Source organism: Camellia sinensis, chromosome 3 (assembly GCF_055761805.1).
Source record: "Camellia sinensis isolate YWXY chromosome 3, ASM5576180v1, whole genome shotgun sequence".
NCBI classification, from domain to species: domain Eukaryota; kingdom Viridiplantae; phylum Streptophyta; class Magnoliopsida; order Ericales; family Theaceae; genus Camellia; species Camellia sinensis.
The window spans coordinates 189,634,711-189,778,889 of record NC_138963.1 but is presented as its reverse complement, the minus strand read 5'-3'; the positions used below and the strand labels follow the sequence as shown (position 1 = coordinate 189,778,889).

The 144,179-nt window shown below is 37.7% G+C and overlaps 6 protein-coding genes across 28 annotated transcripts; 4 read left to right on the top strand and 2 right to left on the bottom strand.

Annotated features, from left to right (window-relative positions):
* Positions 1–16,564: 16,564 nt before the first annotated feature.
* LOC114285989 (E3 ubiquitin-protein ligase UPL2) lies at positions 16,565–37,977 on the top strand. The gene is made up of 17 exons (XM_028229075.2): positions 16,565–16,829; positions 16,986–17,109; positions 21,278–21,373; positions 21,453–21,659; positions 21,826–28,387; positions 28,581–29,647; positions 29,723–30,022; positions 30,100–30,304; positions 31,736–32,013; positions 32,116–32,414; positions 34,091–35,210; positions 35,293–35,439; positions 35,565–35,645; positions 35,731–35,956; positions 36,056–36,195; positions 37,444–37,550; positions 37,686–37,977. The coding sequence occupies exons 2-17, from the start codon at positions 17,014–17,016 to the stop codon at positions 37,786–37,788; spliced, it is 11,034 nt and encodes a 3,677-aa protein (XP_028084876.2). The 5' UTR covers positions 16,565–16,829; positions 16,986–17,013; the 3' UTR covers positions 37,789–37,977.
* A 4,486-nt stretch (positions 37,978–42,463) lies between these two features.
* On the top strand, positions 42,464–51,205 carry LOC114265246 (anamorsin homolog 2). 6 transcript variants are annotated; one of them, XM_082921763.1, is made up of 6 exons: positions 42,500–43,180; positions 46,411–47,506; positions 47,701–47,867; positions 47,962–48,089; positions 49,582–49,771; positions 50,482–51,205. In XM_082921763.1, exons 2-5 carry the CDS (start codon positions 47,482–47,484, stop codon positions 49,661–49,663), a joined length of 402 nt encoding a protein of 133 aa, XP_082777889.1. In that variant the 5' UTR covers positions 42,500–43,180; positions 46,411–47,481; the 3' UTR covers positions 49,664–49,771; positions 50,482–51,205. The 6 variants fall into 6 exon arrangements, 4 of the variants coding, with proteins under 4 accessions (XP_082777886.1, XP_082777887.1, XP_082777889.1 ...); XM_082921760.1 differs by lacking the exon at positions 46,411–47,506 and having other exon boundaries at positions 42,464–42,766; XM_082921761.1 differs by lacking the exon at positions 46,411–47,506 and having other exon boundaries at positions 42,481–42,766; positions 47,749–47,867.
* A 4,417-nt stretch (positions 51,206–55,622) lies between these two features.
* LOC114285991 (protein CLT2, chloroplastic) lies at positions 55,623–62,083 on the top strand. Of its 4 annotated transcripts, none has more exons than XR_014365033.1 (11): positions 55,623–56,123; positions 57,123–57,268; positions 58,268–58,320; positions 59,453–59,568; positions 59,746–59,845; positions 59,933–59,968; positions 60,056–60,106; positions 60,306–60,429; positions 60,765–60,814; positions 61,408–61,533; positions 61,646–62,083. XR_014365033.1 is itself a non-coding variant. In XM_082921759.1 (10 exons), the coding sequence occupies exons 1-10, from the start codon at positions 55,678–55,680 to the stop codon at positions 61,801–61,803; spliced, it is 1,356 nt and encodes a 451-aa protein (XP_082777885.1). In that variant the 5' UTR covers positions 55,623–55,677; the 3' UTR covers positions 61,804–62,083. The 4 variants fall into 4 exon arrangements, 2 of the variants coding, with proteins under 2 accessions (XP_082777885.1, XP_028084878.2); XR_014365034.1 differs by lacking the exon at positions 58,268–58,320 and adding an exon at positions 57,851–57,888; XM_082921759.1 differs by lacking the exon at positions 60,765–60,814.
* An 829-nt stretch (positions 62,084–62,912) lies between these two features.
* On the bottom strand, positions 62,913–70,137 carry LOC114285992 (uncharacterized). 5 transcript variants are annotated; one of them, XR_014365032.1, is made up of 10 exons: positions 69,925–70,136; positions 69,640–69,742; positions 69,342–69,429; positions 68,604–68,783; positions 68,335–68,517; positions 67,962–68,135; positions 67,715–67,869; positions 67,475–67,601; positions 63,489–63,560; positions 63,270–63,389 (listed from the first exon to the last, which is right to left on the bottom strand). XR_014365032.1 is itself a non-coding variant. In XM_082921758.1 (9 exons), exons 2-9 carry the CDS (start codon positions 69,672–69,674, stop codon positions 63,546–63,548), a joined length of 957 nt encoding a protein of 318 aa, XP_082777884.1. In that variant the 5' UTR covers positions 69,675–69,733; positions 69,925–70,137; the 3' UTR covers positions 62,913–63,545. The 5 variants fall into 5 exon arrangements, 2 of the variants coding, with proteins under 2 accessions (XP_082777884.1, XP_082777883.1); XR_014365031.1 differs by having other exon boundaries at positions 62,913–63,651; positions 66,839–67,601; positions 69,640–69,733; positions 69,925–70,137; XR_014365030.1 differs by having other exon boundaries at positions 62,913–63,651; positions 66,839–67,601.
* A 10,647-nt stretch (positions 70,138–80,784) lies between these two features.
* SAB (HYPERSENSITIVE TO PI STARVATION 4) lies at positions 80,785–137,429 on the top strand. 6 transcript variants are annotated; one of them, XM_082921748.1, is made up of 23 exons: positions 80,785–81,297; positions 84,845–84,956; positions 86,440–86,700; positions 87,683–87,948; positions 91,184–91,406; positions 94,474–94,644; positions 94,749–94,826; positions 95,686–95,937; positions 96,686–98,785; positions 112,448–114,317; positions 115,408–115,508; positions 117,544–117,900; positions 118,089–118,207; positions 118,648–118,897; positions 119,930–120,154; positions 120,770–120,909; positions 127,509–127,581; positions 129,006–129,107; positions 129,195–129,374; positions 129,628–129,966; positions 130,058–130,225; positions 135,518–135,902; positions 136,819–137,429. In XM_082921748.1, the coding sequence occupies exons 1-23, from the start codon at positions 81,227–81,229 to the stop codon at positions 136,926–136,928; spliced, it is 7,953 nt and encodes a 2,650-aa protein (XP_082777874.1). In that variant the 5' UTR covers positions 80,785–81,226; the 3' UTR covers positions 136,929–137,429. The 6 variants fall into 6 exon arrangements, with proteins under 6 accessions (XP_082777874.1, XP_082777877.1, XP_082777879.1 ...); XM_082921751.1 differs by having other exon boundaries at positions 80,788–81,297; positions 84,845–85,004; XM_082921750.1 differs by having other exon boundaries at positions 80,917–81,297; positions 84,084–84,956.
* A 363-nt stretch (positions 137,430–137,792) lies between these two features.
* Positions 137,793–143,892, bottom strand: LOC114285993 (GATA transcription factor 24). Of its 6 annotated transcripts, none has more exons than XM_082921756.1 (12): positions 143,772–143,892; positions 143,219–143,594; positions 141,065–141,151; positions 140,848–140,981; positions 140,457–140,570; positions 140,223–140,337; positions 139,454–139,513; positions 139,244–139,312; positions 139,086–139,157; positions 138,755–138,826; positions 138,373–138,441; positions 137,793–138,330 (listed from the first exon to the last, which is right to left on the bottom strand). In XM_082921756.1, the coding sequence occupies exons 2-11, from the start codon at positions 143,519–143,521 to the stop codon at positions 138,376–138,378; spliced, it is 1,092 nt and encodes a 363-aa protein (XP_082777882.1). In that variant the 5' UTR covers positions 143,522–143,594; positions 143,772–143,892; the 3' UTR covers positions 137,793–138,330; positions 138,373–138,375. The 6 variants fall into 6 exon arrangements, with proteins under 6 accessions (XP_082777882.1, XP_082777880.1, XP_082777881.1 ...); XM_082921754.1 differs by having other exon boundaries at positions 137,793–138,300; XM_082921755.1 differs by having other exon boundaries at positions 137,793–138,300; positions 138,377–138,441.
* Between the last annotated feature and the right edge of the window lie 287 nt (positions 143,893–144,179).

Genomic DNA, 144,179 nt, shown 5'->3' with positions numbered 1-144,179 from the left:
AAATTCTGTGCAGAACTCCAAATCCAACCATGTTTCTCTTCCCCAGGTCATCCCCAAGCCAATGGCCAAGTTGAGATCACCAACCGTTCTCTCTTGAAGATCATCAAAACCAAGCTGGAAGCTGCTAAGGGACTTTGGGCTGAGGAATTACCCAATGTACTCTGGGCTTACCGCACCACAGCTCGGACTCCCACTGGGAAGACCCCCTTTCGCCTAACATACGGCGCCGAGGCGGTCATCCCAGTGGAAGTCGGTTTGCCAACCCCAAGGGTTTTACACCCGAATCCAGAACTAACTGAAGAGCTGCGTTGGGTAGACCTAGATCTGATCGAAGAAATCCGAGAAACCACCGTTGTCAAACGGGCCGCATACCAATAGAAAATGAGAACACACTACAACCACAAAGTCAGACCAAGGGAATTCGCCGTGAGGGACCTTGTTTTGCGAGAAGTAATTCTTGCCACCAAAAATCCGACTGAGGGCAAACTGGCAGCCAAGTGGGAGGAACCTTACGTTGTGAAAGCCAGACTACGTTTGGGCACTTATCGACTTCAGGACATGGAAGGTAGAGACCTCCCCCATCTTTGGAACGCTGAGCATTTAAAGCACTATTTTCAATAAAAGTTTTATTTTCGTATTGTTCAATTGCTGTATGTTCTTTTTGACAATCTGCGCACTTGAATGTTCTTATTTTCTCCTCATATGGTGTAAATCTATGATCCAATAGGCTACACTTTATATGACAGCAAGCTTATATCTCAGTTATCTGTAGTATTCGAATAATGCTTTGATTACAGCCTCAGCCAGACTGAGCATGAAGAACTCGGCCAGACCGAGTCACTTACAGCCTCAGCCGGACTGAGCACAAAAAGCCTCAGCCAGACTGAGCATGAAGAACTCGGCCAGACCGAGTCACTTACAGCCTCAGCCGGACTAAGCACAAAAAGCCTCAGCCAGACTGAGCATGAAGAGCTCGGCCAGACCGAGTCACTAAAAGTCTCAGCCAGACTGAGCACAAAAAGCCTCAGCCAGACTGAGCATAAAGAGCTCGGCCAGACCGAGGCACTGAAAGCCTCAGCCAGACTGAGCACAAAAATCCACAGCCAGACTGAGCATGAAGAGCTCGGCCAGACCAAGCCACTAAAAGCCTCAGCCAAACTAAGCATGAAGAGCTCGACCAGACCGAGTCACTAAAAGCTTCAACCAGACTGAGGACGAAAAGCCTCAGCCAGACTGAGCATGAAGAGCTCGGCCAGACCGAATCACTAAAAGCCTCAGCTAGACTGAGCATAAAAAGCTCAGCTAGACCGAGTCACTAAAAGCCTTAGCTAGACTGAGCACAACAAGCCTCAGCCAGACTGAGCATAAAGAGCTCAGCCAGACCGAGTCACTAAAAGCCTCGGCCAAACTGAGTCACTAAAAGCCTCAGCTAGACTGAACATGAAAAGCACGTCCAGACTGTGTTACTTCAATCCCCAGCTCCATGATCGTAAGCATAATGGCCACACTTAGTCAAATTCCAGTCCAACATTTTCCAAATCAGACTGGTTCCTTGCTGGGTTGGGATACACAAACTTCGCATCTTTAACACTCTTACAAGTTAAACTTCACTCTGCATTGAGTTTTTCTCACATTCACTCTACATTGAATTTTTCTTACAAGTTAAACTCCACTTTACATTGAGTTTTCCTTACAGTCACTTTGCATTGAGGTTACCTTACGTTTTAAACTTCGCTTTACATTGAGTTTTTCTTACATTTTGCACTTCACAATGATTTATACACAAGCCTTATACAAGTCACATTCTCATTCATTTCAGATGCACAAACAAAAGCAATAGCATGAACACACGACTTAAAATTTTATTTATTCACAAATTTGCACATAAGTTTATTACAGCCATTCAAAAAAAAAAAAAAAAAAAAAAAACCCAAAACTCCAAGTACATATTTTCTCCACTCCACTCACTCCTCTTCTTCACTTAAGGCGAGATCTTCCTCTTCAATGCCCTCATCTAGGGGGGTCTGGGCCACGTCGTCTTCGCCAATTCTAACACTGCTGAAGTCTATATCTGGGAACAGCTCTTCTGCTTTACACTTGAACATCTTCCAGCCACTGTCCCAGAATTCAGCCATTTCGTATTTGTAGAAGTCCGTCCGCTGGAAGCTTTGGATCACTTCGTCTTCGCTCCTACTCCCAGCGGTCATTCCCGACGGACCAGCCCCCCCAGCCCCCTCTCTCACCAAGTTGCTGGCAATAGTAGCATCAATGGCCATTTGAAAGTCAACAAACACCTTAAATTGCTCTACTACTGCAACGTACACATCGGGGTATGCTGCCTTTTTAGAGGCTGCCTTTGTTTTTTCTTCCTCCGACTCCTTCTCCAACCTCGCCTTCTCCTCCATCGCCCTAGCACGCTCATCTTCCAGCTCCTTCTGCAGCCTAGCAATCTTCCGGTCTGCTTCATCCTTTTCTTTGATTTGCTGGGCCCGCAGCCCTTCATTGCTGGTCATAGCCTCTTCAAACTGCTCGATGGCGACCGTGCAGGCGTTTTGAGCATCCCCCACCTTCTTCTACTCGCGCAGCCAGCTGGAACTCAAGCGACACTACCTTGCGGCATTCGTCCTCTAGCTCAAACTTGACCGCGAGCAGCTCAGCATGGGCTCGAGCGGCAACATTGCGCTGCACGATCGCCAACACCTCCATCTTCTTCGCTTTCTCAGCCTCCCCCAACCCCCTGGCACACGCACTCCACACAGCCCTCCTCCAATCCACGCTCTCCATCTTGAAATTTTCAAGCTGGGCCTCCACCTGCCCGAACCTCTCCCTCTCTCTCCTCAATTTGCCCTTCGCCACTGCCGCCTTATTCAACAGGGCCCCTGCTAAGGCAGCCGTCTCCATCTAGACTGAGCACAACCCCTTCATCAGCTCAGCCTCAGTATAACCAGCCACTGAGAGAACGGTTGCGTCTTCTACCACCCCAAGAGGCGATCTGCAGCCATCCTGGCCTCTCTCTCTTCCCCTTCCACCCACCCAGACACCGCAGGGACATGGTAGAAGGCAGTCTTCAATCCAGGCCTCTCTCCCTCTCCTTGGGGTACCAGACCCTCCTGTGGTTATGGCTCTTCCCTTGGCTCTACCCTTGGCTCAACGCCGACCCCACCACTTTGCATTTGCTCTCCAAGGCCAGTCGCCCCACTCTCCGCCTCTTTGGCCACCCCCTCCAATCCCATTTCAGGGGTCTCCTCCGCCTCCTCTGCTAGGGGGTCTGCCCCGTCGTCGCCTCCTTCCTCATCTTCAAGGCAGGCTCCTCTTCACTCCTCCTCACTATCCTCTTCTTTTTCACTACACCCTTCATCTCCTCGTAGGCTCTCTCCTTCAAAGGATCAACTGGGGGCAGTCGTGGCTCAAATCCACCTAAGTCCTTTTCCCCCAAGGGTTTGGGGCGCAGTCGGATCCTCTCCCTTGCGATTGGCTTCGGCGGTCGGTCTGCCTGGAACTCTTTGAACTTACTGGCTTTGGCGAGGATGGTCCTATCCTCCGCCTCTTGCGTCTTCCTTCTCGCCTCTAACTCCGCTGGTCCCAGGTCTCCACCGATCAGCTGAGGACCCAACCCTGCCGCAAACAAGGCTGACAGCTGAACAAGCTCGTCCCATCTGGCGCCCTCCTTCTCCCTCCATTCTTTCACCTTCTTCACTATCGCCTCTGCTGCTGCCCCCAGTTTTGGCTACACAAACTTGGTGTGTACTTTCCAAACTGTGCACACTTCAGTCCCTCCGTTGACAGACACATAAAACCACCGCGGCCTCCACCCATTTATCGATGAAGGCAACCCTGCCACCAGTCCCTTCCCTGCCGCCGCCTGCAAAGTGACACAAGTCTCTTACTGCCCTGACGCCTTGTAGCACGCAGAAAACTAGTCCACCGTTATTTCAGCCCCCCCGTTCGCCTTCGGCCACGCGCTCGCACAGGCCAGCAAGATTTTCCACGCATTGGGCATCAGTTGGCCTGAAGCAACCTCCAACCGGTTCAACACGTCCACTACTATCCGAGGTAGGGGCAACCTCAAACCCCCCTTCTGTGCCTCCTCGTATAGGGCGAATTCCCCCAGTCGAACATCAGATGCCCTCTCATTTGATTCCGGCAGTCTCAACTCTATCTCTGCGGGAATCTGGTACTTTTCCCGCATACCCTCCAGTTCATTCGCGATAATGATCGACTTATCAGCCTTTGTTTGCCAGTGATCTAGCTCCACCTGGATGATTGGTGTCGGCGCCACCATCATTGTGGACGAACGAGGTCGCCCCGACGGCTTCCCCCCACTCTCCACTCGCCTCTCCGTCCTGTATTGCTCCGCCAAATCCACCGCATCGTCGTCCCCCAATGGATCAACCCTGGTGTTTGCAGCTTCTTCTTGGGCCATTTATGTGGTGTACCTACGAATAGCTTCGGATGCGGGCGCAAGGAAATTCAAAAAATATCGCAAGGGTGTATCACTTGCAACGAAGGAGTCTACACTTGGAGTGTTTTGATTTTTCGAAAAAAGGTAGGTAAAACGTATAATACCAAAAGCCCAAGGCTTGCCTGTATTCTAGGGGTCACAATTAATTTTTGTCAGTTTGAAAAATTTTCAACTATCTGCCAAAATTGTCTTTTCAACACCCATAATGACCTATCGTTTCACTTCTGGCCCAACGCTTAACCTTCCCCACCACGTGATTCTGCCACGTGTACGGCCACGATTCACTGCCCCCTTCCCCTACCCTGTCTTTTCCACTTCAAGTCACCACGTGACCTGCCGCCTCTCGAGCCACGCACCCCGCCACCTCCCCATTCGTGATTGGCCCTCCTTATGGTCGGTCCCTCCACTCGGCTACCCTTCGCGGTCGGCCCCTCCACTCGGCAACCCTCCGCAATCGGCCCTCCTCATGGTCGGTCACTCCACTCGGCCACCCTTCGTGGTCGGCCCTCCTCATGGTCGGTCCCTCCACTCGGTGACCCTCTACAGTCGGCCCTCCTCACGGTCGGTCCCTCCACTTGGCCACCCTTTGCGGCCGGCCCTCTTCATGGTCGGTCCATCCACTCGGTCACTCCTATCGGTTGGCCTCCATCCTGCCGATCTCTAACAACCCTCATTTTCTTCATTATTCCCTTCGTTGGACTAAAGCTGCACTTGGAAATGGGAGACTACTGATATGGGTAGGCCCATAAAAGCTACAGCTCACTATGAACAACCCAGGCCCACCACTTAGGGCCCAATACATAATCCAATTAATGAAGCCCAGTACTACTGAAGCCCCACATAGCAATAAGAACCAATGGCATCAAGACACATAGTAAGAGAAGGGCAAGCCACAGCAGCAGACAAAGATCTGCAAAGTTATTGCCACACCACATCGCCATTAATGAGCCCCCTTACAGCATTTATTACGATAACCCCTCTCTGTCGGGACAACAGCGCTCACCCTGAATAAGGTAAGTTACAACATAGACTTTCGGCCAAGGTGACAGGTCAGAAGGGACAACGAAATGATTATCAGAGAATATAAGCAAACGTTGAAGACAAGAAGAAGGTTAAACTTTTCTATCTCTACTCCATCTCTACACTCCACCTCTCTTTCTCTAACTTGCTCATTGGAGGGTTCGCTGGGAGACTCCCCCGTTCCCCGTTGAACTCTTGTGCAGGTCTTCAGGTGGGCTTGGTCATTCGGACATATGCTTAAGGAGCGTAGATCAGTCTGACCTGTTCTATCATCACGAACTGTATCATCATATATAAACACTAAAATATATATAAACATATAATATTATATAAAAGTATAAAATAATATAAATTAATAAACTAATAAAATATATTTCAGCGGGTCAAGTGTATAACATTTAGGCTATGATCAAATACTATGAGGTTATGTTTGTTTTGACGAATTGGATAAGAAGAGATTATAACTCATCGAACTATTAATTCTGGGATATATAGTCCCTGGACTATTTGGTTGTAAATGTTGTGTACGTCATGTTTGTTTACACATGGAAGTAGATGTCTGGAAAAAAAAAACTATTCTATTAAATCGAATATTTAATTGGAATATTATGAAGACGGATAAATACTCAATAGACAATTTTACCATTTTCAATTATTTACTACGTAATACTAAATCTGTCTTTAATATTTTATTTGTTGGGGCTAGATTAAATAAAAATTTATTTTATTTTATTTTTAAAAATTAAATATATTTTTTTATTTTTTTAAATAAATAAAGCATCGATAAAAATTGAAGTTATTTTTATGAAATTAAATAAAAAAATTAATAAAAATTAAATAATGAAATCAAATAAAATATCAATTAAAAAAAATATCAACAAAAATTTAAAATAAAACATCTATAACAATTAATTTTAAAAAATAAATAAATAAACTTATTTTATTTTATTTTAATTGAAATATTTATTTTTATTTTATTTTACTAAATACAATATATAATGAAATCAAATACTTGAAAAGCAAATGTGTCATTTTATAATTTAATCTTACAATTTCTAACCCACATCCCCAAAATATAATAGTCCAACATACTGTAGGGTAGTTTTTTGGGGTTGGATTGCCACACAATTCACAAACAAACACCAATTTTTAAAACATTATCCAATTTGATTTTCATGAAATGTGTAGAAACATAACAAATTCATTATATTATATACTAATTATTACATAAATGCAAAATTCAATAATATAGTAATTATACAAATTATGTAAACAGTATATAAAACTACACATAAACATATAATTAAGTTCATTAAAGTGACATTTGTTAAACATTTCAATTATTATTTTTTTGGGTTTAGTTAAGATTATAAAAATTGAATAAATCACTTATAATTATTATTTTTTTAAGTTAGGATAAATTACGGTCACTTCCTCTTAGATTTTTTTAAAAATATACTAATAAGACACACTAGTTTGATATAATTACATTAGACTTTTCTTGATTTGAATTCACATACCATTTATTTCCATTTTAATTAGCAATTCATTAGTCATATAAATAAAAAATGATATTATTATTTATTTTACATTAAAAATATATATTCTTATTTTATTTATGTTTGTATTTTCACATAAATATATTAATTATAGTCTTTAAACATATTTAAAATATAGACTAGTATAATTACTCAAAACCCTAGAGGAGATTACTACAATTTACCTTCTTAATTTTAATTTTATGAAGGGAAGTATTTGGGTGTGTAAGGTGCATACCATATACATTTACATAAGTTCTCACAAATATAGATAAGTTATTGTTGAATGGTTTTTCAGCCACTTTAATTCGAAATTAAAGTGGGTACCAACCGCCGATTGAAGTGGGTCTGAGTGGTTTTGTATTATCTCAAGTGAAAAGATTACAATATAAAAATAATGAGTCGAAACCATTGAGTTATGAATGAGAATTATCTCATAAAGTTGATATCAATAGAAGTTGGGCTTGGGCCTAGGCTTGGATTTGGACTTAAGTTTAGTCTTGGTCTAGACTGGCTTAAGCTTGTGTATGTGCATGTGTTGGACTTAGTCTTGGGCATGGACTAGATTGTGCTATGCTAGACTAGGTTTGTCTTGTGCATATGTTTTAGACTTGGTGTGGGGTTGTGACCCAATACCCGTAGCCATTTTGTGACCCATCTAGTTGGATTATTTAAATAACATCATATATATATATATATATATTTATTTATTCAACCTTTGTGACTCTCATGTTTTGATGATAGAGTTGATGATCATTATGTATGTAACACCCGCCTTCCTACTTAACTGTTGTTTTTACGATTACTTTTATGCTTAATCTGGATCATGCATTTATTCGAGCTTTATATGTATTTTTATAAGCATTGTGTCTGTTAACAAATATGTTCCTTTATGGAAAGACCTGTCTGACTCGTTAAATCGCTAGGGTTATAAAATTAGTTAATGAACTAAGTGAGTAGGGTATTGCACCTTGAATTAAGATAGGTGATGGTGAACTTAATTAACAATTTAAACTGAAGTGACTCTTATGTAGTTAATCTAAGTTAAAGACTAGGGATGTTTTACATATAAATATGTTAAACTCAATAAGAGGGAGAATATGAGAGCTAGAGTTCGAGAGGAGGCTAGAGAAGAAGAGGAAAGAAGGTGAAGGGAAGAGAGCTTGAAAACAACTTCTCTAGATCAACTCATCAAGGTAAGGATTCTCCATAATTTCTTGCATGAAGATGAAATTCTAGTTTGAACTCACAAGGTTGAGGGTGAGAGTGAGGAGTTGGGTAGTATAAGTCTTGTTGTGAACCTAACAAGAGGAACTCTTCCACTTCCTTGTCCACATACCAATACTCAAGTCCATTGACATGATTTTGTATGGTCCTCCCTTAAATTTCCATGGTTTGTAAAAGCATAGAATTAACCTAAGCATAAATCCTTGTTTCTTTTATTTGTGAAGGTGTTAATGGAATTGAGGAATTCAAAGCTAAATTCAATTCATAATTTGAGTTTGAATCTTGTTTGTACATTATGTTTGTTAATTTGTGACCTTCATTTGGTTGGATTTGGGTTTGATTCTTGGGGATTTGGAGTACCAAAAATAGGGCAAAATTCGGTTATGGAACACCCAGAACCGCATGTACGGCAAGGGAGCCTGTACGTGCGGGAGTGCACTGGCGCACGTGTGGCAAGTGGGCTGCATGTGCGGATTTCAGGGGAGGACTGGGGAGCATTATGTCTAAAAAGCACGTAGGGGCGCACGTGCGGAGAGAGCCCCGCACGTGCGGCTGTTTGGCTGTCTCGGGTTCACTTTTTTGGGTCGTTGACTCCATTCTCACGCCTCCGTTAGTATGTTTTACGCTCATATATGATGTCCAATTGCATCGCATAAACGTTTAACAAGTGTGATTTACATATTAACCCATGAATCCCTAAGTTGTGAAACTAATTCGTTGAGTGTTTGTTGCATTAAATGAACAATGCGTAAATCTATTTGTGTAGGTCAAACACCTCATTCCAGTCGTCTGCAACACAAAATGGACTGTGAGTAACACTACTATGAATGTATATATGATTTAAATTACCTTTTCTCTGATTCAATTTATATGTTAACATGATATGTCTTTCTTGTGAATGAATGAATGGTTATCCTATCCCAATTTCCATTAGTACTACCATAACTTTGGCACCTTTTTATGTGAATACAACTCAGTTAGTTCCATTTCATGGAACTCTTGTTTAACGTGGCAATAGCTACCATATCTGATCTTCAATCTTTATGACCATCTGTTCGGTCTTCTTGACCGCCTGTCTGGTTTCCGTGACCATCTGTTCGGTCTTCTAGACCGCCTGAATTTACTGCTTCTGATTGTACTCCGTGAAATGTTATGCTTCTTAAAGATTATATGAAACTGCTCAGCTTTGTGTCATTTTATGTTTTAATTATCATTCATAATCTTGTTACTCAATTGTTATTCACTGGGCCTAGCTCACATTTTGGCATGCCATGTAGGTGATCCAGCTCAAGAAAAAGCGTAGTGGCGTCGGTCTTGCTCCGGTTTTGTCAAGTTGTACAATGTGCCCCACTGCGAGGTTTTCATCTTTCTAGGTGTTGATGTGGCCAGTGTTCTCCCTTTTGAACTTCGTTCTTGTGTTGCGGTCGGTTGACATTAGCATAGTAGTTATTGTCAATGGGAATAACATTTCTCTTTTGGTTGCCTTTGTGGACAAACTCGTAAAAGCATCTTGTACTTCTGTATATATATATATATATAAATGTATTGCATTGTCTTTGTCTCATTTAATTCACAGCTCATTGGACGTTTCGTTTTCTTGCATAATAGCTTCCGCTAGCCTTGTTTATTTGCTTTACTCAGTTAGGCCTTCGGTAGTCACGGATTGCTGGCCGGTTACGGCCCCGAACCTGTAGGGGCGGGTTTGGGTCGTGACAATGCACATGGGAGCTTTGCACCTTTGTAAGTTTAGTTCTAAAGGCTAGAGTTGATGACCATTGATGCTAAGTTTTATGGTAGCCTTCGTGGTTAAGACTTCTTCCCTACAAACAGTGGCAGAGCCACATGGTGACTAGGGGGGTCACGTGTCCCTCCTGAATTTTTTATTTTTATTTCTTTTACATATGTATATAAATAAAATTTTAAACAAAAATAATATTTAGAATAAAATGTCAAGAGCATTTTTAAATTTATTGTTTTATTGAAAATGAAGTGACTACAACAAATTATATTTTTATGTATGAAAATTTTGTAAAAAATCTCAATATAAAGGTAATATTCATCATTATTGATATGTAAATATAATTAATCTTACTATATATATGTAAAAATTATTAGAGTGTTAGTTATATTTACATATGGAGTTCACCTTTCATATGCTACTTTACTATTGATTGGTGATATCATATGTCAGTAATGACGTGATATCACTATTATATGAAATTTTTACTCAAATTTTGTAAAAAATTGATTTATATTACCATTATATAATTTATTTTAAGTCTTAAATATATGAATTTTTTATATTGTCCATGATACACTAATTACATGCACTACTTTCTTTTCGATTTTACTTGAAGTTAATTGTAAAATTTTATGTGAAATACTTTTGTAATAATTTATTTAAGTTTTTGTACTTAATATTAACTCAAAAATTATTATTATCTTCTTATTGTTGGTTATGGAATAAAAATTAAAGTTGTAATAAAAAAGTGTCCCTTCTGATTTAATTTCCTAGCTCTGCCATTGCCTACAAGTATAAAAAGTGTCTTTCCCCTCAAACTTAAAAGAAGAGTTTTGAGAGATTTTTGATGGAAAATGAATATATTATTTTGAGATAATAAAGTTGGAAATGATTTTTTACACTAACGAAAAATTTTCCTATCTTTTGTTAGTCCGTTTTTTTGTTCTTGTTAAAAAGAGTGCAACCATTATCAAGTTCGCCAAAGCTAACAGAAGGTGCTTCTACTTTAGCCCGGTCTAAATTGTTATATTTTTTGAGACAAAAGTGAACGTTTCTTCAACACCCACGGTGAGGTAGCTAATCTATTTTAAGGACACTATGTGTGGGGATATATTTTCTGAATACCAACACGTGGCATGGTGACGCCGACGTGTTGGCCGAGGTGCCATGTGTCGTGGTAGTTAAGCCGAGATGATCTCGGAGTTGCCGACGTTATCCCCGAAGATATCGGAATCCGAGATAAGCAGATAAGGGACAAAAGTCCTAAGACAAAGAGGGGACTTAACCTAGATAAAATTCTTAAGGGAGTTTATCTTTATCTCATAAAGAGTCCAGAGTAAGCAGTAAATTGGAGTTCATAGAAGTCATACTTCTAGTAGGACTTGGATTGAGTATATTATAAAAGAGAGGCATCCAACAAAGTAATACTGGATGGAATAAAGAAGAGGCTGCAGGCAGCAAAAGGAAAGTGGGTAGACGAGTTGCCCAACGTACTTTGGGCATATCGGACTACGCCGAGAAGATCAACAGGAGAATCCCCCTTTGCCATGGCTTATGGCACAGAAGCAGTCATCCTATTGGAGATCGGCATCCCAGGGATCAGAACCCAGAGAGTAGAGAATGGCACCAATGACGTACTCTTAGCCCGAGATCTGGATTTGTTGGAAGAACGAAGAGAGAAAGCTGCAATTCAACTTGCAGTATACCAGCAACAGCTTGCCAGAGCTTACAACAAGAAGGTCAATCCAAGAGATTTTCAAGTCGGCGACCTAGTCCTGAGAAAAGTCGTCGGTAACAAGAAGGATCCCAGGGAAGGCAAGCTTGGCCCAAACTGGGAAGGACCCTACAGAATCACTTCAGTATTAGGCAATGGAGCTTATCGGCTTGAGGACAATGAGGGCAAAGCATTGCCCAGACCTCGGAATACCTGTAATTTGAAATTTTTCTATCATTAGATGTACATCATATTTTTGCCGATATCATCAATAAAGTCTTTTCAGAATTCTTTCAACACATATGATTGAGAAAGTTATGCATTGATGTTTATTGAAGACACAATTAATATGAACCCAAGTCAAACTCAGGTTCACATTGGGGGCAAAGGAAAAGCAGAGATAATTCCTTAATTCACTTGTTGAAATTTGTAGCAATTTACAAGTTAGAATTAAGCTGATTCCTTATCTTCACTTGTTGAAATTTGTAGCAATTTACAAGTTGAAGTTAAGCCGAGATTATTCCTTAATTCACTTGTTGAAATTTGTAGCAATTTACAAGTTGGAATTAAGCTGATTCCTTATCTTCACTTGTTGAAATTTGTAGCAATTTACAAGTTGAAGTTAAGCCGAGATTATTCCAATTTACAAGTTAGAATTAAGCCGATTCCTTATCTTCACTTGTTGAAATTTGTAGCAATTTACAAGTTGAAGTTAAGCCGAGGTTATTCCTTAATTCACTTGTTGAAATTTGTAGCAATTTACAAGTTGGAATTAAGCTAATTCCTTATCTTCACTTGTTGAAATTTGTAGCAATTTACAAGTTGAAGTTAAGCCGAGGTTATTGCTTAAGTTCTCATAGCAGTATGTGGGTTGTTTAAACCCTAAGGAAGATGCTTAACACTTGTTGAAATTTTAGCAATTTACAAGTTTATGTTAAGCCGACATATGATCACCAGCCGAGGTATACAGAAACTTACAAGTTGAAGTAAAGAAAAGTCTACAGTATATGTTAACACTTGTTGAAATTTGTAGCAATTTACAATATTGCAGGTCAGTATTTTGCCGAAGTAAAAATTTTGTAGTTATACCCGAGGTATGTAACCCCGAGAAGATTGCACAAAGGATGCAACATGAAGAAGCATACAAAAATTTCTAAGTATATAACTATGCAGAAGCAATCAACAGAACATCACAAGATTAAAAAGCATCTATAGAAAGAGCAGTTGCAGTTACATATTGAAAAAGTTACATCGGCCACAAAAAGGAGTTTTACATTGTCTAGAAACTAAAAAAGTACAAAGTACAAAGTACAGAAAAAAGAAGGAACAAAGTACAAAAGACATTATCAAGACTCCTCAGTACTAGCCGCTGCAGGGATTGGGACCTCAGACGATTCTGGAAGAACCTCCTCGGCCACTATTTCCGCTTGTATCTCGGCATCAATCTCTGCTAATGTTTTCTCAACACTTCTTTCTACCAAGAGAAGATCGGACGATAGCTGTCCAGTGACAATTTCTTTGGTTGCCCCCTCTACCTCATCACCCTCCTCATCCAAGGTTAAGTCCATAACATGCTCAGCAGGAGGAGGGGACTTGGCTTCAGCACCATCCTTCGATTTTCTTACCAAGGCTTCGTCATCATTTTTCTGCTCATCCTCATCCTCAGCATCTGCCTCAGTCTCTGATTCGCCTTCAGGAGGAGGTGGAGGAAATGGTAAAGGAATAGCGTCGGCCTGGCGCAATGGCGAGTCAGCAGGAAGATCAAGCTTCTTTATCAGGGACATCCAACCAAGAGAAAATCCCCTGTTGCATGCCTGCCTGACTTGAAGTTTATAATCCTCTGCGACGTCGGCCATACCCTGGGCATAGGCCTTCTCGTCGGCCTCTTTGACTTCGGCCTTTTTGGTAGCCAGAGCTTGTTGAAGTTCTTTCTCCGCTTGGGCCTTCTTAGCCTCAGCCTCTATTTTCTCGGCCTCAGCAACTTTTTTAATGACCTCAGCGGATTCGGCCTTCTCAAGAGCTAAAGTTTGGGCCTTAGTAGCCGCCTCGGCCTGATCTTCCAATTTTTTCATCATTGATTCAAGAGATCTGATCTCCTTCTTCATGGAAGAGGCTTCCCTCTTCATATCAACCAATCTTTGCCGGTTTTCAAAAGATTGCATTGAAAATGAATGGGCATGCTGAATGGCCTAAGGAAAAACAGAAGTGTTAGAAAATATTCTCAGTAGGAAACAGAAAGAAGAATCGCAAGTTCAAACAGGAACACTTACTTGAACGGAGTGTTGGAGCATGAGAGTGTAATTCTCATACTCACTAAGCTTAGCATTTCGCTCCAAATTATTTGGAAGGAGAAGAGTAGTGCTGAGGGCGACACCAACGTTAATATCGTCGGCACTTTCACTGGCCATGATAGGCCTATCCTCCAGAGTTAGTTCAGGAGCCCATGGAACGTCGGGCTTCTTTGACGCCGAGGTCGTCGCGGATGATGACCTTGGCCTCTTAGATTGTGTAGACCCTGAGGGTTGACCCTCAGCAGACCTCTTGGTGGCAGCAGAGGTTGATTTTTTGCTTTCTGCCAGTTTAGAAATAGGCAAAGCATCCTCAGCCTCGGCATCTGTAGCCTTGGCCTTGGGCTGAGCCTTTTTAACTCTCTTTGGCTTTGGTGGGAGCGTTGATTGCGTTGGTACAGCTTCGGCGTCAGTTGGAAGGTCGACAAGAAGATCTTGAACGACAGGCCTTGGACGAACCATCTCGGCAGTCTTTACAAGTCTTCGTCGACGTTTACGTTCTGGAATTGGTATTAAGTAGGGGCCCGAAGTTGATGGAAGATCGGCTGGGTCAGAGGTGGATCCTTGATCTGTTCGGGATGAAGAAGCGGTTACAGTTGTAGCAGTAGGTGGAGACAGACTCTTTTTCTTCCTTTTTGGGATGTCGGGCAACACGTGGCATGGTGACGCCGACGTGTTGGCCGAGGTGCCATGTGTCGTGGTAGTTAAGCCGAGATGATCTCGGAGTTGCCGACGTTATCCCCGAAGATATCGGAATCCGAGATAAGCAGATAAGGGACAAGAGTCCTAAGACAAAGAGGGGACTTAACCTAGATAAAATTCTTAAGGGAGTTTATCTTTATCTCTTAAAGAGTCCAGAGTAAGCAGTAAATTGGAGTTCATAGAAGTCATACTTCTAGTAGGACTTGGATTGAGTATATTATAAAAGAGAGGCACCCCCGTGGGTCTAAGGTATGCAATTTATGTTTTGAGTATTAAGTTTTGCACTTGATTATCTTTGAGAGATATACTGACTTGATCGTCGGAGTGCCCCCGGGTGGAAGAACCACCGCCGGAGCCTTTTCTTTCTGTTTCAGGTTACTGAAGCCATCTATTCTGCCTGTGCTCTGCAGTTGATCACTAAGCAGGCAGTGTGGTCAGATTTTTACCCACACACTATGATATTGCACAAACTTCGGGTTACTTCCTTCTACTAGTTTTGTGTATTATGAATTTCTATAAATTCTAGCATATCCTTGTTCTAAAATTCAAAGTGATTGTTCAATATGAACTTATTTATTTTATTCAAATACACAATTTATATAATAGTTATCACATAAAATCTCGTAAATTCTTATAAATATACGTAAGTTAGGATTTTTAAAATTTTTATAAATTAATTTACATATATTTATATAATTTATATAATTTTTTTAAACAACTTACATATAAGAACTTACGAAAATAGATATCATATTCAAGGGTGCCTCTATTTACCCACCATAAATTATCTCAAGGCAATCCACTTCTAAAAGCACACCTTTAATAATTTAGTAAATATATATTTTGCTCATCACACACCATAAATTTACATATTTGTCCTTACTCACACACCCATCCACAACAATATACACACAAACTCCCATATTTACCCTTACTCACTCACACACCCACCTTCATCCATCTTTCACCCTCAATTCTCAGTTTCAAGCGGTTAACACTGTGTTGGTGCTCAACACAGAGTTAAGTAGTGGTGAAGACGTCGTTGGTGCTCAACAAGACCCCTAGATCCAACATTACGGCATTTCACGGATGCATAGTTCTGAAAAAAAAAATAAAAAAAAATTTATAACTGTTCGGTAGTACAGAGTTGAATTAAATGAAATAGTTCGACCTTAGTAATCCGAACAAATTGCATTTGTTCGGTTTTAGATAGTCGAACAAATGGAATATGTTCGCTTATAGTCTGTTGATCATATATAATTTGTTCAATTGTAATCTGTTGAACATATGTAAGTTGTTCGATTGTAGTTTGTTGAACATATGTAATTTGTTCAATTGTAGTCTGTTGAACATATGTAAGTTGTTCGATTGTAGTTTGTCGAACAATGATATACTATTCACCTCTGGTTAACCGAACAACGATTTACCACTCACGCACAAAAACAAAGACAAAAACAACAAAAAAATAACCTTTTCGTTGCTCCATTGTTCCGAATGAGAATTGTCAGATGCATCATTCATTGAATCCAATCAAAATCTTCAATAATACTATATTTTTTATTATTTGTTGAAGGGTTTTTGATTTTGTTTTTAAGGTTTTTGGATTCTTGACAGAGAAGATACGTAAGGAACAAGTTTGAAAATGATGAATTATATTATATTGATTCTTATCCTTTATGGTAAATATACAAATAATGTGTATCATAACTTGTCCTCTTTAATTATTTCGCTTAAGATTAAAATTGTAATTAAAAATAAATTAATTAATAATTTGTCTTAAGAAGAAAAATGATGCGTAAATAGAATGACCCCATATTCAACCCATTAAGAATTGGTCTTTTACAAAATGGTCCCAATTTGCGAAACCGCCTTGCATTTTGAGACCCTGTGTTGTGTAGTCTTGTAGAAGGGACTGTGTCTATGTGTCACAAGCACTTCTATATATAAAACGCGCCTCATTCTTCGTCTCGAAGGGTTAACTCTCTCTCTCTCTCTCTCTCTCTCTCTACTATCTGGGGTTTCGCTTATTTTCTCTCTCTACTCTTCTCTTCTCTCTGTTGACATCTCGCGTTTCTCTGTATATTCGAAGCTTCGGATGTGTTTTCATCCACCGCTCTTCTCTCTCTCTCCTAACCAGGTCTGCCCCTCTCTCTCTCTCTCTCTCTCTCTCTATATATATATATATATATCTGATCTCTTTGTTCATTCTATACTCAATCGAAACCTATTTTACAGTTTCAGTCCAAGATTTTGATTTTTGGCTACATCTACGTGTATATATGTGTGTTTGCAGTGTATAGAAGTAGATTAATAGAGGTGTGATGGCGGCCCTAAGATCGAGCATGCCGTCAAGGTTACGGCAACTATTGTCCAGCGAAGGAACTATCGGTCCCTCTGTTAAACTCGACTCAGACCCTGTGAGTTTTTTCTTAACTCTGTGTTTGTTTTTATGGGTTTAGGGTTCTATGTCAATTGATAATTGATTGGACTGTGCTTAGGGTTTTGTTGGCATTTTATGTTTTATTTCTTGTAGAAAAAGATTGGATAAAATGGGTTCTGGTATGTGCGATTGTCAAGATATGGTGAAATTGGGTAGGGCTAAAGTAGGCATTAGCTTTGGGCGTTCTGTTATATTTGTTTGGGTTTCCAGTTGATGCAGCTTTGTGTTTTTGAATGATGGTTTTGGAAGCGTCTATTTATTAGCTATGGTAATTTATGTTGTGATTAGTCTTCTACTATTATGGCATATTAGGGGATAATTTTGATCACCGTTCATTTGGACAGCGGCTTTGGGCCCATATTATGACTATCAACAGCTTAATCCGTCGGTGGCATATGTTGGTTAATTGGTATTGCATGTGTTGTGGTGATGCGGAGATGGTGGATCACTTGCTTATTCATTTTCTTGTTGCGCCTCGGTTATGGAGATTATTGCTTTGTTTGGATTGGTTTGGGTGCAACTAGGTTCTATGTTGGGTGTGGTTCAATGTGGGTTGGGGCTAGGGTAGGTAGGAGGCGTCGGAAGGCTTGGCTTATTGCTTTTCATTGCTTACTTTGGTTGGTTTGGATGGAGTGTAATAGGCATGCTCAATATGTGTGTCATTTAGTTCATTGGTTAGAGAGTAGGCTTTTGTTGGTTTTGCATAGTTGGGTGACAAGTTCTATTGATACCATTGTTTTGACTTTTGTAGATTTTGTGGAGGATTTGATTAGTTAGATTGTTGGGCCCAAAATGGATTATTTTCCTTGTTTATTCTTTACATCATCTTGATATTTTTCTAATAAAGTTTGATTATTTATCAAAAAAAAAATAAAAATAAATAAATAAATAAAATTGATCACTGTTATACAACCCAACCGTCCAAAGTACTTTGGAGGTAAAGAGTTAGAGGGTAATTATGTTTCGCTGAAATTCTTGAGGTTTCTTGAATCTGAATGAGAAAATAGAAGTGTGTGGATAAATGATATTTTATAGCGAAATAGGCGGGAAATCGATGAATTTGATTAAGTTCATTTGCGGTGCAATGTGTAATAATGAAACCACTTACCATTGAAGGACAAAGACATTGAAAATATGGTTCCTTAGGTGCCTTATTTTGTTTAAACCTTCATAACTCAACCACCATTTAATTTTAAATTTAATTTATCATGGTTTTGGGGCAATATGTCCAACCATTTTTTTACTTTTTATTTACAAGGGACATGACTAAACTCCAAGTGAACTTTTGTTATTTTTCGAAAGATTGTTTTTAAAAATACCATTATTTTATTTTGTAAGTATAATTATTTGAATCCAATTTAGCTAGAACGTGAATGTGGGCAGAAAACAATTTTGTAGTCTATTTGTGTAATAAAAAAGAAGAAGATTGCTGTGTAGTCAAATTAAAATAGTGAAGTTATCATATGCAAACATGGGTTTTTGTATATTTTTATCGGAGTTGGATTTGCATTAGGAATCATGCATTTGGGTAATGTGTTTAGCCTACTGGAGACATTTTATTAAATCATGAAGCTAGACTCTTGGTTGAGTGACTTGGTAAAAAAAACCGATTGATTCATGCATCTGACCAATTCTTGCCTCATCCACCACTTAATCAACGAAAGAGAAGTAGACGTGGCCTCCACCATATGAGATGGAGACTATTATACTTTGGCTCTTCCTTTTGTGGGGAGGACAAAAATTCGATGCCTTTTTATGTTTGGCGATAATTACTTATGGGAGCGTGAATGCGGGTGACTGCTAGATTGCACCACAAGAAAGAAGGACAAATGGAAGTGGACTAGGGGGTCATCACATGTTTTATTTAGGTGTTTTTTTTTTTTTTTTGAGTCCACCTCGACTTCCACTTAGTGAGTTTTGCCTCAAAACCGAAGGGAATTGCAGAATAGAGACAAGTTTCTATGTGATTGAAGTCTATGTTTTGTAGACTAAAGTTCATGGTTATAGATACAAGTTCCAAAGGCTTCTCCAAGTTTTGTCTATAGCTCGTTCATAAATTCACTCAACTACTTAGACTTAACGAGGAAGTCCACTTAGAACTTGTTAGATGAGTTTCATGTAGCTGTGGATTATGTGAGCAGCATAGACACTTTATTAAATCATGAAACCGGACTGTTGGTTGAGTAATTTGGTAAAATAATGGACCGGTAGTATTACCAGGAAACACTAACACCCTAGCGATTTACGTTTTGGAATGCACATTTTGAAACATGGTACATTTTCATTCCAAAATGATAAATTAAGCGATCTAGAGCGATCCTATTATTTTTTTCTATGTTTTTCATTAAAAGTTATCCTTGATAGGGAAAAAGTTAAATGTAATGAACTAAAATCTAAATGGAGTGGAGTTTTGGATTTGCCTATGTAAAACAATGGGTCATATTGCTTATAGAATTGTGTTGTTGAATGATTAATTTGAAAGAAAATATACTATAATATATTGGATGTCAAATAAAGAAGTCTACACCTCTTTTGGAGCATGTGGTATACCACATTTTCATTCCTATTTCTTGTCATACCATAATGATCCATGTTCTAGGTAACATAGGACCAGTGTGAACTTATTGCATTTTGCTTTTCTCATTAATAGCATCTTCCAAGTTTAAAATATATTGTAAACGAGGTTTTTCTTGTTTTGATTTATGTTTTCACGTTAAATAACATGAAATTATAAATTTTGGAAAAGTTAGTGGGAGAATAACGTGTTGTGGAAACTAAAAACCATTTTGTGAAGGATTTATTCTTTTGTTTTATAAGTATTTTTTTGTAAATTTGCCTTGGCCTGCACAAGACCAAATTAAATTGATCATGCATTTCCCTTGTAATTCAACCTCTCCTTACCAACCTCCATTTTCCCCCCTTAATGCCATGTTTGGTTCTTTCATTAGTAGAGGGAAAGAAAAGGGGAGGGAAAATAAAAGAAATGAAAAATTAAATGGGAGAATCTTAAATACCTTATTTGTATTGGGTTGGGTTGAAAAAAATGATATTAAATGAATTGACAATCCTTGAGAAATCTTTTTTGGTTACCACTAGGAATAGCCACCATTAGTATAAAAAAAAAATATTTACATATCCTTTTTTTTCACTCAACAAGACCCAAAAAAAAAAAAATCTTTTTTTTTCTTGGACTTTTGCCTCAAGATGTGGAGATTTACGTTGAACCTGCTGTTACTTATTAGCCATTATTATGTTGCTCACCAATCTCCATGGTAATTATGTATGGTTTGACCCTGCCTAATTACCCATCCTTTTCAATATGCATAATGTGAACATAGCGTCATGGATGTTCACATTTTGGGGTAGTTGTGTTTTGTTATTGCCTGTGTGCTCAGGGGTTCCTTTTACCCTTCCAATTCAACTATGTGCGTGAGCTTGATATGAGAACAAATGCTGCTCATTTTATACCAAAATACATGGCTACAAGTTCAGCTACATATTTAGCATTTAAATCATGTTGTAATATCTGATTATGTGACACTGATTGAGTACCCCACCCTATGGGCAAACTTGAGGTAAAAATAAACGATGCAAGACTAAAACTAAATTGCTCACTTACATGACAAAAGACTTGCGAAAGACTTTTGGAATTTGGTTAAGCAGAGTTCAAGGCTTGGCATGAATGCATGAGTTACACTACTCAAAGAGTGACATACAAATGTGGTTAGCATTCTGCTTCTTATGGTTATGGGTAATAATTACAGTGATCTGCATTATTATGAAAAAAGTGGAATAGGCTACTGCATTTCTGTAGTGCATATGGTGGTCTGTTGCTTTTGATGGATGTGCCTACATTGTTGCGATTTGGTAGTTGTGCGAAACAAGCATTTTGAGTTTTCTAATCCATGCAATGTAGCCAGGGTTACTGGAACTGCTGCGTTCATAAGTTTAATCTGGAGGACAGTGGGTTATTATGTGGCCATAGATGCTTATTATGGTCTAGTTATAAAGTAATTTGGATACCTTTTCTCAAGGCATAATCTATAAAATAACAGAAATGCTGCCATCACTAATGGATGAGGTTTTTCCTTTGCATTCCCCCGTTTTGTTTATGCTTTTTTTTGACACTGTATATTTAATTGCAGCCTCCTAAAATAAAAGCATTCATTGACAAGGTGATTCAGAGTCCATTACAGGACATAGCAATACCTCTTTCTGGATTTCGTTGGGAATATGGCAAGGTGATAACTTCGACTTCTGTGATATCTCTTGAATGTTTTACCCTTTTGGTTGTTCACTAATTTGTTTTGTGGATTTCAGGGAAATTTTCATCACTGGAGGCCGTTGTTTCTGCACTTTGAGACATACTTTAAGACATACTTGTCCTGTAGGGGTGATCTACTTTTGACAGATAATACTCTAGGAGATAATAGTGCATTTCCAAAGCAAGAAGTTTTACAAATTTTACGAGTGATGCAAATAATTTTAGAGAATTGCCATAACAAGAGTTCATTTAGTGGTCTAGAGGTAAGTTGGAGATGATTGATGCGCAATTGTTAAAAAGGATTCCAATGTGAAGATAACCTGCATTTTTATATTTTATGGTGCATCACTTGTGTGCTTTCCATGACATTTTACTTTTATAACCATTTACAAGTGTTTTCTGTCTAATTGCTTTGTTGTTTCTTTTCAGCATTTCAAACTCCTCCTTGCATCAACAGACCCTGAGATTCTAATAGCTACCTTAGAGACTCTTTCTGCATTGGTGAAAATAAATCCCTCCAAACTACATTCAAGTGGGAAGTTGGTTGGGTGTGGCTCAGTGAATAGCTGTCTCCTGTCTCTAGCACAGGGGTGGGGAAGCAAGGAAGAAGGCTTGGGTTTGTATTCATGTGTTATGGTGAATGAGAAGACCCAGGAGGAAGGCCTGTGTTTGTTTCCATCTGAGGTTAACAATGATTGTGACAAGTCCCAGTACCGGTTAGGATCAACCCTTTATTTTGAATTCCATGGTGCTACTTCCCAAAGCACTGGGGAAGATACCGATGGTTCAAAGTCTTCTAGTGGGTGTGTTATTCACATCCCAGATCTCGATTTGCGGAAGGAGGATGATCTGTCGCTTATGAAGCAGTGCATTGAGGATTACAATGTACCTACTGAACACAGGTTCTCCTTACTGACCAGAATCAGATATGCTCATGCCTTCCGTTCTGCCAGAATATGCAGGCTATACAGTCGGGTCTGTCTACTTGCATTCACTGTCCTTGTTCAGTCTAGTGATGCTCATGATGAACTAGTCTCCTTTTTTGCTAATGAGCCAGAGTATACAAATGAACTAATTAGGATTGTGAGATCTGAAGAAACTGTTCCTGGAACCATTAAAACTCTTGTAATGCACGCCTTGGGGGCACAATTAGGTGCATATTCATCATCTCATGAACGGGCAAGGATTTTGAGTGGGTCAACCATCAGTTTTGCTGGGGGGAACCGTATGATTCTCCTGAATGTCCTACAGAGGGCAATTTTTTCACTGAATGATGCTATTGATCCATCGTCTATTGCATTTGTTGAGGCCCTTCTGCAGTTCTATCTGCTCCATGTTATATCTTCTTCAACTTCTGGGAGTGTTGTCAGGGGATCAGGAATGGTTCCCACATTCTTACCCCTTTTAGAGGATTCTGATCCTATGCATATGCATCTTGTCTGTCTTGCTGTGAAGACCTTGCAAAAGCTTATGGATTACAGTAATACGGCTGTGACCCTTTTTAAAGATTTGGGTGGAGTAGAACTTTTGACCCATAGAATTCAGGTAGAAGTAAACAGGGTCATCGATTTGGCTGGAGGACATGATAATTTAATGATTGTTGGGGAATGCTCAAGGAACAATGATGATCAGTCGTACACCCAGAAAAGACTCATTAGGATATTGTTGAAGGCACTTGGCTCTGCTACTTATACCCCAGCAAACTCTACAAGATCCCAGAACTCCCATGATGCTTCCTTGCCTGCCACACTGTCACTGATATTCAGAAATGTGGATAAATTTGGAGGTGAGATTTATTCCTCAGCTGTGACTGTTATGAGCGAAATTATTCACAAAGACCCTACTTGCTTTACTGCTTTGCATGAATTGGGTCTTCCGGATGTTTTTTTAGCTTCTGTAGTTGCTGGAATACTCCCTTCTTCAAAGGCTATTACATGTATTCCTAATGGCCTTGGTGCCATTTGTCTTAATGCCAAAGGCTTGGAGGCTGTGAAAGAGACTATGGCATTGCGGTTCCTTGTTGATGTCTTCACCTCAAAGAAATATGTAGTAGCAATGAATGAAGGTATTGTCCCTTTGGCAAATGCTGTGGAGGAGCTTCTACGACATGTGTCTTCATTGAGAAGCACAGGTGTTGATCTAATCATTGAAATTGTTAATAGAATTGCTTCTGTAGGGGACAGTTGTATAGGATCATCAGGAAAAGTTAATGGGAGTACTGCAATGGAAATGGATTCTGAAGACAAGGAAAATGAAGCTCCTCGCTGCCTGGTTAGTGCAACAGATTCAACTGCAGAAAGCATCACTGATGAGCAGTTTATCCAACTATGCATCTTTCATGTGATGGTTCTGGTTCACAGAACGATGGAAAATGCTGAAACATGCCGGTTATTTGTGGAGAAGTCGGGGATTGAAGCCTTACTGAAACTTCTATTGCGTCCAAGTATTGTGCAGTCATCTGAAGGGATGTCTATTGCTTTACATAGCACCATGGTTTTCAAGGGTTTTACTCAACATCATTCTGCTCCTTTAGCACGTGCCTTCTGTTCCTCTCTTAAGGATCATCTGAAGAAAGCTTTGAATGGATTTTGTGTGGCTCCAGGATCCTTTCTGCTGGATCCTAGGATTACTCCAAATAGTGAAATCTTTTCTGACCTTTTCCTGGTTGAATTCCTTCTATTTCTTGCTGCCTCGAAAGACAATCGTTGGGTAACTGCGTTACTTACTGAGTTTGGAAATGAAAGCAAGGATGTACTGGAGGATATTGGACATGTTCAACGTGAAATTCTATGGCAGATTGCTCTACTTGAAGATGCTAAGCTTGAGATGGAGGATGATGGCGCTGGTTCTTCTGCTGAGTCACGGCAGTCAGAGTTTACAAATGAAACTGAAGAGCACAGATCCAACTCCTTTAGGCAGTTTCTTGATCCATTGCTGAGAAGAAGGATGTCAGGGTGGAGTTTTGAATCACAATTCTTTGATCTTATAAACCTGTACCGTGACCTTACTCGTGCTTCTGGTCTTCCACAAAGAAGCATTGATATTCCTTCAAACCTGCGACTCGGAGCCAGTCATCAGTCACATCAGTCTGGTTCTTCTGATGGAGTTGGGGCCAGTGGTAGAAAGGAGGATGACAAACAGAGATCCTATTATTCTTCTTGTTCTGACATGGTGAAGTCACTTTCTTTTCACATTACCCACTTGTTTCAGGAGTTGGGAAAGGTAATGTTGCTTCCATCTCGTAGACGGGATGATATGTTGAATGTTTCGCCTCCTTCAAAATCAGTGGCTTCTACCTTTGCAACCATTGCACTTGACCAAATGAATTTTGGAGGTCATGTGAATCCCTCTGGATCAGAGGTGTCTGTATCGACAAAGTGCCGATACTTTGGTAAGGTTATTGATTTTATTGATGCCATTCTACTGGACAAGCCAGATTCATGCAATCCTGTTTTCGTAAATTGTTTATATGGCCTTGGGGTTGTTCAATCAGTTTTGACCACATTTGAAGCTACCAGTCAGTTGCTTTTTGCGGTAAACAGGGCTCCTGCTTCTCCCATGGAGACTGATGATGGAATTTTAAAGCAGGATGAAACAGATAATGCTTGGATACATGGTCCCCTGGCCAGCTATGGTAAACTTATGGATCACCTGGTGACTTCATCTTTCATTTTATCTCCATTTACAAAGCACTTGCTTACACAACCTCCAATAAATGGGGATACTCCATTTCCAAGGGATGCTGAGACATTTGTAAAGATTCTCCAGTCCATGGTTCTTAAAACAGTCCTACCTGTTTGGACTCATCCTCAGTTTACTGATTGCAGCTATGATTTTATTGCCACGGTTGTGTCTATAATCCAGCACATTTATTCTGGGGTTGAAGTTAAAAACATTTCTAGCAACAGTGGGCCCCGTACAGCTGGTCCTCCACCAAATGAATCAACTATTGCGACAATTGTCGAGATGGGGTTTTCTAGGTCCAGAGCAGAAGAAGCTTTGAGGCACGTTGGATCAAATAGTGTGGAGCTGGCTACGGAATGGCTATTCTCGCATCCAGAGGAAACCCAAGAAGATGATGAACTTGCTCGTGCACTAGCTATGTCTTTGGGGAACTCTGCATCAGACACAAAGGAAGATGTTGCTATTGAAAATAGTCAACAAATTGAAGAAGAGATAATTCAACCCCCTCCTGTGGAAGACTTGTTATCAATATGTACAAAGCTTTTACAAATGAAAGAATCTATTGCTTTTCCACTTCGGGACCTTTTGGTTATGTTATGCTCTCAAAATGATGGTCAATACCGGTCAAATGTTGTCATGTATATTATAGAGCAGGTGAAGCTTTGTAATTCCGACAGTGGAAATGGTAACATGCTACATGCCCTTTTTCATCTTCTAGCTTTAATTTTTCATGAAGATGCAGTGGCACGAGAAGTTGCCTCGAAGGCTGGTGTGGTGAAGGTTGCCACAGATCTGCTGTCACATTGGGTTTCTAGTTCATGTGACACGGAGAATTCCCAAATTCCGAAGTGGGTAACAGCAGCTTTTCTGGCTATTGATAGGCTGTCACAAGTGGATCAAAGGTTGAATGCTGATATTGCAGAGCTGTTGAAGAAGGATGATGTTGGTGGCCATCAGACATCTATAGTAATTGATGAAGATAAGAAGAACAAGTTGCAGTCATCATTGGGACTATCTTCAAAGAATATAAGTATACAGGAACAGAAGAGACTGATTGAGATTGCCTGTGGTTGTATCAAGAACAAGCTCCCTTCTGAAACAATGCATGCTGTTTTGCAGCTATGTTCTACTCTCACCAGAACTCATTCTGTAGCTGTTAGTTTTCTTGATGCTGGGGGTTTGCCTTTGCTGCTTTCCTTGCCGACAAGTAGCCTGTTTGTTGGGTTTGACAGTATTGCTGCTACTATAATCCGTCATATCCTAGAAGATCCTCAGACTCTCCAGCAAGCAATGGAATCTGAGATACGGCACAGTGTTGTGACTGCTGCTAACCGACAATCCAATGGAAGACTTATCCCCCGTAATTTTCTTTTAAATTTGACTTCTGTCATCTCACGGGATCCAGTGATATTTATGCAGGCTGCTCAGTCTGTATGCCAAGTTGAAATGGTAGGTGAAAGGCCGTACATTGTCCTACTGAAGGATCGTGACAAGGATAAATGCAAAGAGAAAGAAAAAGAGAAGGAGAAAGCAGTGGAGAAAGACAAAACACAGACTACTGGGAAGGTTGCTTTGGGTAATATCAACTCATCAGGTCCTGGAAATGGGCAAGGCAAACTTCCTGATACAAATTTGAAGAATGTGAAAGTTCATCGAAAACCCCCTCAGAGTTTTGTAAATGTGATTGAGCTTCTATTGGATTCAGTTATAACATTCGTGCCTCCTTTGAAAGATCACTCGTCGATGAAGGATACCTCATTAGCGGACATGGACATTGATATGACTGGGAACAAGGGGAAAGGGAAGGCTGTTGTTTCTTTATCTGAGGAAGATGAGGCCAACCCCAATAACCAGGAAGTTTCTTCATCATTGGCAAAGATTGTGTTCATTCTGAAGCTTTTGACAGAGGTTCTTTTGATGTATTCTTCATCTATTCATGTTCTGCTTCATCGAGATGCTGAAGTTAGTAGTTTCAGGGGCCCTCCTCAACATGCTCTTACTGGTCACTGCACTGGTGGAATATTCCATCATATTCTTCACAAGTTTCTTCCCTATTCCAGAAGTATGAAGAAGGAAAAGAAAACAGATATTGACTGGAAGCACAAACTAGCAAGCAGGGGTAGCCAGTTTTTGGTGGCGTCTTGTGTCCGCTCCACAGAAGCAAGGAAGAGAATTTTTATGGAGGTCAATAATGTTTTTAATGAGTTTGTTGATTCTTGTACCGGTTTTAGGCCTCCAGGAAGTGATATCCCAGCTTTAATTGATCTGATCAACGATGTAGTTGCTGCTCGTACACCCACAGGTTCATACATTTCGGCTGAAGCTTCTGCTACTTGTATAGATGTTGGTCTGGTGAGGTCATTAACTCGTACTCTCCAAGTGTTAGACCTGGATCATCCTGAATCTCCGAAAGTTGTTACAGGACTTGTCAAAGTTCTTGAGATAGTAACCAAGGAACACATCCATGCAGCTGATTGTAATACTGGCAAGGTTGAAAATGCAACAAAACCTCCTGATCAGAGTCAACTTGGTGGAACAGATAATGGTGGCAATATATCCGAGTCTATGGAAACTTCTCAACATAATCAGAGTTCTGCAGCAGCTGATCACATTGAGTCTTTTGACACTGTCCAGAACTACGGTGGATCTGAGGCTGTTACTGATGATATGGAACATGACCAAGATCTTGATGGAGGCTTTGATCCTGCAAATGAAGATGACTACATGCATGAAACTCCCGAGGACACCAGGGGTGTTGAAAATAGCCTTGATACTGTGGGGATTAGATTTGAAATCCAGTCACGTGACCAAGAGAATCTTGATGACGACGACGATGACGACGACGACGATGATGATGATGAGATGTCAGGGGATGATGGAGATGAAGATGAAGAGGATGATGAGGAACATAATGATCTTGAAGAAGATGAAGTGCATCACCTGCCACATCCTGACACAGATCAAGATGACCATGAGCTTGATGAGGATGAATTTGATGAGGAGGTGATGGAGGAAGAGGATGAAGATGATGATGATGATGAAGAGGAAGGAGTTATACTTAGGCTGGAGGAGGGAATCAATGGGATAAATGTTTTAGATCATATTGAGGTTTTTGGTAGAGATCATAGTTTTGCCAATGATACTCTCCACGTGATGCCCGTTGAAGTTTTTGGCTCTAGACGCCAAGGGCGTACTACATCCATTTACAATCTATTGGGGAGAACTGGTGACAATACCGCTCCATCGCAGCATCCACTCTTGGTGGAGCCTTCTTCATCACTACAGACAGCTCCTCTCAGGCAATCAGGTAACTCTACCCGGTGGTTGGTAAATTCCCTTATTTTTTTTTATCTATTTGAAGTTTTCATTCTGTAACTTCTGATTTGACCCCGTGTTTTTTTGGTTCTATATAATCTGTTCTTATGATCCTGAAAGACCTTGTTGTGCGGATTCTAACATCCAAACCTTTTGCTCTACCTTTTGTATTTTGTTTTCTTCAGAGCGTGATGTCGGCCATTCTGATAGGAACTCAGAGAACAACTCATCACGTCTTGATGTTATTTTCCGGTCACTGAGGAATGGTCGTCAGGGACACCGTTTCAACCTGTGGACAGATGATACCCAGCAAACTGGTGGATCAAATGCATCTGCAGTTCCCCAAGGGCTTGAAGATTTGCTTGTTTCCCATTTGAGACGGCCAGTCCCCGAGAAACCGTCTGATCAGAATACAATACCCTTGGAAACTCAAAGTAAAGGTGAGGCGAGTCCATTACAAGAATCTGCAGGGATAACCGCTGAAAATCCTGCCGAGATTAATGGCAACAGTGAAAACAATTATGTGCCTCTGCCTTCTTCTATAGCAATGGATAGTTTGGGCAATGCTGATACAAGGCCTACAATAAATGAATCTCTACAGGGAACAGATTTAGCAAGTACACTCTCTCAATCTGTTGAAATGCAGTTTGAACACAATGATGCTGTTGTGCATGATGTTGAGGCAGTGAGCCAAGAAAGTAACGGAAGTGGAGCAACATTGGGGGAGAGCCTTCGGAGTCTGGATGTTGAAATTGGAAGTGCTGATGGCCACGATGATGGTGGAGAAAGGCAAGGTTCTGCTGATACTCGAACAAGGAGAACAAATGTGTCTTTTGCGAATTCTACTCCAGTAAGTGGGAGAGATGCATCACTTCATAGCGTAACAGAAGTTTCAGAAGATCCTAGCCAAGAACCCGATCAGGGTGGTCAATTAGAGGAGCAGCAGGTGAATGGTGATGCTGATTCTGCTTCAATTGACCCTACGTTCCTTGATGCACTCCCTGAGGAGCTGCGTGCCGAAGTTCTTTCCGCTCAACAGGGTCAAGTGGCGCAGCCTTCAAATGCTGAACCTCAAAATTCTGGGGAGATAGATCCAGAATTTCTTGCAGCCCTTCCGCCTGACATTCGTGAAGAAGTCCTTGCGCAACAAGAAGCACAAAGATTACATCAATCACAGGAACTGGAAGGTCAACCTGTGGAAATGGACACTGTCTCAATAATTGCGACTTTTCCTTCAGAATTACGAGAAGAGGTTTGTTGACTATTGAAGAGTTATTCTCATCTTTCTTAATATCTGGCTTTTTACTTGATATTTACCTTTTTGTAGGTTCTCTTGACTTCCTCTCATGATATCCTTGCCAATCTCACACCTGCTCTTGTTGCGGAGGCGAACATGTTGCGTGAAAGATTTGCAAATCGTTATAATCGAACACTCTTTGGAATGTACCCTAGAAACCGTAGGGGTGAATCTTCTCGACGAGGTGAAGGTATTGGATCTAGTCTGGATAGAGCTGGTGGAATCATTGCTCGTAGGTCTATGGGAAGTAAGCCAGTTGAAGCTGAAGGAGCTCCTCTAGTTGACACAGAAGCTCTGAGAGCCATGGTTCGACTGTTTCGTGTTGTTCAGGTATTCATTTGGTATGATATATTCTTCCTCACATATATCGTTTGTGATCTTTATATTGATTGACATTATCTATGCAGCCACTTTATAAAGGTCAGCTGCAGAGGCTTCTCTTGAATTTATGTGCACATAATGAAACCAGAACTGCTCTGGTGAAAATCTTGATTGACATGTTGATGCTTGATATAAGGAGGCCTGTCAATCATTTGAGTGCTTCTGAGCCATCTTATAGGCTGTATGCTTGCCAGAGTAATGTAATGTATTCTCGGCCTCAATCTTTTGATGGTAATGCCTCGATGCTTTTCTCTTATCCATTGTTGGTCAATTGTATTTTGTCCTTTCATTTGTCAAATCTCGGTTGAAGTATGAACCCAGGTTTGTATTATTACATCTGAAAACCCATGCCCGTGCCTGGTCTTCATGAAGTACTTTAACAAAGGTTGGTTTGAGTATAATTAACGCTTAAAACACTATAGTGCTCGTTTAGGTGATGATATGGATTGAATTAAATAAAACTTAGTTACGGGAAAGATCTTCAAATGCTTTAGGTTTTCATTTACCATGTCCTTTTATAAGGCGGAAACTATGCAATTTGGAAATAGGAGTTTGCTAAACCTTTCTTGCTTTTTATGTTTTCTTTCCTATTCTTTTGTTTCATTAAGAGCACGCTAGATATGATGGAAAGGACTGGAATGGAGTGCCCTCTAACTTTGCATTCCCTTTCCCTTGTTTGGTACGTCTTATTTATATGGGAATAGTCATTCCATTGGAATGGCTATTCCAACAAAATATGAGAATACCTATTCGGTCCTCCAACCTAAGGAATGACAATTCCATTCCATTATGGAATTACTGTAAAATATTATTATTATTTCTTTTATTGGCACTTAAAAAAATGTTAGTATTTGTCTACTACCACCATTCCATTCTCCAACCACCCACTCCACCACCCTACTGCCACTGCCACCACCTTATTGCCACTGCCACCACCATGGTTGCCGCCACAACCACTACCACCACATCCACAACCATAAAACCACCACTATCACCATCTTTAGAGCCACTACTCTACTACCATCGCTCACTGTCACCACAACCTCTGCTGCCACAACCACTACCTTACAATTACTACTACCACCTTCATCTTCATCACACCACCACCATCACCACCATCGCGAGAACAATCACTCTACTACTGTTGGCTGCTGCCACAGCCACCTTACCACCACCACCACCACCACCACCACCACGTTCTTACCACCACCACCATCGCAACCACAGCACCACCTTACCACCACCACTAAGGCCACAACAATCTTCTACTACCACCGTCCTACTGTCATTGTTATCACCACTACCGAGGCCGCCACCGCCACGACTCACCATCACTTCCACAACTATTAACATTATAATGATCTATATAAAATTTTAATTTATCTGTTACTAACTTGTTAAAAAAATAATAAAATAATAAAAATTTATTCCATTTCATGAGTTTAATAGGCATAACCAAATATGAGAATGAGAATTATCATCCTATTCCTCTGTCATTCTATGTTGGCAACCAAACAGTGGAATGGGAATGGACATTCAATTCCATTCCATTCAACCTTTAATTCCATTCCCACTCTCATTCCATTCCGACTTCATTTCAGTCCATCATACCAAACATAGTTTTTTCCTGAAGTGCTAAATAGTTCCATGTACCCTTCATAGGTCTCCCTCCTCTGGTGTCTCGGCGTATTCTTGAGACTTTGACCTACTTGGCTCGCAATCATCCTTATGTGGCAAAGATATTGCTTCAATTTAAGCTGCCTCAGCCACTCTTACAAGAGTCAGAAAATCTTGATAAGGCACGTGGCAAAGCTCTTATGATTGTTGAAGAGGATGTGATGGAAGGAAAGAACCATCTGGAAGGATACTTTTCCATTGTGATGCTTTTGAGCCTTTTGAGCCAGCCCCTATATTTGAGGAGTATAGCACATCTTGAACAGGTGATGGTTTACACAAAGTTGTACTTTCTTTGTATTAATTAATTCTCTAATACACTAACTTGGTTTTGTTGGTCGTCTTTCCATATGGGATTCTTGTTTCAGCTACTAAGTTTATTGGATGTAATCGTGGATAATGCTGAAAGCAAGTCTAGTTTATCTAATGAATCTGGCATACCTGCTGCGGAACAAACATCTGGTCCTCATATTTCCACGTCAGTTGCTGATATAAATACAGTCTCTAGTGCCATATCCTCTGGCTCTGACATTACAGCATCTAAGCCCAATGACGACTCCAAACCCTCTGCTTCTAGTGCAAATGCGGAGTGTGATACTCAAAATGTACTAGATAATCTACCACAAGCAGAACTTCGACTTCTATGCTCACTGCTTGCAAGAGAGGGGTATTGACTTTATTGCTCCACATTCTAATTTTTTTTGGTCTTCTATATTATATTGCTTTACAATGCGCGCTTTTATTAAAAATGTACACTCATTTCAAGCTTGTTAAAGGGTGCCACTCATTATCAAAATTCTTTCTTACGTACTTACTAATATTTTAAGGGTAAAAATGATGAATAAAATAGAAGTTTTATGCGTAGTTATAGAATAAATGCGGTTACTTATACATACTTATTGGGTGTTTCTCCAACTAAGCACATCGGAAACCTATTCCATAACCTTACCCAAAGTGTTGAGTATTCAAAACAGGCACTTCAAAAATTCAGAAGAGTCCATGTAACATAGATCTTACTCTAGTAGCTCTCTCTCTTTATTATGGGTGGATCTACTGTGAGCTGTAGAGAAATACTCAAGTTACTCCTTTTTGGCTTAACCGTTCGTGTCATGGTTGCCCTCATCACTTTTTAGTTGCTAGTTGGTATAATGTGGATTCGTGGGACTTTGATGATAGATGGGTGTGCATTTGTGATGTGTTGATTTTGAGTTCTCCGCAGTCTATTCTGGTTTCGGTTTCTCTTATGCGGGAGGTAAGTTGGTTCATGAGGGTTGATCTTTGTTTTGAGCTCTCACTTCCCGCATGCTTTTATATGGATGCTGGTTGATGGGTGAAGCAGATGTGAAAGCCAATTTTTCTGTGGGTTTCTCTATGTTGTTTGCACTCATATATAGGTGAGTTTTTCTGCCATAGTTGAGCTTATGGAGAATGTTCCTGGCAGTTTGCTTTTGTTTCTCTTATGTGGTTGGCATTTTATCTTAAGGTGGGGCGGTTTGTTGTGGTTGGAGCTCGAATCTGGTTTGTACGTGGAGAATTTGGTTCATGGTTGAAGATGGAGATTGTTTCACATGCTTGCTTGGCAAGTGTATGTGTGTGTGTGCATCTCTATCCCACACGTCTTGTTGTACAAGATGCAAAGCATTGATTTTTTGTAGCAGGAAACTTTCTGCCCATTTTTGTCTAGTGGATTGTGATGTTGCTACTGGCATCATCATCTACTTGTATTTGTGAAGTGTCACAAAAACATACCCATGCATCCTTTTTAATGTTGCTGGTTGTGTTTTTATTGAAATTTCATTGAAGGAAGTGTGATTTGGGCATTGGCCAATATTTGTGGTTCCTATTTTAGCAGAGATTTGGTGTGTTTATGTAGAATAGGTGTTAACAGCCTTTGGCATATGCCCAAGCCTCTCATGATGTGAGAGATTTTTTAATGTATAATAGGTGTTGTGTTTTTGTTGCCCAAGCCTTTTGATTTTTTCTCGAGTTTCATTTTACATTTTCTTTTTTGGTAATTAAATTCTTACTAACCAAAAACAATTGTTTAATTATGTACCTTTTTATTGTATGTTCTTTAAATTTTATTTATTTAATTTTTACCTGGCCATTCTCTTATATATATATATATATATATTGACCTGGTCATTATGTGCTCATGAGCTTGTGTGATATGGTTCCTGCACTTATTTGATGAGTTCCCCCCATTTTTGGCTCTCTAACTAGCTCTTATCTGGCCCATCCTTCTTAGCTTCTTGGGAATATTGAACTCCTGGATTTCTTGGATTAATTTGTTCAAGTTTCTTCTTGACTCTTATCCCTTTCTAATATTTCATTTCTTCCCAGCCTGTCAGATAATGCATATACTATGGCAGCAGAGGTGTTGAAGAAGTTGGTTGCAATTGCCCCAACTCACTGTCGCCTGCTTATCACTGAGCTAGCAGATTCTATGCAAAATTTGACCAAGTCTGCAATGGATGAGTTGCGCATTTTTGGAGAAGCAGAAAAAGAACTACTCACTACTATATCATCTGGTGGTGCCGCAATTTTGAGGGTCTTGCAGGCATTAAGCTCGCTCGTTGCCTCAATTTCTGAGAAAGATAAGGATCATCAAATTCTATCTGAAAAGGAATACACTGCTGCTATTTCTTTGGTATATGATATCAGTGCAGCTTTGGAGCCTTTGTGGCTGGAGTTGAGTGCTTGTATAAGCAAAGTAGAAGGCTATTCAGATTTGCCACCCGATTTATCAAATAAATCTGTGATTTCACCATATAAACCATCTGGTGTAATGCCTCCACTTCCTGCTGGTACTCAGAACATCTTGCCATACATAGAATCTTTCTTTGTGATTTGTGAGAAGTTGCAACCTGGGCAGTCAGTTGTGAACCAGGACCTTGGTAATGCTCTAGTTTCTAATGTTGAAGATGCCACCACTTCTACAAGCCTGCAGAAAACTTCAGGGCCTGCTTTGAAAGCAGATGAAAAACACCTTGCTTTTGTGAAGTTCTCAGAGAAGCATCGGAAGCTCTTAAATTCTTTCATCCGGCAAAACCCTGGGTTGCTTGAGAAGTCTTTCTCACTCATGCTGAAGGTTCCACGCTTTATTGATTTTGACAACAAACGTGCACACTTTAGATCTAAGATAAAGCACCAACATGATCATCATCACAGCCCTTTAAGGATTTCTGTGAGAAGAGCTTACATTCTGGAAGATTCATATAATCAACTGCGCATGAGGTTGACACAGGATTTGAAGGGGAGGTTGAATGTTCATTTCCAAGGAGAGGAAGGTATTGATGCAGGTGGACTTACCAGGGAATGGTATCAGTTGTTGTCCAGGGTTATCTTTGACAAGGGTGCACTACTATTTACAACTGTTGGCAATGAATCAACATTTCAGCCAAATCCCAACTCCGTTTACCAAACGGAACATCTCTCGTACTTTAAATTTGTTGGGCGAGTTGTGAGTATCTTTTCATTCATGGTTACTTGTTGAAGTTGCTAACTATATGCTTCTTGCTTATGTCTTTGCCTATATGTTTCAGGTTGGGAAAGCACTTTTTGATGGACAACTTCTTGATGTTCATTTTACTCGATCCTTCTACAAGCATATCCTCGGGGTTAAAGTGACTTACCATGACATTGAAGCTATAGATCCTGATTACTTCAAAAACCTGAAGTGGATGCTTGAGGTATGTTGCACACTGGAATGTCGCATGCACACGCACACACAATATATATATATATATATATATCACTGTTTCCTTTGCCGAGGTCCACCAAACATTTGTCCTCAGTGCCTTGTTTACTTTTGCAGAACAATACCACTGATGTTTTGGACCTTACTTTTAGCATTGATGCTGATGAAGAGAAACGGATATTGTATGAGAAGACAGAGGTAATGAATTCCCTCAACTCCATGAGATGATTATTTTGTTCAACAATTGTTTGTCATATTTAAAATTTTGATTTACATAACGCAGGTGACTGACTATGAACTGATCCCTGGTGGACGGAACATTCGAGTTACTGAGGAAAACAAGCATGAATATGTTGATTTAGTTGCTGAACATCGTTTGACTACTGCTATTCGTCCTCAAATAACTGCATTTTTGGAAGGATTTAATGACCTAATACATCGTGATTTGATATCTATTTTTAATGATAAGGAACTGGAACTATTAATTAGTGGGCTTCCAGATATAGACTGTGAGTTTGCTTTTGTTAAATTGATTATTTTTACTTTTCATTTGTCAATCCCAGGGAAGTTAAGGGATACTTTTTTCTAATAATATCATTGTTTTTCAGTGGACGACATGAGGGTGAATACGGAGTACTCTGGGTATAGCGCTGCATCTCCTGTCATCCAATGGTTTTGGGAAGTGGTTCAAAGTTTCAGCAAGGAAGATAAGGCTCGTCTTCTGCAGTTTGTGACTGGCACCTCAAAGGTATGTTTCTGTAGTGTTTTTTTGTATCCCTCAGTTGTGCGTGATACTTTGAAGTAAATTTAATTTTTTTTTCTTTTATAATATATGAACTGAACTGTAACTAAATCTGAAAATACGTAGTAGGGAAACAACCCAGAATTGAGTCATAGTAGAGACTTATATCAACATGTTTGAAATTTGAATTCAAATTGCCATGGCTTGTATGTAAGCTGTCTTATTGGTCAAAAAACAGTTCTGCGAAGCTGTTCACAATTCTAAGAACATTATGAAAGGACAACTTTATCCTTAAATGATGTTATAAAGCTAGAGAGCAACTTCTCCCTACTTTTTTGTAGTGTCAAATAGTCAATTTCTTTCATAAGTAGTAGACCACAATATTTTAGAATAAAAACCATGAATGTAGGGTGAACATGGTTGCAGTTTTTGCTGGCTATGCCATGGTGTGTTTTAGTGAGTAGCCTGCAAATTGTATTTATATCAGCTTCAATTTCCATATATCCACCATTTACCTACTGAAAAAAAATTAGAACTCCATACCAATTTAAAAATTCTTCTCTTCTTATGACTCTAATTCAGGAAGCCCAGCCTGACATCTTTTTAATGACGTTAGTAAACAGCCTTATATTTATTTATGTTTTGGGTTGTAAGAAAATGTAAAACCTCTTTGACACTGATTTTCCAAAGCTTTTAATGTTTCATGAAAGCCTCTACTGGTTATATTTTTCATACACCTTATTTTGTTAGCCTACTTTTGCGAATGCACATTTTTTGTCTTTTCTCTTTGTTGGGCCGGGGTGTGCATGTGATGTATATAAAAGCTGAAGTAATGTCCACCAACTTTTAAATTTTTACAAGAAAATAAGAACTTCAAGGATAACTGCCCAAATGGATTGTGTATACAGAAAAGCATTTTTTTTATATATTTGTATTGGTGTGTCCCCATGTCTTGATTGACAGTCAAGGAACTTTAGCCCCGATGTTTCAGTCAACCCAAGGAATGACCTGTCGACCCATAAAAAGATGGGTGAACCCGCCTATTTGTCTCCATAAAATCCAACGTTTACTGTTTTGTGTTTAACAGTTGCTCATTAAAAGCTCATTTCAACCTTCAAATTATTTCTCATGATGTATTAATTTGTGCCATTTTATGATGAAACATATTCATAAGAGATTGAGACTAGAGGTTTTGAGCAGTTCAGACTGAACTGTTAAAGGATTCATTGTTTAAGCAATGTTGTATTCATGCAGGTACCTTTAGAAGGATTCAGCGCATTACAAGGGATCTCAGGCTCACAGAAGTTCCAGATTCACAAGGCCTATGGCAGCCCTGATCACTTGCCTTCAGCTCATACTTGGTATCATATTCCAATCATAATTGTTTCTTCGTAGTTACTTGTTTATTAGTACTGTACTTTGGTTGATAATCTTCAGTTCACAAGCGACCGTGGAAGTTTACTGAATTTCTTCTTATTTATGATATATATATGCAGTTTCAACCAGTTGGATCTACCGGAGTATCCTTCTAAACAACATCTAGAGGAGAGACTGCTGCTTGCTATTCATGAAGCCAATGAAGGGTTCGGATTCGGTTGAGAATATTGCATAAAGGGTATACATAATGTACTCTTTGTAGATAAAAATGTCTCATGTCAAAAGGTTGTCATGAAATGAAGTTACGAAGTGAAAGATTGCATTTGAATATTCAAGTTGATAAGGTGTTAATATACATACATACTGTACAGTGTATGGCAGTTTTTTTAATTATGCCAATTTTTTCTTGTATACTTGTTTCCTTCTTTTTGTCTACTGAATCTATTGTTTTGTTGCTACTTGTCTCTGCTCATGAACTCTTGCTGCACCATAGTTATCCAGTGTCAAGTGATGCACTTATGTGGGGCAACTTTAAGGTTGTGTCTGGTTTAAGGATTTACGGAATCAAAGAAGCAAAGGAAAAATAAATAAAATAGAATTTAAATTTTTGAATTTTGTTTCCCTTAGTAAATCTTCTCAAATCTTAGTTCCAAACACAACATTAGTACGAACTATAGAGCTATTTGCAAATGGAAAGTATGTAGTTTTAGGCCACTTGCATTAATCTATTGTTTGATATCTGGAATTCTTTTGAAGGCTGTTTCAAAAGTTTTTTTTTTTAATTTTATTTTTTAAATTGTTTTTTAACTAACAAATATCGTAGCGTTGGTTAATAGAGCAGTAATGATTGTATATCCTTTAACCACTAACGTCTATGTAGGGCTGGCATAAATGAGTTTTGATCGGTTGGTTGTTTAAATTTAGGATTGATTAATCTTTGATTATCAAAAGCATTAACAAAATGAATTATTAGAGTTCAAGCATGCCGCATTAGATGCAAGTTGGAAGTAACCTGGAATTCACCTCTACGATATGCACCTCCATAAATTAAGAAAAAAACTCTACAGTATGCACTTCCTTTTCATAAAAACCCTCTCTACATGGAATACAAGTTTTATCCCCTTAAATTCCAGATTATATTTAAAAAATTTTTTTTTTTTAATTTCATTGTGTTTGTACGTTGCTTTGAACTCGAGAATTACAGTGATAAGAGAACATTTTATCAATCAAGTCTTGTTTAATTGTTTTAACTCATATACAATTTCATTTGATTAATTCTAAATGAACTAATTTAATTTGCATCAATTAGAGTTAACTCAAATGATAAGTTGTTCAGATTCTATCCCAAAGATCCTAGGTTTGGATTTTGATATTTTACATTGCTCGATATATAAGGCTAATGAGTAGTTGCATGTATCTCAAGTTTGTGGTCTTGAAGTGGAGAAATTGTTTTTTTGCTTCTAGCGCAAAGTCATGTAACGTCCCAACTTATATTTATTGGTTAAAACAATAAGATTTAATATTTGAGAAATTCTATGGTAGTGTGTTTACTATATGCATCTTTAGTTACGACTTTTGAATTAATGGTTATAACTTACTGTATTGTTAGTTATGACACATTATGATATTGGTTATGACAAAATTTTGGTTTTGATTTAAGAATTGTTTGGTAATACCTGACGTGAGATTTAGTTATAACTCAATTTTTTTAACTTATGAGTCGCATAGTATTGAGTTATGCTATTTGCGATGATCAAACTCATAAACGACATAACTTACATATAATACACATTCTACCATAGTATTTCATCTAATACTTTTAGTTAAGTTTTTAAATAATAATTGGAATGCCAAGTAATAAATTGTATGGAGACTACCAAATTATTACTCTTTGAAGTGGGTTCAAAAGACTTTACTTATCCGAGTCCACATCCTTTAGAGTAAATTTTCGTATAGTAGTTTTAGAGTGATTTTTTGTATAGTTGATTTTTTTTTTTAAAAGTGATTATCAATAGGATTGTACCAGCAACTTAGTATTATTATACTTTCAATTTTTGTAGAATTAAATTTCAATCATACCAATAATCATTCTAAATTCACCCTACCAAAAATCAATCTAGAGGATTAAGATTCTAATTTTTTTTTGGGGAAATTACCCACAGGTTCCATGTGGAACATGTGGACACCATTTAATCCCATAACTTTTTGGGTGCACCCAAAAGTCCTTTCCTCCATCTCTCTGGTTTTTTCCTCCCTTTTTACGTTTTCTTCTTTCTCTTTTTTTCTACATTTTTCTCTTATCGTCTTCGTCATAAACGATGGTGCAAGTGTTCATGTCTTTCTCCATTGATCGGGGTTCACTGATAACCGCCAACCATCGAAATCAACTCGTGATTTCATTCTCACCAACGGCGAAGATATATATTTCCGACGAAGAAGATGAGTGGATCTACTTAGATCTGATGTAGATCTACTCAGATCTGAGTAGATCTACATCAGATTTGGCTAGATCTAAACAAAAAATAGTTGTCGGAGTATAATCTTCTCTTTACATCCGCCTTTCTCCTTCGATCTCTTTTTTTTTCCTCTGCTATACACTTCTGTTTTTCTGTTCTAATAGAGAAAATTTTCGAATTCTGAACAAGTAGTTTTCGAGTTTTAGTTACAGGCGGTGAAAACTGTAAAATTTTGCAGTTTTTAAATTTTTTTTTGGTGCTGGAATGAATCATGGTTTAAAACTGTAAAATTTTACAGTTTTATAACATTCTTTAGAACTGTAAAATTTTACAGTTTCATAACATGTTTTTTAATTTTTTTTTTTCCGGCAATATTCTAGATATTCCGGTGAGTTTTCGGCGACCGTTAAATGGAAGTCCGACGGTAGTAAGATGTGAACAGTGTCTGTAAATTAAAAAAAAAAAAAAAAGATTTTTTGGTAACAATTAAAAATGTATTGGACTAATTGGTGCAAGTGTTTTGTTTTAGGATTAACTGGATCTCAAACTTGGTACATGGGACTTATCAGTAAGTTCCCCTTTTTTTTTTAGGGAAATTCTACTGTACACGCAGTGGCGGAGCCAGAAGTTCAATGTAAAGGGGATACACATTGATCACAACATTGAATTTTTTCCCTCCCATAACAAGTAACAGCGAGATGTTATTAAACTTAAATTTTTATATTTTTACTTTTATTACAACTATCCTGAGATTTACATTAATATGACTTGTAAATCCACTCAATTACTAAATTCTATGAACCAAATAATCAATAAGTTCAATCCTATCAACTTAAAAAAAGTGTCCCACAATGAGGAGAAATAAGCAACTACAAATCTCACAATAAGAAATGAATTATCAATTTATTCAATTCTTGCCTTGACCTATCAATCAAAAGTGTACAAGAATAATCAAAATAATAAAATGGAGAATTTTTAAAAAGCAAAAAGTTTTACATAATTTAAAGAGGGTCACTATTATAATTTTATAAAGAATACATAATACATAATCTTTATTTACATGGGTAACAGTTTAAATGTTGAAAGATTAGGGGGGACACTTGACTCCTCTAGGCTTTAGGTGGCTCCGCCCCTGTGTACACGCCCCTTGAAAGGGTGTACCATATATATTCTCAATTATATTATTTTTTTTAGTTATGATTAATTTTTTTTAATTACGATAATACTTTAATTATAACTCATGTGATCTTTAATTATATATCATGTGATATTTGATTATAATTTTTTTAACTATAATTTAAAAAATATAAAATTATATTATTTTTATTTTTAAAATTATAAAATATATATATAATACACAGTTCATTCCGTTCCCAGAGACAAAAAGGCGCAGTATTATCGTCTACTACTAGCCGACATCAACACGCCTTTCGGCTTCGTTTCCAGACAAATATTTAGCTCTCTAGAGCCCGCGTCACTTCACTCGTGTATATCTCTCTCTCTCGTCCGCTGTCCAAATGGATCCACTCTATACATATATGAAAAATTACTAATAGATAATTCTCATTAAATTTTATTAATAATAAATTTTAATAAAATTATCATTAAGTTTTAATAAAATTTGAAAATTAATGATTTTTTTTATAATTTTTATAAATTATCGGTACTACTTAGTACTTACAATTAACGTTTTTTTTATACAAATCTTTTAAATTATAATTTAAAATTAATAATTAATAATTTTTTATGATAATTTTTAAATTGCCATTAAAAATTAATAATTAATGATATTTTTTAGGGGGATGCACCAATAAATCCCAAATTAATAACTTATGCACTGTTTAGTCCTAAAAGTTTTCTTATAGACTGAAAAGTCCCATTACAATGTTAATAACATCAGATACAATGTTAATAACATCAGAGTCATGTTACAAACATTGGATTTCAAACATCTAATATTCATCAAATTTCAATAATGTTTGAAAATATAGGATGAAAAACATCTAATGTTCATCAGATTTCAATAAATTTTGAAATTATAGAATGAAACATCAGATCATTTACATCATTCACATCATGTTGATGTAAAAATGGGACTAAATGGAGCATAAGAAAACTTTTAGGACTAAATGGTTCAACGTTTCAAAAACTAGGACTTATGGGTAAATTTTCCTATTTTTTAATAATATGCAATGAAAAAAGTCATTAATGATAGTCCCCTTATATATATATGGCTTGGTTTAGGAAGTGGGTTGATTTTTTTTATTTTTTATTTTTTTTGTTATTTTAGCCTAGAGTTAAAAAGTTTGATTTAGGAAGGACTTTTGACTTTTTTAATTTTTTTATAAGAGAAATAATATAATAATTATGAATTAAATATAATATTTTATCTTATTAAATTAAAAAAATCTATTTTATTACTTTTTTTTATTTTAACTATTTTAACAACCCCAACTCTGCTCTTTCTCTCTCTCTACACAGTCTCGCTACTCTCACGCTCTAGCCCCCACAACAACCCCAACTCCGCTCTTTCTCTCTACACAGTCTAGCTGGTTGCAGATACATATATATATATATATATATATATAGAGAGAGAGAGAGAGAGAGAGTAATGGAGTTCGAGAATGGGTTGTTGATAATTACAGACTCAATCTCTGTTAATGCAACAGTGGTCTTGTGGGCACTCCAGCATTTCTCTGTTGCCCTCAAGGATTTCAGGATCATCACTCAGGCCTCTCTTCTTGGTCAGTACTTAGCCCTAGACACTTCTTTCTTTCTCTGTGTGTGTGTGTTTTTTCTTTTTTTTTTTTCTTTTAAAAAAAAAACTAATTTCAGTTTTCTACAAGTTCTTTGTCACTGTTCTATTCATTTATTCAACTATGGGGTTTTGATCTTTATGTGTTATGATCTTGTTTGGTTCCTAAGAAAAGTTGGGAAAAGGAAATAAATTATAAAATTTAGAATCAGGGGAACATGATTAGTGCCCGAGTCAAGAAAAACCTACACTTTACTATATCCTCTTGAGGTAGATTATTTTTTATTGGAGAAAAAAAATTAAATATCAGATTTCGATTTTAAAACTACAGTGAACGTAGTGGAAAGAAAGATAGCAATACTTTGAATTATCCAAGTTGCTTGGAGACCAAAGGGAGGATTATGTTGGGATCTGGGATCCCGCCCAAGACCTTGTAGAAATTATTCCATGCAGAAAAACACACCCACACTCAAGGAAACACAATATTTAACGTGGTTCGGCCTCAATGCCTACGTCCACGGGAGAGTAGCCAGTTATCACTATAACAATGGAGATATTACAGAAAGATTACAATAGAGGAGGAGCTCACACTCTCCTCACTCACACACTCACCCGTCTCCCTCGCTCACACCGAGGGAGACGGTCTCTCCGCCTCACATATCTCACTCTCTGTGGCTTACTCTGCTCTCTCTCTCTCTCCCTCGGCCTCCATTTATACACTAACAGAATAGGGAGAGCTTGGCTGTCCTTGCACATGGCCAGCTCTTTCTCCACATGTTGCAACTTCTTTCACATGGCCAACACATAAGAAAAGATCACCTTTGTACATTTGTAGGTTGGCAAGCTTGTGTACTCACATGTGAAGGGAATCACCCCTCACATGGGATGATATCCCACAAATCACCCCCTCAGCCCATGTGAGGTGATTCACAACAAAACCTACTGCCAATCTTGTCACGCCCAAATTCAACACAGTTTGCATCTCCTCGCTAAGACGCTGCATCCCTTGAAAGCTAGAGATAATACACCAGAGATACAAGAGGATGAGGGAATCCTACATCCTCAACTCAACTCACACCACTCTCTGATTTGGAGAGAACCGTTGCTCCTATCTCCTACAGATCTCTTCCACACTTCCTGTCTCGGATGTCTTCAGCATAGTCTGCATCTCTTCACTGAGATGCTTGCACCCCCTGAAGCTAGAGATAATACACCAGAGATATAAGAGGAGGAGGGAATCCTACATCCTCAACTCAACTCACACCACTCTCTGATTTGGAGAGAGCCTTTGCTCCTATCTCCCACAGATCTCTTCCACGCTTCTGTCTCGGATGCCTTTACTGAGACGCTATGCTTGAACTTGCGTAACCAAGATATTTGGACACCCCCTGATTGGATGTCCTGCACCCCTGCTCGGGATACCCTTGCATTACCGTGTAACTCCTTGCAGGATGAACACTGGAGCAACTAGAAAACTTCAGAGTTTGACACATCAAACATCCTCATTTTTCCTTGCTCGGAGCTTATTTCTGAACAACCAGCCTTTGCTTTCTGCACTTCAGAACAACTTCCCAGCGATCTCATACGCCTGTTATCTGTGCTGCAATCCCTGATGTTCGGTTCTGTCTCACTTGTACGTCCGTACTGATGTTTGACAGTTAGCCCTTCTGCCAAGACAACTTCCACCGGTCTGTACAAGTTACCACTATGCAACTCCGTGCATAGTGCTCGCACCCATGGCTTCTGGTCTCCCTGCGTCAAGCTTGCTTGAGAGATCTGCATCAACTCTATCATCTGCTGACATGGAACTAAAGAAACCACCATAGAGAAATAAGACTTGCCACTCCTTGGCACGCACTCCTGCGTTTTACCTGTCTCAATTTCTCTATCTGGAAGTTTCTGTGAACTGTCAACAACCCGTTGCTGCACACTCTTCTCGCGCCTCTGTATGACACTCTAGCGTACCCTTGCACTGTTGCACGTCTGCAATTGTACTTCTGCGCTTAGTATGCTCCTCTGCAACTATTGTTCTACATGTCCACATACCATTAGTACCTTCTCGTATACAGTAGCTCCAACATCCACAGTATTTCCCTGAGCCTGTACTGGTTGCCAAATCATCTATCCGTCGATGAATGGTCTTCTCTTTTGATTGAACCAGATCCTCCAACGAACTCCGGAGATAATCATTTCTGCAATCCTCTGATCGCCCCTGACCAATCCTGATCTCCCTCGATCTGCCATTTGATCAAGCCTGATCTCCTCTGGTCTTCAATGATCTATCTCAATCTGTATCTGGTTGTCCAATCTGGTCAGAATCTGTCCATTCTAACCTCTTCAGTGAATCCGCAACATTCCATAATATCCGGCAACCTTCCTTCGAGTATTGAAGATGGCAAACACCCATGTTTTGACAATCTTTCCAAACCGTTCAGAATTTCACTATTCTGAACTCGCGGTTGCGTCCGGAGCGGTTCGTTTAGCTAGAACCAACCTTCGTTGCATTTTCGGGGACCTCACTGAAAACTATCCTCGAAAGCTGGGCCACCCCACAATTTTCTGAAAATTCTGGGCCAAATTGAAATTTTCAGAAGTTCAAGGAATATTCCGTGTACCAACGAAATATTCCGTCCACTGCCCCTAACGCCGTCCGCCACTTTAATCTGCCTTCTTTTTACAGAAACTCCGTCTCCAAAATCTGACCGTACAGATGTGTTCGGAATACTCCAAATAGTCGGAAACCACTATTGGATCACCAAAAACGGACTCCAAATGGCTTCGATCTAGCCAAAACATTTTGTACGCCTCAGATCTACGGCTGTACCTTCGCCGCAAAGCACTGGATCCTTCCTCCTGCGGCTGCACCATTGCCGCGTAGCACTGGATCTTTCTTCAGAGTGATGACGTGGCGAGGACGTGTCTGCCACGCGGCGATGACGTGTCTGCCACGTGGCGATGATTGGACGATGACGTGGCGACCACGTGGCAGCCCCATGGCTGACAACTGTGCCACGTGGTGATGACGTGGCGCGCGTGTTGATGGCGCGTGTATGGCACGCGCTGTTCCCTCAGTCGTCGTCTTCCTTGCGCCGCGCGTGGGGCGCGTGGGTGAGACTGGGACCACGCGCCGGTTGCATGAACGGCGCGTGGTGGCGCGTGGCGAGACTGGGATTCACGCGCCAACTTCTAGGGGCGCGTGAGAGCGCGTCCGGCCTCCGTTGGGTGTCTGCTTTATATTTCTGGACTCCTCTTCTCGAGCTCTTGCTCCTGGTGTGCTCAAAATTTGATTTCGAGCAACTTGATTTCTGGGCAGTTTCAAACAACACGCTGTTTTTGTTCTGAAACGCCACCAACGAGGCTCTGATACCACTTGTTGGGATCTGGGATCCCGCCCAAGACCTTGTAGAAATTATTCCATGCAGAAAAACACACTCACACTCAAGGAGACACAATATTTAACGTGGTTCGGCCTCAATGCCTACGTCCACGGGAGAGTAGCCAGTTATCACTATAACAATGGAGATATTACAGAAAGATTACAATAGAGGAGGAGTTCACACACTCCTCACTCACACACTCACCCGTCTCCCTCGCTCACACCGAGGGAGACGGTCTCTCCGCCTCACAGATTAGCTGCAGTTCTAATTGTTTTAGAATTTTCTATTATTTCCCTCAAATATCTTGGTAACTAAATGGATGGTTAGCTTCTTATGTAAGCTTGGAAATTGAGGTGCTTTAAGGTGTGTGGGCTGTTGGAGATAAGTAAGCTAGTAAAGGGAACCTTATGGGAAATACTATGGCCATTGATGTAATTCGATCATTGAAGATGGGCTGGGTGAGCAGTAGAGATGGTCTTGGGAGGAGAGGGAGAGAGCAATAATAGAGGTAGTGGAGATGGAGAACCAGATCCTAGGGGTTGGGAAGAGATTGCTTCTTGCAAGGAGACAAAGCAGACGGAGGCTCACTATTTGTAGGAGTAGCCAAACCATGGAACTCAGTATATCACAAGTGCTGAAGGCATGTGGTTGAGGGACAAGTGACTGGCTCTCTGCATGGTCTAACATTTCTTAGTGGAATGACCCCAATTAGTAGTAGTGGAGATGGTGAAACCAATATTTTCTCAGTTGCAAGAGTAATGGGGCAAGCTCGTTGGGCAGGAGGAGTACACCACATATGTTTGTCATAATCTAGAGCTGTCTTTATGTAAGATCTCTCTATTTCTATTTTGGAAGACCAATCAAGGTATTAGTCCCTCGAGGGAAGGTGGGATGAGCACCTTGATAAACCCTTAACTCCAACCATTCTTGAGGGAACCCTAGGCTCTACTCTCGACTTAGGCAAGTGTAGGAGCATCATGGTGCCATTGGAAAATGAAGTGTACATCATACGAGTACACTCAAGCAGAAAATTCACTCGGCCAAAACGAGGGAGATCCAAGCATATTGGCGTGAGTGCAGATGGGCATCCTTAGGCAAAAACTCAAGTCAATCAGGAGAGGAAGACTCAGCTCTCTAGGAGGCTCCTTGGATATTGCCTCAGAATGCCTTGGCTTGAGACTAATGTAACTTGCACGTTAGCTTCAGGCGGATGAAACTTATCATGGAGGGAGGATTTACTCGTGGTGAGATCCCATCAGTCCATGTTTCACCTCATGAGGCTGACACATGAGAACAAGTTCAGTAGAGGAGGTGATGTGCCTTCTACATGGGTTGCCATGTGGACCTACAAGGTGATCATGTAATTCCAAGGTTTGAATTTCACAATTTTTTGTTTTATTATCTTCTTTCTTTTGTTTTTTGTTTCGTTCTGTGTGTGTGTGTGTGTGTGTGTGTGGAAGTTTTATTTCAAAGTAATGTTTGTTTGATTTAGTAATAATGTGGAATATGCTTCTAATAATGTTTGTATCTATGTTTTTTAGTGCAGAAGGAAGCCTTTATTTTAAGTCATCTTCATTGTCTACTATTATTTCAGTCTCAGAGAAGCCTGGTTTTCACACCCAACTATGGCTATTAGAATTGGCCAAAGTGCTTAAGCCTGGAGGCAATATGTTTTTACAGGAACCATCCTTCTTCTACAGGAACAAAGATCTTGTAAGTTTTACTAAGATATAATACTTGGTGTGCTTTTGCTTTCTATTATCCTCCGCAGTGCTAAATTATTGTCGATGTGGATCTCTAATTTTAGGTTTTGGAGGAGTCGAGGGCTTGTTTAGAGCGGAACCTTTTATTTGCAGGGTTTTATGCAATTGAGGAATTTGAATGCCTTGATCACTTAGCTGAAATCGATTCTACATCTCAAGATTTTTACTTACGGTGATCCTTTCAACTTACAATACTAATTACTTAATTTTGTTAGCTTTTTTATTGTTATTACCGAATATAAAAGTGGTCGATTGATGTCATTGCCTTGCATGGGGTGCATATTCACCTAGCCAGTTCCTAGGCATGCACTGTTAGCTTTGTGATCACCCGAATGTGATATAAACTACACATGATACTTGGTGGTATGTTGCCAACAGTACAACAATACACAATTCCTCTGGCTGATGAGGGAAAAGAGTGCCCTCGTGACAAATGTGATTTTATTGGCAAGCATTTTTCCTTGGAAGGGTCTTGATAATGTCAATTACTTAATGAGTGAATCCCATCCCACCCCAGAATAGAACACTGTAGCAACTCTGCTTAATGTACTTGATCTTCAGTGGTTTTGATAAACCTGCTGAAATTGCTGTTACAACATTAAAACTTCAACAGAAGAAAATTTCATGTTTTTTAAGAGATTTCAACCATTCCCAAGGTAACACTAATCAAAATTTTAAACCTTTTTTGATCCATCTGTAGTTGCGCAACTCATATTCTTTAAAGTTACTCTATCAAGGAGATTCTTATCTGCCCAATGCCCATGTCCCCACAGAAGTTTAGTGTTTTGAAAACTTGAATCACTGCATTTTGAGATAAAGTAGTCCTGATCGATAATTGTAAATTGTAATCTTTGTTTATGACTGGTAAAGTCAAAGCATGAAGAAACCAGTCACTTAATGAAATTCCTTGTTGAGGTGACTTGAGGAAGGAAGTTAATGTAATGGTGGCAAGTATACCATCATTTATGCTCTATTTGGCTAATCAAAACCAGAGACTGCTAAAAAAATCTCATTCCGAAGCCAAGTCACACTTCTTGTCAAGCCCAGGTTGCTGTTCCTGTCACCCGTGTAAATGCATGCATTATTGTAGACTCATCTTTTGATAGAATGTGCAGATTACACCATAAATTTGTGCAAGCAAATGCTAATTTATTCTACTTGGTCTTTGGATATTTATTTCACAAGGATGCTTTCTTCTCTGTCAATTCTATGCCAGTTGTTTTACTTTCCCTTTTCTTATTTTTACCTTTTGATCTTTCAAGATTAATTTTGTTTTATGTACATTTGTTGTGACCTAAAGTTACTTGCTGGATATGAAGCATGAGTACTTTAAAAATATTTCTGTATGAATACCGGCCGGTACTGTTACACGTACTCCAGCCGTGCCTCTGCCCTTTTTTTTTTTAAGAATTTGCCATATCAGTGTACCCATACCTGTAACTGCAACCATGCTTCCTAGCCTGCTGGTCATTTGATCTTTAAACTGTTATGGGTTTAGAATCGTGGTAGACATTTCATCCAATAGGATGCTCAAATCTATAGGCAGAATACAATATTTGGTCAAACGTTTTTTACTTCTCATTCTTTATTAATTTTTTATTGTTGAATTTTGTTCTGTTCATTTAGGATGGAAGATGTTTATTGTGATATTGTTGGCTGTGCAGATCAAAGCCAAAAAAACATATGATACTGTGGAAGTTTCTTCTGTTCAGAAGGCACAAATGCACAAAGCATAAAACTCTATGATTGTAGTAGATGGCACATCACAACAACAGATTGAGGATTTTGATGACTTAATTGACGAAGATACTTTGTTTACAGCTGAAGATTCAAAAATGTTTGAGTTGCCGCAAGGTTGGATTTTTTGGACATTATTGTTATGCACTTCATATGCCATCCCAATGATTTTTATGAGTACCATAAAGCTTATCAAACCTAAAATATTTGCTTTTTTAAAAAATAAAAACAAAAATTGTGCACTGTTTCATTTCTAATTCTTTTTAGTTTCTTCATTTCCTTTATCTAAATTTTATGGTTTCATTAAAATTTAAAGTAGCATTATTTGATACATGAGTGAAGTATATGCTCGTATAAAGTGAGTCTTGTTTTTGCATTTTGGGTATGTTTGATTTATGCTTTCAAAAAAGAACTATTTTAGATAAGCTTGTGTATTTTCTAATAACAGTGAACCATCTATACTCTGTCGTGGATTTTACTGCCTTCAGTGAACCACATGAAACCATGTGTTGCATGATTTCAAAATAAATCAGATACCTGTGTTGGACATCCAACAAATAAAGGTGTGGGATATGTGTTCGACACTTTTTATATATTTATATGTAACACTATATGTATATATTATTGTATAATTACTATAAAATAAGTAAAATAACTTTTTTATATTGTATATTAATATTGCATATCTTCAACAAGAGATCAAAAATTAAAAATACTTGTTTTTTTTTTTTTTTTTTTGTGCTGAGTCTGTCTCTTAATTTTGAGGTTTGATAGGTTTAATAATTATGTTCATTAAACTTACTTTCCTTCTTATGTTATTGTATTAGATGAAAGTTATCTTGTTCGGGAACGAATACATGAAAGAAATCGTCTCTATCAGCGTAGACGCCGAGCACGAATGACAGAAGACCAAAAGAACCGTGAAAAGGAGAAAAGAAGGCAGTATATGCAGAGTCGCAGAGTTCAGCCTATAAGTTATGAAATGCCCCTTTCTACACCAGTTAGTTACCAAAGTGCAAAAGAAAGTGAACAAAGGCTACATTCTGGCCAGCAACTTCAAGAATCTCACATCATCGAAATATAAAACAAAAACAAAAAAACACGGCGTGGGAGGCAGGTGAAGCTTCGTAGTTGAGTGAATATAAGGAAGTACTAGTGCTGGTAACAGCTAAGTCACTTCTATCCAATTATCAACTTTGCTTCTGGCTTCTTAACACATGGACAAATACAAAGTGAAAATAGTTCTGGCAACAGAAAATAGTTAACCTCATATCACTTGTACAATTTAGCATAGATAAGGGAGTTATTCAAGATTGATCTGGGGTCTCTAACGGCCCCTATGTATACAGAACGATATATATATATATATATTATTGAGAACTGATAAATGTGTAAACACCTGTGCTCATCAATGTTTTTAGCAGTGTGATTGTACTATTTATTGCTCTGTCATCTTGATTTTAAGTTGCTAACAAGCTTCCAGAACATTGTATTGGTGTTATTCAACGGTATATGGTATCATTTTCTGCTTGTGCTGCTCTTTTGTTGATAGTGGTTTTTCTTGCTTTGATGAATTGATGCTTTATGTGCCAACAAAACCGAACTGCACTAAAATAGTTGTGTCCGAATTTCAGAACATATTATTAGTTTTAGATGACATGCCAAATCTTGCAGCACCAGAATAGAATAGTTTTGTTCGAATCATATATGCATATCCTAGTATTATTAACTTATTTATGCAATGGAAATAAATCAAAAGAAAACCATTCAAGTCTTTTCAAATGCACAATAATCATGGTAATGTGATTATTGCATGGTTTTAATTTATGCATAGGGATTCAATTCAACTCGTGTGGTTTGGATCGGGGTTTTATCTAAATTCGATTGCAAATTGTAGATCTAGTAACCCAAGAGTTTGGCTTGGTGGATGAGATTTGAGATTTGGGGGTTTGCTCTTTCCAAAGTCTCAGGTTCGACTCCCCTCACCCCCAAAACTCAAAATTAACATCTTTCGAAAGGCTTAGCCTGGACTTAGTTCGAGCTTGAACATTGTTCCGAATAGAACTATTATATTGTGCTTTCTTAAAAATACCTAACCAAATCAAGCTTTAAGTCCTATCATAGGCTACATGAATCCTTCTTCTCCATACGGCCTTATCAAAGGCCATTTTGTTAGTCAAATTAAGTAGATCCATATCTTTATTTACAACGCTAACCAATGTTAATCTAGGCCTACCCTGTCGTCCCCTAACACTTCCATCTACCGTTACAGCATCGCATCTCTTCACTACTACCTCTGTTGGTCTCTGTTAAATATAACCAAATCATCTTAATCGATTCTCTCTCAACTTATCTTCTATCAGTGCTACTCCTACCCATTCCCGAATACACTCATTCATAATTCTGTCTTGTCTAATCTTGCCACACATCTACCTTAACATTCTCATTTCAGTCACATTTATCTTATCTACATGTTGTTTCTTAGTTGCCCAACACTCCGTCCCATACAACATCGCTGGTCTAATAGTCGTTCTATAGAACTCACCTTTAAGTGTAGTGGGTACTCGTTTATCGCGCAGTACCCCAGACGCACTTCTCCACTTACACTATTCCACCTTAATCCTATGGGCCACTTTCGCATCAATCTCCCCCGCTGTTGTGATAATCGACCCTAAATAATGAAAATGTTCACTCTTAGGCAGTTCTTAGTTCTCAATCTTCACTTCTCCTTTACTTTCATTGTTACTGTTACTAAATTTACACTCCATGTACTCTGTCTTAGTTCCGCTTATCCGAGATCCTTTAGATTCAAGAGCTTTTCTCCAAATCTCCAACTTTGTATTAACTCATTCTCTAGTCTCATCCACTAGCACTATATCGTCTACAAAAAGCATACACCATGGCACATCATCTTGGATATTTCTCGTCAACTCATTCATAACTAAAGTAAAAAGATAAAGACTTAAGATAGATCTTTGGTGTAACCCTATAGTGATAGAAAATTCATTTGTCTCTCCAGCAGGCGATCTAATAGTGGTTACCATCCCTTCATACATGTCCATAATCACATCAATGTAACATTTTGTCACTCATTTCTTCGCTAACACCTACCATATTATATCTCGGGAAACTTTATCCTATGCTTTCTCGAGGTCGATAAATACCAAATGAATTTCTCTTTTCTTTTCTCTATTCTTTTCTATTACTCTTCTCAAAAAATAGATCGCTTCCATTGTTGACCTGCCAGGCATAAACCCAAATTGATTATCTGACACCTCTGTTATATTTCGCAATCGGCGTTCTATCACCCTCTCCCACACTTTCATTATATGACACATTAGCTTGATTCCTCTATAATTGTTGCAATTCTGGACATCTCCTTTATTCTTATAGATTGGCACTAAAATACTATTCCTCCACTCATTTGGCATGTTCCTAGTCAACAAAATTTTGCTAAACAACCTAGTCAACCAAACAATCTCCTTTTTACCCAAACACTTCCAAGCTTCAATAGGGATATCATTTGGTCTTAAAACCCTATTTGATTTCATCTTCTTAAATGCAATCTCCACTTCCAAGTTCCTAATCCTGAGATAGAACCTATAGTCTTGATTTATCGTATTACTGGCTATTTCTTCTCCTATTGTCATACCTCTATGTTCCTCATTTAATAGTTTCTCAAAATAGTTCTTCCATCTCTCTTTAATCTCTTCCTCTTCCGTATCTTAACAAGTTTGTATACTCTCTTCTCTCCCTCCTTACTATCTAGTTTAGTGTATAGGTCATCATAAGCTTTCAACTTAGCCTCTCTCACTACTTTCTTGACCTCCTTATTAGCTAATCTATAGCTCTTAAGGTTTTTCTCAGTTCTATCATTTTGTCACTTTTTAAAACACTTTTTTTTTGCCTTAACTATCGCTTGAACCTCTTCCCTCTACCACCAAGTTTCCCTAGAACTGGGTCCCATTCCTTTTGACTCTCCAAGCACTTTTCTTGAAATTCTCCTTATACAATTGGCCATCGAGTTTCATATAGTGTTAGTATCATCTTCCAAGTCCCAAGTACCTTCCTTATCCATTCTATTCTTAAATATTTCTAATTATAATCTTTTAGGTCCCACTATCTCGTCCTACGACGCCCAGCATTCTTTCTAGTTTGGTATTTCCCTCTAAAACATAAATCTAGTACCAAAATCCTATGTTGAGAGGTCAGGCTCTCTTCAGGAATCACCTTACAATCATTGCATTTTAGGCAGTCCACTTTTCTCACTAAGAAGTAATATATTTGGCTCTTAACTAACCCACTCTTAAAGGCTCGCTCTTCTTATACATAGTATTGGCCACCACCAGGTCAGAAGCCAACACAAAATCTAAAATACTCTCTCTAGCCTCATTTCTGTCACCAAAATCGTATCCACCATGCACCCTTTCATAGCCTAGTTTATCTATGCCTACATGGTCATTAAAATCTCCACCTATAACTAGGTTCTCTTCTACGGGTATCTCCTGAAAGATCTCATCCATTTGCTCTCAAAAATTCCTCTTAGTCTGATCATCTAATCCTACTTGAGGGGCGTATGCACTAATAACGTTCACTATATTCCCTCCAATAACTAGTTTAACTAATATAATCATATCTCCTTTCCTAATGACCGCCACTATATTCTCTAAAAGACCCGTGGCAATTAAGATTCCTACCCCATTCCGGCGTCTATCCTTACCACTATAATACAGTTTAAAACTGGTATCCTCAATTTCCCTATCTTTCTCACTCGTCCACTTAGTTTATTGTACGCAAGCTATACTAACTCTCCTCCTAATCATAACATCTACCAATTCCATTGTTTTACCAGTTAAGGTTCCTATATTCCAAGTGGCTACCCTAAACCTATAGCCTTGGACTAGCTTCTTTACCCGCGCTCGTCCAGAAAAACGCAGGAATCTTTGCCCATTTTTCACTGCACCTAGGCGTTGATGTGGCGCCCCTTGTTCACTTTTCGAAACACCCGGCGACAGGCGCAACGCGTCACTTAAAGGGAACAACCTAACATTTAAACGATTCAAAGTAGGATTCATTATCATAAGGGATCCGAGCGCCTTTTTTACGTGTTATCTGTCGGCTACCTAACACATAACCCCCCTCCTTAACCCGAGCTTGTGACCGGCGGAGTTGTTAACAACCCCGGCAGAGTTTTTGTGCTTTCTTAAAAATAAAAGATAAAAATATTTCAAAAAAATTATAAACATGAAACGCAATAAGCAAATTATTTTGATTTTTTTTTTGTTTGGATTTTTTTTCTTTTTTGTGATTATTGGCCATTGACATCATTACCCATCACAATTATATTTTATTTTATAAAATATTTAATGCAATGTCAAAAACATGTAAATTTGATATTTATTATATATAACCATAAATTATTAACAATAAAATTAAAATTGGGACAATTGGACCAAATGTAATTTAAGTTAATAAATTTTAATTCAAGCCCAAACAAATTCTAACAAAATAAACTTTAAGTTTTTAATTTTATTAATTTAAATCATAATATTTTGATTTTTTTTAAGTTTAAACTATTTGCTTATTTTTAGTAAAATTATCAAAAAAATTTATTTTAATCATTAAACTCAACAAAAAATGATATTTTAAACATATTTTGTACACTCACTTGGAGTTTAATGGTTAAAATATTATTTTTTTTCATCAATTTTACTTAGCAAAAATATGTAAATAATGTATATTAAAAAAAAACTAAAGTTTAAATTAATAAAATTAAAAACTTATAATTTATGTCGTCACATAGCTTAAAATTTTTTTCCCTACGCACTAATTTATACAATTTTTTAATACACATTTTTTCATAAAAAATTAAAAAATTAATCAAAACAATTATATTTTTTTCCTCAACTTTTTAATTTTAAAAAACAAAAAATAAACTTATTTAAGTCATTCCCAACATTCTCTACGTAGTAAACTTACGGTGAGGATCTTGATTCGTTTGGTTGAGCCCGAACGAACTCCTCATGAACTCTTCTGTGATGGGATATTCATGTCTATCATCATCGTCAGCCTATTCCAACCCCTCCAAATTCCCAACCCTTCGCATCTTCCATGGACCAAACTTCTCATCGTCCTCCTCTCTCTCATTCATGTCTTTCCCCCAAAACCCTAGACCACCAATCTCCACTCATCATCTCCCTCCAAACCCTCCTCCACTTCCTCCATTCAATGGCCGCTTCAAAATCCATCACAGAACCACTAGCATTCTACGCCAACCACTGCCAAATCGTAAATTCTCGATCCGAGCTTCAATCAAGGAAGGTTTGGAATCCTCGTCGAACACTACATTGATCATCGTTAGCTCTGTAATCACCGTAATACTAGCCGTCGCGAATCGAGTGCTCTACAAACTCGCCCTTGTTCCCATGAAGGACTACCCTTTTTTTTTGGCTCAGCTCACCACTTTCGGGTAAGTTTTTTAACGTATATATTTGTACGTACACACACCTGTATCGAACTATTCTATGTTTAATGAATTTGTTGATAATGCAATGGAAGAAGAAGAGAAGAAATTAAGATTCACGATTCTGTTAAAAATGTGTTTGGAAGCATGGAATGCTAGATTTGGTATTGAAATTGGAAGCTATCTCAGTGAAAAAATTCAATTGAGTAGGCCTCCAATTCCAAATCCGAGGCTTGGATTCGATGCCGCCAACACAGCTCAAGTTATGGAACTTTTGTAAGATCTTTTGATATTGCATGACATTCTTTGTAATAATTATAGCTGTAAACTAGTCAGTCTTGGTAGGGTGATAAATGAGCTGAACAGTTAATTGTTTAAGCTTGATTTGAAAATTTTAACAGTTTCAAAATTTATTCAAGCTTGAATGTTAAATTTTTGAGCTGATCTCAAACTAGCTTTTGTCGAAGTCCGAGTACAAGTAGTTTGGAATTTTTATGTAGTTTTAGGCTTATCAAGCCGAGCTGAACAAGCAATTGGCTATTCAAACTTGGTTTGAAAGCGTTAATGAGATCCAAAATGTGTTCAAGTTTCGCTTGTTTACTTAACGAACTAAACTCAAACAACTTTTAACTAGTTGAACATGAGTCGAGCTTGACCTGTTTGGCTTGTCTATCACCCCTAAGTCTTGGGCTGTTTACCTTGAAACGCTTCAAAATGCGTTCAAGCTTGCCTTGTTTGGCTTGTTTACTTTCCGAGCCGATCTCAAATAAGTTTTAAACAAGCCGATAACGAGTCAATCTTTAGTAGCTTGTTTTTTATAATGCATATAAGCGTGTTGAACCGAGTAGTAGTTTATTCAAGTTTGGCTTGAAAACTTAAATGACCTTTAAAATGTGTTCACTTATTTGAGTACTGATCTGTTACAACCATCGACTAAACTGATTGGCCTATGAGATGGTTGAACTGGTGTGGTCTTACATGTGATACTGGTTTTATGAAACACAGGTATGTGGCTATTTATTTTTCTATACTCTACGTAAGATATCGTGCGGGGATTGTTACTGATGAAATGATGGCCATTCCCAAATCACCCTTTATAGTGATTGGTATTCTAGAGGCCCTTGGAGTTGCAGCTGGAATGTCTTCTGGAGGTATCATGATCTTTTTAATTTTGAAAATCTGAAGCCAAACACCAGAGTTTTGAATTCCCAATGTGGCTGCTGAAACATATTTTGTCTTTCATCACTATAGAATTTCTTATGAGACATGGTGGAGGTGTTGTTATGTCATTTATGAATTCATTTCCAAGAATTATCTTTATTGCATATGATGAGTGGATTAGCAGATGTAACACAGGAAAAGTGAAAAGCACGTTTAAAATGTTTTAAAATGAGAAATGGGAAAGGTGTATTTGTTTACTTTGTACTCCCTCCGTCCCATTTTATTGGTCCATATTGCATTTTTTATTGTCCCAAAATGTATGTCTACTTTAAAAAGTCAAAACTTCAAATTTAAAAGTTTCCAAAATTATCCCTTGTAAAGTAATTATAAATATATTTAAAAATGATAATAGAAGGGTATTTTTGGAACTAATCCTATAAACTTGAATTCAAAGTGTAATGATTATGTTTCCTTAAAAAGTTTGAATTTTCGAAAGGGACTATGAAAATGGGACGGAGGGAGTAGTTTGATTTTGCCTTCAGAACTGAATTTTATGAATCTTTTAATTACAGCCATGCTCCCTGGACCAGCTATACCCATTTTGAGTCAGGTAATGTTAATTTTAGTAAGTGTCTCAAACTAAGGTTGCGGACAAAGTAATAAGTAACCACTGATGCAGCGAGTCTTTTTTTAGATTAGTATATTGATTCTAATGTTGTTTCTCCTATTATGTCCATATATCTTTTTTTTTCTTCTTTCTTTCTTCTACTTAGTGCACCCATTTTGTTTCTTAAGTTGGATATGACAGATTAGTGTAAAATTCTAGTATGCACTTTTCAAGTGATAATAAATACACGAATGATGTGATTTCATGATTGAGTTCTTTTTGAATTGTCTTGTGGTGAACATCTCAGAACATTCTTTATGGAATGTCTTTACAACTCTACAGTGGTTTCTTGACTACCTATATTACATGGGTTTGGGTGCAGTTACATGCCTAAGACCAGGATCTGTTGAATCCTCACTTAGGACTCATGGAATGGTAAGGACTGATATAATTTGAGTAATGGCATTACTTATACTTATGGCTCTCTGAATTTACTATTTGACTACTGCCAAAAATAACTCTAGGTTGCTAATAAAGAATGATGACTGCACCAATGGTGGAGGCTGGGGATGATTTTGGTGAAGGGAGGCCATTGAGGACATGGCTCAAGATTGTCATGAAAGTTAGAGTCTATGGTTCAAGCAATAGATAGAGTGTAATGCTGAAAAAGGAGATCTTTGGCTGGTCCCATCCCAAGTTATTGGGATGAGGCTTGTTGAGGATCAATTTGCATTGACTAATTTTGAAGAAAAATAAGAATCTAAACATGAAAACTGGGTCAAGGATCTTATACGAACCTGATACTCACACAACATGGGTGCATTTGGGATGTGCAATGATCCTGGTAACAGTGGCAACTACTGCACAGGGATTGGAGAGAGGAGAGTACGAATTTTTTTGTTTTTTTTTTGGCCTCTTACTGAGTATAGACCTCTCTCACATAGAGTTGGCAAAGTTCCACACTTATCTGCTTTGACTAAATTGTTTGGCCCTGTTGATCAGCATCCAATCTATAAACTATCATTCTCGGACTACCTTTTTCATTGTGGCACGACAAACCTTCATATCAATGCTTTGCATTGCTTTTGCTACCTATTTTTATTAGAGGATGGCCCATCTTAGATATAATATTCATAGATCTTAGTGACAGTTGCAGCAAATAGCAGTTGGAACTAACCCTCCATAAGACTGCTCTACTGTGGCGTATTTACATGATTTATGTACCAATATTAGCACTTGTGTGTGGATGTGTCCTTGCTTGGTGCAGTCTGGCAAAACTTGCCTTCTTAATTTGGAACTGCTATCTAGAAATGGGAAGACATTGTTGATTTGCTGCCTGACTTCAAATATCTATTGATACACGCATCTATCAAAACTTGCTGAGGAATATATTTTCCAATTAAAAGAATTGGGGAAATGGATATCTCTATGCTTGTATTGTGGTCATGACATTGGTAAAATTTATTGTGCACTTGGTAGAGTTTTGATATAAGTCAAATAGGGGCCTCAAATAGTATGGTCAATGTTTATCTTCTTAATTGCTTCTTCCTGTGGGTTTTCGTTGCAGACATTTTTGGTGTGGCAGTTGGCCTTTTCTGTCCTTCTCCTGGGGAGAAAGTACTCCTGGAATAGGATTGCTGGCTGCTTACTTGTTGTTGCTGGAGTAGTTGTAGCAGTTGCAAGGTATTTCAATCTTTCCAATGGTTTGAGAAGCATGGTTGGCCTTGTCTCCAAAATTGAATTTTTGAGTGTAAATAATTAGTATTTTTATGCACCATATTTCTGTGTTTCGTCTACTTATCCTTTCATCTTGCTATAGATAACATCCCTTATAGTTCCTTTTGTGCTTTATTACTCCAGTGGGTCAGACACCGGCCAAATGCTATCGGGAATTGGATTTGTGTGGCCAGTGTTAATGATTGTTTCAAGTGCTTTTCAAGCTGGTGCATCTATTCTCAAGGTTATACACTGCATGGTTGTTGTGCCATATTAGAAGTACTCTTTATGAGGAAAATAATTAACCTTTAATTGTCATGCATTTGAATAGGAATCTGTCTTCATTGATGCTGCAAACCGCCTCAAGGTATGTCCAGAATTTTTCCAGTCAATGACGCCATTTAATCTGCTTGTATAGTTTTTAAAATTCTCAAAAATTTGACAACCTGTGCAGGGAAAGTTGCTCGACATATTTGTTGTAAATTCATTTGGATCTGGATTTCAGGTAATTTTCATATGGCTTGCCAGGATATCTTGTTTTATAAACGTATTAATCAATTTCGTTGGCTGTGCATTCTTCCCAGCATATCACAGCTTTATTAAAACATTTTTTTGGCACGCTAAGGAATCTCAAATCGCATATAGAATATGATATTTTTCAATATTTTTCATCATTGAATTATAATATTTCCTTTGATTTCTAGGCTCTGTTTGTGTTTCTCTTTCTGCCTTTCCTGTCAAGCTTGAAAGGCATACCATTTTCCCTACTGCCTACGTACATAAAGAGTGGAGCCGGTTGCTTTTTCAATATTGGAGCCCATACTCTAGGTAATTTCTGCTGCCTTTGTAATAGTTACATACATTCATATATGTAGACAGATGGCCAATTATATCTTGGTTTGAGTTCCATTACATGTATACACACATAACACATGCAGATGCACGTAGATAACCAAATTATGTCTTGCTATTTGCATCTGTATTTTTATGAAATGCGTGAAATGTGGGAAATTTTCATTGACTTTCTGACTTAATATACGGCATAAATAGATTGTATGCAGACAAATAAATTAAAGATGGTGATTTGTCTTTTAGGGAAAATAAAAAATAAACATAAAAATTGTTTCAAGGCCTAGTTATCCTATTATCCTTATTGATAACAGGTACACGTGTTAGTTTCGCAACTTTTGGGGGGAAAAGGAAGCATGTCTTCGTAACTTTTTTGTTCCCTAAAGCAGTAGGGTTCATTTCTGTCAACTAATTGTCTTCTTGTTGTATAAAGTGGGTTCTTGGGGAAGAAATGGGAAATACTTTTTCCACTGCTAGTAAAACTTGAGAAATTCTGATTTCATATGCAACAGCACATTGCTATCTTTTCCCCATCCCTTACACAATTAACTGCTAAAATACTGATCTAGTTACAATATTGAATCAATGAGTTTTCAGTTTTCTTATTATTGAATGTCCATTTTATAAATGTATTGGAAGTCCACATTTGCCTTCTGCGCGTGCCAAGGAGTCTTTACAATAAAATAAGGTAGCAATAGGGAAAAAACAAAATTTTCATTTTTTTTTTATTGGCACTGGGGTAGCACTAGGGAAATATTATTAGTGTAAATTAGAGGTGATGCTTGATGCGTTGGTTCGGTGGTTCTAACATGCTTCAGATTTTAGCTAAATTTTGTTAGCTTGTAGGAATTGCCTATGTCATATCAAAACATTGTGGACTTGCCATTTCATTTCCTTTGAAATATATGTTACTTAAAAATACATTTTTTTGTTTCTTGGCTGTACTTTTGGCATCAGGCTGTGAAGGAGCTCCATTATTACCCCTACTTTATATGGTTACCAATATAGCATTCAACATATCAGCCCTCCATCTACTTAAGATTTCCTCTGCAGTAGTATCTTCTCTTAATTCAATGTCATCAGGTTCTCTCTCTCTCTCTCTCTCTCTCTCTCTCTCTCTCTCTCTCTGCATTTATTTTGAATGATATGTTCGTACTAGCTTCTTGCTGATTGGGGGATTTCTCTTGATTTGCAGTGCCAATGTCAATTTATATTCTTTCCCTTCCACTGCCCTACCTTCCTGAAGGTGTAAGCTTGAGTCCCTTCTTCCTCATTGGCAGTATGATTCTTGTGGTTGGTCTCATTCTTTACAACATACCTCAGCCTCTAAAGCAAGACTCTGAAATTGAATAACAATTACTATGGCATTTTATATTCTTCTGTTGTAAATACTGAATTCATTGTGTTCTCTTTAATGGATACATTTGTGTACGACAAATCCTTCCAATTCATTGTTAGGGGTTTACATTAGTCGAACCCGTCTACTTTACTGGAAGGCTACAGGTTTGAATTTCCCTCCCTCCTCCAATGTACACACACACACACACAAAATGGATTGTCGTAAATTTTAAAATAAAATTGTATCTGGATTTTGATTTGTAACTATCAACAATATTTTATACCTTTGTTTGGATATTGGATTTGTGGAGAGAATAGAAAAAAAGAAAGGATTGAAATATAGTTCAAGGTATACATGACCCAATTGCCGGGGCTAGTTATTGTGGAAAGACAAAAATGCCCTCAAAACGAATATTCTTTTGTGACTTTCAAAGGACACTCTTTAACTCAAAATGGCGAGCTGCCAATAGGAATCCCAATATTAAGTAATGTAACTGATCAAATGACATGCTAGAAAACATATTTTAAAGACTCATCTATAGTCTTGCTAACTTTAAAGATTTTTTAGGAATTAAAATTTGGGAGATGACATGCTAGAAAACATATTTTAAAGACTCATCTATAGTCTTGCTAGGTTTAAAGATTTTGTTGGAATTAAAATTTGGAAGACTACATGCATGTGGAAAAATAGAAAAAATTACGAACACATAAAGTGCAAGTATATTAGTAATGGAATGTAAATGAAAGACTGTAAGGATGCAATTGTCACTTATTTATTTTCTCTTTCTGCTATCTATATGTATTTTCCCCTTAAAATTTTCAATGGGTGCTCTTCCAGTCTTCAACAACAGTTTTTGTCTCAATGACACTCAAAATTTACTTTGTTTAATATGTAACGGAAATTCCTCGTGCCCATGCCAGGCAAGAGAATGAGTTGTATATTTATGCTTGTTTTCTGCTTTTATTTTTTTTTTTTAAATACAAATATATATATATATATATATTTGGCCAACCGTTTCTGAAATTGTTTTCTAAAAAAAAAATCTATAAAAAACCCTGTTTAGCAAATATCAATAAGTTATTTGTAAATTTTCATCAAAAACCAAAAAATGAGAACTATATGAAAAAAAATGGGTATATACAAATTTTTCGTTGTTCTTATTTCTGAAAGAACAAAACAATACGACAAAAACACAACCAAACAAGCCTTTTGGCTCTCAAATTTTGCAAAAATCTAAATGAGAGAGAGAGAGAGAGAGAGAGAGAGGATCTCAAAGGAACAAATTCCAGTCTCTTCAGATCAACAAAAAAAAAAATCCAGTATCTCCAGCACTAAAAAATGGAAAACCATATTGACTAAAGCACAGGCAGTACTGAGTAAAAATAAAAAACCAATAACCTGTGTGAAACACCATTGTAACTGACCCAAACAATTAAAAGCACATAAAAATCTCGCATCTGGAAATTGTGCACTCGTAGAATTCGGATGAATGCCACTATTGTACTAGAAGGCAAATGTATCGGACTAGCACTTATCCAAAAACAAATGACTAGCAGCAACTCCTTTAAGTTCCAATGCAGTTTGTCTGACAGATAAACTCCGAAAGGAAAGCCAGATAAATAAGATTATACAATACATCATACAATTGATGTAAGAAACCTACATTTTAGGTGCCAATACAAGCTCTCAATTCCCTACCAGACTACTCCAGTGCATCCAACTGCTATGCAAACCAAAAGATTTGAGCTTTTTGTCCCTAATGCTTCCTCCTCTGTAAACCAGCAAAATTATCCAAAGCATGAAGCATAAATTCTCTAAATGTCTTTGCCATGTAAAAGCTCAAAATGAAACTGAAGATAAATGTAAGAATTTATGTATTATTGATTGATGTGATGTTATGTTTACATTGATTCATATATATAGAAGAGAAGAAGGTAGTAGGTGAAGGGGAGTAAGTGAAGTGTAGTAGATGAGGAGTAGGTGAGGAGCAGGTGGTGGTAGGTGATGGTAAATTTTAACAGCCCCCGCAAACTCAAGGAGGATAGAAACTAACCAACTTGAGTTTGGAGAGAGTAACAAAACAAGAAAATACATAAAAAAATATGGTCGTGTCAGACCATTGGTGAAGACACTGTATGGTGGTGTCATAACGTTGTAGAGGACACTGTATGGGGGTGTCATAACTTTGTAGAGGACACTGTATGGGGGTGTCATAACGTTGTAGAGGACACTGTATGGTGGTGTCATAACGGTGTAGAAGACAGTTTATGGGGTCATGTCGGACCGTTGTAGCAGACAATATTGTGACAGTTGTTGTGACAGTTTACGGAGTCTTGTTGGACCCTTGTAGAAACTAACCGGAATCAATGTCGGGACAGTTTACAGAGTCTTGTCGGACCCTTGAAGGAGCTAACCGGAATCAATGTCAGGACAGTTTACTGAGTCTTGTCGGACCCATGTAAAAGCTAACCGGAATCAACGTCGGGACAGTTTACAGAGTCTTGTCGGACCCATGAAGGAGCTAACCGGAATCAATGTCGGGACAATTTACAGAGTCTTGTCGGACCCTTAAAAAGTCGCACCCTCAAAAGTTGTGCCCAATCTTTCAAAAGGCGTGTCATCAAAAGGCGTGCCCAATCCATAAAAAGGCGTGCCATCAAAAGGCGAGCCCAAGTCATAAAAAGATGTGCCGGACATGATGGCGAGGCACGTGAGTGCCTTGGCTGGCGCGCCCGTTTCTCGTCTGGCGTCAAGTGGCGCGCGATACGCGTGGCTGCCTCGCTATTTAACCAAGGTTGATGCTGAGGCTGAGGCTGACAAAAAACTTCTGAAAATCCTCTGAAAAAACTCTTCCTTTGCTGAGAGAGAAACTCTGTAATACTCTGTAACCAACCCGTCTCTGAAACACTCAGCAACATGGCCTCTTCTTCCCGTCCAGCTACCCAGAACATGGCCTCCTCTTCCCGTGGTCTGCTCACGCTCTTTCCAGAACTGAACGAGTCCACAAGAGAAATAACTGGTGCGGTGGCCAATGAACCTCAACCAAACACCTCTGGTTTTTGCTCCGTTGAACTTTCCGATGCGGTCGGTGGAGCAAAAAATGGCGGTGCAAACTGATATTGAGGCCAATCAGTATACTCTGAAGTCATGTGTGAAAACCATGACTGCAGTCACAAACTTGTCGCACCGGCTGCAGAGCAGGACAAATGAGGTGCAACAGTTAAACTCCCCGCTGGCTCTACTCCAACGCATGTATAAGGATGCGCGAGCAGAGATAAGTGTGCTAAAGACAGAAAACAATGAGCTGAAGCGGAAGGCCACCGTGATGTTCCGATTTGGAGGGCCGCCATTTGCTGCAGTGGAGGAGCAGGGAGTAGTGATCATGCCCAGTGGAGTGGGAAACACGGAGACAACAACGGCAAGGGCCGCCCAGGACGGAGGCAAGAAGAAAAGACCGGCGGCAGAGTAGAGAAGAAAAATCCCGCCTGTGGATGAGGTTGTTGTGTGTGTGGGTGAGTTTTTTTTTTTTTTTTTTTTTTTTTTTTGGTGTAAAATTGTGATCGGGGTTGATCCCCGGATATGAATAAAATAAATGTGTTGTGCAAACCCGGATGGTAGGAAGGACATGCAGAAAAAAAAAAAAAAAAAAAAGGGTGAGAATGTGTGAATTGTTTTATTTTATTTTATTTTTTTTATTTATTTTTTTTATTTTTTTTATTTTTTTTATTTTTTTTTTGAAAGAAAGAAAGAAGATAAAATAAAATAAATAAAAAAGAGTATGGGTGTGGGCAAAACCAGCTGGATACCTAATGGCCAATGTAATATATCATACTATAATAATATAATATATTATAGTAGAACATACCAAATTGCTTTAGCAGCATATGGCGGAGGGACATGCCCATGTGGGGCAATTGCTTTAGCAGCAGTGTCTGTTCCAACATTAATTGTCTCATGGACAACCTTTTTAGACCTCTCAATGGCTTGATCAGTTCAGGGATTAATATGAGATCCAGTGGAAGTGCAGCCGTTGGTGGTATCACCGAGGGAGTGAATATGGAAGCCGTGAAGGCCCAGACGGAGGTCGCTGTTCTTCCTCTCTGATATGGGCTGCTCCTATATATATATATAGATAGATATATATATATAAAAACAAAATGGGAAAGCTTATATGTGATTCGATGACCTCATCACTGTGGAGGGACCCAATCTCAGCTCCATCTCTAGATTCAATCGAAGCCGTAGATCGTGCTAACCAGACATCGACGACCGCCACATGGGAAAACGTGTCCGGCTTAGAAGATCAGCAAAAGAGCCATCTACGGAGGCTCCACGCTAAGGGAGTCCTGTGGAAGCACCCAGGGGATGAGTCCTCGTCGGTTGTGTTCCGGCTGAGTCACGGGGGCGACGTGGAGGCCGACGGGAACTGTCTCTTCACGGCGTCGCAGAAGGCGATGGGATCGTCGGCGGCGAAGATCGATCCGAGAGAGCTGCGGCGGCGGACGGCGAGAAGGTTGTTTTTGGAAGATCTTGGATCTGTGGTGAGCGTTGAGGAGACAAGTGCGATTGATGATGCGATTAAGCATATGTATTGATTGATGATGCGATTAAGCATATGTATTCTCCATATCTCAAGTCTGGAAGTTTTGTGGGTTAGAGATTGAATCAAAGTAGTTATCTTGTGGGGATTGTTGCTGATCTCTGTGATGCGACTAAGGCCATTCAATGTGAGTTTCGAGCTAGAAGAGCCATGGAGGTTGGTTGAACTTGCAGAGAGAGAGGGAAGGCATGTGTAGAGGTCCGGCGGGCGGCCAAGGCGAGGCTGCCGCCCGCCGGTGAAGCAGAATTACTAGCTTCTTAACCTTGCTCTGATACCATGTAAGAATTTATGTATTATTGATTGATGTGATGTTATGTTTACATTGATTCATATATATAGAAGAGAAGAAGGTAGTAGGTGAAGTGTAGTAGGTGAGGAGTAGGTGAGGAGTAGGTGGTGGTAGGTGATGGTATATTGGTGGTAGGTGATGGTAAATTTTAACAATAAATAAGTTAGTATTTACAGAAGTGCAGACATTAACATATACATTTATGACAAGTCCCACTGCGGGAGCCAAGAAGGGTCAGATATAAGCAGTCTTACCCCGCATGTAGAGATATTGTTTCTTTGTTTTTAACCCATGACGTGCAAGTCACAATAGAGCAACCTTACCGCTATGCCAAAACCCACTCTTACTAGTCGAAACCACTCAAATATACATAAATTGTAAGTATGCTACGTACAGAGAATGAAACAGCTTGAAAATCTTCTTAAGTGTGTGCAAGCAATTCACATGGCCGAATTAGAAGTATGCTCTATATAAAACAAAACAGCTTGAAATTTTTCTTAAGTAGATCTCGGGGTGGGCCTGATCAGACTCATAAGCCAACCAAATCCACCCAGTTTTAGTCCTGGGGATTTAAATCATAGATGAAGTGTGCACATGGTCCTGTTAGATCAATTTATGAAGCTCTGTAATCAAGTGTTGCCCACTTCAAAGTTGCAAACAATACTAAAAAAATAATGCATAAGAAAAATATTAGTCAAGGTAATGTATAACAATTCTAAGGAGAGAATTTATCAGGCACGAAATATGTTTAATAAACATGAAATAGATACCATAATAATTTAAAAAATTCAATTACCTTCCGTTTCATTGGTCTTCTTTCTCCACTATCGTCATTGCCAAAGCCTGTCATTTCCTCACCAACATTGTCCTCCAAGGGTAAACTTTTAATTTCATCATAAAAACTGTCCGTCAGACCAAGAAACCTGGTACAAACAAATGATGCACCATCAGGCCAGATTATCAGCTTAATAAATTTTACAGACCACCAAAAGTTAAGGAGAACATTATATAAGGGTTGATATTTTATTGCACTAACCCATTTCTTGACTTCTTCAAGTGTTTCATTTTATTTTTCTCCACCTTTGTCAGAGGGGCACGAGTAAAAAGCTCCTCTTCTCGCCTTGCACGCTCTTCCATCTTGGCCCTATATCTAATAACTTCTCTACTTTCAGTTCCAACAATTTCTCTCACCTGTGTTTCAATCATAGTCATTTAAAAACTAACATAACAATCTTGCAGTCATCCAAAATTAGCAACACAATTAATGGCAATCCACAACTCACCTCTTCTGGTCTTCCCTCGAGGTCGTCCATCAGTTCTCTCACATACGCACTTTGCCTAGCTTCTCGCAAAACTGCTTTATCCTTCCTCATTGCATTTCTTTCCTGTTTTGATACCTTATCTTCCTCCATAGAAGTAGGGGCGAATTTCGGGGGTCGATACACACCACCACCATCCTATAATTCATGGAGATGGACTTAATAAAACAAAATTTTCAAATTGTTCTTTAATTAATGATTTATTTTAAGGAAACATTGCAGAAAATGAACAAGGATGTCAACTTCAATGTGTAAATTAAATACTCGCCCAACCTCTTCAGGCCTTTATCTCCATCATCCTTAAATATAAAGTGCTTCTTAAATACCTTCTACTCACCTCATGACTTGTATTTGTTTTGCTAACAAGCATGTCTGGGTTTGGGCGATATTTCAACAGATCCTCTGTCTTCTGAGTTAATTCTTCTTCCTTCTCACTTGAACCTACTTTATCCACTGCACCAGCTGTAACCTTTGTGAGCTTCTGAATTTGGTATTGTAGCTTTTTGTCAATTGGGCGAACCTGGATGAAGCAAAATGATTATGAATTTTGTGAAATCATTAATCAAGTATGAAGATTAATAAGAAGAAAAATAAACAGATCAACACCTTCTCCAAAAATAATCTTATCTCCACGAGGCTCCGAACAACAGGATGTCCCTCAATTGATAAACCTTTTGCCTTGAGAAGCAAATAATAGACAAGTGACTGGCAATAGTTTAAAAGCAGCAAGTGTTTGGCCTCAAGGTAACTTATCCCATCTGCAGTTGGAAAATGATCTTCTCTCACCTAATAGACAAAACTACTAATATTAAGTAAGCAACATAAACTACACAAATGGTTTACCAAATTTTGTGATATTTACAGCTGTGAAAAGTTTGCAACAATGCATTGTTAACGACAGTGGTAATGCTAGTGATGGTGTCTCGATGATGATCAAATCAGGAGTAGTTACAAAGCAGTATCTCATTATTCTCAAAGCAACTACATTTAGCCAGTTCTCAGAAGCTTCTTCTTCTTAATCCTCCCCAAACAATACCTTCAACACAACTTGTGTAAATGATAAAATTGTTATATGCTATTGCACACACAAATAGATACAGGCCTACACAAGCACACGCATTCAACAAGCAATAATGTTATATTCAATTCCTTTAAGCTTTTTCTTTTTATTTTTCCCGATTTTCTTGCTTCTGAACAAATTATTTCCAACGGACAATTGAAGATCATAAACTTGCCTCTCTTTCTGTTATTTTTTTCCTTTTAAAATTCAATTACCTTATGCATTTAAGAACATGATCTATAAAATGCCTTCAAATAAATTAACTCAAAAAGAGTGTTTCCAACCTTTGCAGTTAAAGCTTGCACTTTGCTCCTCAACATATCTAATCCTTCCTTCATTTCTTTCAATACCGCAGCTAACCGAGGAGCTTCTCTGAAACAACCCAAATTAGAACAACATCATTAGGCTTCATCCCATAACAATACAAGCCGAAAACTCGAGCCTCACAAATTCATAAGCCTAGCTCGAACTTTAAGCTATCAAACTGAGGGTACAAAATATTTGAAAGCACAAAAAACAGAGATAGATACATATATATGTGTATATATGTGTGTGTGTGTGCGCGCGCGCAATTGAGCTTACGTGTTTAGTCTCTCAGAATTATCTGTTTCCTCCATGACGTCTTCGAAGCTCCAATTAGCCTCAGATTTATAAAAAAATAAATCTTTTTCAGAACCTGGTTGAACTGACATGGAAATTTTTTTGTTATAAGCTTCAATAAGCGATATTCATCCAGGAAATCAACAAGTGAATGTGAATGAGAATGAGAAAGAGAATATGAAGACGATATATTTTCTCGGAAAATTCACGAACTATTTGCCATCAAATCAATCCAAGAAAATATATGCATGCATGAAGATGCCTAACCTGAATCGTCCTAGTGGATTAAACTCTGCTTCTTCTTCTTCTTCTTCTTCTTCTTCTTCGTCTGCTTCTTAAAATCTCTTATAAACCCTAACTGGCCTGAATAGTCTGGTCCATGGTTTTGCCGTTTTGCTGTTTAGGGTTGTACCTAGTCTCATTTTATTTGACAGAAGGTACAATCAATTAAAGCATAAAATGCAATCAGGATAATGACCCGCGTTACTCATACGCGGTGACCGATTATCTAGTGCATTAATGTTCCAAGCCACGTCGTGTTGGGAGAATTTTTTTCACATAAAATAAAATAGTAGTTTTAGGCCCTTATGGGTAATGCATTAGAAAAAAATCGAAATTCAGTAATATTTGTCCGTATTGTTTATTGTTTATTTTTTATTTTTTTGGTAAGAGTTAGATTTTCTAAGTATTTTTTTTGATGGGACTGTGCAGAGGTGTAAAAATGACCCGGACTAACCTATCCCGATTCAAGCTCAGGTCAACTCACCATCAAGCCTAGCAGGTTCCCACCAACAACTGGGTCAGGCCAAGACTCGCGCAAAATCGCAACCCAAGCCCAAGCTTAGACCCAAAGATACTCGGGTCTTGGGCTGGACCACCAAACTTGGACCTAGACTTACGCTTGGAGCGGGCCTGGAGTAGACCTAACTATTTTTTTTTTTTTCCCACTGGAATTTTATTATTTCTCACAAAAGAGCTTGAAAATGAGAGTGGGCTTCGAGCGGGGTGAGCCTCAAGCCAAGTCTTAGAGTAGACCTTTGAACGGGCCAGTGGACTTATCTCTGAACGGGCCTAGTGGGTCAGGCCTCAAAACAAGCTACACTGGCCTAGAGTCTCGGGTTACATTCGGGCTGGGCCACGCACGGCTTCAAGTGAGTCGCGGACCGATAGGTCAATTTTACACCCCTAGCCAATGGTAAAAAAATTTGAAATTACAAAATGTCTTGAGATTTTAATATATATTAATTTTTATTTTATTTTTTAAAGTTTGATGCTTATAATGAATTAAAACTTGTATCTCCAATTTATTTAGTTTTAATCGTCCAGTTTTAAACTTATTTCAATCTAGATCGTGGGTTCGCTTTCGTTTTAAAAATATGATTTTTTAAAGTTCTATATTTCTTTTCTTTTCTTTTCTTTTCTTTTTTTTGTTGAAGAAAATGGGATAAACAAAAAAATATTATATTAGTTAAGGTCCTTTAAAACAAGCTACACTTTCTATAAAAAAAATTAAATAAATAAATAATAACCATGAATTTCCTTATCATCCCAAGACCGTGCTCTCCTTGTTTAACAATTAGTACTCTCATCGTTCCACGATTGCACGAATAAAACCGATTGCTTTTAACATTTTTCAAGCATTTACACATTCCAAACCTATCACAAATCATTGAATTTTAACGTACTCATCGAATCAATAAGAAAGCAAGAAGTTAAAAAGTCGAGGCATCACAACACAACTCACAATCAGTTGAAATCAATTACAAAAGCAACCATTTTCACCAAAATTTCGTCAAATAACTCAATCAACAGCTGTAAAACACAGAATATATATATATATTATATGCGGTAAACTGTTATTAAATGTTGTCTAGTATATTAGGATTTATACTTTGATTGTTCAAATATAAGTTAATTATTATTTCTTCAATAAAAAGTTCAATTTGTCCTTAAAACAATGTAATTATGATTAGTTGAAAAATTATGAAATTTTGAATCTTATTGGAATTAGTACAAATAGATTCATTTATACAATTTAATACTAAGTGAATATCATATGTTGGTGATTCATCTAGGTTTGGTAAATGGGTGAGAGCAAGGCGGTAGGATCCTCTAGAGTGATCCCCCTTGAGTGATGTCCTAAAGTAGAGGAGAGGAGCCCAACACATGTCCTCACTCAGCTTCCAAGGGTTGAGATTTAAACTCACCAAAACGACGTCGTTTTGGTGAGTATATTTCAAAAAAAATAATAAAAATAAAAATTCAAAGGTTGATGTTAGATCCCTGTGTAACAACAATGGTAGCAACATCTCTATCTTTGGCGAGTGGAGAAAAAAAGCATTATTGGTGGCTTAGCAACAGAAAGGTATTTCAAACACCTTGATGATGATGATGATCAGGTGAGTAAATTGAAAATAAATAAATAAACAAAAATTGAAAGGTTGATGTTAGATACTTGTGCAACAATAGGGGTGTAAAAATGGCCCGGGACCCGTGGGCGGCCCGAAGCCTGCCCGAAGCCCGCATCGGGCCCCCCCGTTTCGGTCCGATTAAGCCCGGGCCCAAGCCCGGTCTAGTACCTTGGGCCTGGGCGGCCTTCCATTTTGGAGCCCGGCCCGTTAGCCCGGCCCGACCCCAAAAAAATCGGCCATTGCGGACGGCCCACCTCGGCCAAGCAATTTTTGTTAAAAAAAAAAAAACAAAAAACAACTTACAATAGTTAAATAATTAAAATAAATAAATAAAAATATTGATTTTATAAAAATAATAAAATAAAAATATTGATCTTATAAAAATAAAGAAATAAAATAATTAATCTTATAAAAATAAAAAAATAAAAAGATTGATCTTATTAAAATAAAAAAAATAAAAAGATTGATCTTATAAAAATAAAAAGATTGATCTTATAAAAATAAAAAAATAAAATAATTGATCTTATAAAAATAAAAAATAAAAAAATTGATCTTATAAAAATAAAAAATAAAATAATTGATCTTAAAAAATAAAAAGATTGATCTTATAAAAATAAAATAATTAAATAATTAAATAAATAAAAAGATTGATCTTATAAAAATAAAAATAAAAAAAATAATATAATTAAATAAATAACATTAATAATTTAAACATAAAACAAAAAATAATAATAATTTATTAAATTAAAATCAAATTATGAATTATTTAATAAAAAATGATAATATGATGTATCACTGTGTGCACAGCAGCACAATCTGTGTGTGTGGGGTTGGGAAAGTGGGAAAGTGCACCTCATAACTAGGGATGGCAATTTGAAACCGGCCCGACGGGAATCCCGACCCCGACTCCAATTTTAGCAGTTTTTACCCGAAAAATACCCCCGACGGGGAGGGGACGGTATTTGAAAATCAATCTCCGATCTGTTCGAGGCCGGGGACGGTGATCAGTGTTCAAGCCCCGCCCCGGCCCGACCCGGCCCCGACCCCCGGTTCCGATCCCCGCCTCGGTTCCCCGACATGAAATTACTAATATACCCTCGTTTATATATATAATATATGTGTATTGTGTTAGGGCTTGGCACACTCATTCACACAAACTATTTCTCTCCTCTCTCTCTCTCTCATACACAGTGCCTCTCCTTCGCTTCTCTCTACTCTCTCTCACTCTCGCAGATACACAGTGCCTCCTCAGTGCCTCCATCACTGTCTGCGATGCCTCCGCGATGCTTCTCTCTACTCTCGCACCTCTCCACCGTCACAGATCGCAGCCACCGTCGCAATCGCAGTCACCACTCTCTCTTTCTCAGATCTGTGTTGATCTCACAGATACACAGATCTCAGATCTCATATCTAGGTTGATCTCCGTCATCGCCGCCGATCTTCACCGAGCTCCTCCGTATCTGGGTTGGATCTAGGGTTTACATATATGTATATTATATATATATATATGACTATATAGATTTGTTTATACAAATATATATATCTGAATGAGTATATAGATCTGTTTTTTTTTCTAAATTTATAAACAGATCTGATGATGTTCATTGTGCATTAGTTCATTGTTCATTATTGAAGATGAATAATGATAAATTTACAGATTTTCATTGTTCATTAGATGATGTTCATTGTTCATTAGTTCATTGGTTCTGTGTAGATGATAAATTTATTTATGATGTTCATTGTTCATTATTTACAGATTTTTATAGATAAAAAAAAAATCGGGGATTTTTCGGGGTCGGGGATCCCCGATCCCTGATCGGGGGCGGGGATGGGACCGGGCTATGAGTCCCCGTCGGGGATCGGGGCCGGGGCCGGGGAAAATTCGAGCATCGGGGATCGGGGACGGGGAGTGTGATCCCCGGCCCCGCCCCGCCCCGCCCCGTTGCAATTCCTACTCATAACCTGATGGGAAAGTACATCTAAAGTCCTAAGCTCACGTGAAAGAAAAAAAAAATATATATATATATATATTAAATTTGAAGGTAATACTGGGCTTGTGAAGGTGCACCACGAGTCCTATTTTGATAATCTGAACCGTTTAATGTGTAGAAATCTTCCATTACTATATGTTTATAAAAAATCAAGTTAATCGGATATCGCTAACTATGTGATCAAATCAATTTGGTATAAAAATGCATGGTGTTACAGTTAATGGTTTACAAAAAAAACTAATCCGATCAGATAGTTATAGATATCCGATCAACGTGATTTTTTACAAACATATAATACTCGACGAGTTGTACACATTCAACGGTTCCGATTAGCAAAACGAGACCCGTGATGGCTCCCACTGGCCAAAGAGCACCGTTCAAATGGTTGCTCGAGAAGGAGGCAGCCATTTCCTAGCCTAGCCTTAATTTTGAGCCGTTGCATTGCAAATTTGCATCTCCTCTACAACTCAAATGGATATATATAAAACGGTCATAATAATTCAAATGTAGAGATGACAATCAGAAACCGACCCGACGGGGGCCCAATTTCTCCGACCCCGAATTGAGCGGTTATTCCTTGAAAAATTCCCCCAACGGGCTGGGGATGGTATTAAAAATTGAATCCCTGATGACATTCAGGCTGAGGACGGGGATATCTGTTTCAGCTCCGGACCCGGTCCCGATCCCCGTCCCGCTTGCCCCATGTGAAATGACTATTTTGCCCCTGGCTATATATAACATGTGTGTGTGTGTGTTTTCGGGCTTTGGTTGAACAGAACACACACACAACACAAAGCCAAAGCCAAAGCCATCCCTCCCTCACCTTACTCAAATTTCTCTCTCTTAGATTCTTATCATCAGCATCTAGAACAGATCTAAACAGATCCATCGATCCTCCACCACCACCGCCTCCGTCATCATCATCTAGATCAGAGCAAAACAGATTTGAACAGATCCGCCGATCCTCTACCGCCACCGCCTCCGTCGCCATGGCTTCCTCTTCGCAACACCACCTCTGTCCGGCCTCTGTTGCAGCTCCGTCGCAAAACAGCTTGACGAACAAATCTGCGGTTTTTTTTTTTAAGTTGTTGTTGATGATATATATATATATATATACGCATGTGTGTGGGTAACGAACAAGTTTAGATTTTTTTATTTTTTTAAGTTGATGATGATAGATACATATATGTGTAATGAATAATTTCAGTTTATTTTTTATTTTTTATTTATTTATTTTTTTGAAGTTGTTGTTGATGATGATGATAGATTCATATATATATATATATATATATGTATATATGCGTGTGTGTAACGTGTGTGTAACGAACAAAGTTAAATTTTTTTTTATTTTTTTAAGTTGTTGATGATAATATTATATCTGTGTGTGCAATGAACAATTTGGAATTTTTTTTTTTTTTTAAGTTGATGTTGATGATGATGATAGATATATAAGTGTGTGTGTGCATGTGTAATGTGTGTGTAATATGAACAGGTTCAGATTTTTTAATTTTTTTTAAAGTTGTTGATGATGATGAAATATATTCAATACAACAGATTGAAATTTTTGTTGTTGTTGTTTTCGTGTTTAAAAAAAAAAACAAACAAGTCGGGGATTTTCAGGGTCGGGGAAATCCGAACCCCAATCGGGGGCGGGCGCAGGGGGGGCGATAGGGTTCCCGTCGGGGATCGGGGCCGGGGACGGGGAATTTCTCACTATCGGGGATCGATGACGGGGGTGTGGTCCCCCGTCCCGCTGCCATTCCTATTCAAAACGGTTAGATTTTAAACTAGTATAAATATATTTTAGTTTTCAAAATATATTTCACAACAAATCATTCTCTCTTTCTTTTCAACTCTCTCAATCTCTCTAAACTCTCAATTAATTTTGAAGTGTTATCACTAAGTGGCTATTGCAATTGTGCAACAAGAAACTTTTAGCAGAAGAAGAAAATTTCTATATGGCATTCACCAGTCGATAACATTAATTAGTTTAATTAAATTTATGCATATATATTAATTATTATTTTTTACTGATTGAATTTATACATTATTTAAATTAATTGTTAATTCTTATATATTGTTTTACTTGCGTTGCTATGGATCCTAATATGCCTAATGTTTATGTCGATGTTGATACATATACTACACCACATGAATTAGTTGATTCTCTTTCTAATATCCATGTTCCAACAGTTGCATCATCATCTAGGAATATAAGTGGTAGTGTTTGGAATGGTGGAAACAAAATGAATCTATGTGGCCTGTGCTTTCATAGATGGCCTGTGATATACTAACCGTTCCTATTTCTACAGTTGATTCAAAAACAGCTTTTAGTGCAGGTGGACGGGTGCTGAGTAACTATAAGAGCAGGCTTTTACTCGAAATGGTAGAGGCATTGATGATATCTAGGGATCATATGCACGCGTTTATAATAAGACAAAATTTTAGTGAAAATTAGCGAATTCAATATGATTTGGATGACATATCATCGGGCAACGCGATTGAAATGTCTGTCTCCTCCGATAATTGATCAACAATTTATTTTTTACTATTTCATTTCTTGGTTTTTTCTTGTTTTTTTTTTTGTATTAGATTATTGAGGTGGAATATAATGCAAATGATTGGTAGGCTAGTAGGTGCCAACCTAGTTGGGATATACTTGACCTATAGTGATGCAATTGCTATACCATCATCAGTAATCTACACCTAATTTATTTAATAATATCAATTTTTGTAATATTTGATTTCATTTTGAAATAAAAAATTGTTCATTCAATAAATGTTTTATAAATAATTTAATATTGTAATATTGAAAGTTTCAATTTCATATATATAAAATTATTAATTTCGAAAAAAAAATTACATAATTGCATACTTTTTTAGTTATAAGTTCACAATTAAAAAAACATAAGTCATATATAATTAAATTTAAATATCACTATAAAACATTACATATCCAAACAAAATATCTCATTAATCATAATTAAAATACTTTAGTATAATTTTTTTTTTAATTTTTTATTTCTATTATTTAAAAAAAAGCCCGACTAGGCCGGCCCCGCGGACCAAGGCCCTAGCCCAGGCCCTATTATGAGTGGGCTTGGGGCTGGACCCCACATTTTAGCCCATGAGCCGGGCCGCCCTGCTAAAAAATCGCGAGCCCACAAAGCCTGAATGGGCCGGGCCATTATTACACCCTTATGCAACAACAATGGCAACAGAACGGTATTTCAAACACCTTGATAATGATCAGGTGAGTGAATTGAAAAAAATAAAAAAATTCAAAGGTTGAAGTTAGATCTTGTGCAACAATAATGGCAGCAATTCAAACACCTTGATGATGATGATGATGATGATCAGGTGAGTAATTTGAAAAATAAAAATAAAAATAAAAATTCAAAGGATGATGATGATGATGAGATCGTTACATTCGTGATTTGCATTCAATCTCTAACATTTATGTATTTTTGCACATAACGTTCTTGAATCGCCGGAGATAAAGAAGCGAAAGAGCTTTGAGTTAGAGAGCGAGCTCGAAGCGAGGGATTTGCTACAGGACTACATTCCGAGCATCAAAATCACCTCCGATGACTCGTCGTCTTCTATCTCCTCCGATAACTCTTCTCAGCAGCTTTTCGAAAGAGCAACTTCTCTCGTCGAAGAGTGATCGTCCCTCTTTCAGGTGCTTCTCTGTCATGGCCGGCCTTTGTAAAAAAACAACCAAGAAGGGCAATGGAGGTACGGACTGACTGTGAAGGAAATTTGATTTTTTTTTTTTGAAATATACTCACCAAAACGACGTCGTTTTGGTGAGTTTAAATCTCAACCCTCAGGGGCTGAGTGGGGATACGTGTTGGGCTCTTCTTCTTTACTTTAGGAGATCACTCTAGGAGGATCACTCTAGAGGATCCTAACGCGGGAATAAGGGCTGGGTGGTTTATAATAGAGGGGTGAGGATATGGAGTGGTTTATAGAGGTAGAGAGAGCGTGTGGTGCACGAGGTGAGAAAACGAGTTGCGGTGATTTTAAGAGAATAAAGAGACATTAGCATGGATTAGAATATGGGTTGATTTATTAGTTTTTTTAATTTTTTAGTTATTTAACTTGGAGTTAAAAAATATTGTTTTGTGATAAATTTGTTGGCTTTTTAAATTTTTATGAGAGAAAAAATGTAATGATTATGAGTTAGATGTGATTGTTGTCTTATTAAGTTAAAAAAATCATTTTCATTTTTTTTTTGGCTAAAATAGCCAAAAAATCCTGAGTTTTTTGTTTCCAAACGAGCATATTATATGGTAAATAAGGATGGAGAGATGAACTAGAATAGTTCGTAACGAGAAGAAAAAAGGTTGCAGTGGTTTTTGAGAGGGAGATGAGTGGTGGCTAGTACAAGAGTGGAGTGTTATCGTGATGGCAGCGGTAGGGATTAATAGAATAAATTTTATTTTTTAGGCTTTAAATAATTTTTTTATTATAATGTTACATAGAAATAATATTGTAATAAAAATAAAATGATTAGGCTTGCTTTCAGTTTTAAATCAGATTAGAGTGTACTGTTGAGTCCGTGAACTTCACAACGAGTTTAATTTTGATAATTCGAACTATTCAATGTGTAAGCCTTGTCGAATACTTCATCCCTTCAAAAAAATCACATTGATCAGATATCGATAACCACTTGATCATATCATATTTTTTTCCATGGTAAATATTTGTCAATAATTTATTTTGAAATTATATTTACCATTGAGAAAAAATTTATCTGATTAAGTGACTATCGATTTTTAACCAATATGATTTTTTCACAAGGATGAAGCACTCGGCGAAACCTACACATTAAACAATTCGGATCATCGAAATTGAACGCGTGTTAGGCCAATGGCGGAGCCACCATGGATTTTTTAATTTTTTTTAATGCATATGTATGTATATAATAAACTTTTAAACAAAAATAATATTTAGAATAAAATGTCAAGGGCATTTTTAAATTTATGAAAACAATAATGATTGTTTTATTGAAAATGAAGTGACTACAACAAATTATATTTTTATGTATGAAAATTTTATGAAAAAATCTCAGTATAAAGGTAATATCTATCATTATTGATATGCAAATATAATTAATCTCACTATACATGTGTAAAAATTACTAGAGTATTAATTATATTTTAATGTAGAGTTCACCTTTCATATGTTTTACTATTGGTTGGTAGTATCATATGTTGATAATGACGTGACATCATTATTATATAGAATTTTTACTCAAATTTCGTAAAAATTTGATTTATCTTACCATTATATAATTTATTTTAAGACTTAAATATATAATTTTTTAATATTATCCATGATATACTAGTTACACGCAATACTTTCTTTTCGATTTTACTTGAAATTAATTATAAAATTTTATGTAAAATACTTTTGTAATAATTTATTTAAGTTTTTATACTTGATATTAATTCAAAAATTATTATTATCTTCTTATTGTTGGTTATGGAAAAAAAAATTAAAGTTATAATCAATAAGCGCCCTTCTGATTTAGTTTATTGGCTCTGCCACTGTATTAGGCCTTACAAGACCAAATAACATTGATAATCTGAATCCAAAGTAAAATTTTAAAATAAAAGTGTAAAGAGATAGTTTTATTGTGTAAAGAATTCTTTTGGAAATATATTATTTTAATATTATATTATTTTTTTTGCTAAAATAATGAAAAAAAAAGTATTTTGAAAATAATTTTTTTGACTACTTTACAAAAAAACATGATATTAAGGGTTGATTTAGCGTGCTTGAAAAAAGTTAAAAAATTAAAAAGTCACTATTCTATTTAAATTATATTATCTTTTTTAAGTTATATCATCTCTCTAACACATCACTTCAAATCCAACCTAAACTCAGTCCATATTTCATAAAAAGTTAAAAAATATACATATTTAGATCTTCTCAAACAACCCCTAAATAATATAAAAGTGTTAAATTACATAATGTATCATTTGGAGATGTGACATTAGTTTTTAGAGGTGTCAGGTTCAAACATCGTACAATTTGATATTTTTTCCTATAAAAACATTAAATAAAAAATTTCGTCAAATTTGAACAAATAATTAATAAAAGTTTAATTTGATGCCGTTTACTCAAATATTAAAATTGTTATTTTCATCAGATTTTTTACATCTTCACTTGTTTAGAAGGAATGTCCAGCGAATATCCTGAAAGTCGTATGGACATAAACCAAAAAAAGCTGTTAGAATGCCTTAAGTGGACATCTAGTCCACCGATAATAATTAAAATTTGATAAATGATCAAATCTCCTTTCATTTGATGAAGTATCTATTTTTTTTTTCCTATTTGATATCACTTTAATAAAAATTTGAAATTCACTTTTTAAGATTTTTTTTTTATTAAATTTGAATTTAATGACAAATTAAAGTAAATATTGGAGATAGTTTCGGTCAAACTTACAAGAGGTAAGGTGAATTTTTTTTTTTTTAACTTTTTAACTATTGGGGCCATTTGGAAAGTTAAAAAAAAAAAAAAAAAATTCATAACTTTTAACTTATTTTGAATCATTTTATTTCTCACATTTTCTACACATAAAAAAAACTCTTATTTATTTTTGATTCATATTAAAAAAAAAAAAAAAAAAACAAACAAACTTCTCAAATCACCCCATTATCCATCAACCAAAACAAGAGCTATATATATAATGTCACATAAAGGGAGACGTTCCCAAAAACACCAAACCAAAATGCGCAGAACACGTACTTCCCCGTACACTCACCCACACCAGATCCAAAGGAACCCATAGTCGAGTAAAGGAATAGTCGTTTTTCCTTCTCTCTTCTTCTTCTTGACTCTCTCTCTCTCTCTCTCTCTCTCGCGATCGCCGAGCATATACAACCGATCGAATCACTCCATCACACTCTCTCTCCTTTATACACACACACACACACACTCTCGATCTCTGCTCCTCGAAGACTTCCGTTGTTGCAATTGAGTTTCACGAGAAACTCCACCGATCCTCCATTATCAAGGAATCGAAATTCTAGGGCTTTGTTTTCCCTTATGAAGTTATGTGCAGAGAATGCGTTTCACTTGAATTATCAGTTTTGGATAATGATTCGATTCTAGAACACCAAGTCCAAGAGATCGACCCCATTTTCAGTCCAAATGGCGGCTTCACCAGTCAACTTCTTGTTTGGTTTCCTACTCGCCTCGATCATTCTATGGCTTGTGTTCATGTAAGTCATCAAATTCAGCTTTTTATCTATACATCTATGTAAAATGGAGATAAATACAGAGTGATTTGTGATAGATCCTATGTTTGTTGGTTAAGTGCTGTGCCGTTGATCATGCATTTGTAAATTGTGTTTGGAGATGATTCTCTGTTAAATTTTGTGTTTTGAAGTGGTATATGGTTACATTTAGCTCACATCACTTTGTTGAGTTGGGGCTAGGTTCTAGTGGGAAGTTGGAGACAGTTCAAGTAATGGATTCTAACCAATTGAAAGGATCAGTTATGAAGAATTGAGAAAATAGATATTATGGTTGATGATAATTTTTTTCCCAATGGTTGGGGGATGCTATTTAATGTTTGAAAATAATTGGTGATATTGAACATTCTTGTTGATTTAACCTCCACTAGGGTTCTTTGAAGTAAAAATGACAAACGAGAAAGGGAGACTGAATAGAAAAGGGGAAAGAGAAGAAGAATACTAAGAGGGAGGGTGAAAAAATGTTGTATAGGAGAAAGTTGAACAAGAGAAGACTAAGGGTAGAGATCACCTGGTTGGGGTGGTAGTAGAGATAGGGAGACATTAAAGTTCTTCCATAATTTTGATAGAGATAGGGAGACCTTTTTCCCAATTATTACTCGCATTAGAAGACACTTAATCTAGTGGTTAGAAGTTTTAGCATCCAAATAGGTATGAAAACCTAAAATAATTCTGAAACAAACAAGACTCTAGGACTTGTGGAATTTATACATAAAATTTATCTATGAAATAAAAATAGAAATATAAATTTGGACATAATGAACTATGCATGTGTGGGTTTATTGAAAGGAATTTGGAATGGTAGATAGGATTTTCTTAGCATGGGATTTGTGGTCGAAAGGTAGTTGGAGATCTTGGAGAGATAGATTTTGGAATATGATGTGTGATGTGGGGACGTTCAATTGTTGGAGGCTTCTTGGATCTATTGATTATCGTGGTGAATAATATGCTTCTGTTTCTGATTTCACTAATTTGGAAATGGTTTGGGAGTTATGATCATCAGGGTAGTGCAAAACTGGGAATTAGAGGTATTTGATGAGAGTGTTTTTACTTTTTATTTTAAATTTTATTTAAAGCATCTTTATGGGGCACAATTTTGCAGGGTTAGAGATGATGTTTGAAGATGGAAGGCCATAGGGGATTAATGTTTTAGCAAAGCTTATTATTCTTTCGTAGGAGATGGATGAGAAAGTAATTTCCTTGGAGGAGCATCTAAAGACCAGGAGTCATGACAAAAATGTCCCCTTCATTTAGACCACAACATTGGTCAATTCTTATTTTCATTTAGTCAGAAAAATACGAGGCATGGGAATCAGAAATCATTTTCTTATGCACTATTTGGTGGTTGGGGACTCATGGAGCATGTTGTTTTATATTTTTGGAGATGTAGCATAAACAAAGATGTAGCATAAACATGGATGCAGGACCCAACACAACATGACATGGATATAATAACATGACAAATCCTTAAAAAACCAGGATACAAATACAATTATAATAGCAAAGCTCCAGAAATGTCACGTATATAATGGATACAACGACTGTTTCTTTCTTATTGTATGTCCCATTCCCCCCCACCCCAACACACACACACACACACACATTGAAGTTTGTACAGCTTGCTTTACTTCTTTACTTTGTGTTGGTCATATCATATATATACAATGTTCTTTTAGAGATTGATGCTGGGCAAGACTTATACAATTTACTAAACACAGTGGTTTGGGGATTTAACCATGTAGGTTTATGATTGTAAGGTAAACTTGGTGTAAAGGTGAGATATATAGGTCAGAGTTTTTTAAGGTTTATGATTGCTTTGAACCAAAAACCAAAAGAGTTGTCTTTGTTGGATTTTCCTTGTCGAGTCGAGAGATGTATCAAGGGTTTATGGATGTTTAGTAGGTAATTGGAATTAGGGTTTAAGGAACAAGGGTTGGTTGTAGTTTAATATTATGCACAGTATAGTAGCATTGAAAGTCAAAATTTAGAAGAGGAAAGAGGAAAAAAAGAAGAATGACAGATGAGCCATAGCATATCACTGAATTCCTTCTAGGCATCTCACCTAGAAAAAATCAAGGGAATAACACAACTGAAAGGGCAAGATTTGTAGAGAAATACTATTAATGAACTTAACTAGTTGTTTTGACAAAGCTATGCTTATAAAAAAGCATATTACCTTCCCTACTAAAAAAAAGAATTTTCTAAATCCTACTAAACAAAAGTTTATTAAACTAATGAAGATTCAACTACTACTACTACTACTACTACAAAAAAAAAAAAAAAAAAAAAAAATGACAAATTTAATCCTAGTAGAGAATATTTTTTAGTCATGTGACAGTGACACCACTTAGTGGTGGAGCTCAGGTGGATGTTCCTCCTTTTTGGCCTTAGAGGAACTGCTCTTGTATCATAGATGTTTTAAGACACATTTAGGCTGAGCCACATTTCCTAAAATGCTGAAAATCTCTTGTTAAAAAATTCGATACAAAGGTCACAATGGTAGTTTATGAGAAGTGCCATTGAAGTGTCTGACATAGACTCTTTGTCTTGTCATGCCATCTGACTTGTTAGCAATAATGTTAGGAATAATAATAACAAATGTACCAACTAGACACAATGTTAGGTGGGCTCCATGTCAAGTGGTGAAACCACACATGCATGTATTATTGTGTCTTGTTTGGTATGTTTGTTGGTGTATATTTGTTTAGTTTGTGTAGCATTATTGGACTTGTAATCCTAGATCCTTTTTCTAGGACAGAAGAGGAAGGAGAAGGTGACTGAGTATGTCATGCTGCAGATGGGAGAGAGCTATTGCATGTCAAGTCTTCCAGCCCTAAAAGTTCCCACCACTGTTAAATTGTTGGATGAATGGGGAGCCCTAGATCTATTTCAATTTAATTTGATGCATTATTGTTGATTTCCTTTAAATAACACCTCATCTGAATTGTAATCTTTACAAGACCAAACCCCTAATGGCTTTATTAGTCACCGCCCCCCATATTAGAACATTCTCTCACTTTGTGGTTGACATTTTTTAGTTAACATAGATATAATGAGTGGCTTTGATCTCAACTATTTATGAACCTACTAAAAACTATTATGAAAATAAAATCATGTACAAGTAGGAAAAAGTAGACACATACGTACATGCACTTCAAGGCTGTCATGTTGCACCCCCTATTTCCTTTTTGCCACTCAAAATGTGTCCATATCCACATTTCATAGTCATTTTTTATCATCTGATTTTGTCTTATATGTATTAATGCTGCATTCATCTGTTGAGATGAATTCTTTCAAAATAATGGATTTATTTTATTGATCGTCATTAATCATTCTCTGTTTTATTGGTGGGTGCTTTTGATTTTACCATCCTTGATGCATGGTTAAACATTACTTGTTTTTGTAGTTGTTTTTGCCATATTCATATTCATCATCATGGGCATTCAGTGCAAGAGGTGTGAGTTCATTTGGTTTTATTTTGATTTCATATCACTTATTATACATCTCGTTTCAGGTTTGCATCCAGGTTGTCAGCTTGGATCCTAAGCCGGATTATGGGAGCGTCTGTTGGATTTCGGGTTGGCGGATGGAAATGTTTAAGAGATGTTGTTGTCAAGTTCAAAAAGGTTCTTATTCTGCATAGTTGTCGGGTTCCTTTTATTGTTTGAGCTGGAGTAAGCATTGGAGAATCTATGCTTATGTGTTGCTTTCAATTGATACCCTTTATAATTGAATCTAGTTTTCAGTGATTGTTGCTTTATTTTATAATTTTTGTAGGAATGATTATGAGGTTAGACAAAGATTATCATGTCCGGTTCCTTTGGGGGTGCATCTATAAGAATTCACCTATTCCAACAACAATAAAACCTGACTTGAATGATCTTGTATTAAGAGCTAAGTTGGCTAAAGGGATGGGTCATAATTGTTACGGAGAGCCTGCATGACCTAACGATCTTATATATATATATATTTTGCAGAAGTAATTCTAGGTACTATTTTTGCATGTAATGTAGATTTTGCGATTTCTGTGATTTATCTCATATTTGAATTTTGAGCCTATTCTTTTTGAGCTTCTTATGGGCTGCACCAAATCTTTAATTAAATTGACTATAGAGGAAAGTCGAAGAGGGAACATTAGAAGGAAGCATGGAAGGAGTTACGACTTAAAGGTGCTAGTTTCAGCTGCTTTACCTCTAAATTTTTTAGGTAGTTGTACTAGAGACATAGAGTTGAAACTTGCCTTTTGAAGGTTGGTGGTGTATGGATGTGATGGAGGCTGCCCTCTCTGGTGTATCGTGTCACCAATTTTGGACCAAAAACTTATTTACATAACTATATAAAGGACAAGTTAATTCCATGTTTGAAAAGAAAGGTCATTCTGATCTCCAGGGTTATCAACTTATCATATCATTTTATTGACTGCAAGCATTGGCAGTCCTATAGACACCATTGGGGAAAAGAATTATAGGCCATGATTTTCATTGTGCTTATATTGGAAAATCATATATCCAATAAAAATTGACTGTCTAACTGTTCACTGCGAATTCTTTCTCATCATAACACTTTTGAAGCTGCATTCTTTATTAATTTTTTGGCTATCATGTCTCTCTAATTAATTTGGGAATCAACTGGAGGAAATGGATCCATGCAGCCGGCCCCAAGTAATTGGGACCAAGGCTTGTTGAGTTGAGTTGAGTTGAGTTTATGTCTTGGCAATTTTTTTTTTCTTTGGATGGCTTTTAAAATGGTATGAACGGTGACTGTGAGAATATTTTGATAGCTCTGTTCTCGTTGGTAGCAGTGAGTTTTTATTTTATAAATTTTATTGTACAAGCTTTCCATCTATGTCAACTTTTTTTTGTTTTTGCCTTTCATATTATTCATGGTTTTTGATTTTTATTTATAAAAGGTTCCCTTTAGCAAGGCTGAAAGCAATTTTGGTTTTAAAAGGCGATAATTAGTTGGAGATATAACTATTTGGCTTTTGCTTGAGTTTTATTAAACATCATACTTGTATAAGAAAAGAGTTAATGGAATGTTTTATCTGATGACAGAGTGCATCTATAGGATTATGTTTGTTCATGTTGTTGTGACTTTGACAATTCACAGGGTGCTGTTGAATCTGTATCTGTTGGTGAAATCAGAGTCAGCTTACGGCAGTCATTGGTTAAACTTGGGGTTGGTTTTATTTCTAAGGACCCGAAACTGCAGGTGTTAATATGTGATTTAGAAGTTGTAATGAGAGCTTCAGGTAAAAGCGCACAAAAAAGTAGATCTCGAAGGTCACGCTCTTCAGGCAGAGGAAAGTGGATGGTTGTGGCTAACATGGCAAGATTTTTGTCCGTTTCTATAAATGAATTGGTTGTGAAGGTAACTGCTGTTGATGAAGTGTTTTCTTTTGATGTTCTTTTCCTGTTATGTTGGTCTTTTTGTTGATTCCTGTCCTCAGTTGTGGTTTACTCCACCTGATTCGGTGTGTTGTTGCAACCTCTTTGTACTCCTGGAACAAAGTTGACCAGGAAAAGAACTACTCGAGTTGATTGAATGAACTGACACAATTGAAAATCTCAAAACTTTGCAAATCACAAAGCTCCTCAATTGCTTAGGGCAACTTTGATTCGGGCTGAAGGAAATATTGCAAACATAAAGCTCCGCAAAGCTGCTGAATCCAGCGATGAGATTCCTGATTTTGAAATAATCCAGAAGCCTTAGTTCGAAAGCTAGTCAATTAGGATTAAGTTTGCGTGGCAACTCAACCTATAGTAGATTCAATTGACTTCAATTCAGAGTAACAAGGCTTCATGAAGCTTCGAAGATCCTCTAAACATGATCATAACTTCCGTTGATGAATCGAAGAGATCAAACACTGGAAGTAATAATTGCAGTTGCAGTTCAACTCTTGAAGACTTCAATACATTCCAATCAAGTTTTATGTTGCTTAAAAAAATACACAGAAAACTTGCGATTGAGAGTCAAGGTAGGTAGATGAGATCAATTCATAGATTAGGGATCAGCTTTGGTCATGCAAATTTGAGTGATTTCACTTTCAGTCCATGTAATTGGTACCTGAGATAGGAACAAAGGATCAAATTGAGTTACCAAATAATGGAATCAATCAAGAGACTAGAGAAAGAAATTCCTAAACTGGACAGACTGCGATGCCCAATCACCTCCACCGATGTCTCCTCAAACTCAAACAAATGGCCACTGAGAAAGAGAATCTGCCGGCGTGGACCAACTTCTTTCTTCATTCGTTATAATAGATGCCTTTTGCATTCTTTTCTTGTTAGTGGTCTTATTTTCATGCTGTAATGCTTTGTGTACTTTCTTATTATTCTATAAAATGTTGCAGATGCCCAGAGCTACTATTGAAGTTAAGGAACTAAGAGTGGATATATCTAAAGATGGTGGATCCAAGCCGGCTCTGTTTGTTAAGCTATACCTTTTGCCCATTGTTGTTCACTTGGGTGATCCACGGGTTAGTTATGACCAGTCATCCAACTTTAACCATGGTGGATACACTTCAACTAACCACGTGTCCTCTGCCTTGATGGAAAAGACATTTGCTCCTTTCTACTGTGAAGAGTTAACTCTTTCATCTGAATTTGGTCATGATAGGTAGATTTTCTTTTCTTTCCAAATTTTTGTCGAAATTAGAACTCATGAATTTTCTTCTCTCTTTTTTTTATTTTTGTCTTTTATTTGTATTTTTTTTCCACCAAAGTTGTTAGGTAGATGATTTGGAATTGCACGGTACTTGATTTCTGCATTTGCGGGAAAACCCAAGTATTGAATTCTATCCATGCATGAAAGTAATAATTTTTAAGGATGATATTTTAAACTAATCTCTCGTTGGACAACATCCATACTTAACGAGAAAGCTAAACATTTATAAATTGTAGGGGCAACTGTCAAATTGGAATGGTCCTTTGTGAAGCACCCTTAAGGTGAGAAAGAACAATTTCAAGAATGACTTCAATAATCTTCTTTTCAAATGGAATGGAATAGGAGTAGAAGTTTATACTTTGAAGAGGGAGATTTCAATTCTAAATGCTAAAAATAGTTACCAGCGGGAGGCATGAGAAGAATTTTATGATGTCTTTGGAAGCAGAGTTATGGACCTATTTAAAGCTGATAATCTCATTGGTGGTGTGATTGTAAGGTTTCTTGACAATTGTTCTTCTCGCAGAAGCCTTGGAATACATTTTAACAAGAAAGTGAGTAGAGTCCTATTTAGAAGTTTATACTTTGAAGAGGGAGATTTCAATTCTAAGTGTTACAAATAGTTACCAGTGGGAGGCATGAGAATAATTTCATGATGTCTTTGGAAGCAGAGTTATGGACCTGTTTAAAGCTGATAATCTCATTAGTGGGTTGTTTGTAAGGTTTCTCGACAATTGTTCTTCTCACAGAAGCCTTGGAATACATTTTAACGAGAAAGTGAGTAGAGTCCTATTTCAAATAATTTGTGTGTGAATGCCGAAGATGGAAATAAGGGGCTCTATTTATATAGAAGTGAAAAACTCTAGGTTGGATAGTTTATGGCGATTTTATAGTATTGGTTGAATTTTATATGAGAGCATGTTATGAAAGTCTCTAATGAATTTCATTTGAGGGATGGTAGTGCAAATGATACTGATATGCATGCTTTTATTTTAGAATCACATTTAGTGACAATCAAATGATTTTTGTATGTTTTTTCATTTATTTAATGTTTTTAAACATGATCCAATATATATACTATTTTTTATTAGTTTTAAGTCGCTATGGAGAAGTTTCCTATTGTTGGATTTATTTAATTTATTTGCTTACTAATTATACTTATGGATAAATTCTAGCTTGATAAGGAAAAAAAATGAAGTCTGTTTAATATTAAAAATAATAGTCCGATAAAATAAGTTCAAAATACAAAATGTCGACATAATAATATAGAAGTACATAACATGAAATCCAAATTTTGTTTAATAAATTTAGCGTAAGAGGAAATAGATATAAGTAAATATTCAAAGAATTAAGTGAAATTAATGAAAGCTTGTCCATAGTAAAAATAAAAAATAAAAAGTAATGAAAGTTTGAAAAAAAAGAGAGAGAAGTAAGCTCACTTAATCTTGATAGCAACTCAAGTCATGTAAAACTTGAAGATTGGATATTTAAAACATGTAGAGCTAAGATTTTTACTTAAATTCTATGTGTATTTTTGTGTGATTTTAACAACTAGAAAATTAAAAAGAGAAAATAGCCTTAAATACAATATTATAAAAAATAAAAGCACAACTGTCATAACGCTACTGTAGTGGCAATGTAACGACCATTATGGCATTTACATAACTGTGGCGGCCGTTACAGTGGTGAATTTTTATCACACTGCTGCAACAGCCGTAATGGATGGTGGTAACCACCACAACGGTTACGTAATGGTTGTGTTTAAAAGCCATGCCTTGAACTGTTTTCATCTTAAGTCCCAATTCGTTTCAAGTGATAAGGAATAATTAATTCTCAATTAATTACTATAAAAATTATATTTTCTCACAAAAAAAAAGGGATTTCTATAGGGTTGCAGGTAAGTGGTGGCTGATTGGTTAGGGTTAGGTTAGGGTTTGAATGTCGAAGATGATGGTATTATGGGGCTTATGTGATATGAATTGAGCAAAAAAAATCAAGTGTCAAAATTGTGTGTGAACTAAGTAATGGTGTACTAGAAAAATTGGGGTTTGGTACAAAGCCATCTTTTAGGGTGGTGTTGTGGGCTAGTTCGTTCCTTGCCACCTAATTTTAACCTTGAGCCTTCTTCTCTTGATAGGCCACATGTATTCCCTTTTGAATGTGGCGAAATCTTTTTGGTGGGTTTCTTTATGTGTTAAAGGCATGACCAATTTGATATGGCTGCTGGTATTAATTAAAATGCCTTATAATTTATCCAAAAACAAAATTCTAAATTAAAATGCTCGAGAAGCTTTAATTTAGCGGATGGGTGTGGAGAATGATTATATGATGTAAGATAGTTTTCTAATATAAATTGGGAGATGAAGTAACAAATGATGTGGAAGACTATTCGTTTTGACTTTTATTGAGTTTATTATTCTTACACTAGTTAGTGAACTATTGAGAACTGCTATTTGGAAAAAGGGTAGAGTTGGTGGAGCCATTTGTAGATTCAGTTTTGGTAGAGCCATCTGTACATTGTTGATTGATAGAAGAATATAGTTGTAAAGGGTTATATTTAGCATATGCTTGTGTGTACATCGGTCGCGTCTCTTGTGCCCCATAATAGATTAATTTTACTTATCAAAATATTAGAATGGAACTACGAAGGTGATCTATTCATTTAGATTGAATGGTTTTCACTGAAATTGTGAATCTATGTGCTTGCTTGTAATCTGGGCTTGGTAGTGTCTGATTGAAGTCATGCTTTATCTTTGTTTATTTGTAAAAGATGATAATTCTCACATAATTATTGTATTCCACTTTGATGCGGAAACATAACAATGGAGTTATTTGTCTTTATAACATATTGGCATCAAAGGAAAGAAAATGTTTTTTGTGGAAATAGGCATAGACCCGTACTTTTGGGGCATCTTTCTGGTTTTGAAAGTCTTGACTCTAGAGCCTAGATTGTCAATTGATGAACATGACCACATTTTATCATTGAGCTGGAATTGTATCTTCTATGTAGTTCTTTCTGTTGGCTATTAAAATTGTATTATTTTGAAATTATGTTCATCTACTCTCCTCCTCCCAAAAGTAAATTAACAACTAAAGAACAAAAAACAAAGAAAGAAAGAGTTGTTTAACTGTGGTTAATAGTGCTAGGTTTTTCAATTGAGCTTCTTGTGTTCAATTCTTTTGGCTGCAGGGAAGCAGGTGTAGTTATTAAAAATGTGGACATTACGAGTGGAGAAGTTACTTTAAACTTAAATGAGGAACTTTTTCTTAAAACAAAGGGTTCATCTGATGCCTTTTCTCATGCTGCTGAAGTTGTAGAGTCCAGTGTTGAATCTAGCCTAGCTAAAAAGCCACAGAAAAAACAAGCAACACTTTTGTCTGTGACAAAGTATGCTTCTATAATCCCAGAGAAGGTTAGTAAGCTCAAATTGTCATTACATGGCTTATTGTGCATTTCATTTTTCTTCTTATTTTAGGCATTTTACACGATTGTGAGTTTATATTCATTTGGTATTGAAGACATACCTAGAAGATTTCAAAATGTGACTAGTAGGTAATTGTGGGTATTTATATTGAGCTACTACCGCGAGGCAAGTCTCATTAGCACCACATACCACACACCATCATTTATGCACACATGAATCTCTGCATGGCGAGCAATAATGATGCTATGTCATCTCCGTAGTGAATGATGGGGCCATGAGCCTTGTTGAAGCGGGTGAAGATACAACACCAAGGATGGTTAGCATGGCAATCTCTTACTATTGGAACCTTAAACTTGAGTCTTGGCACCAAGGAAAGAACTCACAACTGCCTTCAATTGTATCATTGCTCACGCAGGGCATAGGGCATCCTAAGGTATCTATGAGTTGTGGCTAGAGCATTACTTGATGAGGCCAATGATTATCTGCTCAAGAGTGACTTTCTAAGTACCCCCTCGACTCAGTTGAGTTATTCTCTACTAATGCCTATTCCCCTTGTAGGTAGAAATCTTTGTCACATGGTGAAGCTATGTCATCTCCACGCATTGTTCTCAAGGTCTTAGCTTCTCAACCTATCCCTGGAGATGTCAATCAACCTTTAATGTTACATAGGCTAGGAGCTGGGCCTAAGGCATAAACTTGGTATCAATGGAGGATTGTGGCCCAGAGGCAAGAGTCAAGGGATCGTTAAGGTGGTCTGATCTTGAATAGCTTTAGAGAGAGTGGGGCTTTGACTAAGATATGTGATATCTTCAACAACGTATCATATTTATCTCTATAGATCTTATGATACAATTTCCCATGCTTATAATACCTACCCATTGTTGTCTTCGTAAGACAACCATAGCAGTGGGTGGTTGAAATTTTTGAATTATCGAACCATGGAGGTTGAACCACATATCTTGGCTGAACTGTGTTCTATGGTTCAACATACCTATAAAATGAGTCATCCCCATGCTTGTAGAACAAGAAGCAAATCAGATATCTTCTTTGGAAAACACGTGAACACTCTCCATTGCCACTGTCTCTCTATCTAATGTTGCCTTGCCTTTCTCCTTTTCCCCCTCTGGTGGTCTCATGCCAGCTCAATGTCCATCACTTGCACAAATTCTCTTCAAGCGATTTCTATTACCCACTCCCCTTTGCCTCATTCTTTTTTCTAATGGTTCTCCAAGGAGCGTCTCCAAGAGAAGACTTTGCCTTCTCCATCTGCTTTGAGCAGAATTATCTACTTGTGAGCCAGACATCTTCAAAGTTCTCCCCTAGAAGGAGAAATTCTCGCAACCTCAGCTACTCTGCAGGTAGGGCTTGATCAACTCCGCTCTTTAGTTGAAAGCCTTGGCTACCTCACCACTATACAATACATGATGGAGGCTTTCCTATCCTACCAAAGGACTCTTGGGGCTTAACTACCCCGCCTCCTCAACCCGTGCCTATACTTGCACCTGCTTACTTAGGCAATGAGGCCCTTCCACAAGGAGGCCTATATTTGACCAGGCCAATGAGTCTCTGCTAGATAGCAAAATGCTTGGTATCCTCCTGTCTTGGCCAAGTGATTCTCCACTAGGGGCATGTGTCCCCTTACATCTTGTTCTCTTCTCCTGTGATTCCCTATGAAGCATCTACTAGACCTGGCTCGACCCTCTTCCTTAGCTCGTCCAAGCGGAAATTACCTATCCTCAAGCTAGGCATCTTTATAATTCTCTAGATTTGTATCCTGATGCTATATTGTTAGCATAAAGGCCCCTCTAGGGTTTGGGGGTTGGTGTCATGAAGATGCCCCGAGCATACCTATGATATGACCCATTAACGGGATCACTAGGGACTTGTGAATTGTCGGCTAGAGTTGGGGTGCGTTGTTAGAGTTGCTTGGCTCACCACTCTGTGGTGGGTTCTAACCAGTCGAGGGCAACAAGGGAGAGATGCTTTCATGTGGAACCATGATGCAATGCTCCATCTACATAATTGGTAAGCACATCCGACATTCCATTATCAAGGTTTTCCCCATGGTCGGCCTATATAAGGAGGTTATTCTTTCCATTGATATACACTATACAATTCCATCCCATTTATTTTCACTGCTGTGAGACTCCACCCTCGCTGCTATTCCTAGTGGGCCTGCAGTTTGCCCACGCTGCCTATGACTGCCCACAGTAATCAATCGGCACCTCGAAGGTAAGGGGTTGTTTATATGGTGAATTCTGGTCCCTTCGTTATTAAACCTGGACTAAAAAGGATTGACATTTAATTTAGGTGTGGTATAGCTCAAATTGACTAGAATCGAAATGTTGGCATCTCTATCGGCTTTAAAAACTAGACATTGGTTAATGAGACACTTACACATTGAGCTCTATGCATGGTGGAAGTAGTCGAACATTTTGCATATAGATTGGTGGTGTTACTTGATGGTTGATATTGATAATACTTTCTTGCCAACTGCCTGATTGGGCTGTTGGCTATGCCGAACGCATTCTCTTTGCTGGTTTAATCCATTTGACATTGATTGGTTGCTCACGTCAGTTTAGGATTGTACTTACGTGGAACCCCCAGTAGTTTTTTTAATATAAATACTGTGACATAAATTGTACAATTATCTTAGTGACCTTCTAAGCAAATTGGTTTAACTGTTTATTCATTCATACATTTCCTATACTGTATTCCAGGTAAAGGGCAAATAACAAAGCCTCTTTCTTAATTTCTAATATTAGTAATGGTTTCTGTATTTGCATTATCTGCAAACTATGCTAAATATTCCTTGTTGATGTTGCATTGAAATATATATATATATATATATATGAATAAGCATGGAAAGTTTGCAAGGTTGCTTAATCTTCAGACTTAATGGCCATTTCCACAGTCTCCTCTCTCCCAATGTGTGGACTCACTCATGTGAGAGATGGGCTATGGATTCAGCACAAAGGCTGCTGATTTGATGATTTCCAAAATTTATTGCCTGGTGTGAAAGTTAATTGACAAATTTATTGTGTTTGTTTTGTAGTTATACTTCAATTTGCCCAAGTTGGATGTGAATTTTTTGCATAGGGGACATGATCTTCTTGTTGAGAATAACATCATGGGTATTCAAGTTAAAAGCATCAAATCTCGGTCTATTGAAGATGTGGGGGAGAGTACACGTCTCGATATTCAAATGGATTTCAGTGAGATTCATGTAAGGATATAACTTTTAATGCCCTTAGATCATTTTGGTGTCATAAATTAATTTTGTGCTGTGGTTTGATCGTTTCTTCACTATGATTCTCTATTCTATTACAGCTTTATAGAGAAGCTAGCATCTCTGTCGTGGAGATACTAAAACTTGATGTTGGTTCTTCAGCTTACATTCCTTTACAGGTTTGTCAGCATATCTATTGCCAACTTGCAATATGTTTTTCTTCTTTACGCATCAGACCTTTGCCAATTGAAATTTGATGTGAGCGTCATGGAGAAAATTTATTTTTCAGCAATCTAAACTAGCAACCTGACACTTGACTTCATTTATGTTACTAGGAAGCCGCCAGCTTTTCACGTGGATATAAGTTGTCTGATAATATGATATTGTTCTAGTCGATGAAATGCTGTTAGCATGGCTTATGTTGTTAGCATATGATATTGTTTTGGCGGATGACATTAAGAAAGGAATTAACACTAAATTAAAAATTTGGCAAAAAACACTCGAGTCAAAAGGGTTTATAATTAGTAGAAATAAAACTGAATATATGGAATGTAACTTTAGTAAGAAATAATGGAGCTGCACCTTATGGGAACTTGCACTTGAGCTTGCATCACCTTCTTTGTTTGCTTGTCTACTAAAACCATCTAAGGTTAAAAGGAAAAAGTTCCCTAAATTGACAATGAGGTGTAATTCTTCTACGTAGTTCATTTAATTAAACTTTGAATTGAGTCAAATAAAATGAAAAATGAATATTGAATAGATGTATATACAAAGATTTTAATTGCCTGGTTTTTATGCTATTGATGTGTGTTTAAAAAGGAACATTAAAAATCTATTATAGTCACAGCTCAGTGCAGCTATCAAATAATTTAGTTGTTTGACTCCAATGTGATTTTTTTTATCTATTTGGACTATTATCAGTATACATGCACATATTAGCTATATGGTTGTTAACTTTTGAACAACCTTTGGATATATTATTTTCTGCATCACTTTTTTTTTTTTTTTAAAACTTATTTAGGATGCTTTACTTTCCAGCCTACCTCGCCTATCAGATCTGAAATTGAAGTTAAGCTTGGGGGTACTCAGTGCAACATCATAATGAGCAGACTAAAGCCATGGATGCACCTGCAGTCCTCAAAAAAGAAGAAAATGGTGCTTCAAGATGGAAATTCTAACCCTGAAAGGCTGCGGTCAACCGAATCCAAAGCCATCATGTGGACTTGTACAGTTTCAGCGCCAGAGATGACTATTGTGCTTTATAGTCTTAGCGGTTCGCCCCTATATCATGTAAGTGATCTCTTCAATAATATATATATATATATATTACTGTTGTTTGGTGTTACGAAATTGTCCCTTCATTTGGAGTATTGTATCATGCTGTCTATACTATCCCATGTGTAGATGAAAAACCTTTAACTAGTATGTATGTGGAAGGCTCTATTTCAGATCCCATATCTCAGAGACTGAAAATAAGTAATTCATAGTTCTCTAGCTAATGGTAGCTCAATTTTTCACTGCCAAAATGTAAACTTCCGTGCAGGCAGCAGTAGCTCCTGCCTTCAATATTCCAATGTACTGATTTTTAGTTCAAGAATAGAGGTTAGGGGATAAAAAGTTGACATATTGACAACTCCATCATTAGCGCTTCCCAGATTTGCAGCATGGAGACGTGACATTTACATTACTGTTTGTTGTCATAGTGACATTAACATTGTGGGATGGAGGGAGTATTATTTTACCGAATTGGTCTTACCATTTCTAAGAGTTGCTGTAGATGCATGAAACATTATGTTTTCTAGTATGTTGTTTACATTATTGTGCATTTTTGTGCTTCTGTGTAAGTTAAATAACATTGATATTCGTAGATCTGATGTAAATCCTCTTGTTTTATGTAGTTTTATGTTTCAATTTTTTGGCTAGGTTTCTGAGTTCCATGAATGTAGTAGTCGTCCATATGTTATCACTTCATTTTCACTCTGAGTTTAAATTAAACTATGACTATTACAGCATATTTCTTTTTGATTTCCAAATGCAGGGTTGCTCACAATCATCACATGTGTTTGCTAATAACATTTCGAGTACAGACACTTCAGTGCACATGAAACTTGGTGAACTGAATCTGCACATGGCTGATGAATATCAAGAATGCTTAAAAGAAAGCCTTTTTGGAGTGGAAACAAATACAAATTCTTTAATGCATGTTGCAAAAGTAAGCATGGATTGGGGCAAAAAAGATACAGAATCACTTGAAGAAGATGTTCCTAGGAATAAAGTGGTTCTTTCTGTTGATGTGACTGGGATGGGCATTTACTTGACCTTAAAGCGTGTTGAATCACTAATATCAATGATGATGTCCTTCAAATCTTTGTTGAAAAATTTATCTGCTTCTAGTAAAAAACCACAGCCAAACCGTGGAGGGCACTCATCCAAACCATCAGTGAAGGGGATTCAAATTTTAAAATTTAATCTTGAAAGGTGTTCTGTAAACTTCAGCAGTGATGTTGGCTTGGAGAACACAGTTGTTGCAGACCCCAAACGTGTGAATTATGGATCTCAAGGTGGTCGATTTATAATTAGTGTCTCAGCTGATGGGACACCACGTAGTGCAAACATAATGTCCACAATCTCAGATGAGTGCAAGAAATTGAAGTATTCTGTATCTCTTGACATCTTCCATTTCAGTCTCAGTATGAACAAGGAGAAACAGTCCACACATATGGAGCTAGAAAGAGCACGATCTATCTATGAGGAATATTTGGATGATGATAGGCCTAATGCAAAAGTGTCATTGTTTGACATGCAGAATGCAAAATTTGTGCGCCGATCTGGTGGTCTTAAAGAGATTGCTACTTGCTCTCTTTTTAGTGCTACTGATATTACGGTCAGGTGGGAGCCAGATGTGCATATAGCATTATTTGAACTAGTGCTGCATGTGAAGTTGCTCATACATAGTCAGAAGCTTCAAGGACTTGATGACAATCATATGGAAGACACTTTTACTGAGAAGAAAGAAACCTCTGTGGAGTCAATACAATATGATAAGAAAAAAAGCAAAAAGGAATCTCTTTTCGCTGTTGATGTTGAAATGCTGAACATATCAGCTGAGGTCGGAGATGGAGTTGAGGCCATGGTTCAGGTTCAATCAATTTTTTCTGAGAATGCTTCTATAGGAGTACTTCTTGAAGGTCTTATGCTCAGTTTCAATGGAACAAGAGTATTTAAAAGTAGTCGGATGCAAATTTCACGTATACCTAATGTCTCCACTGGTTCATCTGATGCAAAATTTGAAGCAGCAACTACATGGGATTGGGTTATTCAAGGCCTTGATGTCCATATTTGCATGCCATACAGGTTACAGTTGCGTGCCATTGATGATTCAATTGAGGAGATGTTGAGAGCTTTGAAGCTTGTCACTGCTGCTAAAACCGAACTCATATTTCCAATAAAGAAAGAAAGTGCAAAACCCAAAAAGCCTAGTTCAACAAAATTTGGATGTGTGAAGTTTTGCATACGTAAACTAACCGCTGACATTGAGGAAGAACCATTACAGGGTTGGCTTGATGAGCATTATCAGCTGATGAAGAAAGAGGCTTGTGGATTAGCTGTCAGGTTGAAATTTCTTGATGAACTTATTTCCAAAGGAAGTCAATCTCCTGAAACTGCTGGAACAAAGGATTCTAATCATGAAGGTAAGATTCTTTATAATGGAGAGGAGATTGATGTTCAGGATGCTTCAGCTATTCAGAAAATGAAAGACGAGATCTATGTGCAATCATTCCGTTCATATTACCAGGCATGTCAGAATCTTGTGCCATCAGAAGGGTCAGGAGCTTGTAAAATGGGGTTTCAAGCTGGTTTCAAGCCTAGCACTGCCAGAACATCTCTTTTTTCTGTCTCTGCAACAGAGTTAGATGTTAGCTTGACAAGAATTGTTGGTGGTGATGCTGGGATGATAGAGGTTATACAGAAGCTTGATCCTGTCAGTCAAGAATGCAACATACCATTTTCTCGACTTTACGGGAGTAATATTCTTTTGAGTACAGGCTCTTTGCTTGTTCAGTTAAGAAATTATACGTTTCCACTTTTCTCTGCAACTTCTGGTAGATGTGAAGGTCGTATTGTGCTAGCTCAACAGGTTAGTCCTCAAAGCGGCTTTCTTCAACATTTGTCTTTCTCCAGTTATCCTTTTCTTGTATATGCCATTTGCCATGTGTAGATCTACCCATTTGAATGTTGTGATTATGGAGGGAATTTATTGAGGGTAAATTTCACTGACCTTCCCTGCGGTTTGGCAAGACTAAAGATGCTACCCTCCACATTTTGGAAATTATAAAGAACTTCTGTTTTAAAGATTTGTGGGAAATGGCATTTAAGAAAGCTGTGAGATTACAAATCTACCCGTATTTTTTTTTTTTTTTTGGCAACATATTGAGGTTGAAAAATCAGATTCTTGATTTTTGGACTGCTGAAACAAAGGATTCCCTACCCTCCATTACCTTTGTCACTACCACCACCACCTCCTACCATTGAAACCAACACATTCGTAGCTGTCTTAACTACCACATTCTAACCCCACGTCGGCATAACCACTTGAATAAACCCTCTTGCCTTGCACATTCACATATAAGGACAATCAACAAATGCCATCTTTAGATTCTCCCTGTTTTGCGTGATTGCGTAAAGTGTGAATGTGTTGTCAGTCTGCTGCTTTCTTAGGATAACCATCTGCTGCCTTATCAACACCTCACCAGAAACAAAACCCGAACCCATATCAATCCCTACTTTCCACCATTGCAACACCTTTACAATTGACTGTCTAGACAAGCTAAAGCCACTACTAGAAACAACAATAGCATCTTCCATGAGGACTAGCAACAATTCCAAATTTAATAAGTTTCTTTGTCAGATAAAAAGTTCTAATAATTTTAGAGAAAAAGGTCTCTTGGCTAAGAATCAAGGATATGGATAGGGACATGATACGACGCGATATAGGCATGTCAACACGAAATTTTTCAAAAAATTAAGACAGACACGGCAATGACACGATACACGAAAATAATAACTAGTTCTTTTTTACCTAACAGATATTTATATTTTATTGGGTAAGAAGGGGCTTCTTGTTAGAATAGGAAATAATATTTGCTATATTTTATTCTTATTTGATTTGATTTTCCCTTGATTGATGTAATGGGTTGGCCCATAATTTATGCCTTATGGCACTCTTGTAATTACATATTATTATCAATATAAAAGGGAATGAGGTCTTACTCATTCCCTATCTCTTTCTGTTCTCTAAACTTTCATGGTATAAGAGCCAAAACTCTAGTCCATCCGTCCTTTACTCTTCTTCCCTTCTGTCGGCAATCACCCATCCCCTTAGCACCACTGCCGACAGTTCTTTTTCACTTAGGAGCACTGTCGGCAGTCCTTTCTTTCCCCCAGCAGTCCAATCGGCCATTATAGACTCTAATCCAGCCTACCTACAGTCAACCCAAACCTCGGACACCCTTGCCCAGGTCTTTGGCAGTCCTCTTGGGCGCCTTGATCCTATTAGGCTCAGTCGGCAGCCCCTCTGGCCTTTTAAGGACCTGTCGGCAGCCCCTCTGGCCTTCTTAGCCTCTGTCGACGTCTCTCTTGCCTCCGAGGCCTTTGTTGGCCAGTCTCCGGACACTCCTTCTGTCGGCCTTCTCTCTTCTATAATGTTTTCCACTTAAACATCTCTTAAACATCTTTTTTTTATAAAAAAAAAAATTTGATAAATTAAAAAAAAAAATTCTTAATTTTCAATGTTTTTATAATTTTTTTGTGGTCATAGTGTTTACTATTCCTCCACCATCTTCTGGGCTTGTGATTAGCACTGGGTTTGAGAGTTACTTAGTAGAATATCCATGGTAGATTCCACTAGTGAGTCAACACCTTCTCAGCCGCCTAATAGCGGGAGTCCCCTTGTACCTTCTACTATGACTGATAATCTTAACCCTGGCCTTAAAATCACCACTTCTCTATTCAATGGTTAGAACTATCTAGCGTGGTCGTAGAGTCTGACTATTTTTTTGAAGAGCAGAGGAAAGATAGGGTATGTTGATGGCACAATATAGGCACCCAGCATCACGGACCCTAGTTATGATCAGTGGGAAATCACCAACTCTCTTATCATGGGTTGGTTGATCCACTCTATGGTCCTTGAGATTGGAGAGGGCTATTTGGCTATGGACACTGCACAGGATATCTGGGAGGTTATTGCTACTACTTATTCCAGGAAGGGGAACTTCTCACAGGCTTTGGAGTTACGTCACTCCATTAAAAGGTCAGTACAAGGTGAAATGACTATTCTCTAGTATTTTACCTTCCTTAATACTGGGTGGAAGCGGCTTGATCACTTTCAGGATTACAAGCCTATCTGTTCCACTGATTCTACCGGTTACCGAAAGTTTGTGGAGCAAGAGCAGGTCTTCAAGTTCTTGGAAGGCCTGAATGTGGAGTATGATCCGGTTTGGAGCAGAGTACTTGGCATGGATGCACTTCCTTCTCTCCAGGAAGCCTTTGCTTTCGTGCAGAACGAGGAGAGTCGCCGCTCTACAATGCTTCCTTCTGCTACTACTGATTGCTTTGCCTTGGTTTCTACACCCCCTCAAGATGGATAGCGCGTGCCTCGTGGTTCTCATCTGAGAAGGATAATTTTTTTTGTGACTACTGTCGTAGACCTAGACACACACGACACGAGAGACTTGCTAGAAACTGCAAAGGATTCCTCCTGGTGGCCGAGGCGATCGTCTTGGTTCTCGAAGGGAGAGGCCGAGCCAGACTAGAGGTCGAGGGGCCAATGCTTGGGCACACTCTTTAACACGGTTGAGCCACAACCTTCAGCTCCTGTTGCCTCACCAACTACTGATGTTTCTGGGTTGTTTGTCTTAAAGTTTGAGATTGCTCTTCGCCACTTGCTAGACCGTCGAGCCTCTACTAGTGTCTTCTCCGGTGCATCCTCTTCTTCCTTTGCCAACTCAAGTAACTTGGGTTCCTCTACCAGTGTATTGCTATCTTATAATACTGTTCCTTGGATTATTGATTCTGGTGCTTCCGACCATATGTCCGGTTCCCCTAATTTATTCTCAGAGTATACACCCGTCTCAAGTCAGGAAAAAGTGCGTATTACTAACGGTACTATTTCGTCTGTGTTAAGAAAAGGTTTAATTTATACCACCTCTTCCTTTCCTTTATCCTCTGTACTTCATGTTCCCAATTTTAGTGTTATCTTTGAGTCGTATTACTTGTGATTTGAATTGTCGCGTGACGTTTTTTTCCTGATTACTGTCTTTTTCAGGACCTTATCATGAGGAAGAGGATTGATAGTGGTAGAGAGGAACATCGTCTCTATATTCTGGATCAGACTGACAAGCTGGCTCATTCATCTATTTCGTTACCATCCACCAACGAAGACTTTTGGCTGTGGCACCGTCACTTAGGAAATCGTTCTTTTTTACTTCTTAGGCACCTTTTTCCTTCTGTTTTTGAGAAAAATAATGCGTTTGATTTTCAGTGTGAGTCATGTCAACTTGGAAAACAACACAAAGCTTCTTTTGCTCCTTTTATTAATAAAAATTCAGTTCCATTTTCTTTGATTCATTTTGATATATGGAGTCCCTCATGTTTTGTGTCTTTAAAAGGTCAACGATGGTTTGTTACTGTCATAGATGACTGTTCTAGGGCTACTTGGGTATATCTAATGAAAGACAAGAGTGAAAGTGTTTTCTGTGTTTCAAAACTTTCATAGAATGGTTTGCACTCAGTTTGGGGCGGTTGTAAAAATTCTACGTTATGATAATTGGGAAGAATATATTGACTCTGGTCTTGCCAGTTATTTTGCCACTCATGGCATTATTCATCAAACTTCTTGCACTAATACTCCTTAACAAAATGGTGTTGCAGAATGAAAAAATTGCCATCTCCTTGATGTGGCCTATTGTCTATCCTTTGAAATGCGTGTCCCTCGATCATACTGGGGGGAAACGGTTCTCACTGTAGCTTATTTGATTAATCTTCCCACCCAAGTCCTTCAGAAACGAACCCCTTTTCAGGTTTTGTTCGGGTCCACGTCTTCTGGGTTCTCCATTCCCCCCAAGACCTTTGGATGTGTTTCTTTTGTCCATAATCATTCACCCACTCGTGGTAAATTGGATCCTAGGTCTCTTAGGTGTGTTTTCTTGGGTTACTCTGCCACCTAAAAGGGCTGTAAGTGTTATCATCCTCCATCTCGCAAATGGTTTGTCTCCATGGATGTTACTTTTTTCGAGTCTCAGCCTTACTTTCCGACCTCCCAAGTGTCACAGTCATCCCTTCAGGGGAAGCTTTGGTGTGAAGAGATTCCTGTGCCACTACCACCAGTGGTTGAACAGATAGAGGATGTTGAGCCAGCAATTGTTGTGGAAAATGAAGAAGGTAAAGTTTATGTCAGGGACAAAGGAAGACAAAAAGTCACCTGGATGCAAGAGACTACTTTCCCCCCTCTACTCCCATCTTCTTCTCTGGATGAGTGTCCAGAGTCATCCCCCTCTCTTGATAGTCTAGGTAATTCTGATCCTAATGCTCCAATTCTTGAGTTCTCAGATCTTGATATTCCCATTGTTAATAGGAAGGAGGTTAGGTCATGTACTCAACATCTTATTACAAATCATGTCTCTTATTTTAATCTGTCTCCCTCATATAAAGCCTTTCCGTCTAAAATTTCTTCTGTGAGTCTACCTAACAATTTTCAGGATGCTCTCTCCATTCCATGGAGGAGATGAGAGCTCTTAGCAAGGATGGCACTTGAGAGTTAGTGGAGTTATCTAGAGGCAAAAATTCAGTTGAGTGTACACTGTGAAGCACAAAGCAGACGGTTCCATAGAATGGTACAAAGTTAGACTGGTTGCTAAGGGCTTCACTTAGACTTATGGGGTAGATTACCAGGAGACGTTTGCATCGGTTGCTAAGATGAATTCTGTAAGAATACTACTTTCTCTTGCAGCAAATTTGGATTAGCCGCTTCATTAGTTTGATGTGAAGAATGCCTTATTTCATGGAGACCTAGAAGAAGAGGTCTATATGGATATTTCCCTTGGCTTTGAGGATGTTAGGTCCAAAGATAAAGTGTGTAGGCTCCGAAAGTCATTTTATGGGCTAAAGCAATCCCTTGGGGATTGATTTGAAAGGTTTGCTCAAGCTATGTTGAGATATGGGTTCAAGCAAAGTCAAGCGGATCACACCTTATTTGTGAAACACTCCTCACATGGTAAGACCACAACTCTTATTGTTTATGTTGATGATATTGTTCTGATAGGGGATGATGGTGAGGAGATCCCTCGGTTGAAGAAATACTTAGTCAAGGAGTTTGAAATCAAAGACTTGGGTAATTTGAAGTATTTTTTGGGCATTGAAGTAGCTCGGTCCAAGGATGGCATCTTCATATGCCAAAGGAAGTATGTACTTGACTTGCTAAAGGAAACTGGAATGCTTGGAGGTAGACCATGTGATACATCTCTAGAACCGGGCCAGAAACTAAGTGAGGATCAAGGTGGAGATCTAGTGGAGAGGGGGAGATACCAGCGGCTAGTGGGTAAGCCCATATACTTATCCCATTCACGTCCAAACATTGCCATTGCAGTGAGCATGGTTGGCCAATTTATGCATACTCCTAGACATTCCCTGATGGAGACAAATGGCAGCGTAGTACTAAAGTCTATAAACGGTGTGGCACAGATGCTTCTAAGGCTCAAGTTTTGATTTGGCATGTGTTGGATGATGCCGGGCCCACTTGGGAACTAGAATAAATTAATTTGAGTCTTTCCTCTATTTATATTTATGTTTTAGGGTCAAGGGTATTTTTGTAATTTGCAGATTTTTTGAAGCGGGTCTCAGTAAAGGGTCGTTGGGTGGACCCATGGGTCTTGGTATTGGTTTAATATGTTTATAAGTCTTATTTGATATTAAATAAGTTTTAGAAGTCAGGTTTTGTAGTAGTTTTAGTAGTTTCCTATTTTGGTCCTAGTTGGTTAAGGGAGTAGTTTCCTATTTTGGTCTTAGTTAGTTAAGGAAGTCTTTTAGTCCTATATAAAGCAATCTATTGCTTCTAATAAAATAACCAATCAGAATTTATATAATTTTCAGAGCTATGAGCCTCTTTAGGGTTTGTGTGATGCAACCCAACCTTCGGTGTGATGCCTAAGGGATTCTAGGAGTGATGCCTAGTCTTCTTCATCTTTTCTCTTTTCCTATTGCCTCTGTTCACAGATTACCACTTCCAGTCCATAAATAGTTAGCTTAAACTTGCTTCAAACTTGCGTGTGCTGCATCAGTTTTGGTATCAAAGCAAATTGATCCTACGGCAACTAGAAGCGGTCGAAGTTTCAGCGGCAAACTCACAGACAAACAACGAGATGATTTTCTACACATGATCATGGAAAGGGTTGATGCATTGGAAGCAAAAATATTTGAGAGTGAAGCCTCCAATCCTCAGAAAAGTAAAAGTGCTGCGAATGGTTCTGAATCTTTTTCAGCCAGTAGGGCAAAACCACATGGAAAGGGTGTTGAGGAAGAAACTGAAATAGACGATTCTAGTACTTTGCCACAGGATATGGCTAACCCTAATGCATTGTGTCCCTTAGAGAGGCTACACCCTTCTCTTTTGGATATAGCCAATGAAGTTGTTGAGCTTGGAAGGTATGAGAAGCAAGATCCATATGATATTGCTGGAGATATAACAAAGAAAGTGCATGATTTACTCTCAAGTTTTTTCGGATTGGCTTACTGCATTGTAGAGGTATTTTGACTGGTTCGATATGTCAGATGATCGGAAAATTCGATTTGCTGTAATGAAGCTTATCAGTCAAGCCCAAATTTGGTGGTCTGGGGTGGAACATGAACTTTGGATTGCAGGACCCATTATTAATTGGGAGGAGATAAAACAACGAATGAAACAAAAGTATTTGCCTTATGACTATCAAGATGAACTCTTTGTTCGGCTTACTAATCTCAGACAAGGAAACTTGACTGTGGTCAAGTACATGAATAAATTTGAGGAGTTAAAGATTCGATGTAGGGGTGTTGAAGATCCACGTCAAACTCTTTCTCGATTCAAATCGGGTTTAAGAGATGAAATTTGCAATGCCATGGTGACTCATGGGGTCTTTATTGTTGATGATGCGTTTCAGTTGGCATTTAAAATTGAGAAGAACATGAAACAATCCCTCAACAGGAAATTTACTTATCAAGCCGGGGAGGCAGCCCTTAGTAAACTGAGTGATCATGGCAGATTTATTAGACCAGTGCCACAATCAGGATTTAAAGGCAATACTGCTTTAGATTTTAAGAATAGAGTTTCCTTAAGTGATGATCAGAAGAAGGACAACAAGGATGGTTGTTTTAAGTATGGTATAAAGGGTCACATGGCATGGCAATGTCCTAAAAGAAATTTACTTCTTGATGCTGAAATAGAGTAACCACCAGAGGTTGATGAGGCTGATGAGTTTTTAAATGAAATTGGAAAGCTTAATACTGATGATTTGGAAGAGAACGAAGAAGATATGTCATTCCTCTCTGTTGTGAGGAGAATTCTTGCAGTGCCAAAACAAGAAACGAAAGACTGGAGGCATACAACAATCTTTCAAACATTGGTTCGTTGTGGGACAGAAGCTCACAAGCTAATTATAGATGGAGGCAGCAGCATGAATGTGGTGTCCGAAGCTACAGTACAACGGCTGAAGCTACCAATAGAACCACATCCTCAGCCGTACAAGGTAGCTTGGATAAATAGCACTTCTATTCTGGTGACGAAATGTTGTTTAGTTTCATTAACTCACAGACCTTATAGTGATTCTATTTGGTGTGATGTTATTCCAATGACTATTACACATATTCTTCTTGGTCGTTCATGGTTATACGAACGAGTTGTACAACATGATGGTAAAGAAAACACATACTCTTTCAAATTTAATGGTGCTGACATCATCTTGAAGCCCTTAAGTACAGAAGCTATGGCAAAGCATCAAGAAAGAAGAGCACAAATGGTTGATGAGAGCCAAACCAAGATTCACAAGGCTGCCGCAAATCAAAACAAGTCTCAAAATCATGCAGAAACTCGAAGCAAGTCATTACACATTCTTACAAGGAAGCAATTTGGGAAAGAAAGCAAAGAAAATGGAGTCCTATATGCTGTAATGGTCAAAGAGGCTCAAAATCCAGCAACTACAACAGCCCAAACTGTTTTGTTGGTTGATTTTTCCGATGTTGCAACAGAGGAACTATCGAATGAGTTGCCACCTATGTGTGATGTGCAACATGCTATAGACCTAGTTCTAGGTTCTCAATTGCCTAATCTACCAGCATATCGTATGAATCCGATTGAAGATGCTGAACTTAAGAGGCAAGTTTAAGAGTTGTTGTTGAAAGGGTTTATTCGTGAAAGTAAAAGTCCATGTGCCGTCCCAGCTTTGTTCACACCAAAGAAGGATGGGAGTTGGCGAATGTGTGTTGATAGTCGTGCCATCAACAAAATAACCGTCAAATATAGTTTCCCAATACCCCGACTTGATGACATGTTTGATATGATGGCTGGTTCTAAAATTTTCTCAAAGATAGATTTAAAAAGTGGCTACCACCAAGTTCGTATATGACCTAGGGATGAATGGAAAACAGCTTTTAAACTAAAGATGGCTTGTATGAGTGGCTGGTTATGCCTTTTGGACACTCTTATGCTCCCAGTACTTTCATGCGAGTTACGACACAAGTACTCCAACCCTTCATTGGACACTTTCTTGTTGTTTACTTTGATGGCATACTTATTTACAGCAAGCATAAAGAGGAGCACCTTCAACACTTGGCGCAAGTACTGAGAGTTCTTCGTCACGAGAAGCTTTATGTAAACTTAAAGAAGTGTTGCTTTATGAATTCAAGTGTTGTGTTTCTAGGCTTTATTGTCTCTGCACAAGGGGTAGAAGCTGATCCAAGCAAGGTGACAATAAATGAAGTTCGGAGTTTCCATGGTTTGACTACATTCTATCGAAGGTTTATTAAAGGTTTCAGCAGTATAATGGCCGCCATAACAGACTGCATGAAGAAAGGACAATTTACTTGGTCAAGTGCAGCCACCAAAGCTTTTGAAGAAGTGAAGAAACGAATGACTGAAGCACCCGTACTTCGGCTACTAGATTTTTCTGAAGTATTTGAAGTTGCTTGTGATGCTTCTAATGTGGGTATTGGAGGGGTTCTTAGTCAAGAAGGACATCCTGTTGCTTATTTTAGTGAGAAGTTAAATGAAGCTAAGCAAAAGTATTCCACTTATGACAAGGAGTTTTATGCTGTGGTTTAGGCACTTCGCTATTGGCATCATTATCTCGTGTTTCACGAATTTGTTTTATATTCAGACCATGAGGCACTCAAATATATCAATTCTCAAAAGAAATTGAATCATCGACATGGTAAGTGGGTTTCTTCTTGCAGCAATATTCTTTTGTCCTCAAAGATAAAGCTGGTACTGAGAATAAAGTAGCCGATGCTCTTAGCAGAGTAGTGTATATCCTTACTTCTATGGTTGTCCAAGTTGTTGGCTTTGATTTGCTCAAACGAGACTACCCAGCCTGACTTTGTCCTTGGTTTGCCAAAAACACTGAGACGTCATGATTCCTGTTTATGTAGTGGTCGACCGATTTTCAAAAATGGCGCACTTTATTCCTTGTTCCAAGACATTGGATGCTGTACATATTGCCAAAATCTTCTTTAAAGAGGTATTTCGGTTACATGGTGTTCCTAAAACCATTGTTTCGGACCGTGATGTGGAGTTCACAAGCTACTTTTGGCACACTTTATGGAAATTGCTGAATACAAAGCTGAAATTTCCTCCTCTTTTTCACCCTCAAACTGATGGCCAAACGGAAGTTATAAACTGCAGCTTAGGAAACCTTCTTCGATGCCTAGTTGGTGATCATGTTTCAAACTGGGATCAGATTCTTCCTATTGCTGAATTTGCATACAGTAGCTCGGTGAACCGGTCAACTGGTCGCAGTCCTTTTGAGATTGTTACAGGTATCCTACCTAGGAAACCGATAGACTTGGTTCCTTTACCTATTGAAGCCCATCCAAGTGCTGAAGCTGATGCCTTTGTCAAGCATATTCGGGATATACATGAAGATGTTCGCAGGAAGATTGCTATGAGCAACCAAAGCTACAAAGCATATGAGGTTCACAGAATTTCAGGAAGGTGACATGGCTATGGTGCAAATTCGACCTGAAAGGTATCCAAAGGGTGTTTACAAGAAGCTCCATTCAAAGAGTGCTGGGCCTTTCAAAATTGTGAAGCAAATAAGCTCTAATGCTTATGTCCTTGACCTCCCTAAAGACATGGGCATCAGTAATGTCTTCAACATTGAGGACTTAACTCTCTACACTGGCCACAGTGTTGTTTCTTTCCCGAATGCTCCAGATGCTCATCTCCCACCACCACCATGTTTGCACGACAAGATTGAAGATGTTATTGTTTTTACTCGAGGAGGTAGCTATCAAAAATATCTTATTAAATGGAATGGACGTCCACTTTCAGATTGTACTTGGTTCACTGATGATGAGTTTTGTCGCCTTGACCATGATCTTTACGAGTGGTTCCATGCTTTTAACTCGTCAAGGTTGAGTCTTCTCAAGATGATGGAGACAAGTGGCAGCGTAGTATTAAAGTCTATAAACGGCGTGGCACAGATGCTTCTAAGGTTCAAGTTTTGATTTGGCATGTGTTGGATGATCCCGGGCCCACTTGGGAACTAGAATAAATTAATTTGAGTCTTTCCTCTATTTATATTTATGTTTTAAGGTCAAGGGTATTTTTGTAATTTGCAGAATTTCTGGGGCGGGTTTCAATAAAGGGTCGTTGGGTTGACCCATGGGTCTTGGTATTGGTTTAATATGTTTATGTGTCTTATTTGATATTAAATAAGTTTTAGAAGTTAGATTTTGTAGTAGTTTTAGTAGTTTCCTAGTTTGGTCCTAGTTGGTTAAGGAAGTCTTCTAGTCCTATATGAAGCAATCTATTGCTTCTAATAAAATAACCAATCAGAATTTATATAATTTTCAGAGCTATGAGCCGCTTTAGGGTTTGTGTGATGCAACCCAACCCTAGGTGTGATGCCTAAGGGATTCTAGGAGTGATGCCTAGTCTTCTTCATCTTATCTATTTTCCTATTGCCTCTGTTCACATATTACCACTTCCAGCCCATAAATAGTTAGCTTAAACATACTTCAACTTGCGTGTGCTGCATCATTCCCACTTAGAGGCAGGTATGAGAATCTTGAGGTACCTAAAGTCTTCTCCTGGAAATGATCTCTATTTCTCAAAACATGGACATCTCAGTGTGGAGACATTTATTGATGCGGATTGGGTTGGATCAGTCACTGACAGACAATCAACTTCTAGATATTGCACATTTGTTGAAGGCAACCTAGTCACATGGGGAAGTAAAAAACAGAATGTGGTTGCTAGATCTAGTGCTGAGGCAGAATTCAGGACTATGGCTCAGGGTGTATGTGAGTTGCTATGGATTAGATTATTGTTGGCAGACTTGGGGATCCATCAGACTGATTCCATGAGATTGTACTGTGACAACAAGGCGGAAATCAACATAGCTCATAATCCAATTCAACATGATAGAACCAAGCATGTGGAGTTTGATAGGCACTTTATCAAGGAAAAGTTCACCAGTGGCACCATATATACTCCATTTGTAAAGACTGGGGACCAACTAGCAGATGTTTTGACCAAAGGAATAGGGAGCAAATCATTTCATGACATTCTCAACAAACTGAACATGAGAGATATCTTTGCACTAGCTTGAGGGGGAGTGTTAGAATAAGTTAGAATAGGAAATAATATTTGCTATATTTTATTCTTATTTGATTTTATTTTCTCTTGATTGATATAATGGACTGGCCCATAATTTATTCCTAATGGCACTCCTGTAATTACATATTATTATCAATATAAAAGGGATAAGGTCTCACTCATTCCCTATCTCTTTCTCGTCTCTAAACTTACAGTTGTTTGGTTGACTAGGTTAGTAAGATTTTATTGACTAGGAAAATGCCAAAGGAGTGAAGGAAGAGTATTTTAGTGCCAATATATAAGAATAAAGGAGATGTCCAGAATTGTAACAACTATAGAAGAATTAAGTTAATGTGTCACACGATGAAAGTGTGGGAGAGTGTGATGGAACGTCGATTGTGAGATATAATAGAAAATCAATTTAGGTTTATGCCTGGTATGGAAGCGATCTATCTTTTGAGGATAGTGATAGAAAAATATAGAGAAAAGAAAAGAGACATATATATGGTTTTTATCGATTTTGAGAAAGCATATGATAGAGTGCCTCGGAATATAATCTGGTGGGTGTTAGAGAAGAAATAGGTGACAAAAGGTTACATTGATGTGATTAGGGATATGTATGAAGGTTTGGTGACCGCTATCAGATCGCCTGCTGGAGAGACAAGTGAATTTTTAATTTTTGTAGGGTTACAGCAAGGATCAACCTTAAGTCCTTATCTTTTTGCTTTAGTTATGGATGAGTTGACGCACAATAATCATGATGATGTGCCATGGTGTATGTTTTTTGCAGATGATATCATGCTAGTGGATGAGACTTGAGAATGAGTTAACACTAAGTTAGAGATTTGGAGAAAAGCACTTGAATCTAAATGATTTAAGATAAGCAGAACTGAGACAGAGTATATGGAGTGTAATTTTAGTAACAGCCATAATGGAACCAGAGGAGAAGTGAAGATTGAGAACCAAGAACTACCTAAGAGTGAATATTTTCGTTATTTAGGATCGATTATCACAACGACTGAGGAGATTGGAGCGAATGTGGTTCACAGAATTAAAGCGGGGTGGCTTAAGTGGAGGATTGCGTCTGGAGTATTGTGCGATACACGAGTACCCATTAGACTAAAGGGAAGTTTTATAGAACAGCTATTAGACCAGCGATGTAGTATGGAACAGAATGTTGGGCAACTAAGAAGTAACATGTAGAGAATATGAGTGTTGTTGAGATGAGGATGCTAAGGTAGATGTGTGGCAAGACTAGAAAAGACAGAGTTAGGAATAAATATATTCGAGAATGGGTAGGAATAGTATTAATAGAAGATAAGTTGAGAGAGAATAGATTGAAATGGTTTGGTCATATACAACGGAGACCAACAGAGGCAGTAGTGAAGAGATGCGATACAGTGACGGTAGATGGTAGTGCTAGGGGAAGGGGTAGACCTAGATTGACGTGAACTAGTGTAGTAAATAGAGATATGAGTCTCCTTAATTTGACTAACGAAATGTCATTAGATAGAGTCGAGTGGAGAAGAAGGATTCATGCAGCCGACTCCATTTGATGGGACTTAAGGCTTGGTTTGGTTGGTTTGGTTTGTATTCATATAGTGGGAAACAAAACATTTTATTACACTATATGGTGGAAAAAAAGTGTGAACTAAAAATCCTAATATTTATTTTAACAAGTATTTAAGGAGAGATTTATAGGTATACATTGGCTCCCAAGTTATTCTAATCATACTTGTGACGGATTTCATATATGTCCAAGCTATGGATACCGGTGTTTGTAAGTGTCTGAAGCATGTACTATTCTAAAAATTAGAAAAATAATAATATGATCTGTTTGGATGCTTGTTATCATACGCATTTCACATTCTTAACTCTGGTTCAAAAATTGTGTTGCTTTTCATGACTATAGACTTCTGGATAGAAGCATGTAATTGAATGGTCCTTAATTAATTGCAGGCGACATGCTTTCAGCCCCAAATATACCAAAATGTCTTTATTGGAAGATGGAGGAAAGTCTGCATGCTTCGTTCAGCTAGTGGCACTACTCCACCAATGAAGACATACTCAGATTTGCCTATTCATTTTCAGAAAGCTGAAGTTTCCTTTGGAGTGGGTTTTGAGCCAGCTTTTGCTGATATCAGCTATGCTTTTTCTATTGCTCTTCGCAGGGCTGATCTAAGCATTAGGAACCCCAATGCTTCAGATGTTCAGCCACCCAAAAAGGAACGCAGCTTACCATGGTGGGACGATATGAGAAATTACATTCATGGGCATATTACCTTGTTTATGTCTGAGACCAGATGGATTGTTCTTGCCACTACTGATCCTTATGAGAATCGTGACAAACTTCAAATTGTTTCTGGCCATATGGAAATCCAGCAGTCAGATGGTTGTGTTTATGTTTCTGCAAAGGATTTTAAGATTTTGTTGAGCAGTTTGGAGACTTTACTGAACAACTGCAACATAAAGCTTCCTCCTGGCAGTTGTGGTGCTACCCTAGAGGCCCCATCCTTTTCTCTTGAAGTGACAATGGAATGGGAATGCTATTCGGGCAATCCCATGAATCATTATTTGTTTGCACTCCCAAATGAAGGTGCACCCCGTGAAAAAGTTTTTGATCCCTTCAGATCTACGTCTCTCTCCCTGAGGTGGGATTTCTCACTGAGACCCTCTCTTCCCTCACGTGAGAATCAATCACAATCCTCCACAACAGGAGATGATGCTGTCCTGGATGGTGTTGCTTATGGAACTATATGCAAGTCAGAGAATGTTTCAATTGATTCACCAACCCTGATAATTGGTGCTCATGATTTAGCATGGTTAATTAAATTCTGGAGCATGAATTATTCACCTCCTTATAAGTTGCGGAGCTTTTCACGATGGCCTCGTTTTGGAATTCCACGGGTTGCCAGATCGGGCAATCTGTCTCTAGACAAGGTGATGACAGAATTTATGTTTCGCATTGACGCCACTCCAACTTGTATAAGGCATGTGTATCTAGATGATGATGATCCGGCTAAGGGGCTGACATTTAAGATGACAAAGTTGAAATATGAACTCTATTATAGTCGGGGTAAGCAAAAATATACCTTTGAATGCAAGCGTGATTCTCTAGATCTTGTTTACCAGGGTCTCGACCTACACATGCCTAAAACATATCTAGATAAAGAAGATTGCATGAGTGTTGCAAAAGTAATTCGAATGACAAGGAAAAGTTCAAAGTCTGCATCCATGGACCGAACTGCAAATGAAAAATGTGGGTATATTAACAGCTGCACAGAGAAGCATCGTGATGATGGATTTTTGTTATCTTCTGATTATTTTACAATCAGACGGCAAGCCCCAAAGGCTGACCCTGCAAGATTATTAGCATGGCAGGAAGCCGGAAGAAGAAATCTTGAGATGACATATGTCAGGTCCGAGTTTGAAAATGGGAGTGAGAGTGATGAGTATACACGTTCTGATCCAAGTGATGATGATGGTTATAATGTGGTAATAGCTGACAATTGTAGACGCATTTTTGTTTATGGCCTCAAGCTTTTATGGACTCTTGAGAATAGAGATGCAGTTTGGTCCTGGGTTGGTGGAATATCGAAGGCATTTGAATCTCCAAAACCTTCTCCTTCTCGGCAGTATGCACAGAAGAAGTTGCTTGAGGACAAACAGGCAGTTGACAGACCTGAAATGCCTCCAGATGATGTGTCAAAGCCTCCTCTAATCAATCAAGGTGCCAGTTCCTCTTCTCCACAACTTGCAGAGACTTCAGGATCACTTTCATCTCCACCGCATGCAGTTAAAAAAGAAAACTCAACATCTGGTGCTATTGGTAAGTTCTACGAGTACATTTTTATTATTTTTTTAATCAGAAACACAGAAACTTGTGTTAAAGAAGGTTTCGAGGGGGGGGGGGGGGTGTTTACAACCCTTGTTCAATCAGATAAAAGGAAAATAAATAAAATAAAAGTACAAAAGATAATCCCAAACACTCCAAACATCCTTGAAAATTTGTTTTCAAGACTTCAATTTTAGATTTTATATGTTTGTCTAGTGTTGTATTTATATAGGTTTCTTTATATATAACCAGTGATTTTCGGCATTTCCGATTTCATTAGGCTTTTATGCAGTAAATATCATCGTCAATCTTAGAAGCACAAACATGGACACACGACACAAACACACCGACACAATAATTTTCAAAAGATGTAGGACATGACTCGTGCAAACACACAAAATATATAATTTTATATATTTATTATATGTCATATATATATATGAGTGTTTCATCCAAAGATAATAAAATATATAATATTACACAAATTTCTAAAGTTTAAAGGAAGATGGATTAATAGGCATGAATATGCATTGTTTTATTTCATCAACGTGTTCCAAGTTATTTTGTTCAAACTTATGGTGTGTTTTATGTGTCTAAGCGATAGGCACATGTTTCTCCCAAGTATCCAAAGCCTGTTCAGGTCTAAGGCCTCGTTTGGGAACAGGCTAATTTAGTAACTTTTTGGCTATTTGGCTAAAAAGGTAGGTAAAAAAAACTTGTATGTTTGGGATGACTTTTTGGCTAATTACGAAAAGATGTGCAAAAAGTAGAGAGAAAAGAGAATCTTTGACTTTTTGGTATGGGTTGTTGGCTTTTTTGGCTAATTTAGTAACTTTTTGGCTAATTGGCTAAAATAGCCTCTTGCCAAACGAGGCCTAAATTCTTTGAAAAATAATATAACACGTTTGACATGTGTCGTGAATTGTAAGGCATGGACATACAACCTTTTTAGAAGTATCTATGCGCATCAGTGTAGTAATATTGGTATATTTCTAGCTATATATTGCAATTCAGTATTTATTCTCCTGGAAGCATTTGTAGTACAAAAGATTTCAGCTAAGGAGGATTTATTTTGTCTTACCAGCAAATATTGGAAACAATGATGATTCCGAGGAGGAGGGGACTCGACATTTCATGGTGAATATTATAGAGCCACAATTCAATCTTCACTCAGAAGAAGCCAATGTAAGTTGTATAGGAAATTGCAGCATTAGAGCTGACATCCCTCTGCTGATTGTTGCTTTGTGTGTTTCTTTTTTTTTGTAGTTGAATTGTCAAAAGGAAATGTGGATCCGCCATTGACCTTTTGTCCTTTTTCTTTTCCTCCACTTTGACTATACTTAGTTGTGTATTTCCTGCATTGTTTTAGCAGTAGTTTATATCATTAATAGACTTCTTTTTATTTGTGCTCCCTTATTTTACTTTTGTAACAAACTGTTCCTTGATTTAAGTACAGGTTTATGTTTTTGATGTTTTTAGTCTATTCTTGAATTTTCCATCGATGATTTTCTTCTGGGAAACATTATCATTGGGAACATGTTTGCTTTGAAATTTATATTCTAGGAGTAGGCTATTTTAGCATATTAACCGCTTTCGATATATTAAATCATATTCGTGAATTTTCTTATTAATTTTTCTTTACGTTTTTTTAAGTGTGAATTTTATCTTAATTAGATGGGTTGCATATTTCAAACCCAATTAAATATGGGTTTAAATGGGTTTGGACGAAGGTACCCGTTGAAACCTCCTCTAACACCACCCCCACCACCACCACCACCACCGCTCCATTTGGTTCCCCAGAAACAGCAGGGGGGAGAGAGAGAGAGAGAGAGAAAGAGAGAGAAGACAATGTTGTCTCTTTGTAATTTATGACTACATTAGAACTCTCGGTAAATGACTTACAAATATAAAATTGAACCAAGCCTTATACAAGTTTGTCTCGTCATGTTTCATTAAATTTCTTGGAAAAATTTCTTCATGTTTCTTAGTAACTGAACATGAAAATAAGATGTTTTGCATTTACAGTTTACTGATACAGGATAATTTCTTCCTGTTTCTCACCACCACCACCGCTGCCACCTCATCCACCACCACCTCCATTGCCACCACATCAACACCATTAGAAAAAGAGTTCAATAAAGTAAACGGATTGGTCGGATTGATTTGTCTGACCAATACCAATTCTACCCAACCAGCTTAAACCCATTTATTAAATTGGTGGGTTCGGGTTGGATTGTTTTAATGTGCAGCCTGTTTATCCAAACCCCGCCCATTTGCCACCTTGACAGGTATCAGCTACTTCAATTATGTTTAAAGTTGCTCTCCGATGGTAACATCTGAAGTATACTACCCACGTTTTCACATGAAGGCACTTGCAACCTATTTATCAGATTTCATACGTATTCGAGATAGAATCTCTTTTCTTCTCTCCTTTTCTTTCTTCTTTCTATTCTTGTTTTTTTTGTTTTTTTTTTTTTGTTTTGGAAAGAAAAGGGTGCCTATGTTCATAATGCCATCTGGGCAACTCCTACTGTTATCACTACGTGTCAATGACAAAAAGGGCGAACTTAAAATCTAAAACCTCCTACAACGTTAACCAAAACTTGCTTGAATTGACTCACTTGGCATGTTGATTTATTTATGACTTTCCTCTTTCCTATCTGGACTTGTTATCTAATATTTTAGTTTGAACTTTCCATGATTATGGAGGTGGCTCACTAAATGGACCTCTATAATGGTGCAGTGAAAAGTTTCTCAATTTTTCGTTGTTACTCTTGTGAGATTCTGGTCATGCATCATTATTATTTTGAAATAATAAAGAGCAAGAAAATCTACCCATTATCTATGATAGAGGGGAAGGATGGATAAAAAATAAATGTAATTTAATTGTATAGCAGTATCTGGAAAAAGAAAGGAAAAAAAGTAGAACTAAGGTGCTTATCATATCATTATGAATTACAAATCACAAATATCATGCCTATTTGGGGGATGATATGCTTGCTTGATGTCCAATCTAACAGAACTCTGCATCAAGTAGCTGGAACTTTGGTCTTTACAACTCAAATGGCTGCATGTGTAGCAGCGGCAACTATTTTTTTCCCAGTATTGTATTTCCCATTTTCAGCATGACAACTCATCGTAGAAGCTGGAGTAAATTTCGGAAGTTATAGCCATTTTACTTCACTTTATAATATTTTTTTGTTTGTTTGTTTGTCGACAGGGTAGATTTCTGCTTGCTGCTGTTAGTGGCCGTGTTTTAGCCCGTTCATTTCATTCAGTCCTTCATGTTGGCTATGAAATAATTGAACAGGCACTTGGTACTGGAAATGTACATGTTCCAGAATGTCAACCTGAAATGACATGGAACCGCATGGAATTTTCTGTGATGTTGGAGCATGTGCAAGCTCATGTTGCACCAACTGATGTTGACCCAGGGGCTGGACTACAGTGGCTTCCAAAAATCCGTAGGAGTTCCCCAAAAGTAAAGCGTACTGGTGCTTTACTTGAAAGGGTATTTATGCCTTGTGATATGTACTTCCGCTACACAAGGCATAATGGCGGAACGACGGACTTAAAGGTGGACACTTGATTCTTTAATTTTTCTCTACATTTAATTAAATATTTTGAATAATCTCCAGTCTTTATTACTATAACTAAATTCTTTAGCTTTTTCTTGCTGTTATATTCTATGGTAAATCATTTGAACGCTAGTTGGCAATTACTTTCTCTAAATGGGGTTTTGGGTGAAATTTCATTCTGCTGCAGATGAAGCCCTTGAAAGAGCTGACCTTCAATTCTCGTAATATAACAGCAACAATGACATCTCGTCAGTTTCAGGTTATGCTTGATGTGTTGACTAATCTTCTCTTTGCTCGGCTTCCCAAGTAAGATATCCTTGTTATTTTGTTTTATCTTTTCTTGTGGAATATTATCACTAGTCTTCTTCCATTTGAAAATGCTTGTGGCTGTTTATTGAATAATTCTTTATTATTTTGGTCTTTTGAAATATCAGCGTAGGTAATGTTGGTAGCTTATGTTATTTCATTAGGCTGATTAAAAAAATGCATACTGAGGTAAGAGTTCAGGAGTCAATGTATATAGACAATTTATTTCCAGATTTGCATTATTTCAGGAAACATAGAAATAAAGCAAATTATTTTAATCACTGTTCACTTCTAAAATTATTGTCATTTGGATGCAATCGCGTTTTACCTGTAAAATTACTTTGATTGGAATATGTGATTCAGATGTTAGAGATGGTGTGTTGTTTGTTGCAATCATTTCCTTACTCTCAGAAGTAATTTGATTAAAGTTTGTGATTCAGGCCTCGAAAAAGTAGTCTGTCATATCCTGCTGAAGATGATGAAGATATAGAAGAGGAGGCAGATGAGGTGGTTCCTTATGGTGTTGAAGAGGTAGAACTTGCGAGAATCAAGCTTGAACAGAAAGAGCGGGAGCAGAAGTTGCTTCTAGATGACATTAGGAAATTGTCTTCTTATGGTGATACTTCTGGAGACATATGTCTGGAAAAGGAAGGTGACCTATGGATGATAACTGGTGGAAGGTCCACATTGGTGAGAGCTGAACCTGTGCAGTATTTCTAAGTTTGAACCCCTAATAGTATGCAGTTATACTTGTTTCTAGTTAGTTGTTACCAGTTCTATGTGAATACATACAGGCATTGATTATATTGTACAATAAAAACAATCAAATCAACCTAGTAATTTATATTTTTTTTATTCAGATATTGTCATTACGGGTTTATTTATTTATTTGAACTATCATTACGGGCTTAGTTGCTAACGTGCTTTTTTATCTGCATGGGGATAATTTCGTTCAATACGTATCATAAAAGGTGGGCTGATGGGTCATTTAATTGCAAAACCATCATATAAGGATTATTGATGCCATTTTTGAGTCTGCTAGTACATTTCTTTCTTCAGTAATGCAGTATTTCTATGCACCTTTTATTTTTATTGATTTTGTTTTTTTTTTCTATTTAATTTTTGAATTATAATTTTTTTCGTTGCATTGAAGTCTGATTTTGCTTGATTGTTTTTTATTGTATTCAATCAACATAATCAAATCAAAACAGGGCCTATAAAAAGAACTTTCAATTATTCAAATGCACCAACTAGACTAGTTATGAAATCACATTGATAGCTTCGACTTGTGTCCTCTCCTAGCTTGTCTGAGAGTTCCATTTACCTCAAGTATTTCTCCTGCTTTCAGCTTCCTTCAAATTAACTTTAGCAGAAGTTTGCCAGGCTGATTAAAAGAAAGAAGGAAGAAAGTAAAAACAACCAGAAGTTCACCCCAAACTTTTGGAGTTTTGGTAATGTATTTTATAAGGAGATCAGAACTTAATTTGGAATTTTTGGAGGCCTGTGCACGAGGTTTTCTGTAACAAATTTCCTTTTCTTTTCCTTAACTGCAGTTCATGTTAATTAAATGTTGTGAATCTGAAGCATCTTCAGGTTTCATAATAAATAAGGTCCATTTAAAGACATTTATGGACATTTTGTATGTGTTTTGCCATATGTGTTTGTATTTTTGATTTTTTAGTTTGTGTTTGACTCTGAGCACTACAAAATTCACATCTACAGGTGCAGAGACTAAAAAACGAGCTTGGGAATGCCAAGAAATCAAGAAAGGCTGCATCTGCTTCCTTAAGGTTGGCTCTGCAGAAAGCTGCACAGCTACGACTTATGGAAAAGGAGAGAAACAGAACTCCGTCCTGTGCTATGCGTATTTCTATGCAAATTAATAAAGTGGTTTGGAGCATGCTTGCGGATGGTAAATCTTTTGCTGAAGCTGAGATAAATGACATGGTGAGTGTCTGAAGATTTGAAGACTAAACTTATAATTGCAAGACACATTCCCTTGAGATCAAGGCAAACTTAAAATTGCCAAGATCTTTCAACTTTCAAGTGCTCAATCAGACACTGGAAGGCACCATAGAGTTATTTGTTGCATTCAGATGCAAGGTTGTGCGTGTTTTATCATGCACACTTTGCTATTTACAGAAAGAGCATTAAATAAGCTAGCACAATGCATCAGGTTCAGGAACATTCTTGAAGTAAAGATACTACTCTTGTTGCATATGATGACCAATATTCATGACCAATTGGCTTGAACAAATACTGGTGCTTTGTAATATCAATTACATACTTCTACACACATTACCTCACTGACATTTTTCTCCCTAACATCTAGTGCTTAGTAGTTTGAGTAAAATGCCATTATTGAATGCTGAAAAAGCTTTCTTATTTCCAGTTCAAGAGTTTAGTTTTGTTTCCATATCCATCATTTTGGACGGCATATTGAACTCATTGAATGACTATCATAAATCCTTATGATTGCTTTGAAATATAGTGTGCATTCCTTTCATTTTTTGAGTTTTTGGTTTCATTGTAGATCTGATACATTTTTCTATGCCTATACAGATATATGATTTTGACAGGGACTATAAAGATTTTGGTGTCGCTCGGTTCACAACAAAGTATTTTGTCATGAGAAATTGCTTGCCCAATGCCAAGTTTGATATGATTCTTTCACCATGGAATCCTCCTCCTGAATGGGGAAAGTATGAACTTATCTGAGCCTCTACTTGCTGCACTTAATAATAAGTACAGGATTTTTTTCTTTGAGTTATAAGACACCACAATTGTTAAGACTTATTATTATCTTTGTATTTGATGATCTGTATCTTTATAAAACGGAATAGCATGTCTTTCGTGGTTCTTTGCTTCTCTTGATATTATGCTTTGTGTGTCATGCAAAAGCTTTTGTTTGGCCTTCAATTCCATGATTTTATACTTTTCTGTTTTAACTTTGTAAACTACTCTCTTTCCCTCTCCCTCTCTCTCTCTCTCCCCCCCTAAATATGAAAAAAAATTTGTGTTAGTCAGCACACCCTTGAATGCCTTCCTGTTTGCTTTTCCTTCATGTAGCCTGATTGTGTAGTTGAATGCCTTCCTTCTTGGTTCTAATAAACAAGGTTCTAGCATCAGCCTCCAGCCATAAATCTATAAGACGAATCTAACTCTTGCGTTCTCAAGTGACACCATTAGCATTGAATGCTATGATATTCCAGTCTAACTTTTTGACCATTAATCCTGTGTCTATAGAACAGAGGAATTCAAGGATTTCTGAGGATTTGTCCTACCCTTTTTATGTTGAGCAGATTTAGCTGCTCTTGCCTTTCTTGGTTTTGGTTCCACTTTCTTTTTTCGCAGTTCTTTCTGGCTATTTGATTCTGTCCGACTGTTCCAAACTTCTTACTGAATTACACATCAAAAAATAATGAAATATTAGATATGTCTGACTAACAATCTATTCTGAATATCACTCTTTCGTTTCCCGTGATGTGCAAAACATTTATCCACCTCAGCAGTCAGCACGGCTGGCACTGTTGGCCTAATTCTTATGAGTATTAACCCAAATTCTTAATGTGTGTGGAACAATTACGAAGAATAGATGTAAATAAAGTGATAAAGAAAGGCGCAAAAACACTTGTTCTTCTACTTCACAAAGTAAAGATAGATTCTTGTAAGTACAAAACACTTAGAAAATATGAGGAAGAAGAACTCCGAAAATATGAGGAAGAAGGAATATATTTCTGTTATATTCAAAACTTCTTATTTTACAAGACCAAATGACACTCCTTATATAGAAGATATTACAAACATCATTATAACCCATTATATGCCACTTACATATTATATATTACCACTATCTACCACTATCATATTATATACATGCCACTATCTACCACCAACACCACTATCATATTCTATACATGCCACTATCTACCACCAACACCACTATCATATTCTATTCATGCCACTATCTACCACCAACACCACTATCATATTCTATACATGCCACTATCTACCACCAACACCACTATCATATTATATGCATTAACACAAATTTCCAGCACTCCCCCTCAAGCTGGTTTGAAGATATCTTCCATAGCCAGCTTGCTAGTCAGCTTATCAAATTGCTTCTTGTGTAGTCCCTTCGTTAGCACATCAGCTAATTGTTCACCTGTTGGAAGGTAGGTCATACAGATTATGCCAGCATTGATTTTCTCCTTGATGAAATGTTTATCCACTTCTATATGTTTTGTGCGATCATGTAGAACTGGATTATGAGCTATAGATATAGCTGCTTTGTTGTCACAATAGACCTTCATAGGTGTCGGGTGAGAAAGTTTTAATTCTTCAAGAATTCTTTTAATCCACATTACTTCACAGATTCCATGGGCAACAGCTCTGAACTCTGCTTCTGCACTACTTCTAGCTACCACATTCTGTTTTTTACTCCGCCATGTAACTAGGTTCCCACCTACAAAGGAGCAGTATCCGGATGTTGATCTCCTGTCTGTAACACTTCCTGCCCAGTCTGCATCTGTGTATACTTCAACTTGAAGATGTCCATGTTTCTTGAACAGTAAGCCTCTCCCTGGAGTTCCTTTCAAATATCTTAAGATCTTATAAACGGCCTCAAAGTGCTCTGCCCCTGGTGAGTGCATGAACTGACTTACCATGCTGACTGCAAAGGCAATATCAGGCCGCGTATGAGACAAGTAAATCAATTTCCCGACAAGTCGCTGATATTGTTCCCTCTCTTTGACTTCTTCAGCCTTAGCAGCTTGTAACTTCAAGTTAGGCTCGATCGGAGTCTCCACCATCTTACAACCAAGCATACCTGTTTCTCCAAGGAGATCAAGAACATATTTTCTCTGATTAACGAATATACCTTCCTTGGATCTTGCAAATTCCATTCCGAGGAAATACTTGAGAGCTCCCAGATCCTTAATGTGAAATTCTTTTGCGAGTTTCTCTTTGAGGGCTGCTAACTCTGCTTCATCATTACCAGTTAAAACGATGTCATCAACATAAACAATCAAAATTGCAATTTTACTGTTTTTTGAATGTTTATAAAATATTGTGTGATCTGCTTGACTCTGCGAGAAGCCACAACTGATAACTGCCTTCCCAAAGCATTCAAACCACGCTCTTGGTGATTGTTTGAGTCCGTATAATGACTTGTTCAATCTGCATACTCTGTCGCTTCCAAGTCTCTGCTCAAATTCCGGCGGTAGGCTCATGAACACCTCCTCTTCAAGATCACCATTGAGAAATGCATTCTTAATGTCAAGTTGATGTAGAGGCCAATCTGAATTTACTGCAAGAGATAACAGTACTCTGATGGAATTTATTTTAGCAACAGGAGCAAACGTCTCCTGATAGTCGATCCCATAAGTTTGAGTGAAGCCTTTAGCCACCAGTCTCGCCTTGTATCTCTCAACGCTTCCATCTGCGTTACATTTTATCGTAAACACCCATTTACACCCAACTGTTTTCTTGTCTTTGGGTAGATCAACTATCTCCCAAGTACCACTTCTCCTTAAAGCATTCATCTCCTCCATGACTGCTAATTTCCAATTCAGATCATCCAATGCTTCCTGTATATTTCTTGGAACAAGTGTGAAATCCTAGATGTGAAAGCTCTATGGTTTTTAGACAGTCTTTGATAGGAGAGGTAATTTGCAATAGGATGTTTAATGCAATTTCGGACACCTTTCCTAATTGCTATAGGAACATCAAGGTCGGAAATAGAAGGAATAGGATTACCTAAAATTTCGATGCCAGAACTCGGGTGGACATTCGGGTCATTAGGATGGACATTCAGGTCATTATTCTTCAGATGAAATCGCTTCCTAGTATAAACCTGAAGCTCAGGATTTAGATCATTTTGTAGTACTTCTCCCCCTAAACAAGAATCTTCTTGACTAGGCACCATAGAACTTGGTTCTCCTGAGTGATCATTATCAGACAGATGTGGTTTTTGTGTAGGATAAATGACATTGGGGAGCGGGATAGAAATATCCCAAAAACGGTCTTCTACTCCACTTGTCTCCCCCTGAAGAGAAGTGTTGGGGAAATAGGATTTTGTTTCCACAAATGACACATCCATACTCACATGAAATTTCTTGGTTTGAGGATCGAAACACTTATACCCCTTTTTGTTTGAGGAATAACCCAAAAAAACACATTTTATAGCACGGGGGTCAAGTTTTGAACGAAATTGACTAGGAACATGAACATAGGCAGTACATCCAAAAACTTTGGCGGGTAAATCAGAAAACAACCTCGTGTCAGGAAAAAAAGCTTTGAGACAATCGAAAGGTGTTTTGTATGTTAACACCTTTGTAGGCATCCTGTTTATCAAATAAGAGGCTGTTAAAATTGCTTCACCCCATAAATATTTAGGAACATGCATGTAAAACATTATAGCACGTGCAACTTCAAGTAGATGTTTATTTTTTCGTTCTGCAATGCCATTTTGTTGAGGGGTATCCCGACATGTAGATTGATGAAAAATTTCCTTTTTTTCCAAAAACTCACCCAACTGCTCATTGAAATATTCTGTTCCATTATCAGAATGTAAAATACCAATTTTGGTTTGAAATTGGTTTTCAATCATATTGTAAAAATTTGTGAATAAATTTTTCACGTCAGATTTTTTATTCATCAAATAAATCCAACATAAGCGGGTATGGTCATCAATAAATGTAACAAACCATCTTTTACCAGAAAGAGTAGTGATTTTAGAAGGGCCCCAAACATCACTATGAATCAAATAAAAAGGTTTGGAAGTCTGGTAAGGTTTTGGCAAATAAGTAGAGCGATGAAATTTTGCAAAAATGCAACTTTCACAATGAAAAGAAGAACAATCAATCCCTTGAAATAATTCTGGAAATAAATGTTTCAGATAAAGAAAACTAGGATGTCCTAGCCTATAGTGCCATAGCATTATTTTTTCTCGAACAGAGATTGAACTAGTACTATTAAAGCTCTGAGCTTTTTTATTACTAACAGGTACTTCATCAAAGTAGTAAAGACCTTCAAGCATCCTAGCACGCCCAATCATCATCCCCGAGTTCTGGTCCTGAAATTCACAATGGGATTCAAAAAATGTAACACGACAATTAGAATCCTTAGATAGTTTACTGACAGACAAAAGGTTACAGGCTAAGTTGGGGACGTGAAGAACAGCATTGAGATTAATTTTCTCAGTTAGTTTAATAAATTCTTTTCCTGCAATAGGTGAAAAACTACCATCGGCTATTCTGATTTTGTCATGACCAGAACAAGGGAAATAGGTACTAAATAAATGGGAAAAACTAGTCATGTGATCGGAGGCACCGGAATCTATGATCCACGGAGAGAAGTTTAGGCAAGAGAAGGCTTTAGGATTTCTACCTGTTTGTGCCAACAAAACACTAGGAGTACCGGATGAGGAGTTGGATTTTATCAGCTTTAAGAGTTGATCAATCTGCTCTTTGTTGAAGGGACCTGAATCGGCTTCATTAGCGGTAGGAAAGCCACGATTCTTCTCTCCTTGTTTGCTGCTTTTCCAGTTGACAGGTTTGCCATGGATCTTCCAACACGTTTCGCGTGTATGGCGAGGCTTGTTGCAAAAATCACACCAGACCCGTGGCTTATCATCAAACCTGCGCTGGTAATTTGCAGCCTTGTTGGCCGCAGCATCGCTAATTAAAGCAGAAATTTCAATTGATTCACCAGTACCTTTTTTCTTAAGCATGACGCTCCTTCGGCTCTCTTCCCTTCTGACTTCGGCAAATACTTCGCCAATGGATGGGAGAGGAGGTCTGCCAATAATTCTTCCTCGCACTTCATCGAACTCAATGTTGAGGCCGGCAAGAAACTTGTAAATACGGCTGTCTTCCACAGTTTTCTTGTGGTGGTTGCAGTCGTCAACCGATTTCCATTCGTATGTGTTGAAGATGTCAAGATCCTGCCACAACCTTTTCAACGAATTGAAATATTTGGTGACGGAATCATCTCCTTGACGAATCTCTCCCAACTTCAAAGTTAATTCGAAAACTTGAGATTGATTTCCTAGGTCAGAATACATCTGACTAACATTATCCCACAATTCTTGTGCAGTAGGATAGCACATGTAATTAGAGCTTATATCCTCCTCCATAGAATTGACCAACCATGTCATAACCATGGAGTTTTCAGCGTCCCAACTGTCGAACAGCGGATCATTAACAGCAGGAGCCTTCTTGTCACCAGTGATGTAACCGATCTTTCCTTGCCCACGGATATACATCCGGACAGATTGTGACCAGCGGAGAAAATTATCACCATTTAGGCGGATGGTGGTGATTTGGACAGAGTGAGAGTTGGACGTTTTCACCGGAATGGCAGCGGCAGGGGTTGAAGTGGTTTCGGACGTGACTTCCGACATGGCTATGACGGTTTTAGGGCTGCTGCGTTTTTTGTTGCTCTGATACCAACTTAGAAAATATGAGGAAGAAGAACTCCGAAAATATGAGGAAGAAGGAATATATTTCTGTTATATTCAAAACTTCTTATTTTACAAGACCAAATGACACTCCTTATATAGGAGATATTACAAACATCATTATAACCCATTATATGCCACTTACATATTATATATTACCACTATCTACCACTATCATATTATATACATGCCACTATCTACCACCAACACCACTATCATATTCTATACATGCCACTATCTACCACCAACACCACTATCATATTCTATACATGCCACTATCTACCACCAACACCACTATCATATTATATGCATTAACACAAATTTCCAACAAAAACATGAGTCAAACACATGTAAACACCAATTTTATGGTGAGAACTGTTAGCACATCAATTATTCTTGGAAATTGTGTTCTGGATATTGGCCCTGTTTGGTACAACTTAATTTCAGCTTATTTCAGCTTTCAGCTTAATTTAAGCTATTTTGATGTGTTTGGTTTAGCTTATAGCTTATAGCTTATAGCTTTGTGGAAGTCAGAAAACAGCTTATTCTTTGAGTGGGGCAGGAGATGCTTTAAGAATAAGCTGGAAATCAGCTTAAGCTGAAAGTTATAAGCTATAAGCTGTTTAGGCATAAGCTATAAGCATTTTCCCACAGCTCTACCAAACAGGGCCATTATAAATTTCAAGGCTTGTCTGCTCTGCGCATATTTTTCATGAATATTAGTAACTTCTTCCTTCTTTTTTTTCCAAGTAACTTCTGTGTTTAACAGATTGGCTACCTGTGCACACCTTTCATATTTTTTTTCATTGAAAGTCACATCTACCTTTCTGTGTGTAGAAAAGTAATGCTTCGAGTAGATGCAAAGCAGGGAGCTCCAAAAGAGGGAAACTCTCCTATTGAAAACTTCCAGGTAATCAGTTCCACAACCAGCTTATTTTTACAAAAATCAGGATGGCCATTGTTTAAGGATTGCCGTCTCCTTATAGACGATGCCTATATTTGTTAAAATTCAACTTCAAATGTCAGGATGATCGGTTGCTTATTTTCTTGAACCAATGTAGAGTGTACTATGAAACAATGGGCTTCCCGCAGACCAGTTTCCTTACAAATTCCTGGCACCTTATTAGTCATGACATGTTGGATTATGTAGCTCTATACTGCTCATATCTTTTCTGGCCGAAAGTGATGGCAACATAGCAAACAAAATACCTTGATGTTGAAAGCTACTGACAGGGAAACAAAGAAGAGCACTTCTTTAAATTTCAAAGCCTAACATCTCGCCATTAACACTTCATTGACCTCACCTTAATTCACCATTTTGTTGAGGGTATGGTTACTTATTCCAGACCTTTACTAATAAAATGAAGAAAGGAAAATGCTTGATTGCATGATTGTAGCACAGAAATTAAAAAAATGGACATTTTATTGAGTAAGAATGCTGCAAGTCTGCAACATAATGGAAAAGGATAAGGAAGTATTATTGTTATAAGTTACACATCCTGGAATAATTTGGTTTGTAGAGGGAAAAAATTGTTTGCAATAAAATAAAATTAAAAACATTGATTACTAGGAGATATGATTCTAATTATCATTTAATTAAGAGTCAACTGGCTTTTCCCTTCAACATTCTAGTGTTAAATTAATCTCTTTTAACATGTGAGAAAATCTTTGTACTTTGCTTATATTATATTCCCGTAGATGACTAGACAATATTGTACTTACGTGGATCTTCTTCATATTTTAAGTTCATATGCAAATTTATTCTTCTGCTTCCTAATATATGTGAGAGACTCCAAAATTTAGCCTCATGAAGAGAACCTTTTGTTCCTTTGCCCCTCTTTTTGGGGTTCTTTCTTTGCTCTCTCTCACTCTCTCTCTACACACACACACACACACACATACTTTTGCAAAGATACCCTTGCACTTTGTAAAAGCACTTGTCAATTTGTAAAAACGGCCTAATGGTTCTCATTGTTGATTAGCTTATTTAAGTCTGCAAATGATGCTTGGATATCTATTTGCAGGTGGAATTCAACATATTGATGTGCATTATCCCTAAATGTGATTATAATATGAACTAATATCCACACTGCACATGGAAATCTACAATTAATTTGAACTTTGCTATGTTAGTTGATCTCATTACTGAAGAGTTCCAATCTGTGAAAAAGCAGTTTCTGTGTCCTCTGTGGATTAGACATTAAGGAATTTCTTTTCTTTTGTCTTCCCCTATCAAAAAAGTAAAAATAAAAAGAAAGGGGGGATATTTTCCAGTGACCCTGGTGACCTGATTGTGATTTGCATAACAGCCAAGCGGTACCTTCTATCTTGCAGGTAGAGATCTATCCCCTAAAGATACATTTGACTGAGACACTGTACCATATGATATGGGAGTATTTCTTCCCAGAAGAAGAACAAGACTCCCAACGGCGGCAGGTTAGTCCTTTTGTGCTTTTGAATTTATTTGTTATCTTTCTATTGTAAACAACTAATACAATTGGTGATTCACACCGTAACATCCAGGAAGTTTGGAAGGTTTCGACTACAGCGAATTTAAAACGTGTAAAGAAAGGTTCATCTATGCTTGAAGCTTCTGCATCTAGCAGTCAATCAACAAAAGAAATTGAGGTTTCCTCCAAGCTAAACACCCCTCCCTTCACTTCTGCTGCCAGTCAATCTTCTCTTCATGTTGATTCCTCTCAAGTGAGTTTCTGGAGCCTATCATTTCACTTTCAATGATTCTTTCTGACTGATTTGATGATCTTAATGTGTCAAGGGAATAGAAATGGTGGTGATGTGAGACAATTTTTAACAATAAATGTTTTAATAGGCCTGTTTGTTGCCATGATCTTTAGGACATATTGTAGGGCATAACCTCAGCAGAGAACTTTTTTTCTTTTTTTGTTCCCCAACTTTTAGTCATGTTTATCATGCCTGCATTAATGTTACTTTTCAGGCATCAAAGTTGCAGAACCTTAAAGCTAATATGGTTTGCGGTTCTACCCCCGAGCTAAGACGAACATCATCGTTTGACAGAACATGGGAAGAAAATGTGGCTGAATCTGTGGCTAATGAACTTGTATTACAGGTTCATTCATCAAGCATTTCTTCATCAAAAAGTGGGCCCCTTGGTGTTGAACAGCAAGACGAACCCACAAAAAATAAGCCAAAAGAGATTAAGCCTACTAAATTGGGTCGTTCCTCTCATGAAGAAAAGAAGGTAGGAAAGACACAGGATGAGAAAAGATCTAGGCCTCGAAAAATGAGGGAATTCCACAATATCAAGATAAGCCAGGTTGGTTCAGTCTGCTAGCAAAATTTAATCCATTGTTTTCTGTAGTAATGATGTTGCTTTTTTAATGATTGTCTACATCACAATGGAGTAGGTTGAACTGCTAGTTACTTATGAAGGACCTCCGTTGTCTGTCACCGAGCTGAGGTTGCTGATGGATACATTTCACCGTGTTGACTTCACTGGAACTTGGAGGCGACTATTCTCACGTGTTAAGAAGCATGTTATTTGGGGAGTCCTAAAGTCAGTCACCGGAATGCAGGTGCGTTATCTGCACATATATTCATTTTTATTTTGTTTTAATGGATAAATATACTACCTACCATTACAACGCGCGTGAGTTCCCAACTTGGGCTCTCTCTGTTTCATGGGCAGAGTTACAACATGTCCCCCTGCCCCTCCCCCAAAACTCCCTGGCACACTGTAGCTGTAAATCTTTCCCAACCGATTGTGTTACTTTGTGAAGATTCCAAAAGTTCTATATTGTTCTCTTCCCAGCTTCACAGCAATAAAATAATATTAATTTTTTTTTTGATAATCAACAACAAAAATTTCTCTCCATCCGCAGAACCCAAAAAATTGCGAAGACAGCACATGACCATAGCAATTTGGCTTTCTTAGATCCTCCGAAAGTGCGAAAATCAACCAAGAGCATATGCGCACTCCTTTTTGGGGCTACCTACATAACATTTCCCAAAGAAAACAATCTATGCCATAAATTCAAAGCGGTTGGACAATGCAAGAATAGATGATCCACAGATTCCCCATTCTAACAACACAGAATGCACCGCTGAGGATTTAGAAAACGATTAGGTCTCCGTTTCTACAAGTATCATTTGTCAAAATGCCTCCATGAACCAAGGCCCACATAAACACCTTTACCTTTAAGGGAGCACAAACCTTCTAAACTTTTTTACAAAAAGAAACACGAGGATTATCAATGATATAATTAAAAAAAGACTTACAAGAAAATATCCCGGGCGAATGAAGAGCCTAAACCCTCTTGTGCTCTAAAAGAGGAGATAAAGAAAAATGATCGATTCTAGACAATAAAGAGGTCAATTGTGAGGCCTCCCTATCATTAAGATTCCTAGAAAAATCAAAATTTCAGGAAATTGGAGCCAAAAGTGAACAAGCCATGGAAGCAATTGAAGAATTATGAGATCGAGCCAATCTATAAAGATGTGGGAAGTCAGCAGCAAAAGAAAATTGACCCATCCAAACATCCTTCTAAAATTGAACTAGTTCCCCATTGCCCACCCTTACAGAAAGATGATGATACCAACATGTGAAAATTTGAGAAATTGACTTCCAAGGAGCACGAAAGTTACCTCTCAGAACCACCCGTGAATCCCTACCATTGTCATGAGTCTCATATTTGCTTCTTATAACCGCATGCCAAAGTGAATCAGTCTCAAGGGAAAATCTTCATAACCACTTGCCAAGAAGGGCCAAGTTCCTGGCCAAGATATTACCCGATAGCCAAACCCCCTTTCTCCTTAGGTAGCGACACTAACTCCCAATTTGCCAAGTGATCATTTTTCCCCTCATCCTTGCCGCCTTAAAGAAAATCCTTCATCAACTTTTCTAGTAACCTTGCCACCTTAACCGGAACCTTGAATAAAGATAAATACTAAATACCTCTCAAAACAGTCTTAACCAAAGTGTATCTATCCCCACGTGATAATAAAGCCTTATTCCACCCTTCCAGTCTCTTACCAATTTTTTTTACAACTGGATTTCAAAAAACTTCACTCCTAGGATTACCCCCAAGTGGAATACCCAAATACTTAAACGGAAGTGACTCTTTACCCCATCCTAAAAGTGTCGCCCTGAGTTGAAGCTGATCTTGCTGCATATTAATCCCACTACACTATTTTTTCCCAAATTAATCTTAAGCCCTGAAATAACCCCAAAAAGTCTCAAAATCGAATAAAGATTAACTATCTGACTTTCATCTCCTGAAGAGAAAAATATGGTATCATCCGCATATTGTAAATGTGTCACACTAACTCTATCCCGCCCCACCTCCAACCCTACAAAAAGACCTACTTCTTTAGCTCTATCGACCATCCTTCCAAGTACATCAGCTACCAAAATAAAAAGAAAAGGAGATAATAGGTTCCCTTGTCGAAGTCCCCATGAAGCTCTAAAGAAATCCCCTGGTTTACCATTAACTATGACTGACATATTACAAGTCGCCACACATCCCCTAATCTAAGATCTCCACCGCCCACCATATCTTTTCTTGTCCATTACAAAATCCAAAAACTGTCAATCCACATGATCATATGCCTTCTCAAAATCTACCTTAAAAATAAGTTCCTCCCTCGTTGAATTTCTATATTCCTCCACTACTTCATTTGCCACTAAGGCAACATCTAAGATTTGTCTTCTTTTCACAAAAGCCCCTTGCGTCCTAGACACAGTATCCCCTAAAGACATCCTTAATCGTTTTGATAAAACCTTCTCCAAAATCTTGTAGAGTATGTTACGAAACTAATAGGCCTAAAATCTCAAATTCTTACAGCATTCACTTTCTTAAGAATTGAACAGATGAATGTAGCATTTGAGCTGAAATTAACAACCCCCAACCCATGAAATGCCAAAAACACTCTCAACAAATCCCCTTTCACCGCCTCCTAACAATCTTGAAAGACGGCCATGGAAAAACCATCCGAACCTGGAGCTTTGTCTCTCTCACAATCAAAGACCGCCTCTCGAATTTCAATTTTATCATAAGGCCTTTCAAGCCATGTTACAGTTGCCTAATCAATGGATCTCCACTCAAGCCCTTCAATCCCCGGTCTATTCCCTTCTTCCTTCGAATAAAGCTTAGAATAAAAATCATAAATGCCACTGATAATCTGATTCTCCCTTTACTCCACTACCCCTAGACTTAGTTCTAATCTCTTGATGAACTTCTTCTTCCTTTTCCCGTCTGCAACCTTGTGAAATTTTTTGAATTAACATCCCCTTCCTTCAACCATTTGATTTTTGCTTTTTGATCCCAAGAAATTTGCTCCCTAAAAGACAACTCTTCCAATTTCAATCTCAACTGAGATCTTTCCCTTCTAAATGACTCAACTAAACCCCCTTGCGACTCCAAGGCATCTAACTCTTCTAATCTACTCATCACCTCCTTTTTTTGAAGACTCCAAAATCCCAAAAATCTCCCTATTCCAACACTTCACCTTTTCCTTGACCATCTTCAACTTTCTCATAAATTTAAAACCTTCCCATCCATGACAATTAGCATTGGTCCACCATTCCTCAAAATTTTGTTTAAAAGATGTATGCTCCAGCCACATATTCTCAAATCTAAAAGGCATCGGTCCCCATTTTAGTGGACAACTTTCTATCACAATAGGACAGTGATCTGAAACTAATCTAGGTAGCGATTCCTGTCTTAAATTGGGAAAAACCCCTTCCCATCCCAAGGAATATAAAAATCTATCAAGTCTACAACACACCAAATTCTCTTGAAGATTAGACCAAGTAAATCTTGTATTACACAAAGGAGGATCCACCAACTCACACTCTTTAATAAACAAGTCAAAGTCCCTCATACCCCTAGTTGTTCTAATCCCATTAAGTTTTTCTGAGATCTTCCTTACCACATTAAAATCCCCCCTTAAACACCACTTTGGTGAACACAACCCAAATAAACCATATAGTTCCACCCAAAAATCCTTTCTCCTAGAATGACAGCTAGGTCAATAAACCCTAGTCAACCACCACTCCGTATTGTCCAAGTTCCTAAACCTAACTGATAGTGAAAACTCCCCCACTATAGTTTCACACTTAGAAACGACTCTCTCATCCCACAATAACAAAACTCTCCCTAATCTACCAACTGAAGGCAAACACACCCATCCCTTATGTCTAACACCCCAAAGACTTTGCATGAACCTCCTATCACATACTTGTACTTTAGATTCCTGCAAAACAACTATGTCCGGTTGATGACTCATTAGAAAATCCTTAATAACTCTCCTCTTTTTCCAAGAACCCAAACCCCTCACATTCCAACTAATAATCTTCATAGAGAAACATTTTCGCCCCTAACCTCCTCTTGTCTCCTCTCATAGTTAACTGAACTTGCTAAATTCTTTAATTCCCTTACATCCTTTTTACTATTCTCACCTTCCTTTCTGACAGCTTTCTCCCTCGTGGACCTATTACGCATCCTAAAAGACCCAAAACTATCCTTAATTTTAACTAGTGACAATCCCATGACCTGAAGTAATTGCATAAAATGAGGTACCTCATTCTCCTTGATAGGGCAAGTCTCATACTTGCTCAACTCCTTCAACCATCTTTCCGTTTCCTCCTTCCCTTCACTAAAAACCTGACCCCTCTTGTTACCCAAGATTCCACCCTGATTTTCCGACACTATGATAGACTCATTCGCAGTGGCCCTCGGAATTTCAGCAGTAACCCCTTGCACAACAGAATCAACTAATGAGACTTCAAGAACAGGGCAATAAGAATTGGATAGATGAAGCAAAGAAACCCCACCCCTAGCCACTTCCTCAGAACAAGAAGAGTCTGGAATAGCTTGTACCTCTTTCTGAGAAGATGAAAATGTTAAATCTTGGTTAAAGGAAGGATTGACCTGATTCATAGATTCTGAAGACAAAAAACTGTTGAGCTACTTGTGTACTTTGTGAAAAAAGATTGATCACTGCGCTTACCCCAAACCTGTCGCAAAGCTTGTACAGCCCAAGAGACACCTTCCAAATCTATCTTCAGAGACTTCTGAGTCTATTCCTCTCAATGACCTCCACTAGACCTCCTTTGGATTCATTATCCACCTGAATGATAATGAGTTTCTTTTCGATTCGTAACTCAGAAGCTCTCCTGCTATAGACTCTCAATCTCGCTCTCTCACCCATGACCCTCTCACCACCATAAAAGAACAATATTAATTACTATTGTTAGTTACCTTCTGGCGCATCTTTATTAATTTTGTCAGCAAGTGAATTCACAGGCATTATGTTCACCCTATGAAGCATGGTTACTCCGAAGGAGTACTAGGTATTTACCCAGTACTGATATGCATACTCGTACGGCTGCATGCGTATTGCGTATGCAAAAATACTTTGGGTACAAAATTGTAATGGGACTGGTAAGGCATGGGTATGTTTTGAGTACTTCAAGGCATGAATGTAATTTTTTAAAAATATAGGGTTCGTGGAACAATTGTATTGTGCCTATTTTTTATTTTTTATTTAAAAAAAAATTATAAGAGTATTTTTGCAATTATCAAAAATTTAAAAATTACGTGGGTTATTTTTACCATTACAAAAATATTTTAAAATTATTACATCATGATGTACTATTACAAATTATAAAATTTATTTTTTTATGGATGTACCGGACTGTACTTGCGTCCTTCTATATCAGCATACCCATACCCATGCTTCCTTCCTTGTGTTCACCCATCCGAAAAAAGAAAACATTGACATTCACTTCCCATTGTTGGGGTTACTTGCTCGCTTGGTGAGCAATATCTCCTTTAGCACTAACATACTTCTCAACTTATACGCAGGGTAAGAAGTTTAAAGACAAAGCACCGAGTCAAAGGGAGTCCAGCAGATCTGGTGTTCCAGACAATGATCTTAACTTTAGTGACAGCGATGGAGGTGGTTCAGCTGGGAAACCTGGTCAATACCCAATATCGTGGGCTAAGCGTCCTAGTGATGGAGCGGGCGATGGATTTGTCACCTCTATTAGGGGCCTTTTCAATTCTCAGCGCCGCAAGGCCAAGGCATTTGTGCTGCGGACAATGAGGGGTGAAGCAGAGAATGAGTTCAGTGGTGACTGGAGTGAAAGTGATGCAGAGTTCTCTCCCTTCGCTAGGCAACTAACTATAACAAAAGCTAAGAAGCTTCTTAGACGGCACACAAAAAAGTTTCGCTCAAGAGGACAGAAAGGTTTGTTAGAGGCTCGTTTCCATTTTATCCAACCTCCTTTGGTTTCTTGACATGGACCCAAAACCTCAAAACTTTTATCTGCCACATTTTACAACATTGCAATTACAAGCTGAGTTCAAGTAGTTCGGCTACTATCCTCGTGTATTGAGGAGAATGGAACGAGGGCTAGTAGATGCATTTTCATTGGTGTCATCCATACTGTCTTGAAGTCATTTTTAAAACCTTTTGGGTGTTCTGAATTGAAAAGTCTAGCCTACATTTTTCTTTAAAACTCAGGTATTAGGGAGAGGGAAACTGAAGTCTTATAAGTAGCACAGATGGGGCAACTTTAGGCGATGTAGAACACATTACAATACACCCTCCTGGACCACAACATATTGCCAGACAAACAGCACACCAATCACAAACATATAGTAGCCAGACAAATGGCACACCAATCACAGGCCCAATTAAGTTTTGATACCAAATTGAAAAGCCCAGCCTACACTTATCCTTAAACTCCAGTTATTAAGAAGAGAAAAACTAGAGCCTTATAAGTAGCACAAATGGGGCAACTCCAAGTAATGTGGGACACATTCTAACATTCTGTAATTTCAACCCAGTGTGCCACGTTCTTGCTGGGAGCTTCTATTTTCACACAACAGTTCACGCACCATTTTCCATTCAGAAATCAACTTCCAAACAAAAATCAATGGTTTGGAAATCAACTTCCAAACCAAAGACATAGCTGAATCATAAGGTTTTGCTTGGAAGTAGATGTCCAAACCAAAAAAGTGAGATAATGTGGTATGTGGAAATAGAAGATCCAGTCCTTGCTATGAACCTACATGAAGTTGGTTTCTTCTATTGTGCTCTAGACGATTTGAACTCAAAAGAGATATTCTAACTCTCTGAATGATCATTGTTCCTGCACCAGGTTCATCTTCCCAGCAGAGAGACTCACTCCCATCATCCCCGAGGGAGACCACGCCATTTGAAAGTGATTCTTCTACTGGATCTTCACCTTACGAGGATTTCCAGGAGTAGAGGCGCCTGAAGTCATTAAACTCGGTATATTTCTTCATCGGTTAAAGGAGAGTTGTGCAAAGATGAAGGTTTTTTTTTTTTTTTTTTTTTTTTTTTTTCTTTTTTCTATACTAAGTCCCCATCAACCTGGGGATGCAAAGCGGGGAAATTTTAATGGATTTGAGTTGGGACCTCTACCTTTGGAAGATTCGAGATTTTTCCAAGCTATGTGCATATAAACGCAGGCCCAAGGAACTGCTTGCGTTGTGAAGTTGAAAGGGTTACTTATGATAGCCGACAATGGAAAATCAAGACTCACACACACCCTCTCTCTCTCACATTCACATTTAAGAGAGTAGTTGTATCGGAGGAACCATCCTCCTCAAAGCCCCACTTATATATATTACTTTTATATCCTGCAAGATATGGGCTCTTCAAGAGTTGCATGTACAATTTTGTATAAACAGCTGTATGTATATGTTGATAATAGAATAAGTTCTCTCCCTCTCAAGTACACATAAACTAGATCCATTCAATAACGTGATGCACAAATTTAGGTACACAATTTCAGATGTATTGGTTCAATGGATCTGTGTTAGATGTCTTGCACCAGCTCAGCTTGCCTAACTGATGTCTTCCAGGATTTTCAGATACTACTAAACTAATTTATTCCCTCAAAACTGTTCAAGTTGAAACTTTCAGGTTGGTGTTTTCCCTCTTTACCTTTTTATTTTTATTTTTATTTTGCAAGTAATTGTGCTGGAAGTTTATGCACACGTTTGTTTGTTCTTCAGATTTGTGAAACTTCCACAACAACTGTTCTCCATGGTTTTTTTTATATAGAACCATTGAACACACAATAAAAACAGAGACAGAAAAAGGGCATTAGTTCAAAATTCACCCATTTTCAAAATATTGTAAGTACATTTTACCCATCCAAAAGGTTCACAGGTCAATTGCCTTGGGTATATTTGTCAAATTGGCTATAAAAACAAAAATAAAAAAAACAGAATAGGGTTTATATCTGGAGAAATTAAACACTATGACAAGTACATTACCAATGCACATTGAACCAAACTAAAGAGTAAATAAATAAAAGCAGAATTCAATAAATTCTATTAAAAAAAAAAACCCTAAAAATGATAAATATATAAAGACTGATTAAGGCACTCCAAACATCATCTTCCAACAACTCAATACACAAACAAGATCCTACCAATTAATATCAACATTCAAGCATCCCAGATGTTCTAATGTCAGGTGGAACCAACGGTGTTCCTCTCTCTCTCTCTCTGGGTAGTGAGAGAATCACTGCATTCTGGACGCATGTCATTTGCCATTTTGAAGCTACGAAAAGTTATTGCTTATCCGATGAGTTTCAACAATATTTGGCCTGTAAATAGCAATAACAACATAAGAGAAACTAAAATAACAGGGTATTTACTTGGAACTTAAGAAACTGTACCTACTAAACAAAGTTAGCAGGAATCTCCATCTCAGTTTCTGATGCACTTGCGAGCTCGACAAGAGTTTCCTGCTCATTCCAAAACTTGATGTGAGAGAAATTGTAGAATTACTCAAAAACAATCCCCATCCCTACTACCACCAAGTTTACTTCTTGATTTGTTGTAAAGTTAAATGATTTTTAATTTTTAAGTTACATAGCCGAATTCTCACATTACAGGGAAAGATGTAAGAAACATAGGATAGGATCAAAATGCCCAGAAATCAACACTCCAATAATTTCAATTTTGAAGTTATACATGCCCAAATTCTCACATTACATGGAAAGATCAAAACAGACCAGAAATCAGCACATCTTTAACCATTCATTTAAGTTATCGTACCTGCTCATCAAGGTTGCATGAAGAATTGACAATCCCCATTGGCGAACTATTTGGATGATCTTCAGCAGTATCCTGCATAACACAGAGATGCATTATTTAATCACACAATCAGATATCACCTAAGGCTGTGTTTGGTTCATGGAGAGGCAATTTCTGACTTGAACCCATGCCACCAGGGATGCTAATGGCAAGCCTTGATAAATGCTTTTAAGTCAATTTTTTGGCAGTAAACTAACATTAGTAGTTAAGCTTGTACAGCCACATGTAAGTATAATACATATACATCTATGGGAAATTGTCAAATTGGCTAATTTTAGAATTGAGAACATACTTCCTCGTCTGGATTGAGAGAAGGATTGTCAGCTCCTCCTGTTACAGCCCTAGAGGGATCTTCAGGAGTTCCCTGCATACACCATGGATCAGGTCAGAAAATTCCAAACTTCTCCATTCACTGACAATTTCCTTGTAAGGAACCAACAGAAATCATACAGGATCACCCTGGTTTCCAAAGAAATTTTCTCCTTCCATGATTGAAGGCTTAATGTCAATAGGTGTTTCCTGCAAATCCCAAACAAAATCTGGGTTCAATCAAAGATCTCCAACATTATGAATTGTTATTATATATTTGGCAACAACAAATTTATGTTTGACCATAGATCCAACTCTCCACGAACCCCGAAAAAATGGCATGAAACGTACCGGTTCTATTTGGTCCAAAGAAAGATTCCTCCCTCCCTTGTTCAGATCTCTCAGAGTTCCCTGCAGAGAGTCAATTAAATGGTGAAATAAAACAAGACGTTACCACAAACAAAGACAAAAAATAAAAAATAAAAAAAGTAAAAGCCATGATTTGTAATAACAATGATCCAACAAGTGAATATAACAATTTCAAGACAGGTCAGAACATGAAGACCATACAGAACTATTTTTCTCAATTGATGACACAAGAATCACCATCAACAACAGCTTCAGCCCAAGTTACCCAAACCATTTATTGTTTGGGCAAGTGGAATGGGAAGCGTGGTACACCACATACTCCAAATGCAATAGAATAGTTCAGCTTACATTGATTACATAATTTAAAGAATACTACTTAAGTGTATATGGATGCAAGTGTACTTGAAAAAGTATATCTCAAATTGTAAATTGCTAAAAATGATATCAGTTTCCATTTTTCTGTTTTTGAAATCAGACAAAGAAAACAATACCAAACAAGCCTTTGGTGTTTTTAAATAACCAAGTTTCACAGAAGCCTGAAGAACAAGGCCTCTACCTCAGCTTTTTGACGGTGACCAAAACTACATCCAACCATCCCATTTGAATAAACATTAATCAACTGAATTCATTTAGTCCACATGCATGCAAATCTATGGCCAACAAAGCAATGGGACCGGGTTCATTTTTAATCCGAGAGGGGTGACCTCAGGAACAAAGAAGTAAAAATTTTGATGACCAAGACTATACAGACCTTATTTGCCCACATAAGTCCGCATGCATTGCAGAGTGTCCTTGGTCCAGCTGGGCCACGACGCATTGCAGGAGTAGAATTTTCACTAACACCACAATGATGACATCTTCGAACGCTGAAATATTGCAGAATAAAAAATTCCCATAATGCTCACAGCAATAATTAATTAAGATGATAGTGAAATATCATTTTATACGCCGAAAACAGCAGTGTCAGATTCAGGTTGCAACTCACACAGTTTCTGGACGAGGTGTGCTATCTTCTTGAGGGCAACTATTAGGAGAATCCCAACAAGCAGCCCCTGGACTCTTTTTCAATGAAGCAAACTGTCCATTCTTACGATGCATCCTAATAGAATAAAACATATGAGATTTATGCACGAAATAAATAACCATATCCGAAGAATATACATATATTAGATTTTGATTGGCAGTGAATGCAATCCCTATTCCACCATTCTCTGTTAGAAGATGTGCCAATACTTTACAATTGTGCCTCATCATCTTTGGCATATAAATAATTATTGTTATATATGACCCAATTACACTTCAAAGATAATTAAATTAGCCAGCCTAATGATACATTATTCACAAACAGCACCCCAAGTGCTGTAACCATCTCTTACCTTTGAGCAACCTCCTTTCGCACGTTGTACCTGATTTTCTTATCAAAGCATCTCTCCTTTCGTTTTTCACGGAACCTAACTAGGGAGGCAATTCTTCGTGAAAGATTTGAGCGCTTTGGGTTATCATCCAAATCCTAAAAGTATTGCAGATAAAGCATGAATACAAATTTAGGAAATGCAAAACCGTTGCCGTCAATATTTCCCACTTCAAAGTTACCTTATTATTCTGATCAAACGGAACATCAATTGTAGGCACACCAGTAGGTATTTCACGCCCTCCCAAAAGCAAGAGCACAGCTTGCACCTGTACATTTTCAATAAATAATAAATTTGAATACAAATAAACATAATAAGAGATTTTGTACCATATAAAAATTCCAGATAATTATGAAGTAGTGGACCAATAACACAAACAGTTGAGAAGACACATAACTAGAATAAGAACAGTAGAGGGTCCTTGACTAACTCAGTTCATGTACATTGAGTCATTACAGTTGAACCTATGTTGACTTGGGTGATGATAATACTCATCTTGCGATAATCTTAGTGCAAAATAAGACTACAAGAGAGAGGCATTACAAGGGTCAAAGCTACTCATGATTGAATAATGAGACAATAATAAAAAATAAAAATAATAAAAAAGTAACTCATGAATGTAAAAAGAAATAGAAAAATTCAAGAAATAAAGGAACAAGCATTGTTTTTTTAATCAGAGAAAGCAAATGATGAAAAAAACACAAAGTTAGGGATCTCTTGCAAGTTTTACCAACTCTCTAATGAATAAAAATATTAGTCTCAATTTTCCAAGAAGAATATATATATATTTTTTAACTCAATTTAGGTTTTAGAGCGGAAGGACATTTATAAGAATCTTAAAAGTGCCCTTCACGTGCCTATGTTTGGTCTTCCGTTCTGCATGAGTTAGCACTAAATGAAAAGGGGTTGAAGTTCCTGCACATTTGATGATCACGTACATTCACGCTTGAATTGTGTAATATATAAGTATTGTACAACCCTGCTATTCTAGTCCAACCATCCCAGTAGCCCCAATTGCCCGTTGATGCTCCAAAATGTATGTGCTATCTTCAAAAAAGTGATTTCCAAGCTCTTTGATTCTATGTTTTGGTTCCCCAAGGTGAAAAAAGCATAATAAACCAAAATAGGTAAAATAACACCAACCCAAGATATATTAATTGCATGTAAGACCTCTGTAGGGGCATTGCAGTATGCTACAACTGACAAATTCCTGGAGTTAAGCAAATAAAAAGATGGTTCAGAGGACTGTGTGTGTGTGTGTGTGTGAGAGAGAGAGAGAGAGAGCGAGAGAGAGATTGGAATGATTATTCTGGACAAAGAATTCCCAGCAGTAAACAGAGACACCTTTAGGAAATTGAACTGATGGCAAGCTACAAATCATGAAGTTCAATAAAAAAATGATCTTTATTGTTTCATGTCACAAGCTATATAAAAATTATTATTATTATTATTTATGTATTTATTTTGCATCTTTGACAATCAGGCAATTTTCATGAGGGTTCCAAGATGTTCACATAAAATAAATCACAAATTGGGTAAAGTATAATATTCTAAACACAAGAAGAGGTAGCAACAGAGCAACTAATTCTATATCAAAGGTTGACATCATGAGAGACAATCTTGAGTTACATCCAGTAAATCATGTTACTGGGTTACCACCTTCGGTCACATATATGATATAATCTACACATTCGTAATTTGTTATCTTCATTCGAAGCAAAAGAAGGAGAATGGGGGGGTGGGGTTCAATTTAAGACTCTCATAGACCCATCATGAGAAGCAAATGCCAGCTCCAAATACTCCACAAAAAATTGACTCAAGGCTCATTCCCATTATCACAGAAAAACACAGTAGTCAACTTGTTAGCACAAAGATAATTCTTCTGTTACAATTTTTCAAATTAAACTAATAACAGCACCAACAGTTAACACAGAATCCAGGAATAGCAAACACAATACAGTACAGTTATGAAACATTATGAATAAGTACTATATGAAACATAATAGAAAAATAAATAAGTACTATATGAATATTCTGTTCAACAATAAAGAATCCTCAGACTAAAAGTCATTAACTTTACAAAAATAGCAACTACAAGGACACTCAATGAGATTCTTCAAACCAAACAATCACTAATCCCTATAAAAAATTAATTAAAAAAAACACACACACACAGAGGCATAAGAATTGTAGTTCTTCTCACAAATGATTCACGCAATAAATTGTCTTCAATTCATTGTATCTGCTTCAATTTTTATTTTATTTTATTTTTTAAAATTACGTCCGTGCAATCGATTGAACCACGAAGCCATGATAGAATTGAAGATGAACGAACCTTTTCAGGCGTAACAGCAGGGAACACATAAACCTCTCCTTCAAAAGCGAGAGTGAGCTCACTAGTCCGAGACGCCACCACCACACCACCACTACCACCATCTCCGCCGCCGTGACGGTGGTGGTCGGAAGCATTCACGGAAGTCACGTGAGCTTCCTCCGCCTCATCCATAGCATCATCACCGCCACCATCGACGCCATCCTCGTACTCGCCGTCGTCGTCGTCCTCGATCTGTATCGCCGGAACTTGAGCGTGCTCTTCGTAGGGACGAGCTTGAAGTGGCTGTGGATTCGCCGCCTCCATCACCACTCGAACAAGAACAAGAACAACAACATCAAAGCAAAAGTTGAAGAATCAAAACTCGAAACTCTCCGCCCTGTTTCATTGGAGAAGCATAATCAGAGATTCCAGAGATACCAAAACCCTAACCCTAGATTGAATCCAAAGGAATTGAAGCTCGCTAGCCCGACAGAGCGAACCAAACCAAAAAAAAAAAGATAGAGAGAGAAGAGATGACGATGAAGAAGGAGACAAGGGCTGCGAAAAAAAGTACCCCAAAATAGCAAAGATTTGCAGGTTGTGCCCGTGTTTCCTTGAAGAGACTCGAATAAGTAATTCTTCTTTTTATTTTTTTAATTAAAAAAAATAAATAGAATGTCTATTTGTTGTCTGAGGCCTATTTTGGGAACAATGGTAAAAAGCCAGTTTTTTGGTTTTTTGGCTTTTTTTAGCCAAAAAAATCTGCTTTTTTACCCAAAACAATCCAGCTTTTTGCCAAAAAAGTCACCAAAAAAGTCAAAAAGTCAAAAAGTCAGCTTTTTACCAACTTCCCAAAACACGCCTGAGAAATTTCTGTTAGTAATTAATTTCAGGTTATTATTTTCTGAAAACGGTAATTAATGAATAATAATAATGAATTACAGTTTTCACCTTTCTATTTGACAAAATTTTCATTTTAACA

Coding starts and splice junctions, on each gene's coding strand:
- SAB (XM_082921748.1), top strand. CDS start 81,227: ATGGCGGCTTCACCAGTCAACTTCTTGTTTGGTTTCCTACTCGCCTCG. Junction 81,298..84,844: donor ATTCTATGGCTTGTGTTCAT/GTAAGTCATCAA, acceptor ATCTCGTTTCAG/GTTTGCATCCAGGTTGTCAG. Junction 115,509..117,543: donor TTCACTCAGAAGAAGCCAAT/GTAAGTTGTATA, acceptor GTTTGTCGACAG/GGTAGATTTCTGCTTGCTGC.
- LOC114265246 (XM_082921760.1), top strand. CDS start 42,634: ATGGAGTTCGAGAATGGGTTGTTGATAATTACAGACTCAATCTCTGTT. Junction 42,767..47,700: donor CACTCAGGCCTCTCTTCTTG/GTCAGTACTTAG, acceptor TTTTTAGTGCAG/AAGGAAGCCTTTATTTTAAG. Junction 47,868..47,961: donor TCTACAGGAACAAAGATCTT/GTAAGTTTTACT, acceptor CTCTAATTTTAG/GTTTTGGAGGAGTCGAGGGC.
- LOC114285992 (XM_082921758.1), bottom strand. CDS start 69,674: ATGGAGGAAACAGATAATTCTGAGAGACTAAACAC. Junction 68,518..68,603: donor TAAGATTATTTTTGGAGAAG/GTGTTGATCTGT, acceptor TGCTTCATCCAG/GTTCGCCCAATTGACAAAAA. Junction 67,870..67,961: donor TCGAGGGAAGACCAGAAGAG/GTGAGTTGTGGA, acceptor ATTGAAACACAG/GTGAGAGAAATTGTTGGAAC.
- LOC114285989 (XM_028229075.2), top strand. CDS start 17,014: ATGGCGGCCCTAAGATCGAGCATGCCGTCAAGGTTACGGCAACTATTG. Junction 30,305..31,735: donor TCGGCCTCAATCTTTTGATG/GTAATGCCTCGA, acceptor TACCCTTCATAG/GTCTCCCTCCTCTGGTGTCT. Junction 35,646..35,730: donor TATTGTATGAGAAGACAGAG/GTAATGAATTCC, acceptor TACATAACGCAG/GTGACTGACTATGAACTGAT.
- LOC114285991 (XM_082921759.1), top strand. CDS start 55,678: ATGAACTCTTCTGTGATGGGATATTCATGTCTATCATCATCGTCAGCC. Junction 57,269..58,267: donor AGCTGGAATGTCTTCTGGAG/GTATCATGATCT, acceptor GTTTGGGTGCAG/TTACATGCCTAAGACCAGGA. Junction 60,107..60,305: donor CATTTGGATCTGGATTTCAG/GTAATTTTCATA, acceptor TTTGATTTCTAG/GCTCTGTTTGTGTTTCTCTT.
- LOC114285993 (XM_082921756.1), bottom strand. CDS start 143,521: ATGGAGGCGGCGAATCCACAGCCACTTCAAGCTCGTCCCTACGAAGAG. Junction 141,152..143,218: donor CTGCTGTTACGCCTGAAAAG/GTTCGTTCATCT, acceptor GAAAATGTACAG/GTGCAAGCTGTGCTCTTGCT. Junction 138,827..139,085: donor CTCTCAATCCAGACGAGGAA/GTATGTTCTCAA, acceptor TGTGTTATGCAG/GATACTGCTGAAGATCATCC.